This window comes from Gopherus evgoodei, chromosome 11 (genome assembly GCF_007399415.2).
Source record: "Gopherus evgoodei ecotype Sinaloan lineage chromosome 11, rGopEvg1_v1.p, whole genome shotgun sequence".
Taxonomy (NCBI): Eukaryota; Metazoa; Chordata; order Testudines; family Testudinidae; genus Gopherus; species Gopherus evgoodei.
Window position 1 is genome coordinate 16,829,537 of NC_044332.1, and position 127,047 is coordinate 16,956,583.

The following is a 127,047-nucleotide window of genomic DNA, read 5'->3' on the forward strand; positions in this document are numbered from 1 at the left end:
AGTTTAAACTCCGCTGTTCCCTGCACAGTTCAGCACCCAGGTTTGAAGTTGTTTCTGGCATCCTTGTTAATTTCACTCCCACTTGTTGTGGGGGGGGGAGGGTGTGTGACCATGGCAGGGGCAGTTCTTTTCTGCCCCTGGGATGACAGGATCTCCTATACACAAAAAACACAATCAAAATCAGGAACCATTTCCAAGTTAAAATCTATCCCATTCTCTCCCCAGCAGAGAATCATGGTTGTGATGTCCAAACTGCTTGCAGATCCTCTTTGAAATGTTACTGAACTGCACAGGGAACATCTGAGTTTAAACTGTTCTTATGCAGGAGGCAGGCTTCTCCCTCCCTTAGCCAGTCTCCCTACTGCAAGCTAGAGGGAAGCCCCTGCAGCTGCTGAGTGCCAGGGAGAAAGCACAGAGCCTAGGGTCGGCAGCCTGGCTGGAGGAGGAGGGAAGACACGGAGAAAAATGTGACAGTGAGTTTTCACTTTTTCAGGCATATTCCAATAGTAAAGTTTGATTACAGACAGTACTGGTAGTAGTAATAGTAGCTTTATTTTCTCTATCTATGTCATGCAATGGGAGGGATCCATGAAGTACGTAGGAGAGGTGAGTTGCTTGTGATTGGACCATATGCGGTAAGAAATGTAAATTACTTTCACCCCTGCCCAAACCCCAGGGCTCCCAGCCACCTCTGCAGCTGATAGCTCCGGGAGTGATTTAAAGGGCCCAGTCCCTAGCTTCAGCTGAATCCCCGAGACCTTTAAATCCTGATTTAAAGGCCCCACCTCTTCCGATAGAGGCCATGCCTCTTTTGATTGAGGCCCCCTTCCACAGGACTCTGGAGTACCAGCAAGTCCTTTAAGTTACTTTCACCCCTGAATCCAATCTAGGGCACAAACAAGGCTCCTCCATCCTTCTCTATCATGCTTTTTGCCAGAATGGCTACCTTGTGTTTCTATAATTTAACTCTTTTATAAGGATAGGTTGTTGGCCTTTTGCTCCACCTCCCTACCCTTTGACCTGTCCAATTTGTGTGGCCTTCTCAGGAGTTAAAACTCACACTGGCATAGTTCTCAGGGTCCTTGGAGCACAACAAACTTTTCCCCCATGACAAGGTGTGGTCCACAAACTGCAAACCTACTGTAATATAAGCTGATTGAGCTTTCTTTCCTTCCAGCTAATTGGTTTGATGATTTGCTGTTGATCATGGTCTTTTATGAGATATATCATGGCCAGATTTTAGTGGGTGGCAATGATGGGATTTTCTTGATTGTTTGGGGTGTGTTTGCTTTTTTGAATTTTTCCTGATCCCATGAGTATAATTATAAACTGGGTTAAAATTGTGGGTGATTCAGTTAGTCACATTAGCCTTAATCTCTGGAGGGGAAATCCTGACTCCTTTGAAGTCAATGGGACAGTTGCCATTTCTTCCCAGGGGCCAGGATTTCCCCCTTGTAAGTTAACACTCCCCATCCCCCACATCTGCTTCATACAGGTAGCTACTTTTACTAACAATTAGATTCATCACAGCTCAGAGTGAGGGACTTGATCTCCCTTGTCAGCCAGTTGTCAGTGTTTCGGCCAGCCATTCCCCTGCGAAACCCAATGCCTGGACATGTAAAAGGATCACTTAGATGCCAGGCCCAGAGCCCCACTTCAGGGCACACACTTATTTTTTTATTTCTCTCCATTCAGAGCATTGTTTCTAAGCAACAGAAGAAAGCTTCAGCTTTGTGTGAAGCAGTAGCCTAGTTTCCTTCAGCTGCAGCAGAGGCAAAGGAGAAACAACAGCATCAAGAGTGAATTCCATCCTAAAGCTACCAGGAAATAGAGCAGTTCCAAAGGCCCAATCCTTTTAATCACCATTGTACAAGACAGAGAGTCTGACGCAGGTAATGGACTACTTCTCATATAAGTGCATGTGTGTGTATGTAAAAAGACAGTATACAGTCCTGTCAGTAGGATTATAACTAGATAATTATGTTTCTTAGCATCTTTACAGTTATCAGTGGATTCCCTTTTTCTGAGGGACTCTCAAATGACAGAAAGATGGTGTGATTTTTTTGAGCAGCTTTCAAAAGGGAGGCCTTGGATTCCTTAATCTGACATGCTCTGAACTGCTTTGAACCCCCCTCCTTAATTAAATGGAAGGGTTCATTTATTTATTTGGTGTATGCAATCTGGCCAAGCCACAATGTTCTTAAATGCTGCATTGGGGCCACGCTTCAGATGGAAAAAATCATCTCAATCCTCTTGACTTAATTGAAGTTAATGAAATGACTCTGATTTACAGCAGATGAGTATCTGGCCCAGAATATTTACAGGAATCGTTGTGCTATTTTTAATCAGTTCCTGGCAAGCAACTGTGTTGGCATTTTTTTTTAGCAAATTGTGCTAATGCTGTACATAAGTGCTGTCATTTTTGATGCCTATTAAAGAGGGCACCTAAATACAGTGTTGGTGGGCACATTAGACACACATATAAACAGCGTTCTCACTGCATGTTTGAACCTAAATGTTTGTGGTTTCATGAACTCTGTAAACCCATGGTCGAGGGGAAGTAATGCATGTAATTTGACTTGTGAATCGTGTACAAAACATTGCCATAACTTTGGCTCATACCCTTGTTATCCTCACCCTGGCCTGCTGTAGCCTTCTCCTGTCCAGCCTGTCTTCTTTCCAACCCATTCAACCAAAATCATCTCCTTTGCCCCCCTTTCCAGTCCTGTCACTCAGGGACTACTAATACTCTCACATTAGGTGGATAGAGAAACAGGAAAAGCCTTAGGAGGTAGGAGAGTTGGTGAGCAGGATCTGTTCTGATGCCCTGTACGGAGGACAATACTAGACACATCTCAATTACTTAACTATGTAGATGCTGCTGTGATGGGTGCTCTAGAAACACGTAAGCTTATAGGTGTCCTACCTAAAAGAGATGTTGCCCCTCCCTGCTCGAATCCCTGCACTGGCTTCCTGCCGCATTTCACATCATGGTCAAATTCCTCACCCTCACGTTCAAGGCTTGGCCCAAGGATACCCCGAACTGTTACGGCTGTTGTTTACTTGTGTTACCAGAACGTCTTGTCTGCTTTCCTTTCCTGTTACATCCCCACTGGCGTATTTACTCCTCTGCCACTTCTGCGGCGCCCATGTTTTTGCAGGGGTATTGAAATAGTTTGTGCTAATTCATCGATGGCTTTGGTTCAGTCCCTGTGATATTGACACACAGTGATCGTCTTTCTGTTCCTTTTACTCTTTAAGCTGGATCTTAGTACACGGTCTGGATTGCGGCAGCCTCCCCACCAACTAGAACACTCCTCCCCCATCCATGGAAAGGAAACGCCTAAAAAAAGAGATTGAAAAACTCTTGTAAGTACCGACTGCCAGGTAGTTCCCATACTGCATTATAGCTAGCAATGACTGTGTTCTAAAGGTCCTGTCCGACATACCTTACATGTGTCCTCCGGCTTTCCCTTGTGGAAAGTCTGGGAAGCCTTCCCTGGGCATGCTCACCAGCTCCCACTGTCCTCCTTTTATATGCACTAGATAGGTAAACCTCCATGATTCAGAGCCTACCACTGCCCTGAGCTCTGCACATAGAGAACTCATGCTGGCAGTGTGGGTTATGGTTCCTGTCTAGTGCCTGCACCACACAAACAGGTAGGGTCTGGGCACTAGAATTACTGCCTTTAAGCTAACAGGCTACCTCCTTTACCTCGCATAGTAGAAAGTCCTGTTCTTAGATCCAGAGAGTCTGGATTCCTCTCCATGTACAGCTTCTCCAGGGATGTAATTCAACTTCCATTATATTCAATAGGAGGCTCACAGCTGACTTCATTGAGGCTCCTTGTTTGAGTGAGTACGCCCCAGTCTGAGTCCAGGTTGCAGCTTCAGAAACCCAAACTCCAAAGAAGCAGCCCTTTCAGGCTGGTGGTTGTGCAGTGACATCCCTACTGTATGCTCGTTGCTTTTATTGCAACAGCAACACCAGCAAAGAGCCAGCGAAGCCTGTCCCAAGCAGGACCTCAGTCTGAATACTCTGCTTACCATTGCCCTCTCCCTTTATTTCTAAGCCTTCGGGGGATGCAGACAGCCCGGTCCATAGCTCAGAGTATAGAGATGGAAGCTGAGATTGCACAAATAACAGGCTTTCCATGTCAGAAGGAGGCTGCCATCTGCGGCTGGGATACCTGCTGAACCTTGCAGATTGTGAAGCTTTGAACTACAGTAAACACAGCCCTGATTGTGAAAGTTGTCTTACTCCATCTTCCAATGCAGTGGATTGCCTAGCACAGGCTGTAACTCAAAGCTGCTCTCTTGCTTTTAGGGGAGATTATGTTGGCATCAGACTTCGGGAAAATGAATTCGACCCGAAAGGAAGACAGCAGCCCACCTTTCTCGATGATATGGTAACCAGATGATTTCTTATTCTAATCTTGCATTCTTAATTCCTGAATGAAAGAACTGAAGGGTGCCTGGTTTGATGCCGTTAAATAAATTGCTATTAGTATCCGTAAGCAAATGTGTTTTATCTAGAAGAGAGGGAAACTATCTAGAGATCAGTTGCATATAACATTTTCAAAAGTATCTGAATCCCGTTTTCAAAAGAGACAGGTTCCTAAATCCCACTGACTTTCAATGACCCTAGACTCCTAAGTTCCTGAGTCACTTAGTCACTTTTTGAAAATGTTATTCCAGCTCTTTTGCCTTATGAGAGCTAAAATTAGCTGATTTACCTGGTATTAACTCAATTGGATCTAATTCAAACAAACAGAAGCAAACTATGTGGTGTCGTTCCTTGGGGACCAACTGTATTAAACAATCATGCTTACAGCAGTCAGTTTAGTAGCTTAAACAGGATTAATGAGGCCTTCTTTGGCCAAGGCCAAGCCATTTAGCTTCAGTTTCCCCATCAATAACATGGAAGTAATATTTATCTGCTACTTGATCTTGATGCAGAAATTCCTGGGTAACATTCCACAGCCCTGTGCTGCTCAGGAAATCAAACTAGATGCTCATAATTATCCCTTCTGGGATAAAAATATAAGTTATGAAACCTACCACATGGTGATTGTCGTGTGAGGATTAGTTAGGTAATGTTTGTGAAGTACAAGACTCCCACTGACTTCATTGGAGCCAGGATTTCTTCCTGTTATTACACTTATAGACGGAAGATATCATCCATTATTTTACAAACTTCTCTGAAAACTTGTTTTTAGTGATATGATGACTTTACATGATTACAGGTATAAGCGAGGGAATGATCCCACTATTGTGGGGAACTTTCCTGGCTTCTGCACTACCCCGGTGAAATGGGCTAGTGGAAGGATCTGAGTCCTCGCTCCCACTTCCTTTACCCAGAGGCCTCCCTGCCTCGAGGACTCCCCTTGCACTCTCCTATCTGGCAGAGTCCTTGTAACCCCAACAAGGCTGAGCCCAGGATTCCTGAGGGGCTCGACCCCCAACCTTGCTGTGGTCACCTAGGTCAGGGGCTGGGGTGTCCCCACTCCGGGGTGCTCTCTCTGCACTGGATGCTTTCCTGACCCACTGATCATTACATACAATTTAAAGCAATACAGTTTATTTAATTAACAATTAGTTTAAAAAGGAATAAGGAAACATGGAAAAGGTTAAAGGAAACACATTACCCCGCTCTGTGGCAGGAAACATCACAAACAATGACCCTAGAATGTCAGGGCAGTTCCTTGTAGGTCCCAGGCCTTCTCCTCAGGCCCTGGCTGTGCTGCAGGGATGCTGTGGGTTGGACACTTGCTCTGGCAGCGGCCACACACACTCAGGTTCTAGGTGGCAGGAGCCTTCTCCCCAGCATTGCTCCCGCCCTGTCAGGGTTACGATCCCCCTCCAAGTCTGGCCTGCAGAGCCTCTTGGCTGAGGCATCTCCCTGTGCTGGGCCCACTGCCCAGGGTCCCCCTCACTCTCCCCAGCTGCTCACTGCACCCAGCTCGAGACTGCTTCAGCCCCAGCCCCAGCTCCAGCTCCACTCTGCCTCAGCATGGCTGCTGCTGTTGCTGCTCTTCCTTCAGCTCCCTGGGCTGCTTCTCTGGCCCCTCTGGCTCTGGTTGCTACAGCTCTGCTCTCAGCACAGGATCTGCTCTGCAGGCTGCTTCTGTGACTCTGCTCCCAGCACTGACCTGCTCCCTGGGCTGCTTCTCTGGCCCCTCTGGCTCTGGTTGCTGTAGCTCTGCTCCCAGAGCAGGTCTGCTCTCTCTGGGCCGTGCTCTGGCTTTGGAGCTGCAGCTCTGCTCACAGCTGCTCAGCTTGGGGCCCTGCTTTCTTGCCCCACTCTGTCTGACCCAGGCAATTCCAGCTCACACAGAGGACGGGACCCCCCTGACTCTCTGATTAGCCTGTCCGCCCTGTCAATCAGGCTGACCTGGAGCGTTGGCCTCTCCCCATTGTTCCTGGGGACTGTCAATCTCAGGCTTCTGATTTCCCATCGACCCTTCCCCTTTTGGTACTGGGAGCTAGCAACCAAAACACCCTCACTGAATGTTAGTAAGGGGATAACAGTCCCCTTACATAGGGATCCACTCACCTGAAGTCAGTTGCACGCCTGGAGCTTTTTTTCACTTATAGATCAAGTTAATTTTTACGAGATCACTTGCTAACATTAGCTGTAAAGGAAAAAAATCTAGAAGTTAGAGGTGGGCAAAACCTAGTATTATTCACTTTATAGCCCTATAAACGTTCTGTGAGATGGTCCCAGGATACTGTGACCAGTCAACTGTGATGAAGTTCAGCATCTATTGTACAGCTAGGGAAAAATACGTGAAGTTGATAAGGAAGGGCTTTTGAGAAGGTAGTAGATGAAGCCTTGACTCCACCCTCCCCAAAGGTGCCAGCCAATGAAGATGAACCAGCACAGAGGCAGACGTAAACTGTGCCTAGCAAAGGGCTGGTGCAGCTTGCTTTCTCTTGGAGCAAGGGAGAATCAGGACTCAAGTGGAGCTCCTCTAGTCCCAGGTCTGCACCTTACTTGGGGCCCATGGCAAATCCACAATCTAGCCCAGAGTGCTGTCAAATGCACAAAGGTAACAAAGAGAGAAGTTTTTTTCCCACTCCTTTCAGTTATAATCACCCTGGGTGTTGTACTGATGGCAGGTGCACACTACTTAGATTTTCAAGTGGATGGCGTCCCTTAAAATTATCATACCATATTGTATTCCCCCAGGATCAGCTCTGGGGGTGCCCCATTCTGTGATGGAGCTTTATGGCTGTGCTTATGTCTGGCAGAAAGTCCCAGAATGAGCACCAATGTTTAGTTTTATGTCTCCGTTCAGAGACCATCAAAATGTAAGTTGCGGAATGTAGCCTTCAGCTGTAGGGTACGGGGCTCAGCGTGCCTGGAGGCAATTTTTGCTTATTCATGATCTACAAATGATAAGATGCTAGAACAGGCTAAGCTGGGTGTCCTATTCAGGCAGCCCCTGCAGCAGCTGATCACAATGTTTCACATGTTACAAAATAGCATTTTTTAGTCCGTCTATCTAGGCAGATGCGGTCCCCATCATGGTAGTATGCGATCACCTCTCAGCCTTTAAGGTATTTATCCTCACCACACCCAGGTGAGGTAGGGCAGTGGTATTGTGCAGATGGAGAACTGTGGCACAGAGACTACAGGCCAGAGTTTTAAAAGGCATTTAGGTGCCTAGTGAGATTTCTAAAGCATTGACGTGCCCAGCACCCATTTTGAAATCAATGACATTTACGCACCTTGGTGGTTTTGAAAAGCCCACTAGGTTCCTAAATAGCGTTAACAATCTGGCACTAAGTGACTTTCCCACAGTCACATAGGAAGTCTGTAGCAGAGTAGGAGACTGAACCCAAGTCCGAGGCTAGTGCCCTCACTTCTGCACCATCCTGCCTTTCTATTCTGCTTTCAGGCTCATTACGACTTGGCCATCAATGTTGCTTTACTGTGGCTGAATGATCCAGAAGCCCAAAGTCCTTTGGCAGGAGGGAAAAGGTGAGTATGAACAGATGGAGGCCCCAGTTCCACAGTAGACTTACACCAGTGTAAAACTGGAGTATCTCAGGCATGAATCAGGTCCAATATCTTTCAGGCTAACCCTCTTTACTTATATTCCCTCCAATTATCCTGGATAGGAATTTGCCACTTCACAGCCGATACATCTATCCCAACCGAACTGAGAGAGAAGCCATGATTTTATCATTTTATGCCGGGACCTTAATGGTAAGGAAGCAATAATGATAGCAAGATCTTTTGTTCTCCAGCAGCTTCCAAGACTAACAAAATACTAGACGTGCCGTGTACTGTGCAAGAGTCCAGGCCATGCAATGTACATATGTTTTTAAATATTACAAAACTGTCTAATTTTCATCAAGGGATGGGAGTTGTAACCTTTGGTTAAACAGAGTAAAGATTAGGCACCATTAGCATGTAGCAATCTGATGGAGAATAGGGAGGTGAATATCTTGTCTCATAAATAGCTTTTAACATAAAAAATATCAAAGAAACTGATGATAAAATAATAGTCTGAACAATTACAGCACAATGATCAAGTCAGAGCTATGCAGTGGTCTCCCAAAGCCCATGTTTCAGTATATCCCGTGACATGCACAGCGATCCACAGATCTAATGAAGGAGCAATGGAATCAGTCCTGGTAGCAGAATGCTCTCGCCCCAAGTTTTGCTGATCTTTATGCAATGACGTGTTTTAGTCAGATTCCTGCTGTGTTCCACTATATCTACTCTGTGGCAGCAGGTCGCAAGAGCAAATGTCAATGGGGCCATAGCAGCTACATGAGGCAACACTAGACATGCATAGCAGGTACCTAGCCCATAGAGTAACACTGGAAGTTAAAATCCTTCTAGTTGGTAAGGACTCCAGGACGGGGTGTCATCTGGATTCTACATATTTATTAATTCAAACCCAAAAATACCCACCCCAAGGACTAAACCCCTTTCCTGACCTGCTTTCACAGAACAGCATCCCCATTGAAGACGTCTTTGGGATTTACAGCATGGGGCCCTCGGCAACACGCTGGTACCGCTCTGCCAAAGTGAGTGGCAAGACTATAGAGCTCTTTTTCTAATTGTTTGAAGCTGGCATCAGCTGGGTCTGTGCTGCAGCAGCTGTTGTTTATACCTGCTCTCCTGCGTGAATAAACAGAACGGATTTAGTTACTCAGCAGGCAATTACGGTTATCTGGCCAGTGGGGACTCTGACACAAATGAGCGGAGGAGAGCTGACCCAGCACCACACTGATAAGCTTTCTGCAGTCCATTATAAGCAGTTAAGTACTGGCCAGAGCCATGGAGTGGAGTAGGCTGCCTGGCTTTTATTTTAAATTGCTGCTCTCTGGTTTGTTTGCTGGAGTTATATTAGGGCTGGATTCTCTGGATAGTTTCATCCCATCCTTAATTAATCTGGGCCAAACTCCTGCCATCCAAATTCTGAGCATGCTCCATTCCAAACGCCTTGTCTCGGTCCCTGGGCAGCCCGCCTTTTCTGAGACCCTCTTCCAGTCCCCTGAGCACAGTCCTTCCAAGTGACAGGCCTGTGCCTCCACTTCCCTTTGAGGTGGGACTCTGGCACCCAACCACTCTGACTGGCTCTCTGGGTTATAGCCCCCTGGTTCCCAACTGGGATACCTAGCAGGCCCAGTGGGCTTAGCACCAGCAAGAATTTCCTGCTGGGAATCTGTGGACAGTTACCGTTTGCAGTGACATAGAAGCAGCTTCTCCAAAATAAAAAATATGATTTATTTTGCCAAACCAGTCACAGCACTCGAGGCAATGAATTTAAAACAGAGATCTACGCATACTGTCTTACCTCCGCTTGGCTTTCCGCTCAGAGATGACTTAGCCCTGGCGCTCCTCTGCTCTCTTGGGCACCAACTTACAGCAGGTCCCTGACTCCCAGTCAGTCTGTGTGTCAGCCGACAGCAGTTGGCAAGCTGCAGATTCTCAGCTGTTGCCAGGATGAGGTCTGAGGAGTCTCCTGTCCAGGGCTAGAAACCTGGTTCATGTTTGAGGGGCTGATCCTTACCTAGGCTTTTGTTGTACATTTCCCTCCTCGTTTCTTTAACAGTCCCTTTTGATCTACATATTCGGGTAGGGTAATATCACACATATACCCTGAGAGGCATATGATAATAACACGACAAGCTTCCTAGCATAGGTGCTGGAACTACGGGTGCTGGGGGTGCTCCCGCATCCCCTGGCTTGAAGTGGTTTCTATTATATCCAGAGTTTACAGTTTGGTTCAGTGGCTCTCAGCAGCCCCACTATACAAATTGTTCCAGCACCCCTGCTTCCTAGTTCCCCGCCCACCTGCTGAAGATAATTTTTTTTAAATGCATTTACTGTACAGGGGGCGGGGGGGAATCAGGACGCTGCCCTGATCCAAACATAAGACTCTGTACTACAACTGGCTGGACATGTTCAGCAAACTTTTTGAAGCACTTTTCACTCTCAGGCCTTATCTGCACTGAGGATTTCCATAGGAATTGAAACACTAAATCAGATTTGTGGTGCAGCTAGTTCGGAAGACTGTCTTTGACCGTGACCACTGCCAGATGCTTCAGAGGAAGGTGCAGGAGCCCCCACAATATGCAGATGTGGGACAATTTGTCTCCCATGAAGGTCTAACCCTAATCTCCAATAATTCGAGTTTGCTAAGTCCTGAAGCGGGAAGTTTGTCTCTCTCCACATCCCCAAATGTGGCTATTTTATTTCCTCTGATTTCAGCCATTAGTTGCTAGCCATGAGGGCAACATCTATAGGGTGTTTCCAGTTAGAAGTAAGCTAAAAAGAGAGTCACCACCATTACATCAGTTTGCCCTGTCTAGATGTATGTTACTGTGAGAGGTGGAACTGGGGCAAATTCCTGGTGTAAACAAGGCCTGAGAGGGATCCCACAGCTCCCTCCTCCCCCATTTCCAGATGGCTCTAGTACAGCACGCTACAATAGCCATGGAAATGCTTACATCTGCCTATGCTGATGTGTGGATTTTTGCCAATAGCAAGTTAATTCTGTTGAAAACTGCATTCTGGCAGCTTTCTGTAGTAATATTATCTCCCCAGGCAACTGAACTTCCCCCTTGGCCTGTCTCTTCCTATCAATCTTCAGGCCACCTCCCTCTCTTACAGATTTTGCAGACCTGCGTGAATCGTTTTTGCCTTATACCCTAGTAAGGCAGCATGTCAAGTAGATGAATTTAGCTGGCATGTGGAGGTTAAATGCAGATTTTGAGATGAGTTATAGTTTCTGTTTGCACATGGAAGGAGTACTGCAGAGAGGGATCTGGGAGGATCACAAGCGAAATATGAGTCAACAGTGCAACACTGTTGCAAAAAAAAAAAGCAAACATCATTGTGGGATGTATTAGCAGGAATGTTGTAAGCAAGACACAAGAAGTAATTCTTCCGCTCTACTCCACACTGATTAGGCCTCAACTAGAATATTGTGTCCAGTTCTGGGTGTCACATTTCAGGAAAGATGTGGACAAATTGAAGAAAGTCCAGAGAAGAGCAACAAAAATGATTAAAGGTTTAGAAAACATGACCAATGCAGGAAGATTGAAAAAAAATGGGTTTGTTTAGTCTGGAGAAGAGAAGACAGAGGGGACATAACAGTTTTCAAGTATGTAAAAGGTTGTTTCAAGGAGGAAGGAGAAAAATAGTTCTTCTTAACCTCTGAGGATAGGACAAATAGCAATGGGGCTTAACTTGCAGCAAGGGGGGGTTAGGTTGTACATTAGGAAAAACGTCCTAACTGTCAGGGTGGTTAAGCACAGGAACAAATTGCCTAGGGAGGTTGTGGAATCTCCATCATTGGAGACTTTTAAGAACAAGTTAGACAAACACCTGTCAGGTCTGGTCTAGATAATACTTTGTCTTGCCACGAGTGCAGGGGACTGGAATAGATGAACTCTCAAGGTCCCTTCCAGTCCTACGATTGTATGATCCAACAACGCTGAAAATCCTAGACCCAAACCTATTTAAAAAACCTAGGCTCAAAATACTCCTGCAAGATGCTGAGCTCCCTGGCTGTGATACAGCAAAGCGCTGAAGCACGTGCTTGACTTTAAGCACATGTGTAATCCCATTGGCTTCAATGAGACCATCTACATGCTTAAAGTTACACTTGATAAGTGCTGTGCTGGACTGGATGCAGATTGCTTAATAACTTGCAGGATCAACGGAAGACATTGGCATTTCTAGGCCTGGTTGCTTGGCTGTATGTGGACCTGTGTTTTAAAATGATCAAACATTTTCAAAATGCTATTATTTTCTTTGCCCCACAATGAAATACACAACCACACCAAGATAAATAATAGACACAAGGCTACTGGGAGTGTTATCACTTATCTAACCCTTATCCTGTTACAGGGATGCCTGAGTTGTGGACTCAGATTCCCTGCCTCGCCAATCAAGCCACATACTGAATTAAAACTTGGAGTGCATGCATAGACTTGATGCACCATATGTGGTCTGCAGTGAATGCTTGGTCACTGAAGACTTTGTGGACAGTATTTTGTTTTTAGCCAGCTGAACAGGATCAATGGTCTAGTTGAAGAACCCAACTCTGGGAAAGGTAGGCCTCGCTTTGCACCTCAGTCAATGAGTCTCATTCTTGTGTAAGCGCTGTCTTCCTCTGACATTTGTTCAGAGAAGGTTCAGTGTCTACTCCATTGAATGCAGGACCAGACACGCTCCTACTGGAAGGGGACACAAAGAGATGGCCAAGCAGGTGTGAGTGCCATCCTCTGACCTCCCAAGGTCTTTCCCCATCAAATATCCAGTAGATTTTCTCTTTATGGTGATGGTGATGGTGAAAAGAGGACAAGGAAATGCAGTGAACCACATTGGAGGGTGCAGTTACAAGTCCTATACAAGTTGTGCATGAACTGTTACACTGAACAAACTGATAGGACTGGGACTGTGATTTTGTTGTTTGTAGTGCCTAGAGGGTCCACCTGGGAATGGAGCTGAACTGGAGCCTTCATTGTGCCAGACACTGTGCATACAAGGAGAGTGTCTGCCTTCCCTTAAGTCCTTACAATCCAAATAGAGTGACAGAGAGAGTAGGAGAATGGAAGCATCATCATCCTTGTTTTGCGGACAGTTGACCAGCCACAGAGAGATTAAGTGACTATCCCAAGGCAGTATAGGAAATCTGTGGCACAGCCAGCAGTTGAACCCAGAACTTCTGAGGCTCAGTCCTGTACTTTAACCAAAAAAAAATCTTTCCTCAGTCCTAGAAATCTTAGTCAAATCTAGGAATCAGATATTTACATCTTTGCACCTCTCAGCATCATAGCCATCGCTGTGAACATCCCCCTTGAAGTGAAACCAGCAGAACTTCCTTGTGGGATCACATGTAAGGACCTGATGGAGCCATTGAGATCTCCCCCTTCCCCTGATCAAGTATCATGGCCATACATAGGGCTTGATCCTGCTCCATTAAAATCTGTTTTTCTATTGACTTGAACAGGAGAAAATTCCAGACTGTAATTGGGGATTCAAATGTCATCAAGCCACATTACCTGGAGGGAGTTGCAGTTGCTAAGGTGAGAGTGAAGAGGCATCTTGGCACTGCTGAGCTCATAGGAGGGTGCCTGGTATGTCCCATGCCTCCCAGACAAAAATGATCTGCATTTGGAGACAGAGGTCCTGAGTTAGCAAGGGGCTTAAGCATGTGCCTAACTTTAAGTATGTGAGAAGTTCTGCTGAAATTAATCAGGGCCAGAATCAGGAGCTAAACTGTGACTTTGTCAGGAACATAAGGCATTTTCATTACGGTCCACAGAATATCCAGACATGGATTCATTAAGGAGAACCAGTCTCTTCTGGCTCCTGCCACTCATGATGATGCATTTCGTAAACTCAGCAACTGATGAACTGCTTTTTATATTTCCACCAGAGGCTCATGAATCAGCTGCAGTCAACAAACATCAGTAGTAAAATGGGCTCATTCTAGAAGCTCATTAATTGTTAAATTAATTCTACACCCACTAGTTTTGTTTCATAGTAAAACACTCCGAATCCAAAGTGGGTTCAATCCAGATTCTCAGTTTGCCTCTGATTGCAGTCAGACAAAGTTTTTGACCCCTCACCTCTGATTACTGCATGTCACTCGTGGTTACACATGCAAACTTCTGGGTGCAAACAGGGGCCTTTTTTAATGGTTTGAAATAACGGGTACTGACTGTAGTCAAAGTAAAGATCCTCCATGTCACTGAAGTGTCAGTGGAGGCACACAGCTGAACACTGGGTCACATTCCCAGCTGATGTAAACTGACAGAGCTGCCTTGACTTCAAGCTAGCCACACCAATTTACACCAGCTGAGAATCTGGCTCCCTGTTTTAAGGGCGAGGCAACACTATGAATCTTACCGTGGCAGCGCACTGTTGTCTTGCACAGTTATGTGCACAGTTGGTTAAAAAACCACAAACGTTTTTGTAAAATTGTTTGTTAAAAATTTGTCAACATTTCAAAAACTCTGATCAGCTCTAGTTCTAGGTGATCATATGCTTGGGGCAACCTAGGCTACAACATGATCCCCCAACATTAATGGTGTTGTCCCAGCCACGCTACAGAAGCGCTCAGTTTCTAGAACATGGAATCTGTAACCGTGCCGCAGCCACGCGCTGGCAGTGTGGGACTTGTAGGGTATAGCCGCACAGCAACTAGACACCTGTGGCTGGCCCATGCCAGCTGACTCAGGCTTGTGGGGCTCAGGCTGCCTGGGCTCTAAGATCCTGCGAAGTGGGAGGGTCCCAGAGCTCAGGCTGCAGCCCAAGCCCAGAAGTCTACACAGCAATGAAACAGCCCCACAAGCCTGAGTTGGCTGGCATGGGCCAGCCGTGGGTTTTTCTTTGCTGTGTAGACATACCTGAAATGTAAATGGCTCCTCAATGCCTATCTGACGATACAACTGGTTCTGGCCATGTCATTTGCTGTAGAACGAGCCCATGACCACTCTTCCTTTCATACAAAGAGGAAGCAAGTTACTGGAGAAACGGAATACAGATGGGAATTAACATATGAAGGAGCCAAACTAACACCACAGTTGGATTTGACTCTAAAGGGGCCTTGCAGGCTACAAGTAGGTAGCTAGTCAGGAGAGTCTAAACTCAATTTAAGGGTTGGTAGCAAGGCAAATGGAGGCTTCTTGATACACAAAGGCCACGTAGACCTGGGAAGTTGTACACAAGCTTCTCAACAGTACCCCCAACTTTGGGAGGACCACCCTCTGCATAGGTGAGAGAGAGTTCACTTCTATTACCATCTGTGTCCTCAGTCTCCCCAGCAGCATAGCCTAGTAGACCAAATTCTGCCTCGACTGATATCCTCTGTTGACTTCTGGTGCCAGAGATTCCGCTCCTTGGACTTGCATGCGGTTGCATGGGGCATAAGTCAGGGAAGAATTTGATCCATTGCATGTCGTGCTTTTGTAGCATGGACTCACATGCGGCAGGAGTTTAGCTGAGTCTCCCCATCTCATTTCATTTAATTTCACTTTGGAATTAAAGCTGTTCACAAAAGGGGAGGGGGAAGGAAATGCATTTCCACTATGTTTGTCCACACTTAAAATATTGCAGCTGCGCCACTGCGCTTCCATGAAGATATTCCCTACTACGCCAATGGGAGGGCTTCTGTCACAGGAGATAATCCATTTCATAGACCTTAAGGCCAGAAGGGAGCATCATGATCATCTAGTTTGATCTCCTGCACATTGTAGGCCACAGTACCACAGCCACCCACTCCTAGTAGACCCCTAACCTCTGGCTGAGCTACTGAAGTCCTCACATCATGATTTAAAGACTTAAAGTTACAGAGAAACTACTATTCACACTCATTTAAACCTGCAAGTGACCCATACCCCAAGCCAATCTGACCTGGGGGGAAATTCCTTCCTGACCCCAAATGTATTGATCAGTTAGACCCTGAGCTGGTGGGCAAGATCCACCAGCCAAATATCTGGGAAATAATTTGCTGTAGTAACCCCATCTAGTGTCCCATCACTTGCTCTTGGAGATATTTGCTGCTAGCAGTCACAGATCAGCTACGCACCAATGTTGGCAATCTCATCATACCATCCCTTTCATAAACTTATCAAGCTCAGACTTGAAGGCAGTTAGGTTTTTTGCCCCCACTGGAATGTCTGTTCCAAAACTTCACTCTTCTGATGGTTAGAAACTTTCATCTAATTCCAAGCCTAAACTTGCTGATGACCAGTTTACATCCATTTGTGTCTACACTGGCGCTTAATTTAAATAACTTCTCTCCCTTCCTGGTATTTATCCCTCTGATATATTTATAGAGAGAAACCATATCTCCCCTCAGCCTTTGTTTGGTTAGGCTAAACACGCCAAGCTCTTTGAGTCTTGTCTCACAAGGTAGGTTTTCCAGTCCTCTGATCATCCCAGTAGCCCTTCTCCGCTCTTGTTCCAGTTTGAATTAATCTTTCTTAAACATAGGAGACCAGAATTGCACACAATATTCCAGATGAGGTCTCACCTCCCTGAGAGGCAGTAGCTAGGTTGCCCATCGACCTGCCACCGACCTTGCGCAGTCTGTACTGGGGGTCAGATTGGTTTGACTGCATTGCTGAGGGCTGTGGCTTTTTCACACTCTTGGGCAATGTAGTTATATCACCCTAATTTCCTGGTGTAGACAAGGCCTAAGTTATTCAGCCTTTCCCCATGGAAGATAATGTCCTCACGTTACCTGGTGGAACTCTCTTCACATGCACTCACGTGTCTGAGCCTAGAGATCATCAACATTTTGGCCACAACGTGTTTTTCATCCAAAAATGGCCTTTTTTAAAAAAATGTTTTTATGGGAAATCGTCAGCATACAATTTTTCCATGAAATTTTTGGTGATATTTTTGACTAACTTTTTTATCTAAAAATTTCTGTTTACCTAAAACCTTGTTTTCTTATTGCCTGTTATCGTAAATGGAAAATTTCAAAAGTGACTTCAATTGAAGTTTTGGTAACAAAAATCAAGTGGTTAAAAACACTGCTGAAAATGTCATGGAAAATTTAAAAAGGATTCGATCTAATGTACTTATGTGCCCCCCTATTACCTGGAGCACCCACGGAGAAAAATTAGTGGGTGCTTAGCACCCATCGGCAGCTGAGCTTCCCTCCCTCCCCCCATTCCTGCTTGTGGCCCCTGCCAATCAACTCCTCCCCTCCGTCCAGTGCCTCCCACAGAACGGCTGTTCAGCAGTATTCAGGAGCACTGGGAGGAAGGGGGCATAAAGAGGTGGGGAAGAGGTGTGGTAGAGGTGGAGCGAGGGAGGGAAGAGGCAGGGCAGGGGTGGAGGCTTGAGGAAAGGGTTGGAGTCGGGGCGGGTCCTGAGGCTGAGCAGGAGTTGGGCACCTCTGGGGAAAATTAGAAGCTGGCACTTGTGACCATAGTACCTGAGCAGCTCACTATCTTTATCTACTCTGCCAATACCCGTATAAGATAGTGAAGTGCCATTATGCCCATTTTACAGATGAGTAACAGAGAGACTGGCATACTAGGAACTTACATTTAGGTCTCCCAATTCCCAGCCTAGTACTATAAGCACTGGACCATCTCCTGTCTAAGAAACCAATCTTATAAACTTCCCTTTCTTATCTGGCATAAAGGACTCAGAGAAAGAGAACTCAGTGGTCAACAGTTTCTTTGAGAGGGGACCTCACCAGCTAAAGTGAACAACAAAGCGCCTGTGTAAGACTGGTATCAACATACAAAAGCTTTCTTTGTTTGTGTAATTGACCTTCAGGGAGCAGGTCTTGTTCCCGAGAGGGAGCCAATTGTCTCTTTCTCCTGTACTTTTTCTCTGTGCACCAGCTGAAGATAATCCCTGGGCTAAAAGACAGAAAAAAAAAATTGATCTATTTTGTCTGTGCAGGACGTGATACCAATAGACACCAAATAGATCTGAATGTGTTCTCTTAGTAAATGAGTAACTCAGTAACTGAGCTACTGCATGTACAGCACAAACAACAAGCATTCAGTGGACATCACTGGTTTTAGGCCCTGGCTTCCAAGCTAGAATATTAAGGTAATACTCAATCTTAGTGGTTTAGTAAAGCAAAACACTTCAGCACATGCTCAAGATTAGACGTGAGTTTCCCCACTGACTTCAGTGCGACTATTCATATGCTTAACCTTAAGCGTGTACTTAAGTGCTTTGCTAGACCAGTGCCACAGAGGTCACTGTATGTGATTTTTAATAGCCACAAGTGGCCAGGACCTCAGTTTTCTGAGATGGCACTTCCGAGAGCACAGTGGACCATGTTGATACATGGATTTAATTTTAACTCAAAAGGAAAGTATGCCACTTGCCAAATCGCCAACAGCATTGTCAGCACAGGCCTACTGGGTGACACTGGACAAGTCGGTGCCTCGGTTTCCTTATCCATGAAGCACTCTGAGATTTATCTGTGAAAAGGGCTATCTAAGATAGAGTTTATCAGTTCTGATTATAGATCTTCCAGCCATGTGTCAACCACCCCTGTATAGCTTGTGTCTCTGATAGGATCCTAGCATCAGGAGCTGCATCCTGCACCACTGAAGGGAAGTCAAGGGGAATGTTAACATTGACTCGAGTAGCAGCAGAGCTGTAGCCCAAGTAGAGTTCCCTTGGCACAGCAGAGCTCTCAGCTTGGAGCAAGTGGTAGCTGACTCCTACCCCAACTGCTTCCTCTACTCCCTGGCAGGGGGGGAGGGAGGGAAGGGACATGTTGGGGTGTGCCAGGACAGAGGGGGAAGGGCAGCGTGTGCCTGGGCTATAAAAATTCATGGCTGGAACAAGATCCCATAGGACCCCCAGCCAGCTGGACTAAATTAGAGCAGCCCCAGAGATGCTCTCGTTTATGCTGGTATGTCAGGGCCAGCATAGATGCACCAGGAAGATCACAGAGGTAAAACTTTCTCCCTGCTGAGCAGACCTCAGCATAGGAGAAAATCAGGCCTACATTAGTAATTGCTCTCATACTTCAAAATCAGTCTTTGCAGATTTGAGTTCATGACTTTAAAAGTATTAGGAAAGCTCTCGCCTGTTCCAGCAGCACACTGCGGTAGTCTACAGGTAGCTCTAACATACTTGGTGTGGCTTAAAGTAAGTGTTACCAAAGCAACTGCCAAAGTTCCTGTGGAATTGTAATCAGATTATAATAAACCATATAATTAGCACTATCTCTGGTGCACTTATAAAACAAATCATTTGTGCCTGGCCTTATTAATATGGACTGCCATCTGGTGTCTGGATAGGGTTACTGCTATGTTTGGGCACAGCCACAAAATCTGTAGAAAAAAGGTGACACTGACCAAATTCCCTCGTTCTTGTTGTTCCACCATAGGGGGATGGAAATTCCATCTGGGAGTTGTATGATGGGGGTTCCACTTGACCCAGGGATGTTCTGTTTGTTTTACGGCCTGGGAAGCTCCATACCTCCCTTCTAAGTGGGGCCTCTTCAGAGTGCAGCATTCAAAGCAGGTTTTCTTGCCAGATTTCCCAAAGTGCCTGCTCATGCCATTTCCCATAGTGCTGCCCCTTTGTTTGGTATTCCCATGGCTGGAGCTCCTGATCTGCTTCTGGTGGAGACAAGGAGAGATTTCAGATGAAGCTGTTATGCTGTTTTTCCTCTCATTTGCTGTCACTCTGAATTTAGCTGGGATGCTTGGATCAACACCTGTCTCTGAATAGTGAGTAGCATGTAGCTCAGAGATAGATTCTTGCCGGTGATGTGGTAGCAAAGTTGCTTTGATAGTAATATAGTCAGAGCCTCTGTTTGCCTCTTTTTTTGTTTATAGGCAAGTCTTTCCACCCTGCTTTGCTGGATGGTTCCCAAATATCACGGTGATGGGTACAAAATCAGTCCCTGAAAAGAGCACCTAAACCAAGAGATACAGGAGTTATCTAACAAAGGATATCAGCACTGCCAGGCCACTGGGAGAGGGCAAAAGAGGATGGGAAAAGGTAGAAGTAAACATTTCAGAAAAATGGACGTGATCCAAGGGAAAATACCAATGATTTGTAATAACATACTCAGGGCTGTAAAGACTATAAAATAGACAAATGATTGTACAATTTCTCATTAACTTCTAAGTGTTATTGCCCTTCCAGGGTCACCGGATTCACCCTTTCAACCTCTCTTTGCATCCTTTTGCCATGCTGACAGCCCCGAAAGCTGCAGAACATGCCTGGAAACAGAGTAAGCATGTTTTGCCTCATTTCACCTGGGGATTTAAGCAGGGGGCTGGGAGTTTGGAATCCTGAATTTTAATTCCAAGCTTGCCACTGTTTTACAGCAAACTATTTAACCTTTCTGTCTCCCCACCCGTGACATGGGGATAATAATGCTTACTCACCTTTGTAAAGTGTTTTGAGATGTACAGGTGAAAAGTGCTACATGAACCTGACCCAGAGCCCATTGAAATCCATAGGAGCCTTCCCACTGAAGTCAAGGGTCTTTGGATCAGCTAGTGTAAGTGCAAAGTATTATTCCAAATGGATCATTCCTTGCTAGTTTGATAGTTATGTAATAATGGCTTAGTCGGCACGGTCAGATAGTGTTTGTCTTTAATACATTTGAAGATACACGTGAGCAGTCTTGACCTTGGACTAGATTCTGAACTTCCGCAGTAGTTCTAGTGCAGGCCAGTATTAGTCACAAAACAAAACAGACTACTCACAATGTACCAAAAGGAGAACCACCCCCAAGGCATTAGGGATGGAAAGAACCTGACAATGGCAACCTTCCCTCTGAGCATGTATTGATGCAAGGTAGGAAATCGGTAAGCTATCTGGGAATCCTTCCGGATAGAAGGTGGAAGCGCTATATGACTATGAGTTGAAATTCTCTTTGCCAAGGTGTCAAGTTTCAAAAGGCAGCAGCAAATCAACATGCCACCACCAATTCAACAAGAACAAATAAGGACTGCAAGCGATCAGAATCTCCATCAACAGCAAAACAGCCAGACAACAAAGTAAGTCTAAAATACAAACCAGGTCAAACCATTTTGGTGGCAATAGCATATACCAGCATACATCAAATTGTGCCTGTTGGACCATCCATGGTTCACAGAGCCTTTCCTGGAGTGCTACAGAATGGAAGATTTTGCAGTCGTTTTCAATCAATTTCCAGGAGCACTGTCTATATAGCATCAATTGTATTTGATTTCTTTAGGTCAACGAAAAGCCGATACTTCCCTATTATAAATTTGAAATTTGCTTTCCAGTAAAATTCTGTAATATTCACTGGAAATTCATTGTTTCGGCAAATATTTCTGCCAGCAAAACTCATTCACTGGAATTATCTGTAGGGCACAAAACTGGTCAAAGATTGTTTATTTAAAAATCTGAACGCTTATCTCCCTGAAGAAATCCATGGGTTCCCACTCATGTAAAACTGGACAAATGCAGTGGTGAATCGTACCTTCTGTTATTTTTACACTATTTGTCCAGCTCTATTGTTTCCCTTGTATCTGCTGGGTAGACAAGCTGATGAACTTGTTGCCAGTGGCCCAGTGCCACACTGTACATGTGCTTAACAGCTCAATGTTTGTTTGTGTCCTGCAGGGGGCTAGAAAACAGTTTAAGCAAGGAATCTTTTCAGAGGACCTTGCACCGAAGAGTGGAAAGGAAGCAGAGATGTAACAAGAAGCCAGGTCTTATGTAGGGTGACCAGACAGCAGGTGTGAAAAATCGGGACAGGGATGAGGGGTAATAGGCTTCTATATAAGAAAAAGCCTCAATATCGGGACTGTCCCTAGTCTGGTCATCCTAGTCTCATGACTCTTACCGAAGACAGTGGTGTGCAATTCATTTTTGAGAGTGGGGGAGGTTTAGTCCCTAGATTTTGGTGAGGCGGGTGTGCTACTTTTGTATTTGAATGGCTTTTTTAGCCCCCTTGGCTCTGTTATGGAAACAGGCTGCCTACCTCAAGATGGAGCACATTATCCTCCTGTTCATCTTTAGTGTTACTGTTCCTTTCCATATTAGTTGCCATTTGATTTCTTGAAGGAACAAGCTAAAGCTAGCAGTTGTAACCCTTGTTTTCAACACAGCTTTCATATTGTCGCCTAGCATTTCTCCATCCCCTTTTCTGTATCTTTAATAGCTCACTCCTGTGCTGATGTAGGCCCTGATTCAGTAAAGGCCTTTAGCACACTAACAAGATCATCTCTGTTCAGCAAAGCAAGTGCTTAAGTCCCATTAAGTCAATGGGGCTTCAGTGCTTTGCAGAATCAGGATGCCTTGCTCAATCAGGGCCACGGGGCCTGACCCAGTTCCTACTGAAGGCAAGGAGAGGTTTTCAATTAACTTTAATATGAGTTATATTAGCCCCAATCTGAATAGAAATTCTCATTGGTAAGGGACGTTTCTGATACTATGGACAGAGTGATATAGTTATTCTTTATATTTTATCTTGCACATTAAAATTCTATAGGGTAAAAAACAAATGACTGAGTAGCCAGAAGATATCCATCAGTACAGGCAATTGTCTCTGAAGTGCCTAGCTATGCTGATGTGTCGTACAGTTGTATTAATATATGCTCCAGGCCTGGTATTGTATACTAACTTCATGTATGCAAAAGAAAATAAAACCTTTGAAACAACATGGGTTTTTTTTTTATTGCCCATTGGTTCAAATGCATTGTGTTTTGTTTATGGATTGCAAGGGCAGCTCTGCAAGAGTTCCAGAATGAAACCAGGTACAACTCGCATCTTGCTTTGTTTTGCTTTAAACATGTAGGCTATGTCTACACTGCATCCAGGAGTGACCCTTCCAGGCAGGATCCACAAACTCATACTAGTGGGGCTTGCGCCTGAAATAGCTGCAACTCAGGCTCTCAAACTTAGGAGTGTGGGCTTTAAAGGGCTGTCTGCAACAGCTATTTTTAGAGCACTGGTGCAAGCCCTGCCAGCCCAAGTCTGTTGACTCAGGCTGGGACGCTCACTCCTGCAGTCTCCATTCCCACAGGGATGAAATGTCTTGCCCATGATCACCCAGGAAGCTAGTGGCAGACCTGGGAACTGGATCCAGATCTCCTGAATCTCAGTCCAATGCCTTAACCACAAAATCATCCTTCATCCCTGCACTACACGTGCTATGTGATCATTTTTGCCTGTCCATGCTACATTTTAAAAACTGACACCACATCTCTCTCCAATCTGAGACAAGTTGAAGACGAGTATAGAACTGCAAAAACTACCCTATATTTCAAACCGGAGGTGGAAAAAACCTGACCCAACAGAGGAAGCGATGTACTGGTGTTTTGTTTGCTTTTCCTTGCTCTCTCTTGAACCAGATGTAAAATCTTGTCCCAATTAAAGTCAGCAGAAGTTTTACCATTAACTTGAAAGGAGCCAGGATTTCACCCCATGTATTTACCACTGGTGGAAGCAAGCTATTGAACTTGATGGCCTGGATTCAGCAAAACATCTGATGTGCATAAATGCTCTGCTGAATAGAGATGGACTTAAGCACTTACTTAAAGTTAAGCACAGGCTTAGCGGTTGTGCTGAATAGAGGCCTTATTGTTATTCCAATATTTAAGACTGATTTTACCCAAAAGTAGCAATGTAAGGACTTTTCTATAATTAACTGAAAATTGAAATGCATTGAACTAACCCCTTGAAAGCCAAAGCAAAGAGAAAGATTCCCTTTGAAAGAATTCATTACAAGTAAAAAAAACACCAACACCACACACAATCCCCTGTCCCTAGTCACGTGAAAGCTAGAACAATGCAGAGAGGAATATATTCAAGGGCTTTACTTGGGATGGATTAGTATACCATGACTGCTTTCTGTGAACTGACCTGAGATAAAAAGGAAGAGTGCACTATGGTGAAACTTAAACAAATGGGTTATTTATCTGCATTATTCTAGCACTCAATTTATCAAAGTATTGCCATGGTCTTTAGTTTTCATTGGCTAAAACTGTGCTGTATACAGCCCCTGAGCAAATCAAATGGCATGTGATGAAGAGGAAAAGTTTTGCCCTACTGTGCTAACATGCACATTTTTTACAAATAGTTTTAATTCATTGTCATTGAGGCCAGAAGGGACAACTGATCATCTCGTCTGATCTCCTGCTGAACAAAGGTCACAGACCTTCACCCACTGACTCTTTTCCTTTGATATCTGTGTTCCAGATCTGTTGCAGTTCATTTTCCTGCTTTCCTCCCCACTCATTTTTCATCTGTGTTGAACCTCTTTACATCTAAGGTCTCCATCTTGCAATGCTGTCCATGCTGAAGTCAATGGGGCTCCGCACAACCATAGTGGTCTGCCAGTGAGGAACATACTACAGGATCAGGGCCTCGGTTAGCATCTTCAGGCTCCTGTTTCATATTCTAGTGGGATTGCTGAGGTTATCAGAGGAAATATACCCCAGAAGTGTGTGGTGTTTAGATGTGCTTGTAATTATTAGAACTGGGAGCACTGGCTGTTGGGAGTCTGAAAGGAAAGGAAACAGGAAGGAGGGGGGAGGAGTTGAGGAGGCTGAGTGAGAGTTACAGAGGGTGCAGCAGCAGCTTGGTACAGACCGCAGAGTTACTGCGTGGGAAACAGACGAATACTAAAGTGTTCCAAAGATAACCTATCCAGCACATGGCATGAAAAAGCCTTATAGTTCTGTCCATAGGCATGTCCCTGCATGCCTTGCTGAGTCACAAGGTGTTTCTGCCTTCTCTCAATGGGTCAGTTGTATAGCTGATGGTCCTTAATGGGCCATCAGGCAGGCTAGGCAGTGCTGACACCAAATTGTCTGGGGTGTTCCCCAGAAGAATAGCACAAGTTTGAAATATAGACAGTATAGAACCAATACTTACAACTTTAAATACAAAAATGATACATTCATACAGATAGCATAATCATAACCAGCAAACCATAACCTTGTTTTATACACCTTATTTGACCCCCTTTATACAAGATTTGGTGCCACTACAGGCTTGGTTGTAACAATGTAACATTGGTTGTAACAATGATCTATATGGTCCCAGTTCATGACAATAAAGTCACAGGGCCATAAAGATAAAACAATACAGAAATGAAGGTTTCACAACCACAACCATTGATAAGTGATTTATTGCCAGACAGGATGCTATCAAATGAAATTTTTTTTAACCATCTTAAGATCTGTTTCTTTATCTGGTGGTGATGGGCACTATCAGGACAGGATCATCTTCTTAACAGCCCAATACCACCTTATTTCATTGTAACTGGTTTGGGATGTAAGGATGTGACTGTTGGCTTTCAAGCTGCCCCTGCTGCTTAGCCAGAGGCCTGAGCCTAAGAACAAGGCCTCAGACTATCCTAATGAGAGGAGGCCCATACACAGGCAGACTGTGATTTTGATTCTTTGTTTTTCTACCCATGTAACTAGTGAAGTGATAAAAATACACCCAAGTTCTTAAAGTATAGGCCTTTACAGGCAGGCCTGAATACCTATATTCTAACAAGCATGAGCTATATGAAAGCAGGAAAAGCATGTAGTCATGACAAGATTTCCACCAGAAATGCTATTCCATCTTCGTAAGAAGAGCATGCAATGACTGTCAATTTTCGTATTTAATGTCATCCAAGAGAACAAGATGCCTAAGATATGGTGGAAAGCTTGGGTGCTAGCTACACCAAAATCAGGGAAGAACTATTGTCTTCCATCTAGCTACTGTCTGACCAAGACATTTTCTGACTTAATAGGAAAAGACGGTTACTCACCTTTGTAACTGTTGTTCTTCGAGATGTGTTGCTCATATCCATTCCAGTTAGCTGTGCGCGCACCGTGTGCACGTTCGTCGGAAGATTTTTTACCCTAGCAACACTCGGTGGGTCGGCTGGGCGCCCCCTGGAGTGGTGCCGCCATGGCGCCAGATATATACCCCTGCTGACCCAACCGCCCTTCAGTTCCTTCTTGCCAGCTACTCCGACAGTGGGGAAGGAGGGCGGGTTTGGAATGGATCTTGAAGAACAACAGTTACAAAGGTGAGTAACCGTCTTTTCTTCTTCGAGTGCTTGCTCATATCCATTCCAGTGAGGTGATTCCCAAGCCTTACCTAGGAGGTGGAGTTGGAGTGAGATGTGGCAGAAGGCAAAACTGCTGAGCCAAAGGCTGCATCATCTCTGGACTGTTGAACCAGAGCATAATGCGAAGCAAAGGTGTGGACTGAGGACGAGGTAGCTGCGCGACATATCTCCTGGATAGGTACGTGAGCCAGGAAGGCGGCAGATGAAGCCTGAGCTCTGGTAGAATGCGCGGTGATGTGGCTTGGGGAAATATGAGTCAAATCATAACAAGTGCAGATGCACGCCGTCACCCAAGATGAAATCCTCTGAGAGGAAACAAGTAGGCCTTTCATTCGGTCTGCTACCGTGACAAAGAGTTGGGGTGTTTTAGGAAAGGGTTTTGTCCGCTCAATATAAAATGTGAACGCTCTACAGATGTCACATTGAGTGTGGCTTCGGGAAGAAGACCGGGAGAAAGATGTCCTGGTTAACATGAAAGGCTGAAACCACCTTAGGGAGGAATGCCGGGTGTGGTTGCAACTGCACCTTGTCCTTGTGGAACACAATGTACAGCGGATCCACCCTAAGAGCCCTAAGCTTGGAGACTCGTCTGGCCGATGTAATGGCTATGAGGAAAACTGTCTTCCAAGACAGGTATAGTAGCGAGCCGGTTGCTAATGGCTCGAATGGGGGAGATATAAGTCTGGTTAAAACCAGATTGAGGTCCCAGGTCGGGGCTGGGCAGGGTTCTTGAGGGCATAAGTGCTCCAAGCCCTTGCGGAACCTTGAAACCATAGGGTGTGAGAACACGGAACGACCACCGTCGCCTGGGTGGAAGGTAGAGATGGCTGCCAAGTGTACCCTCAGTGATGATACTGCTAGGATCTGCTGTTTGAGAGACCAGAGGTAGTCCAAAATAGAAGGGATCGAGACCTCAGTGGAAGTAAGATTAAGCGTTTCGCACCAGCAGGAGAAATGCTTCCACTTGGCCAGATACGTTGACCGGGTGGAAGACTTCCTGCTACCCAGGAGAACTTGTCATACTGATTCAGAGCAACGTAACTCTGACTGGTTTAGCCACGCAGCAGCCACGCCGAGAGGTGACGAGCCTGCAGGTCCGGGTGGCAAAGCCTGCTGTGGTCCTGAGTTATGAGGTCTGGGTGGAGTGGCAGGGTAATTGGGTTGGCTATCGACAGGTCTAGCAACATGGTGTACCAGTGCTGCCTGGGCCACACTGGAGCGATCATGATGATGTGCACTCTGTCCCTGCGGAGTTTTAGCAGGACCTTGTGAACCAGCGGGAACAGTGGGAAGGCATAAAGGAGCTGGCTCTTCCACGGCAGCAGGAAAGCGTCCGAGATCGATCCCGGGGAGAGACCTTGGAAGGAGCAGAACATCTGGCATTTCCTGTTCTCGCAGGAAGCGAACAGGTCTATGTGGGGAAATCCCCACTTCTGGAAAACAGAATACATAACATCCGGGAGGATCGACCACTTGTGACACAGGAAAGACCTGCTGAGTCGATCCGCCAGAGTGTTCCGAATGCCTGGGAGAAAGGACGCTACCAGATCTATTGAGTGGGCTATGCAAAAGTCCCAGAGTTGGATGGCCTCCTGACAAAGGGGGGAGGACCATGTCCCTCCCTGTTTGTTTATGTAGTACATCACCATTGTGTTGTCTGTAAACACTGAGACACAACGGCCTTACAACTGTTGCTGGAACGCCTGGCACGCCAGGTGGACTGCTCTCAGTTCTCGGACATTTATGTGTAATGCCAGCTCCTGAGATGACCAAAGGCCTTGAGTACGAAGGTGACCGAGGTGAGCACCCCAGCCGAGAGATGACGCGTCCGTCGTCAGGAACATTGAGGGTTGGGGCGGATGGAATGTCATCCCTGCACACACCAGGGAGGGAGTTAGCCACCATTCTAGGAAGCCTAGGGTGCTCGGGGGAATGGTGACTATTGTGTCTATTGGGTCCCTGCCCGGGTGGTATACCGAGTTGAGCCAAACTTGGAGAGGACGGAGGCAGAACCTGGCATGTTTGGTTACAAACGTGCGGGCAGCCATGTGACCCAGGAGACCAAGACAAGTGCGAGCCGAGGTCGTCAGGAAACTCTGTAGGCCTCGGATGATGGCTGCCATCACCTGAAACCGCGGCTGTGGTAAGCAGGCACTGGCTAGATTGGAGTCCAGGATAGCTCCTATGAAGTCTAACCTCTGCATGGGAACCAGAGTGGATTTTTCTATATTGATCATCAGGCCTAGGCATGTGAATAGGTCCTTGACGATGCCCACATGCTGAGTGACTTGTGTCTCAGAGGCTCCTCGGATGAGCCAATCATCCAGATACGGAAAAACGTGTATCTGACATTGGTGGAGGTAGGCGGCGACTATGGCCATACACTTTGTAAATACCCTTGGGGCTGTAGAAAGGCCAAACGGCAGGACTGTAAACTGGAAGTGCTGATGGTTGGCTACACAGTGGAGGTATCTGCTGTGCGGAGGAAAGATGGCGATGTGAAAGTAAGCGTCCTTCATATCGAGGGCGGCATACCAGTCTCCGGGATCCAAGGACGGGATAATGGTCCCCAGGGATACCATGCGGAACTTCAACTTTATCATAAACTGGTTGAGTCCTTGCAGGTCTAGGATAGGTCTGAGACCTCCCTTCGACTTGGGGATTAGGAAATAACGGGAGTAAAACCCCTTGCCCCTTTCATCCATCGATATCTCCTCTATAGCTCCTATGGCGAGGAGCGTCTGCACCTCTTGTAAGAGGAATTGCTCGTGAGAGGGTCCCTGAAGAGGGACAGGGTTGGAGGGTGGGAGGGCGAGGTTGAAATAAATTGGAGGTGGTACTCATACTCCACCGTGCGTAGGACCCAGTGATCTGAAGTTAACTGGGACCATGCCGGGAGGAAGTAGGAGAGACGGTTGCAAAAGGGAGGAGAAGGATCCTGGCCTGTAACTGGTACCCTGCCCTCAGGCGCACCTTCAAAAGTTCGTCTTTGGTCCCGGTGGTGGTTTCGAGGGACCTTGATTTTGGCCCCCTTGGGGTCCTGATGGTTGTCTGCGACCACCTCGGCCACGCCGCCTGCCAAAGTTCTGTCTTTGTCTAGGCACAGAGTATGGGCGGTGAGGCTGGGGACGGAAAGGCCTGCGTTGGGTCACCGGCATATGCATGCCGAGAGAGTGCATTATGACCCTATTGTCCTTCAGGCTTTGCAGTCTGGAGTCAGTCTTTTCTTAGAAGAGGCCTTTACCATCAAATGGCAAGTCCTGAATGCTATACTGCAGCTCCGGTGGGAGGTTTGAAACCTGAAGCCATGAGATGCGCCTCGTGGCAACACCCGAGGCCAGAGTCCTGGCTGCCGAGTCTGCTGCATCCAACGAGGCCTGGAGGGAAGTTCTGGCTACCTTTTTCCCTTCCTCCAAGAGGGCAGCGAACTCTTGGCGGGAGTCTTGAGGGAGAAGCTCCGTAAACTTACCCACCGCCACCTAGGTGTTATAATTACAGTGGCTAAGCAAGGCTTGTTGATTTGCCACCCGGAGCTGTAGTGCCCCTGCTGAGTACACCTTGCGGCCAAGTAGGTCCATTCGCCTAGCCTCCTTCGATTTCGGGGCTGGTGCCTGCTGGCCATGGCGTTCCCTCTCATTAACGGACTGGAAGACTAGTGAGCAGGGAGGAGAATGGACATACAAGTATTCGCACCCTTTAGAGGGCACCATATATTTACGCTCGACTCCCCTGGCCGCAGGAGGGATAGAGGCTGGGGACTGCCATATAGTATCGGCATTCACCTGGATGATCCGAATAAACAGTAGGGCCACTCTAGCGGGGGCATCCGCTGATAGAATGTCCACTACCGGGTCCTCAATCTCCAGGACTGTCATAGTATAATTCTCAAATCTGAACCTTAGCGTCCAAAATATGGGTACTAGCATGAATTCCCCTAAGCTTAATTACCAGCTTAGATCCTGTAGTGCTGCCACCAATCAGGACTTAGGTAGAGCGCCTGATAGACTCTGGTCTCCCCCAAAACCTTCCCTGGAGACCCCAAGACCCAGATTCCTTGAGTTTCACAACAAAGGGGAATAAACCATTTCCCTTCCCTCTCCTTTCTTCCTTCCAGCTCTTTCCCGCCCTGGGTACACTAGGAGATCACCGTGATTCAACTCCTTGAATTACCACACAGAGAGGAGAGGAATGATACCTTCCCCCAGAGGCAATCCAGATTCAAGTTCCGTGAATCTAAAACAAAGGGATTCCCCCTTCTCCTCTCCCTCCCTGTTAAGTACAGACTCAATTCCCTTGAGCCTCAACAAGGAGAAAAAATCAGACAGATCTTAAAAGCAAAACTTTTAATAAAAAGAAAGAAAAAAGTAAAAGGTCTATCTCTGCAATTTAGATGGTAAAAAGTTACAGGGTCTGTCAGCTTATAGAAACTAAAAAGAAGCCTCCCCCCAGCAAATACAATTTAAAATACTTCCAGCAAACTACACAATTGCAAACAAAGGAAAAGAAATAAAAAGACTATACCGCCTTTCTACCTTTTTACTCACAAAATGGGAATAGAAGACTAGAGAGCCTGTAGGTACGTGTGGTCACTCTCAGAGTCCAGAGAGAACAAAACAAAACCCCAAAACACACACAAAGGCTTCCCTCCACCGAGATTTGAAAGTATCTTGTCTCCTGATTGGTCCTCTGGTCAGGCATTGCAGGTCACTGTTTGTTAACCCTTTACAGGTGAAAGAGACATTAACCCTTAGCTATCTGTTTATGACCCGGATCTCCTACGCCTGGAGGTTCATATTGAGTGCTACCCTCCTTAGGAGGTCCTGATGGGCTCTCAGGTCGATTGGAGGAGGGCCCGAGGAGGATGTTCCTGCCACCGCCTCATCTGGAGAAGAGGAAGAGGAGATGCCAGCTACGAGCAGGTCCTGTGTGGCCTGTTGCTCTTGGGCGACCTCCTGCTCCAGTGGAACCTGGGAGTCCGGTGGGTGAACTGGGGCTTCCTCCACGGTGGTCGGAGGGGGACGGCTAACCGTCGCCTCTGGCACTTAGTGCTCTGATGAGACAGAGCGGGACGGAACTACTGGTACGCCTTGGGCCTGGTGGTACACCCAAGGTGTCCAGAAAGACCAGATGGGGTCCTTGGTCCTGGGCCTGGGTCTCTTGGAAGACTCTGGTGGGCACATCAGAATCGCAGTCCTGAGCATAAGAGCTGTCCGCGTGGGACGACACTGATGCGTGTCTGGATGGCCATGGAGGTGCTGAAAGGCCCTGGGCAGAGTCTCTGTCTCTAGCGGACCTTGCTGTACTCGGCACCGGGGACCGGTACCAGGAGGCATACCGGTACCCGGAATGAGATCGGGACCTGCGACCGGAGCGGTGCTGGGAGGTCGACCGAGATCTCGAGGCTCGACATCAGGAGCGGCTACGGGAGTCACGGTGCCTAGAGCGGTGCTGAGAGTAGCAGACCGGCGAATGGGATACCGACTGGTGCCACAAATGCGACCAGTACCGAGGAGGAGAACGGTACCGGGAGTGTGAGCGGCGTCGGGAGCGGGAGCGCCGACGGGACCTGGAACGTCTGCAGGACCGTGATCGTGAATGGTGCCGCTCTGCTGTGCTGACAGAGGATGGTCTTATCAAGGCAGGCTTGCCGATAGACTGTATTACCTGCACCGGCAGTGCTGGGGGTTGAGGCAGCGTCGACACTGTCATGGCAATCAGATCCTTTGCAGTTGAGAATGTCTCCGGCGTGGATGGAATAGCAAGCTCAACCACGGCCTGTGCCGGGGAGCTGACAGGCACCGGACTCCACGGCCCTTGTGGGACCGGAATTGATAGTGCCGACGTTGTTGGTGCCACGGCAGGTGTCGGTGCTGGGCAATCCAACTTAGACGAGCTCTCTGGCTGCGGTGCAGGTGGCATGGAAGCAGCAGGAGTCTTAGACTTTCTTGACCTCGGGGAGAGGGAGCGGTGCCGAGTCGACTTCGGTGCCGGGGACGGCTGGAGCCGAGAGGCCTTGGCAGTACCGGTGCGGTCTGGTGCCGAGGAGGCGCTTCTGCCTGCCGATTGACCAGCACTCGGTGCCGAAGGTGGAGGGGTAAGAGCCGCCTCCATGAGAAGCTGCTTTAGCCGAAAGTCTCGCTCCTTTTTTGTTCTCGGCTTAAAAGCCTTGCAAATGCAACACTTATCTGTCAGGTGAGATTCCCCAAGGCACTTAAGGCAGGAGTCGTGTGGATCTCCTGTTGGCATCGCTTATGACAGGCCAAGCACGGTTTGAAACCTGGTGAACTGGGCATGGGCCCCGGCACCGGGTGCGGGGAAGGGCTAATCCCTGAACCCCTCTTAACTATACACTAACTATTAACAATAAAAATTAACGATAACTATATAACTTTGAACTATATGCACAACAAAATAACTAGAGAACTACGAGTAGCTAGTGAAGTGGAGGTCAGTAAAACTGCACTCCACTGTTCCAACGACCAACATGGGCGGTAAGAAGGAACTGAGGGGCTGTTGGGTCGGCAGGGGTATATATCTGGCGCCATGGCGGCGCCACTCCAGGAGGCGCCCAGCCGACCCACTGAGTGTTGCTAGGGTAAAAATCTTCTGACGAATGTGCACGCGGCGCGCGCACACCTAACTGGAATGGATATGAGCAAGCACTTAAAGAAGAATACTTGTGACCAAAGTTCTTGCTCTTGCCACCTATATAGAAAATGGTTTCCTAAAGAATGAAAAGACAGTGGCTGTTTCTCCTGACTTGATGACAGCATATGATATTGTCTGGCACGTTGGCTTGCTGGTCAAGATGTCAAAGATGTTACTTTGATGTATTGTTATGGCTACAGAAATGAGGCTTCAAAACAGACAGTTCCAAGCACTGCTAGGAAATAAACTGAGCATCTGAAGGATTCAGAAGAACTAGCTCCCTCAGAGATCTGTTCTTGCCCTATTTTCTAACATGTTTTCAAATGACCTGTCTCCAACAATCTCCAGGCCACTCAAGTATGCAGTCTGCATAGCCTCAAGAGACAGAAATTTCAAAAAGATTAAGGACAACCTGATCCAAGATACGGCAGCTATCAATGGTGACTGTAAGAAGTGGAGACTTAAGCCCATTACATCAAAGACAATGTTGTCATGTTTGCCCTTCACAGGAATATAACATCTTGAATGGTGAACAACTGGCACATGACCAAAAGCCAGTGTATCTAGGAGTCACTTTAGCTTCCACCCTTACCTGTAAAGGACCGTATCACCAAGATAGCTCAGAAAAGTAACAGCAGAAATACAAACGTATTTAAGAGGCCAGGCTCAAGTTGAGGAGCTAACTCACAAACACGCACAGCTTGGCACTGACACTCTGCTATTCAGCTGGAGAATACTGTACGACTGTGTGGTTAAACTCTCCCCAGACAAAGCCAGTTGATGTGCAATTGAATCGAATGATGAGAATAACAGGGACTATGAGACCAACGAACTCCAAGTATCTGTGGGTCCTCTCTAATATCCTGCTTCGTAACATCCAGGCATTATATTGCAGTAAAAAACTTCCTTGACACAATCCAGAAGATAACCACTAGTGCCACTTTTCAAAGATAAATGGGAAGTGCCTCAACACTGACTCATCAGCAGATGATCAGTTTGGACGAGGTTACTGAGCAGCTCCGTGGTGGACATTGTCACACCAGTGAGCAAAATGGGAATGAGCTACTCACTCTCTAAGAAATTTTTTACTCATCACTCAGCCTGATGGGAGACTGACAGACTTCAGCCTACCACGCTATCTGTAATACAAGCTCAACCATTTCAAATGTGGAGTGATGAGGTGTTCTGGAAATGACCACACCTGGGGACTCAGAACAGCCCTATGTGGCTGCAGGTGGGGATGGACACTGCATATATACTGCTCATCTCATGCTGGTCTCTCAGGAGGACATTCCAGACTCCAAACTGCTGACCTCAAAGCTACTGAATGGCTAAAACATGCGTGATGTCTATCTACGCCCTTTTGATATTTTTTTTTGACATACACATTTCGGTTTTTATTTCCTCATGTTGTCATTTGAACCCTCTTCCATCTTTATTGTACCACTTCTGCATTCACTAATAACAGTGCAACTGCAGAGATTCTATAGAAAAGGATTGTGATGGCATCAACATCCAGTCTCCTCTGTCGCTTGGCCAGAAGTTTCTCCCTTTTCCTGAACTATGTTATCTTCTATGTAAAAATGGCTGTGCTGACAGATCCAGGGTCCAGAACTGGTCACTGGTTAACGACTGGAATATAACCTGTTCCCCACTACACAAAACCTATGGACACTAGTAAAAAGAGTGAATGAGACCCCAGAGTCATGAGGTGGCTCTATGAACAGATAAAAAACTTTTGTTAACGTATGCACACTTAGCACTGGTTGTGAGGTATAAAAAGACAGTTACCCTGCTGGAAATCTATGGCTTGCAGCCTGAATCCAGCTACGATGGGAAAGGTAAGAGAAACCTGTCTGGATTGGATTGTTCAGTATGCAAGTCTGATGCCAGGGACCTGATTCTCTCAGTTATTCCAGAGTTAGCGTATGTCTATACGTACAGCAGTGCAGCTGTACCAATATGGCTGTGCCACCGCAGTGCGTCTGGTAGAGAAGCTGCATGCTGATGGGTGAGCGAACCACCTCCATGAGCAGCATAAGCTCTCTTGGTGGGACAGTGCTGTGCACACAAACACTTATGTCTTTGTAAGTTATGTCACTCAGGGGTGTGGAATATTCACAGCTGACATGAGCTATACTGTAGACATCACCTTAGGGCATGTCTACATTTACCAATAGATTGGCACGGCTGCAATCGATGCAGTGACTGTTGATTTAGCAGGTCTGTTGAAGACATGCTAAATCGAGGGGAGAGCACTCTCCCATCAATTTGTGTACTCCACTTCCTGGAGAAGCATAAGGGAAGACAAAGCACAGTGTAACCACTGTGGTAAGTGGATCTAACTTCGTCAAAATCAGTTACGTTATTCATGTACCTGAACTTGCACAACTTAGATGGATTTACCACAGTAGTGTAGACCAACCTTTAGTCTGTTAATATTAAAGGAGTTACTCCTGAACTATACCTCTAGGAGAGGAAATTCAAGAATGCAGAGATAGCGGAGTTAGCATCTGTATTAACCCCTGTATATTAAACAAACAGAACCTGATTGTGCTCTTACTTACACTCATGTAAATGAGGATCAATCCCACTGAAGTCACAGGAGTATATCAATTTATCATCACTATGAGTAGAATGCAAGACCCAGACACTTCAGGCTTAGCATGGTGGATGGAGAGAAATTGGAATACCAGGATGCAGTCACACTGCATAGGATGTTACTGAAAACTTTGCCGTTTGTTTATCGCACTAGATCATCCTTTTTGAGGACAGAAACTTCCAGGGCCGCTCCGTTGAGTGCAGCAGCGACCGGCCGGATTTGCAAAGTCACCTCAGCTGCTGTAACTCCGTCCGCGTGGAAAGTGGCTGCTTCATGCTCTATGAACATCCCAACTTCCAGGGACAGCAGTTCTCTCTGAAATGGGGGGATTATCCTGACATGCAGTCTGAGGGTTTCAGCACCTCCATTAAGTCCTGCCGGATGATCCCATCTGTGAGTTTGATTTTGTTTCTCTCTCTTTTTTTTAAATGGCAAAATTGCCCAAACCACCGTCATGAGGCACTTGTTTGATCATTTTCAGCAGATATACCCAAGACTAAAAATGAGAATTGTTTTCTTTCTTATAGAGGTAGTCCCTCCAGGATGGCTGGGGAGACATTGCAGGGATAAGATAGGACAACTTCCACCACTCCTGCCTGTTCAAGGCATGCTGCTATTCTGTGATTAAGCCTATAGACAGTAAATGGCAACATACATTTTCTTTCCTCAGCTCAAAATGATAGTAATTTCTAGCAATTTATAGATACAATGAGCGCACTTTCCTCACACTGGTGTAAAATAAGGATGCCCACAGAGTTATGCCAGTGTGAGAGGAGAATTGGGCCCAATATTTTCGGTGACTCTTTAGAACAAAGTTGCTTTTCTCTTTCCTTGATCCTCGGGCCACTGAAGCTGGAAACAGTCTGAACCTACTGTAGCTATGGGAGCACTGTGCTGGCTAAGGATTGGCCACAGTGTACCCATTTACCCTCTTGCACCTGGATGGGCTCCCTCCGCCCCGCCCCAGACTTGCCCCCTGCACCAAGGGTAGCTGGTGTAGATCTGAGTCTAATGGGTGGATGTGCTGCCTTTGCAGCATTCAAGGATTCCCCTCCTGTGGGGAGCAGAGGCAGCTTTAAGCACCATTTGCATCACTGGAGCAGTGCACAGAGCTGACTCAGGGCCCAGGACCACAGGCAGCCAGCCTGCTGCAGTCACTCTAGTACCCTGTCTCATTTTCTGTCACAGCACAGGGGCACCTACAGGATAAAGATCTATGACAAGGAGGATCACAGAGGCAACATGGTAGAGTTAACTGAAGACTCTCCAAGAGTCATGGACCAGCTACGCTCCCCTGAGATGCTGTCTTGTTCTGTGCTGGAGGGGTACTGGATCCTTTATGAATTGCCGAATTACAGAGGCCGCCAATACCTGCTGAGGCCAGGGCAGTACAGGATATTCAGCGAATGGGGCGCTATGAGTGGCAAAGTCGGCTCTTTGCGACGTGCCCCTGATCTCTACTGAATCAATATGCCTTTCTCCTGGAAGGGTCTCAATGAATAAAATGCTTTAGCAACCATTGTCCTCTCAGCGTGCTGTTGTAAGTGTACTAAAGCTTGTCCTGTGTTCTTGGGCTACGGTATTGTAACTTTAGTGCCCTCGTGGCCAAGATGGAGTCTGCTCTGCAAGCAGCTCTGGCCAAGAGAAGGCATGCGTAGGAATGCAGCAGGAGAAATCCCCTCCACCGCAGAGGCACCTGTTCCAAACCCCCCAGAGTGAACACACACACCCACAGGAAAAGCACAATGGATATAACAAAGGGAGGTATTTATTTACAGAGGGATGAGAGGAGAAAAACAACAAGAGGAAATATAGGGGAGGGTAAAACAGGGCTGCGTCCGAGCCAAGGCCCCAAGGACCCAGTAGTAGCACAGTCTTGAAGGGCAGACCCTGAGCAATGTGTCTGCACACAGAGTTCAGGAGTCCTGAGCAAAGTTCCAGTCCAGTGGTGAGTCTTCGGTGTTCCTGGTCGTCTTCGGCGCCAGTGAAATTTCCCCCAACAAACGTCTCCGGTGCTCTCTTCTGCCACTCTCTCCAAAGCCACAAAGAGCGACCACCTCCCCACTTAACTAGCTACAACTTCCCTCCTTGTTCTCAATGCAGAGTCACAAGCCCCAGTACTCACAGCCCCATGTAGCTCTGGGCAGCCGTGATCCAGGGTCCAGCTCCAGCCTGTCCTTCTCGGGCGATTCCCCCCGGCACAGTGCTCCTCCTGGCTCCTGTCCTGGGCTGTCCCCGATCGGCCGCCCTGTCCTTCCCAGGCTTCTGGCAGGTTCTCTGCTGCTTCCTTTGCCAGGGCCTGCGGGCTGCTGCCTCTCTCTCCCTCCCAACTCCAGAGAGCCCCCTGGAGCCGTCCCCTCTAGGAAAAAGATTTAAAGGGGCCATGCTCTCTATACCCCAAAGGGGTTACAGTACCATCTTCTGAACCAAAAGCTGCCCCTCATCTTTACCTGCCCTCCCCCAGCATTGCATAGCTACTTCCAACACAAAGTGCCTAATGCCAAACACAGGGCTCCGGCCTAGACAGCCACACAAGGGAGTACAGGAGCACCTCCAGGGCTGTGCAGGCCTCACCCAGAAGGCCCTGGGACCATCTCCAGCGAGCAGCAGCCAGACCCCCCCAGCCACAGAGCTGGGCACCCAGGTGATGGCAGGAATCAGCCACATCCCTCTCTCAGCTGAGGGACAGTGCCTGCCAGTAGGGTGACCAGATAGCAAGTGTGAAAAATCGGGACAGGGGTGAGGGGGTGGTATAGGAACCTATATAGGAAAAAGCCCTAAATATTGGGACTCTCCCTATAAAATCAGGATATCTGGTCACCCTGACCTGCCAGCCACAGACCTCCCACCAGCCAGGGGCCAAGTCTCTGGCCAGTTACCTGAGCACTGATCTAGGGCAGTGCTGAATTAACTAGCCATAGGCACTACAGGCCTGGGTCGAGGGCCCTCATTCCTGGAATTATCTGATTATACTGGCACTTCCATTGTATAATGAAAGCTGAAGTCTCTGTCCAGGGGCGTGTAAGCATGAAAACATGACCCAGGTGAAACCAGGGCAGAGATGTCTGCCCAAGTCTGCAGCCAGCCTGAAACAATAGCTCTAAGAGGATTGAACAGCCCCATGCACTTATGTGAAAAATCCTCACCGCTAAGCGACACAGTTATATCCACCTAACCCCTCGTGGAGACAGCGCTATGTCGGCAGGAGAGCTTCTCCCCTTGACATAGCTACCACCTCTCAGGGAGGTGGAGTAACTACGCCGACAGGAGAACACTTTACTGTTGGTGTAGGAGCTCCTGTATTACAACCCTATAGAGGCACAGCTGAGCTGTGCAGAATTTTTAGTGCAGACCTGCCCTATTTCAATAGAAATCTCTAGACAGACTGCCCAAAATCTGCTGGCATTCTGGAAGCAATTGGCATGGCCTCTGGGGGACAGCGTGAGGCCCTGATCCAGTAAAACACTTAACCTGTGCTTAACTGAAGCACCAGAAGAGTCCCGTTAACAAAATTACATACGTGCTTAAGTGCTGGGCTGTACTGGAGCTTGTGTTAAACAGCCTGTCATGGGGTTCACTCAGCAGTAGGGGCACCTCTTTGTGGCTACATCTGAGGATCAGCACTCACCCAGTCTGGCACTCCCTTCCATCATTTACCCTTCTTTCTGCCTTGATGACTCAGGGTGCTCCCACTTCATGCTTGGCCCTTTGGCTAGGTCACCATACAGTCCCCACTTCCAGGGTATCAAAGTCTCTCCAGACCAGCTGTCCAGTTGGTGTCTCCCAAAAGCCTGTGCCACTTGCCACTGGCTGCTAGGGGAACCCAGACACACAGAAATTCTGCCTAAATGTAAAAATAGCCCCTCTAGCACCTGGCATCCAATCTTTAAAAAAATGCATGCCTGCAAATACTTTCTAAAACGTATTAAGTATACAGAAAACAGTAGCCACCATATACACAAACCAGAAAAGGCTAGCAGCAATCAAAGTAAAAAACAAAATGGTCAAACACTTTATAATACAACCAGAAAAGTAACTCAGCTGTGTATGCAAAATTAGCAGAAGTTATCAGTGTACTGATAAAAAGAATCTCTGGCCTGGTCTACACTACGCTGTTAAATCGATTTTAACAGCGTTAAATTGATTTAACGCTGCACCCGTCCACACTACACTGCTCTTTATATCGATTTAAAGGACTCTTTAAATCGATTTCTGTACTCCTACAAAACGAGAGGAGTAACACTAAAATCGATATTACTATATCGGATTAGGGTTAGTGTGGACGCAAATCGACGTTATTGGCCTCATTATTTTACAGTAGCTACCCACAGTGCACTGCTCCAGAAATCGACGCTAGCCTTGGACCATGGACGCACACCACCGAATTAATGTGCTTAGTGTGGACGTGCACAATCGACTTTATAATATCTGTTTTATAAAATCGGATTAAGCTAATTCGAATTTATCCTGTAGTGTAGACGTAGCCTCACTCACTCTAAGGGCTCATCCAGACTAGGGGGGGAAAATCAATCTTAGATACGCAACTTCAGCTACGTGAATAACGTAGCTGAAGTCGAATATCTAAGATCGAATTACTCACCCGTCCAGATGGCGCGGGATCGATGTCCGCGGCACTCCGTTGGGGTTGATGGAGTTCCGGAATCGATATAAGCGCGCTCGGGGATCGATATATCGCGTCTAGATTAGACGCGATATATCGATCCCCGAGCAATCGATTTTAACCCGCCGATATGGCAGGGTAGTCTGGACGAGGGCTAAGCTTATCACCATTCTGGACTTGAATTATGTATTCAGAGGAGCTGTGCAAATGCTGGCATAATGGGCACAGAACAAATACCAGGTTACCAATAATGGGGAAATCAAATTCAGCACTATGTGGAAAATGCTAAATAATCTTGCTAAACAGTTTAACAAAGTGGACAGTCTTCAGATTAAGGCACACACGCAAAAAGTGTCCCTAGTTAACAGGAAAAAACAAACGAACACCCAGATACTTATCCTAGCAGTCAATAATGCAGCAGACACAGGCCTGCCCTGGCCATGGGATACCATTAGGAAAGCTATCCCTGTAACAGATTTCACTTCAGGCCAGCAACAATTGCAGTCAGGCAAAAAGTGGAGCAGCTGCAAAGGGGGCTGGAGTGTCAGAGGGGGTGAAGGCTCCAGCTGTGGGTTTGGGCTCCAAGGTTGGGCCAGTAATGAGGGGTTCAGGGTGAGGGAGGGGGCTCCGGGCTGGGGCAGGAGGTTGGGGTGCAGAAGGAGGTGAAGGCTCCAGTTGGGGGTGCAGGCTCTGGGGTGGGTCTCGGGATGAAGGGTTTGGGGTGAAGGAGGAAGCTCCAGGCAGGGTTGAAGGGGTTTGGATTGCGGGAACGGGCTCAGGGCTGGGGCAGGGGGTTGGGGTATGGGAGGGGGTGCAGTCTCTGGGAGGGTGGTCAGGGCTGGGGCAGGAGTTTGGGGTGTGAGAGGGAGCTTGGGGTGCAGGCTCCAGGGGGCAGTTTGGGTGCAGGAGTGGCCTCAGGGCTGGGGTGTGGGAGTGGGTTCTGACCTGGAGCAGAGGTTCAGGGGCTGGGAGGGAGTTAGGGTGCAAGAAAGGGTTCCAACTTGGGGCACAGGGTGGCATGCAGCAGGGGGTTCAAGGTATGGGCTTTGTCAGGTGGTGCTTTCATCAGACGGCTCCTGGTCAGCAGTGCAGCGGGGCTAAGGCAGGCTTCCTGCTCCCTGGCTCTGCGCTGCTCCCTGAAGTGACCGGCATGTCCAGCCCCTAGGCAGAGGTGCAGCCAAGTGGCTCTGCATGGTACACGCTATCTGTGCCCGCAGGTGCCACCCCCACAGCTTCCATTGGCCGTGGTTCCTGCGTGAAGCTTCCCTGATTGCACCTGTGCCTAGAGTCCGCAGGGATATGCCTGCCGCTTCTGGGAGCAGCGCAGAACCAGGGCAGGCAGAGAGCCTCTCTTAGCCCTGTTGTGCCGCCGCCCAGACTTTTACCGGGTCAGTCAGTGGTGCTCACCAGAGCTGCCAGAATCCCTTTTCGACCAGATGTTCCTGTCAAAAACCGCACCCCTGGCAACCCTGCTTTTACCCCAATGAGGCCTGATGGGAAGACGAGTGAGTGTGTGGAGAGATGGGAAGACCAGTTCCAGCCTATCTGGCTACAGAAGCCCTGTCAGAAGCCTGGGTACAGGACTTGCAGATGGAGATTCTCCAGCTACAGAGGAGTGTGGTGGTGGTAAGAAAGAACAAGCAAGTGTAAAAGACCAAGGCATGGTTTGATGTCAAAGGTGACCTGACTGAGCACCAAGTGGGATCTAAAGTCATCATCCAGGATCAGGCTCTCTGCAAGCCTTTCCCAAAGGTAAAGCCGTACGGTCTGTGCTTAGGGTTGGCTCCACTTGACCCCTCTGTATACTTCTTAGTCTTGGGAGGTATTAATAAAGTAATACTCCTCACTTAAGAATTTAAAGCAACTAGAAACTGAGAGGCCCACCCCCATCTCTATTCAATTTACAAACTTCAGGTTTGTCAGAGGTGTCTCCGGGAGCATGGCACCAGCAGCATTCTCTTTAAGCATTGAATATATTTTTGCTTTAAATAGGATTACTGAAACCCTTTATATTTCAGGACACCCATTTAGTTCTCGGAGCCATCATTGTTAAAATATAAAGTCGCTTAGTGAATAAATGAGACATTGAAAATTTTCCTTTGCAGTAAAGAGCTTTTGAATATCTAAGCAGCCAAAGTTATATAATCCAGGGGTAGAGAGTAGCTGCCCAGTACATATTCTACAGGCATAGGGACAAAATTCCCAGCAGGGAGATAGAAAGATGGATTAAATAGAGTGGGGAAAAAAAACAGAAAAAGATAATGGAGAAAGAAATATACATTAGTACCATACCATGACCACATGTGGGGACTCAGAACAGCCCTGTGTGGCTGCAGGTGGAGATGGATGCTGCACACCTACTGAATACCTGCTTATCTCATGCTGGTCATAAAGGAAGATCTGGATGACCTTGTAAACTGGAGTAATAGTAATAGGATGAAATTTAATAGTGAAAAGTGCAAAGTCATGCACTTAGGGATTAATAATAAGAATTTTAGATATACATTGGGGACACATCAGTTGGAAGCAACAGAGGAGGAGAAGGACCTTGGAGTATTGGTTGATCACAGGATGACTATGAGCCGCCAATGTGATATGGCCGTTAAAAAAGCTAATGCAGTTTTAGGATGCATCAGGCGAGGTATTTCCAGCAAAGATAAGGAGGTGTTAGTACCGTTATATAAGGCACTGGTGAGACCTCATCTGGAATACTGTGTGCAATTCTGGTCTCCCATGTCTAAGAAGGATGAATTCAAACTGGAACAGGTTCAGAGACGGGCTACCAGGATGATCCGAGGAATGGAAAACATGCCTTATGAAAGGAGACTCAAAGAGTTTGGCTTGGTTAGCCTAGCCAAAAGAAGGCTGAGGGGGGATATGCTTGCTCTTTATAAATATATCAGAGGGATTAATATTAGGGAGGGAGAGGAATTATTTAAGCTTAGTACCAATGTAGACACAAGAACAAACGGGTATAAACTGGACACTAGGAAGTTTAGACTTGAAATTAAGTGAAGGTTTCTAACCATTAGAGCAGTGAAGTTCTGGAACAGCGTTCCAAGGGAAGTAGTGGGGGCAAAAGACATATCTGGCTTTAAGACTAAGCTTGATAAGTTTATGGAAGGGATGGTATGATGGGATAGCTTAATTTTGGCAATTGATCTTTGATTATCAGCAGGTAAGTATGCCCAGTGGTCTGTGATGGGATGTTGGATGGGATGGGATCTGAGTTACTGCAGAGAATTCTTTCCTGAGTGCTGGCTGGTGAGTCTTGCCCACATGCTTAGGGTTTAGCTGATTGCCATATTTGGGGTTGGGAAGGAATTTTCCTCCGGGGCGGATTGGCAGAGGCCCTGGAGGTTTTTCGCCTTCCTCTGCAGCGTGGGGCATGGGTCACTTGCTGGTGGATTCTCTGCAGCTTGAAGTCTTCATACCACAATTTGAAGACTTCAATAACTCAGACATAGGTTAGGGGTTTGTTATAGAAGTGGATGGGTAGGGTTCTGTGGCCTGCTTTGTGCAGGAGGTCAGACTAGATGATCATATTGGTCCCTTCTGACCCTAAAGTCTATGAGTCTATGGTCTCTCAGGAGCACGTTTCAGACTCCTGCTGAACCCAGAGCTATTGAATGGGTAAAACAGGCATGCTGGATGGAGAGAAATTGGAATGCTAGGGCGCAGTCACACTGTATCGGATGTTACTGAAAACTCTGCCATTTGTTTCTCGCACTAGATCACCCTTTTCGAGGACAGAAACTTCCAGGGCCGCTCCGTTGAGTGCAGCTGCAACCGGCCAGATTTGCAAAGTCAGCTCAGCCGCTGTAATTCCGTCCGCGTGGAAAGTGGCTGCTTCATGCTCTATGAACGTCCCAACTTCCAGGGACAGCAGTTCTTTGTGAAACGGGGGAATTATCCTGACATGCAGTCTGAGGGTTTCAGCACCTCCATTAAGTCCTGCCGGATGATCCCGCCTGTGAGTTCGATTTTGCTTTTAAAAAATGGCAGTGTTGCCCAAGCCACCATCATAAGGCACTTGCTTGATCATTTTCAGCTGAGCTACTGAGGACTGAAAACAAGAACTGTTTTCTTCCTCCTAGTCATCGTCCCTCCAGGATAGCTGGGGGGACTGTACAGGGATAGGATAAGAAAGTTTCCACCACTTCTGCCTGTTCTGGGTGTGGGTGCAGCTGTCCTGTTGTTAAGAATATGGACAGTGACCAAGAACATACTCTGATTTAAGAAGAGAAAATGTTTCCGTAACTTCTGGGGATATCGAGATACACTGGGCTCACTCCTCTCACACTGGTGTAAAATAAGGAGTAACTCCCTGAGGCCCCAGAGAGTTACACCAATGTGAGGGGAGAACTGGGCACAATATTTTCTTTGACTCTTTAGAACAAAGTCACTTTTCTGCCTCCTTGATTCTGGGGCTACTGAAACGTGAAACGCCCCCCAGCAGAACGTAGTGTAGCCTATGGCAACAGTTCTCAACTAGAGGTCTGAGCAACTTTCAGGGAGTCCTCCAAGCAGGGCTGGGATTAGATTCACTGGGGCCCAGGGCAAAAAGCCAAAGCCCCGCCGGTCAGGAGCGGAGCTAGGGTTTTTGGCGCCCTAGGCTGGGGTCCTTCCGCGCTCCCGGTCATTGGCAGCAATTCTGCGGCGGGGGGAGTCCTTCCGCGCTCCCAGTCTTTGGGGCACTTCAGCGGTGGGTCCCGGAGCGAGTGAAGGACCCGCCACAGAATTGCCGACAACGACCCAGAGTGCGGAAGGACCCCTCGCCACCAAATTGCCGCCAAGAGTGGCAAAATGCCGCCCTCCCAAATCCTGGCACCCTAGGCGATCACCTAGGTCGTCTAAATGGAAGCGCTGGCCCTGCCGCCGGTCCAGACCCCACCACCTGTGCCTGAAGCTGAAGCCAGAGCAACTTAGCTTTGCAGGGCCCCAGATACTTGCCCTGCTTGCTCCCCTCTAATGCCAGCCCTGGTTTTTATATGCAGAAAAACAGTCATTGTGGCACAGGGGGCCGTGAAGTTTACACAGCATGTTAGGGGGCCCTTTTGTGGGGAAAGCACACCCCATCCCCTTCTTGGGATGGGGTGAGAGTAATTATAGCCCTGCAGCTTAATCTATACGATCATCCCTTGTCTTGGGATAGCTTGTCCTATGGATAAAAGTCAATATGGCTTCCCTTTCTCAGGACTGGGTGTCCTCGTGGCCTGAGTCAGCAGGGCTGCCCTGTTCAGCGGGGCTGCATGGCTCAATAGCCAGAGTCAGTAAAATGGCATCTTCAGTAGGGCTGTTTGGTCTGGCGGTTGCTCAGGAGACTGAGCCCGTGCTCTCCCTGCTCCACCAGGTCCCAGCTCAGAGCCCTAAAAGTGGCAAGTATGTTGGCCACTGAGTCAGCAGGGAATCCACCCAAAACACACTGACACAAGTCAGTACAATGCCTAGTCCCCGTGAACTACTTTCTACCCTGTCCCTGGTGGAGTCATCCTGGAATCTCCGAAGTCCATAGGCTCCTCAGTCTGTGCAGCTCTCGGCAGCTCTGTTGCTCCTTGGGCGTCTTCAGGACCTTGGGCATTTGCCTGGATCTCGGTGTCTCTAGCTTCTGCCTTCTGGGGCCTCAGCAGTTCCCGGGTTGGAGACTGCAGCGGGCGTCCTCCCTCCTCAGCAGTCAGCCCCAAATGAGCTGGGCTGCTCCCTTTTATACCTGACTTCCAGCCGGAGCATGCCCAACAGGGCCGAGGTTCGCCTCCTCGGCCAAAAGAGTAGAGTTAACCCTTTCAGTACCAGCACAGGGCAAGCATACTCCATCACAGGGCCTCAGAAGAAGAAAGATTGAGAACCCCAGGCTTATGGGAGCACTGTGCTGGCTGAGGACTGGCCAGCATTTTACACTGAAGCCCTGTCCCCTCTTGTGTCTGGTTGAGCTCCCTCTTCCCCACCCCAGACATGCTCCCTGCACCAAGGGTGGGAGTCACAGCTGGCATAGCTCCAACTCAAACGGGTGGATGTGCTGCCTTTGCAGTATTCAAGAATTCTCCTCTGGGGAGCAGAGGCAGCTGTAAGCGTGTTTTGCATCACTGGAGCAATGCACAGGGCTGACTCAGGGCCCAGGATCACAAACAGCCAGCCAGCTGTGGTCACTCTATTACCCTGTCTCATTTTCTGTCACAGCACAGGGGCACCTACAGGATAGAGGCAACATGGTAGAGTTAACCGAGGACTCTCCGCAAATCATGGATCAGTTATGCTCCCCCGAGATGCTGTCTTGTTCTGTGCTGGAGGGGCACTGGATCCTTTACGAATTGCCAAATTACAGAGGCCGCCAATACCTGCTGAGGCCAGGGGAGTACAAGAGATTCAGCGAGTGGGGCGCTATGAGTGGTAGAGTCGGCTCTTTGAGACGTGCCACTGATCTCTACTGAATCAAGACGCCTTTTGTCTGGAAGGGTCTCAATGAATAAAATGCTTTAGCAACCATTGTGCTCTCAGCATGCTGTTGTAAGTGTACTAAGGGGAACGTTGAGGCTTGTCCTGTGTTCTTGGGCTACAGTATCATCTTCTGAACCAAAAGCTGCCGCTCATCTTTCCCTGCCCTCCCCCAGAATTGCATAGCTATTTCCAACACAAAGTGCCCAACACCAAACACAAGGCTCAGGCCTAGGCAGCCACACAAGGGAGTACAGGGACACCTTACCGAGAACGCAGTGCAGGAGGCTGACCAAGAAACCGAAACATCCAGGACTCGGCCCATAGAGAGGATGACAACTGCGGAGATGTACTTTAGATAATAATCCTCCAGCCCACCCCTGGCCAGAGATTTGGAGCTAGGACTAGAGTGGCACTGAGCTGAGCTCCTGCCCTCCTTCCTTCACCAGATGTCACTGGGAGCATCACCAGGGAGCAGCAGCCAGAGCCCCCTCGGCCATCAGGCATGGAGCAGGCAGAGCTGGGCACCCAGGTGATGACAGGAATCAGCCACATCCCCTTCCCAGCCAAGAGGCAGCACCTGTCACACTCTCTCCCCAGCCAGGGACTATGCCTCAGCCAGAGTTACCTAGGCACTGATCCAGGGCAGGGCAGGATTAACTAGCCATAGGTACCACAGGCCAGGGTGGTTTCTATCCCAGCTTGAAAATATGACCCAGTTGGAACCAATTCAGAGATGTCTGGCCAAGTCTGCATCCAGCCTGAAACAAGTGAGAGGACTGAACAGCCCCATGCACCCCAGTGTGAGGTTAACTGTAGTAGCCACCAACAGCAGCCCAGCATAGGACTGTGGGAGGTAGAGGAAGAAGAATGCTTCTGGCCCAGTCCACCCACCCAAGCAGATACACCCAGGCTCAAGGGCAAGGCCTGGAAGCTACCCTCCTCCTAGCCCATCATCTTAGGGTCGTAGAGACAAAGGAACCTGTTCTCCATTGAATTTGGAAGGGCCCCATACTTCTGTTCCTGTCTCATTTGGTGGAGAGTCATACAGAGCTTTCAATGGGCTAATGGAGGGGGAGCCATGCAGCACCCTCCAGCCTTACCAGCAGCAGATGTACTTTGAATCTGAAAAGACTGTTATGTACAGTAACATGAGTCCTGATCCGTGACTCTGCATGGACAGTGTTGTGAGTTCACAGTTTTAGAAAGACTGTAATCTAGTCTATAAAACTACAAGGTTTTCTGTGCGTACAGTTATCGGTGTACCAGGGACAAGATTAAATATAGAAAACAAGAGTAAAGGCAACAAGACATTCAGTTTTAGCCTGATCTCTCAGGCTACAGTACAGTCCCTTCATGGGGACTCCATGGGTCAGGCCAAGTTGAGATTTGTAAGCTTTTTTCTATGCAAGAATCCCAGCATTGTAGCAAGTTGCTTCTAATAAGAGCTATACAGTAATATCACCAATAGCCTGTTGCAAGTACATTGTATAGTCATATGGTTGACTAAGGTTGGGTCTACACGACAGATCTACATCAGTATAACTCACTCAGCGGTATGAAAAATCCTCACCTCTGAGCGAGAGTTATACCCACCTAACCCCTCATGCAGAAAACCCTTTGTCAGCGGAAGAGCTTCCCCCATTGACATAGCTACTGCCTCTCAGGGAGGTGGAGTAACTACGGGAGAACTTTTTGCTGTTGGTGTTGGAGCATCTGCATTACAACGCTGCAGCGGCACAGCTGAGCTAATGCAGCATTTTTAGTGCAGACCTGCCCTATTTCAATAGAAATCTCTAGACAGACTGCTCAAAACCTGCTGGCATTCTGGAAGCAATCGTCATGGCCCCTGAGGAACAGCGTGAGGCCCTGATCCAGCAAAACACTTAAACCTGTGCTTAATTGAAGCTCGTGAATAGTCCCGTTGACAAAGTTACGTGTGCGCTTAAGTGCTGTGCTGTATTGGAGCTTGTAATAAACAGGCTGTCATGTGGTTCACTCAGTGCTGGGGGTACTCCTTTGTGGGTACATCTGGGGATCAGCACTCACCCGGTCTGGCACCTTCTTCCATCCATTACCCCTACTGCGACTCTTCTTTCTCTCTTTAAGACTCAGAGAACTCCCTCTTCCTGCTTAGCCCTCTGGCTAGGTCACCATATAATCCCCACTTCCAGGGTATCAAGGTCTCTCCAAACCAGCTGTCCGGTTAGTGTCTCCCACAATCCTGTGCCACTTGCTACTGACTGGTAGGGGAACCCAGGCACACAGACATTCTGCCTAAATGTAAAAACAGCTCCTCTAGCACCTGGAATCCAATCTTTAAAAAAAATCATGCTGGCAATTTAAAAAAAAAATTAGATAAACAGGTGACAGTAGCTACCATATACACAAACCAAAAAAGATTAGCAGCAATCAAAGTAAAAAACAAAATGGTCAAACACTTTACAGTACAATCAGAAAAGTAAGTCAGCTGTGTATACAAAATTAGCCGAAGTTATCAGTGTACTGATAAAAAAATCTCACTCTAATGTTACCATTGTTCTGGACTTGAATTATGTATTCAGAGGAGCTGTGTTTATGCTGGCATAACGGGCTCAGAACAAACATCAGGTTACCAATAACAGGGAAGTCAAATTCAGTACTATGTGGCAGTTGACCTAGCCGTCAATAATGCAGCAGACACAGGACTGCCCTGGCCATGGGATACCATTTGGAAAACTATCCCTGTAACAGATTTCACTTGAGGCCAGCAACAAGTCACAATAAGGCAAAAAGCAGGGTGGCTGCAAAACATTCAAAAACAGGATGTGAAGTTAGGACTCCTTTGGGAGCAAGTCTCCAGCCAAAACATAAATGTAAGTCAAAATTTAATCATGAAGCAAGAACTCCTTTATGTAAAATCAAAAAATGGGTTGCACCACAAAATATGCAAACAGATCTGCTATAATGGTCCCACCCCAAACAGGCAGAGGCCAAAGACAGGTTGTCAACAATGGGAAAGGGATCTATAGCTGCTCCTTATTTGTGCCAGACACAATCCAGCTATCAAAGAAAGTAAAGAAGCTTTTCTGAGATGGGTCCTCAGAAGTTCATAGAAAGGAGATCAAATCAACTGAACTGGGGAGTTGCCCTTAGCACCAAGGGGTAATAAATATGTGCTAATTCTCAATGCTTTCTCAGATTGGGAGGAATGGACATCCACACTAAATATGTGATTGCCCTAATGAGAGTGAAACAATTGGTGGGAAATGTGTTCTGCAGATGCAGGGGGGATGCTAAGGTTATTGACTGAGACAACGGGAGCTGATTTGTGGGGTTAGTTGTCATAGAATATTAGGGTTAGAAGGGACCTCAGGAGATCATCTAATCTAACCCCCTGCTCAAAGCAGGACCAATCCCCAGATTTTTACCCCAGTTCCCCAAGTGGCCACCTCAAGGATTGAATTCACAACCCTCGGACTAGCAGGCCAATGCTTAAACCACTGAGCTATCCCTCCCCACCAAATAAGTGTGCACCCAGCTGGATGTAGAACAAAAGGTTCCCTTTCAATGTCACCCAGGCAGCAGCAGGACAGGTTGAGCGAATAAATAGGACCATAAAAATAAAATAAAAAAAAATAGGCAGCAATTGGGATGAAGCATTACTGCTGGTACCAATGCATAACAGAGCTAGGTATGCAAATCCACAGCCTTTGCCCCCAATGAGGCCTGACGGGAAGACCCATGAATGTGTGGAAGGATATAATTAACTCAGTTCCAGTCTATCTTGCTACAGAAGCCTGGGTACAGGACTTGCAGATAGAAATTCTCCAGCTACAGAGGAGTGTGGTGATGGTAAGAAAGGACAGAAAAGTGTAAAAGACCAAGGCATGGTCTGATGCCAAAGGAGACCTGACTGAGCACCAAATGGGATCTAAAGTCATCATCCAGGATCAGGCTCTCTGCAAGTTTTTCTCAAAGGCAAAGTGGTCCAGCCCATGCTTAGGGTTGGCTCCACTTAACCCCTCCATATAACTTCAAAGTCCTGGAAGATATTGGTAAAGCAATTTAAAGCAACTACAAACTGAGAGGCCTACCCTATCTCTATTCAGTTTACAAACTTCAAGTTTGTCAGATGTGTCTCCAGGAGCATAGCAATGGCAGCATTCTCTTTAAGTATTGAATATACTTTTTCTTTGAATAGAATTACTGAAACTGTTTATATTTCAGGATACACATTTAGTTCTCAGAGCCATCATTGTTAAAATATAAAGTCACTCAGTGAATAAATGATACATTAAAAAGTTTCCTGTGCAGTAAACAGCTCTTAAATATCTAAGCAGCCAAAGTTATATAATCCAGGGGTCGAGAGTAGCTTCCTAGTACATACTCTACAGGCACGGGAAGGAAACTCTCAGCATGGAGACAGAAAGAGGGATTAAATGAAGTGATAAAAATAAGAAAAAGATAATGGAGAGAGAAATATACATTAGTACCATATCATCAAAAAGAAAAAATTGTTTATCAACTGTGCAGTTTTGGACTGTTTTTCAACCAGAGGGGGCAGCCAGATCAGGTCAAACTTGGAGATCCTCACAGCTCCTGCAGCTCTGAACATCACAATTATAGCAGTCATCTCTTACCAATAGAACTTTCATACACTTTAATCCATCAGGAAGCACCATCTAATAAAGCAACGATGATAGATAGATTTTACATTGATGCTCCCTCCCCATGATTTAAGGCAATAAGAAGTAAATTGTTAATAACATTTTAACCCTTCAGCCCCAATGGGAGAGAAAAAAAGAGAAAAGGAACTAACATATCAATATCAATTAGCACCCAACCTGTTACAGCAACTATATCAGATTTCAGAGAGCAATACATGAATTCCATACACTCTGATCATTCCAGAGATGTCTTGTCTTGCAAAGGGGAGTTTGCAGAGTCTGGAGGTATTTTTCTGCCTCCTCAGGGAACTGCATGATACTATCCCCATTCTCAATATAGAGCTTAACCAAGTATTTAATAAACTTCCTAGCCAATTGTTTCACTTAGTTAAAAGCTACCCTCATTCTAACAACATCATGGTATAATCTTGAGAGAACAGTATTTTAATTGCTGGCTCTTCCCATAACCACTCCATGTCTCTCGCTGGATTTTTGCAATATAAGTTTCTTAATGGTAAAGTTCAGGAGCTTCACAATCAAACGCTCTAAGCCAACCGCCGAGAGCTGGCCGGGGGACAAGGGTCTGGTATGCCCCTTCTATATGAAAATAAAAAGTGACTATCCTACAATTTAGGGACAAATTCAGAAGGTTTGCCTTTCTCCGTTCCCTCAGGGACACCTACAATCCTCTTGTTACATAGTCTAGAGTGGCTTTCTAAACCAATTAGTTTGGTCTTGATATCATTACAGTTCTTGATAACCTGTTATTTGTTCTCTTTAAAATCATCTTCCACTTCAGAAAGTCTGTTCTGTTTCACCAGTCTGTCTGAAGTGCTTGCAGTGCACACAGTTCTCGGTCATGGTGATCTGTTTGATGGAAACTGTAGATTTCATTTCAACAGTCCGAGAGACAACCTTTGCTGTTACAGCTATCAGCCCTATCCCATGAGGTTCAGGCACCATTTGTTTGGATAAGTAGGGAGGCAGCTCTCCTGTGTTGTTTCCATACTTTTAGATTTGGAGAAGCAGCAACAGAGCTGGAGGGCATCTTGGAAACCTCTATCACAGTGCCCCATGATGTCCAGGGTTGTACTTCTTGACTCAAAAGCAGCATATGATGCCACCTGACACACTGGCTTGCTGGTCAAGATGTCACCTTGATGGATTGTTATGGCTATAGAAATGATGATTTGAAACAGACAATTCCAAACCATGTTAGGAAATAAACTGAGTGCATGGAGGATCTAGAAGAACAGGATCCCTCGGAGATCTGTTCTTGCCCCTACTTATTTCCAATATGTTTTCAAATGATCTGCCTGCAACTACTGCAAAGCCATTCAAGTGTGCAGATGACATCTGTCTAATGTCAAGAGAAAAACTTCAGAAAGACTGGGGACAACCTGAACCAAGATATGGCAGACAACCCTGAGGACTGCAAGAAGTGGAGACTTAATCCCAGCATGTCAAAGACAGTGTTGTCATGGTTTCATCTTGGTCAAGGTAATGCTTCACAAGAACTCAATATGTTCTTGAATGGGGAATGACCGGCTCATGACCCAAAGCCAGCATATCTAGGAGTCACTCTAGCTTGCACCCTTACTCATAACAACCAAACCACCAGGACAGTTCGAAAAATTAACAGCCTCTTAAAGAAGCTTGCAGGCTCAAGCTGAGAAGCTAATGTGCAAGCACTGTGCAGTTCAGCATTGAATTTCTGCTAGTCAGCCGGGCAATACTGTGCTCCTGTGCGGTTAAACTCCTGCCACACCATGCTAGTTGTTGTGCTATTGAATCAAATGATGAGAATAACAGGGACTACAGGACCAACAAACGCTGATTAGCTCCCTGTCCTCTCTAATATCCTTTCCTCTAACATCAGGCATAATATTGCAGCAAAGAATCTCCTTGACACAATCCAGGAGATAACCACCAGCACCACTTTTCAAAGATACATACATAGGCAGTGCCTCGCCACTAACATATCATTAGAACGCCTATCTGCACTATGCTGGGGCTTGTCTACACTTACATTTTATAGTGCTCTAACTTGCTGGCTCAGGGGTGTGAAAAATCACCCCCCTGTGCGCGGCAATTCTGAGCACTTTAAAGCGCTAGTGTAGACAGGTTCCGAGCACTGGGAGCCTTCTCCCAGCACCCAGATCTCATCCCCTCATGGAGATGAATTACCAGGAGCAATGAGAGAGTTCTCTCCCAGTGCTCGAATGTGACCACACTCACACTTCAAAGCACTACTGTGGGAGCATTCCCGCAACAGCACTTTGAAGTTTCCAGTGTAGACATACCCTTACTCAACTGCTCCACGGTGGATGCTGTGACACTGTGGCGAGCAGAATGGGAATGAGCTAAATTACCATCTCATCACTCAGCCTGATGTGAGACCTCCTGCCTTCAGGCTCCCATATTTTCTGTGGTACAAGCTTAGGGTGACCAGATATCCCGATTTTATAGGGACAGTCCTGATTTTGGGGTCTTTCTTATATAGGCTCCTATTACCCCCAACCCCATGTTCCGATTTTTCACTCTTGCTGTCTACAAGCTCAATCATTTCAGATGTGGGGTGATGAGGTGTGTGGATAATGATCACACCTAGGGACTCAGAAAAGCCCTCTGTGGATGGGGATGGACGCTGCACACCTACTGCTCATCTCATGATGGACTCCATACTGCTGACCCCAAAGCTACTGAATGGCAAAAAACACATGTGAGGTCTAGTTAAGCCCTTTTGACATTTTTTTTGACACACACATTTCAATTTTTATCTCCCTACTTTCTATTTTGGCGTTTGAACCCTCTTCCGTCTTTATTGTACAGCGCACTTCTGCATTCACTAACAACAATATAACTGCAGAGACTCTATAGAAAAGGATTGTTAATGCCATCACATCCAGTCCCCTCTGTCACTTGGCCAGAAGTTTCTCACTTTTCCTGAACTATGTTGTCTTCAATGTAAAAATGGCTGTGCTGACAGATACAGAGCCCAGAACTGCTCACTGGTAACAATAGGAATAAAACCTGTTCCCCATTACACAAAACCTATGGACATTAGTAAAAAGAGTGAATGATCCCCCAGAGTCATGAGTTGGCTCTATGAACAGAGAAAATACTTTTGTTAACGTGTGCACACTTAGCACGGGTTGTGAGGTATAAAAAGGCAGTTGCCCAGCCGGAGTGCTGTGGCTTGCAGCCTGAATCCAGCTACGATGGAAAAGGTAAGAGAAACCTGTCTGGATTGGATTGTTTGCTATGTTAGTCTGAAGCCAGGGACCTGATTCCCCTCTCATTTACATCAGAGTTAGTCTGTTGATTTCAAAGGAGTTACTCCTGGCCTATATCAGTAGGAGAGGAGAATCAAGAATCTATTAGTCTCTGTATATTAATCTCTCAGAACCCAGTTCTGGTTTTGCTTACACTTGTGTAAATGAGGATCAATTCCACTGAAGACACAGGAGTATATCAATTTATCACCAGAGTCACTAAAATGTAAGGCCAAGATGCTTCAGGCTTAGTGTGCTGGACGGAGAATTGAAATACCAGGATGCAGTCACACTGCATAGGATGTTACTGAAAACTCTGCCATTTGTTTCCCGCACTAGATCATCCTTTTCGAGGACAGAAACTTCCAGGGCCGCTCCGTTGAGTGCAGCAGCGACCGTCCGGATTTGCAAAGTCACCTCAGCCGCTGTAACTCCGTCCGCGTGGAAAGTGGCTGCTTCATGCTCTATGAACGTCCCAACTTCCAGGGACAGCAGTTCTTTGTGAAACGGGGGGATTATCCTGACATGCAGTCTGAGGGTTTCAGCACCTCCATTAAGTCCTGCCGGATGATCCCACCTGTGAGTTCGATTTTGCTTTTAAAACATGGCAACGTTGCCCAAGCCACTATCATAAGGCATTTGCTTGATCATTTTCAGCTTAGCTACCAAGGCCTGAAAATGAAAACTGCTTTCTTCCTCCTAATGGTCATCCCTCCAGGATGGCTTGGGGGACATTGCAGAGATAGGATAGGAAAGCTTCCACTACTACTGCCTGTTAAGGGGGTGGGTACAGCTTTCTTGTGTTTAAGTCTATGGATGATAAATGATGACATACTTTGAATAAAGAAGGAAAAATGTTTCTGTAACTTCTGGGGATTTGGAGATACACTGGGCCCACTCCTCTCACACTTGTGTTAAATAAGGAGTAACTCACTGAGGCCCAGAGTTACACCAGAGTGAGAGGAGAATTGGGCCCCATATCTTCTGTGACTCTTTAGAACAAAGTCATTTTTCTGTTTCCTTGATTCTGGGGCTGCTGAAATGTGAAACGCCCCCTAGCAGAACTTAGTGTAGCCTATGCCAGCAGTTCTCAACTAGGGATCCGAGGCCCCCTAGGGGTTTACAAGCAGGTTTTAAGGACCCTTCCAAGCAGGTCCGGCATTAGACTCACTGGGGCCCAAGAGAGAAAGGCAAAGCCCCACCGCCCCAAGCCCCACCACTCGTGACTAAGGTGACCAGAGGTCCTGATTTTATAGGGACAGTCCCCATTTTTGGGTCTTTTTCTTATATAGGCTCCTATTACCCCACCCCACCCCGATTTTTCACATTTGCTGTCTGGTCACCCTACGGGTGTCTGAAGCTGAAGCTAGAGCAACTTAGCTTCTCAGGGCCCCCTGTGGCACGGGGCCCTGGATAATTTCCCTGCTTGCTACCCTCTAACCCCAGCCCTGGTTTTTATATGCAGAAAAACAGTTGTTGTGGCACAGGGAGCTGTGGAGTTTTTACAGCATGTTAGGGGCCCTCTCATGGGGCAAGCATGCCCCATCCCCTCTTGGGATGGGGTGAGGGTAATTATGGCCCTGCGGCTGAATCTGTACAACCACCCCTTGTTTTGGGAAAGCTTGCCCTACAGATAAATGTCAATATTGCTGCCCCCTCTCAGGGCTGTGTGGCCTAGCGGCCCGAGTCAGCAGGGCTGCCCTGTGCAAAGGGGCAGCATGGCCCAATAGTCAGAGTCAGTATAATGGCCCTCTTCAATAGGGCTAAATGGCCAGACCTGTGTCCTCCCTGCTTCACCAGATCCCAGCTCAGGGCCCTCACAGTGACCACTGGATCAGTGAGGAATCCACCCAAAATACTCTGACACAACTCGGTACAATGCCTAGTCCCCATGAACTACTGCCCACCCTGTCCCTGGTGTAGTGGTCCTATTATCTCCAAAGTCCGCAGGCTGCTCACCCTTTGTGGCTCTCAGCAGTTCTGTCACTCCTTGGGCACCTGCAGGAGCTTGGGCGTTGTCCTGGATCTTGGCATCTCAAGCTTCTGCCTTCTGGGGCCTCAGCACTTGCCAGGCTGGAGCCTGCAGTGGGCGTCCTCCCCCCCTTGGCATTCAGCACTGAATGAGCTGGTCTGCTTCCTTTTATATCTGGTCTCCAGCTGGAGCATGCCCAGCAGGGCTGAGGGTGTATGGCCTCCTCGGCCCAAAGAGTAGAGTTAACCCTTGCAGTACCAGTGCAGGGCAAGCATGGCCTGTCACAGGACCTCAGAAAAAAAAAGATTGAGAACCTCAGGCCTATGGGAGCACTGTGCTGGCTGAGGACTGGCCAACATTGTACACTGCAGCCCTGTTCCCTCTTGTGTCTGGTTGGGCTCCCTCTTCCCCACCCCAGACATAGTCCCTGCACCAAGGGTGGGAGTCACGGCTCGCGTAGGTCTGAGTCAAACGGGTGGATGTGCTGCCTTTGCAGAATTCAAGGATTCCCCTCCTGTGGGGAGCAGAGGCAGCTTTATGCACCATTTGTATCATTGGAGCAGTGCACAGGGCTGACTCAGGACCCAGGACCACAGCCAGCCAACCTGCTGAGGTCACTCTAGTACCCTGTCTCATTTTCTGTCACAGCACAGGGGCACCTACAGGATAAAGATCTATGACAAGGAAGATCACAGAGGCAACATGGTGGAGTTAACTGAGGACTCTCCAAGAGTCATGGACCAGCTACGCTCCCCCGAGATGCTCTCTTGTTCTGTGCTGGAGGGGCACTGGATCCTTTATGAATTGCCGAATTACAGAGGCCGCCAATACCTGCTGAGGCCAGGGCAGTACAGGAGATTCAGCGAGTGGGGCGCTATGAGTGGCAGAGTCGGCTCTTTGAGACGTGCCACTGATCTCTACTGAATCAAGATGTCTTTCTCCTGGAAGGGTCTCAATGAATAAAATGCTTTAGCAACCATTGTCCTCTCAGCATGCTGTTGTAAGTGTACTAAGGGGAATGTTGAGGCTTGTCCTGTGTTCTTGGGCTATGGTATCATCTTCTGAACCAAAAGTTGTCCCTCATCTTTCCCTGCCCTCTCCCAGCATTGCATAGCTACTTACAGCACAAAGTGCCCAATGCCAAACACAGGGCTCAGGCCTAGGCAGCCACACAAGGGAGTATGGGAGCACGTCCAGGGCTGTGCAGGCCTCACCCAGAATGCAGTGCAGGAGGCTGAGCAAGAAACCAAAACATCCAGGACTCAGCCGATAGAGAGGACGGCAACTGCTTTGTACTTTAGATAATAATAGTTGTACTTTAGATAATAATCCTCCAGCCCAACCCTGGCCAGAGATTTGGAGCTAGGACTAGAGTGGCTCTGGGCTGAGCTCCTGCCCTTGCTTCTTCACCAGATGGCAATTGGAGCATCACCAGGGAGCAGCAGCCAGAGCCCCCCTCAGCCATCAGGCATAGAGCAAACAGAGCTGGGCACCCAGGTGATGGCAGGAATCAGCCACATCCTCCTCCCAACCGAGAGGCAGTGCCACTCACAGGTCTCCCATCAGCCAGGGGCCGAGCCTCGAATCAGAGTTACCTGAGCACCAATCCAGGGCAGGGCTGTATTAACTAGCCATAGACACCAGAGCTCCTGGAATCATCTGATTACACTGGCACTTCCAGTTTGTAACAAAAGCTGAGGTGTCTGTCCCATGCAGCGCTCCCCAGTCTTACCAGCAGCAGAGGTACTTTGAATCCAAAAAGATTGCTACATACAGTAAGATGAGTCTCTCTGCATGAACAGTGGTACAAGTTCACAGTTTTAGAAAGACTAATCTGGTCTATAAAACTACAAATAGACTGTAATCTGGTCTATAAAACTACAAACTAGCAGTCAATAATGGAACAGACCCAGGACTGACTGGCCATGGGATATCATATTGAAAACTATCCCTGTAACAGATTTCACTTGACGCTAGCAACAAATTTCAATAAGGCAAAAATCATAGCAGCTACAAAGCATTCAAAAAGAAGGATGTGAAGTTAGGACCCCTCTGGGAACAAGCCTCCAACCAAAACATGAAGGTAGGTCAACATTTAGTAATAAAACAAGAACTCCTCTGAGTAAAATCAAAAAATGGTTTAGTATGGGTGGCACTACAAAATATGCAAACAGATCTGCTCTTACGGATGCATGGGCCCACCCCAAACAGGCAGAGGACAAAGACAGGTTGGCAACAATGGGAAAGGGATCTGTAGATGCTCTTTATCTGTACCAGACACAATCTAGCATTCAAAGAAAGTAAAGAAGTTCTTCTGAGATAGGTCCCCAGAAGTTCATGGAAAGATCAAATCAACTGTACTGAGGAGCTGCCCTTAGCACCAAGGGGTAACAAGTATGTGCTAGTTGTTGTCAATGCTTTCTCAGATTGGCAGGAGAGTGACAGCTACACTAAATATGTGACTGCCTTAATGAGAGTGAAACAATTGGTGAGCAATGTGTTCTGCAGATGGGGGGAGGGCCTAAGCTTTATTGACTCAGACGATGGGAGCTAATTTGTGGGGTCAGTTGTCAAAGAAGTGTGCACTCAGCTGGACATGGAACAAAAGGTTCCCCTTCCCTGTCAGCCAGCCAGCCAGCCAGCAGGAAAGGTTGAGCGAATAAATGGAACCATCCAAAAAACAAAACAAAACAAAAAGAGGTTCTGCAACAGGCAGAAATTGTACTGCTGGTACTAATGCGTATCAGAGCTAGGGATGCAACTCCACAGCCTTTTCCCCCCAGTGAGGCCTGATGGAAAGACTAGTGAGAGTGTGGAAGGATATAATTAACCTGGTTCCAGTTTATCTGGCTACAGAAGCCCTGTCAGAAGCCTGGGTACAGGACTTGCAGATGGAGATTCTCCAGCAACAGAGGAGTGTGTTGGTGGTAAGAAAGGACAGGAAAGTGTAAAAGACCAAGGCATGGTTTGATGTCAAAGGTGACCTGACTGAGCACCAAGTGGGATCTAAAGTCATCATCCAGGATCAGGCTCCTTACAAGCCTTTCTCAAAGGCAAAGTGGTACAGTCCATGCTTAGGGTTGACTCGATTTAACCCCTCCATATAACTTCATAGTCCTGGGAGCAATACCCCTCACTTTAGAATTTAAAGCAGGTGTAGGCAACCTATGGCATGCGTGCCGAAGGCGGCACGCAAGCTGATTTTCAGTGGCACTCACACTTCCCGGGTCCAGGCCACTGGTCCAGGGGGCTCTGCATTTTAATTTAATTTTAAATGAAGCTTCTTAAACATTTTTAAAACCTTATTTACTTTACATACAAAAATAGTTTAGTTATATATTGTAGACATATAAAGAGACCTTCTAAAAATGTTAAAATGTATTACTGGCACGCGAAACCTTAAATTAGAGTGAATAAATTCGGCACATCACTTCTGAAAGGTTTCTGACCCCTGATTTAAAGCAACTAGAAACAAAGAGGCCTACCCCATCTCTATTCAGTTTACAGACTTCAAGTTTGTCAGATGTGTCTCCTGGAGCATGAACCAACAGCATTCTCTAATCATTGAATATATTTTTGCTTTGAATACAGTTACTGAAATCCTTTATATTTCAGGACACATTTAGTTCTCAGAGCCATCATCATTAAAATATGAAGTCGCTTAGTGAATAAATGAGACATTGTAACTTTTCCTACAGAAAACAGCTCTTGAATAACTAAGCAGCCCAAGTTATATAATCTAGGGGTAGAGAGTAGCTTCCAGTACATATTCTACAGGTATGGGAAGGAAATTCCCAGCACGGAGACAGAAAGAGGGATTAAAGAGGCATTGTTAAAATAAGACAGAAAAAGATAGTGGAGACAGAAATATACATTAGTACCATACCATCAAAAAGAAATATATGTTTATCAGTTGTGTAGTTTTGGACTGTTTTTTAACCAAAGGGGCAGCTAGATCAGGCGAAACTTGGAGATCCTCACAGCCCCCGGGGCTCTGAACATCACAATTACAGTAGTCATCTCTTACCAATAGAACCTTCATACACTTTAATCCAATAGGAAGCACCATCTAAGAAAGCAACGATGATAGATAGATTTTACATTGATGCCTTCGTAAGGCATCCTGTGGAATGGGGCCTGGATAATTGCCCTGTTTGCTACCTGGTCTTTATATGCAGAAAAACAGTCATTGTGGCACAAGGGCCATGGAGTTTTTACAGCATGTTAGAGGGCCTTTTGTGGGGCAAGCGCGCTCTGGCAATAGGAAGTATTGCTTTGGTCCCGCTAGTGAAGGCAGGGGGCTGGACTCAATGACCTTTCGAGGTCCCTTCCAGTTCTAGGAGATAGGTATATCTCAAATTATTATTTTATTGTTATAAATTGTTAATAATGTTTTAACCCTTCAGCCCCGATAATAGGAAAAAAGAGAAAAGAAACTAACATATTAATATCAACTAGTGCCCAACTTGTTTACAGTAACCATGTCAGATTTCAGAGAGCAGTACATAAATTCCATACTGTTACCTCAAAGGGGAGCCAAAGTACCTCTATACGTATAGTGGTGTGGTTATCAAGAAATAAAACAAGCCCCTTTTACTCAGAAGAGCAGACCCACCCTCTGCCGTGTCTATCACCGGTGGACTCAGATAGGTCTCCCTCCCTCTTCCCTATGTGTGGTGCGAGAAATAAAGACGGACTATAGGTAAAGTTAAAATAACAGATAAGCGTATTAGAGGAATAGGTTACAGTAAGGGAAGGGGTAAACGTGAGTGAGTAATTACTATATAAAACACAAAACAGTGAAACAACAGCTTTTAAAACAGGAGCATGACACTCAGGCCCCAAATACAAAATCACCCTGGCAATAACCATAAAAACCCTGACCAAGAAAACCCGCATTAGCTCATTATTTCCAAGAGCCCTCTTGTGGCGGCGGCGAAGTCCAGGACCTGCACTCGGTGGGTAATTGGAACCCGCAGAGGAGGAGCACGGGAGCGTCCCACAGTGTCACTCGGGCCGGAGGAGCGGACCGAGAACCCCCTGCTGATGTCGTCCCCAGGAACAGGAGCAGGAAAGGTGGTATACGGCTTCTTCTTTCCTCTCTTCACTTCAGGAATGACGGTCTCCTCCGAAGATGCACTGATGCTGCCAAGGCCTGAACCGCGCACACAGTCACTAGGATGGACTGCGCCACTTGCCTGTGGTCACAGTCTTTTATGCAGTTAGTGGCGGGAAGACATAGTACAGTCCCAGCAAAGGCGGGAAACAGTCTGAGGTAAAATTGTCCTTGATATTGCCCAGTGGCAGGAAAAACCAGTTGGAGCTAGCTGTAACTAGGCCAGGATGACAGGGCACTAAGGGGTCACAAGATGGAGTTTACAGAATGGTGATTCAGACTCCATTTTGAATTCCTCCTTACAAATTACATATTGGGGTTAACATACACACATTTTAATGAGCTATAACAGTATGACAAATCACACCCAACAATACACACTGGTCATTCCATAGATGCCTTGTCCTGCAAAGGGGAGTTTGCAGAATTTGGAAATATTTTTCTGCCTTCTGAGGGGAACTGAATGACACTATCCCTATTCTTAATATAAAGCTTAGCCAGGTATTTAATAAACTTCCTAGCTAATTGTTTCACTTGGTTAAAAGCTACCCTCATTCCCACCACATCACAGCATAAACTTGAGAGAGCACTATTTTAATTGCTGGCTCTTCCCATAACCACTCCATGTCTCTCTCTGGATTTTTGCAGTACTGTATAAGCTTCTAAGTGGTAAAGTTCAGGAGCTTCACAATCAAACACTCTAAGCCAACCGCCAAGAGCTGGCTGGGGGACAAGGGTTCGGTATGTCCATTCTATATGAAAATAAAAAGCTACTGGAAAATCCTACAATTTAGCAATTTAGGGACAAATTCAGAAGGTTTCCCTCTCTATGTTCCCTCAGGGATGCCTACAATCCTCATGTTACATGGTCTAGAGTCACTTTCTAGACCAATTAGTTTGGTCTTGATAACATTACAGTTCTCGATAACCTGTAATTTGTTTTCTTTAAAATCATCTTCCACTTCAGAAAGTTTGTTCAGCAAAGAACCTTCTCGCCACTTTTCAAGATACATAGGCAGTGCCTCACCACCGACTCATCATCAGAATGCCTGTCTGCGCTATGTTATTCAACTGCTCCACAGTGGATGCTGTGACACTGTGGCAAGCAGAATGGGAATGAGCTGCTCCCTCCTAAGAAATTTCTCTCTCATCACTCCTGCCTTCAGGCTGCCACAATATCTGTGATATAAGCTCAACCATTTCAGAGGTGGGGTGGTGAGGTGTGTAGGTAATGACCACACCTGGGGACTCAGAACAGCCCTATGTGGCTGCGGGTGGGGATGGACACTGCATATATACTTCTCATCTCATGGTGGTCTCTCAGGAGGCCGTTCCACATGCCGTACTGCTGACCCCAAAGCTACTGAATGGCTAAAACACACGTGAGGTCTACCTAAGCCCTTGTGACATTTTTTTGACTTACACATTTCTGGTTTTGTCTCCCTATTTTCTATTTTATTCTTTGAACCCTCTTCCATCTTTATTGTACCACTTGTGCATTCACTAATAGTAATGCAACTGAAGAAACTCTATAGAAAAGGATTGTTGATGCCATCACATCCAGTCCACTCTGTCACTCAGCCAGAAGTTTCTCCTTTCTCCTGAACTATGTTGTCTTCAATGTAAAAATGGCTGCGAAATGCCCCCTAGCAAAACTTAGTGTAGCCTATGCCAGCAGTTCTCAACTAGGGATCCGAGGCCCCCTAGGAGTTCGCGAGCAGGTTTCAAGGTGCCTTCTAAGCATGGCCGACGTTAGACTCACTGGGGCCCAGGGCAGAAATCCAAAGCCCCACCGCCCTGACCCCCACCACCCATGCCTGAAGCTGAAACCAGAGCAACTTAGCTTCGTAAGGCGTCCTGTGGAATGGGGCCTGGATAATTGCCCTGTTTGCTACCCTCTAATGCCAGCCCTGGTCTTTATATGCAGAAAAACAGTCATTGTGGCACAGGGTCCATGGAGTTTTCACAGCATGTTAGAGGGCCTTTTGTGGGGCAAGCGCACCCCGTCCCTTCTTGGGATGGGGTCAGGGTAATTATGGTCCTGAGGCTGAATCTATATGATCACCCCTGGTCTTGGGATAACTTCGACTATGGATAAATGTCAATATGGCTGTCCTCGCTCAGGGCTGTGTTTTCTTTTGGCCCAAGTCAGCAGGGCTGCCCTGTCCAGCTGGATTGTGTGGTCTAGGGACCCGAGTCAGTAGGGCTGCCCTGTCCAGCAGGGCTGCATGGCCCAATACCCAGTGTCAGTATAATGGCCCTCTTCAGTAGGGCTGTTTGGCCTAATCCATGCTATCCCTGCTCCACTAGGTTCTAGCTCAAAGCCCTGACAGTGGCAATTTTGCTGGCCACTGAGTCAGTGGGATATCCACGCAAAACATACAGACACCACTCAGTACAGTGCCCAGTCCCTGTGAGCTACTTCCTACTCTGTCCCTAGTGTAGCAGTCCTGGAATCTCCGATGTCCATAAGCTCCTCAGCCTTGCGGCTCTCAGCAGCTCTGTCACTCCTTGGGAGCCTTCAGGAGCTTGGGCGTTGTTCTGAGTCTCAGCATCTCTGGTTTCCACCTTCTGGGGCCTCAGCACTTGCCAGGCTGTAGTCTGCAGTGGGCGTCTTCCCTCCTCGACAGTCAGCCCTGAATGAGCTGGTTTGCTTCCTTTTATACCTGGTCTCCAGCTGAAGCATGCCCAGCAGGGCTGAGGGTTCATGGCCTCCTCGGCCCAAAGAGTAGAGTTCACCCTTGCAGTACCAGAGCAGGGCAAGCACGCCCCATCACAGGGCCTCAGAAAGAAAGTGATTGAAAACCCTAGGCCAATGGGAGCATTATATTGGCTGAGGACTTAAACTGCTCAAGATAGTTAAGACCAAAGCAGACTGTGAAGAACTTCAAAAAGATCTCACAAAACTAAGTCATTGGGCAACAAAATGGCAAATGAAATTTGATGTGGATAAATGTAAAGTAATGCACATTGGAAAAAATAACCCCAACTATACATACAATATGATAGAGGCTAATTTAGCTACAACAAGTCTGGAAAAAGATCTTGGAGTCATCATAGATAATTCTCTAAAGATGTCCACGCAGTGTGCAGAGGCAGTCAAAAAAGCAAACAGGATGTTAGGAATCATTAAAAATGGGATAGAGAATAAGACTGAGAATATATTATTGCCCTTACAGAAATCCATGGTAACCCCACATCTTGAATACTGTGTACAGATGAGGTCTCCTCATCTCAAAAAAAATATCCTGGCACTAGAAAAGGTTCAGAAAAGGGCAACTAAAATGATTAGGAATTTGGAGAGGGTCCCATATGAGGAAAGATTAAAAAGGCTAGGACTCTTCAGCTTGGAAAAGAGGAGAATAAGGGGGGATATGATTGAGGTATATAAAATCATGAGTGATGTGGAGAAAGTGGATAAGGAAAAGTTATTTACTTATTCCCATAATACAAGAACTAGGGGTCACCAAATGAAATTAATAGGCAGCAAGTTTAAAGCAAATAAAAAAGTTCTTCTTCACGCAGCACACAGTCGACTTGTGGAACTCCTTACCTGAGGAGGTTGTGAAGGCTAGGACTATAATAGCATTTAAAAGAGAACTGGATAAATTCATGGTGATTAAGTCCATAAACGGCTGTTAGCCAGGATGGGTAAGGAATAGTGTCCCTAGCCTCTGTTTGTCAGAGGATGGAGATGGATGGCAAGAGAGAGATCGCTTGATCATTGCGTGTTAGGTTCACTGCCTATGGGGAACCTGGCATTGGCCATTGTCTGTAAACAGGATACTGGGCTAGATGGACCTTTGGTCTGACCCGGTACAGCCGTTCTTATGTTCTTAGCATCGTACACTGCAGCCCTGCCTCCTCTTGTGTTAAATGGGTGGATATGCTGCCTTTGGAGCATTCAAGGATTCCCCTCCTGTGGGGAGCAGAAGCAGCTTTATGCACCATTTGTATCATTGGAGCAGGGCACAGGGCTGACTCAGGGCCCAGGATCACAAGCAGCCAGCCTGCTGAGGTCACTCTAGTACCCTGTCTCATTTTCTGTCACAGCATTGGGGCACCTAAAAGATAAAGATCTATGAGAAGGAGGATCACAGAGGCAACATGGTAGAGTTAACTGAGGACTCTCCAAGAGTCATGGACCAGCTACGCTCCCTCGAGATGCTCTCTTGTTGTGTGCTGGAGGGGTACTGGATCCTTTACAAATTGCCGAATTACCGAGCCCGCCAATACCTGCTGATGCCAGGGCAGTACAGGAGATTCAGTGAGTGGGACACTATGAGTGGCAGAGTCAGCTCTTAGCGATGTGCCACTGATCTCTACTGAATCAATATGCCTTTCTCCAGAAAGGGTCTCAATGAATAAAATGCTTTAGCAACCATTGTCCTCTCAGTGTGCTGTTGTAAGTGTACTAAGGGGAATGTTGAGGCTTGTCCTGTGTTCTTGGGCTATGGTATCATCTTGGGCTATAGTAGCATCGCTACTTCCAACACAAAGTGCCCAACGCCAAACACAGTGCTTAGGCCTAGGCAGACGCACAAGGGAGTACGGGAGCACCTCCAGGGCTGTGCAGGCCTCACCCAGAATGCAGTGCAGGGCACGTAATAGCAGCCACGGGATGTACGGGGTATAAGACTCCCTCTCAGTCATTTCTCTGGCTGTGTGGGCATTACCCAAATACAGTGCAGGGCACTCAGTAAAAGCTGAACCACAGAGTGAAGCATGCAGGACTTGGACCATAAAGAGGAGGACAGGGGGACTGTAACCATACAGCTGTAGTGTAGATCATAATCCTGCAGCCCACTCCTGGCCAGAAACTTGGAGCCAGGACTAGAGAGGCCCTGGGCTGAGTTCCAGTCTTCACTCCCGAGGTAGATACCTAGGAGCAGCACCAGGACACAGAAGCCAGACCCCCTTCAGCCACCAGGCATGGAGCAGGCAGAGCTGGGCACCCAGCTGATGGCAGGAATCAGCCACAACCCTCTGCCAGCCAAGAAGCAGCACCAATCATACCTGTCTCCCTAGCCGGATGCCAAGGCTCAGGCCAGAGTTACCTGAACACTTATCCAGGGCTGGGCAGAATTAACTAGCCATAGGCACCACAGGCCTGGGTCAAGGGCCCCAGATTGTGGAATCATCAGATTACATTGGCACTTAGAGTGTGTAACGAAAGCTGAAGTGTGTGTCCCGGGGGGTGGGGGTGAAGCAAAGCTTAAACATATGTCCCTGGTGGAACCAATTGAGAGACATCTGCCCAAGTCTGCAGCCAGCCTGAAACAATAGTTCTGAGAGGGCTGAACAGCCCCATGCACCTCAATGTGGGATTAACTGCAGGACCCACCTACACCAGCCCAGCAGAGGACTGTGGGAGGCAGGAAGAGAAGAGCACCACTGGCCCAGTCCACTCACCCAAACAGCTATACCCAGGCTCAACGCAAGTCCTGGGAGCGACCCTTTATGATATCATGACTCAGCCCTCTGGCTAGGGCACCACAGTCACCCCCTCCAAGTTATGAGGCTCCCTCCAGACCAGCTATCTGGAGGACATTTCCCACAATCCTGTGCTACCTCCCAATTTGCCCCTCTAGCACCCAGCATCTAATCTTTAAAAAGAAAACTTGCATGTCAGCAAAACTGTCTTCCCTGAAGACCTCCACTAGTAACCTCACTCCAGCCTGATAGTTTGCCTTTCAGTATGTCCCACTGTAGTCTTCCCTTTAACCAGCTCCTTATCCACCTTTCAAGTCTCATATTAATCTCCATCTTCTCCAACTTAACTAATAATTTTCCATGTGAAATTATATCAGAAGCCTTACTGAAACCCAGGTAAATTAAAGCAGATAGATTTGAGACAAATGAAATGCAGTAGATCTAAAATCAATTATCTTCTCAAAGAAGGAAATCCTCCCCCTTTTCTTAAATACAGGAGCTATATTAGCAATTATCCAGTTAGTGAGTACGACTCCTCAGTTTAAAGATTCATTAAAAATCCTAGCTATTGGGTTTCAATTTTGTGTACCAGTTTCTTTAATATTCTTGGATAGAAATTATTCGGGCCCCCCAGTTTAGCTGTTTGAGTTTGACTTCCACCCTCCCACTACTCCTAAACTCCTCATTAGCCTTATTAAACATTAAGGCAAAGTGTTTCTTTAGGTGTTGGGCCATGCCTACATTATCTTTAATCTCCACCCCATCCTCAGTGTTTAGCAGTTCCACTTCTTACCTTGTTTTGTTTTTATTTATATGGCAGTAAAACCATTAACGATTGGTTTTAATTTCCTTTGCAGTGTTAAACTCTGCTTGGTTTTTGGCAGGTCTCGCTTTATCCCTACAATCTCTGACCTCCAAAAAATAGCTTCCCTTGCTGATGTATCCCATCTTCCATTCCTTGTAGGATTTCTGCTCTCTGTTAATCATCTGTTTGAGAGGATTGCTCATCTACCCTTTCCTACAATTTTTGCTTGGGATACAGGTTTCAGATAATTTTTTCAACTTTAATGTCAAGTAATTCCAAGCCTCCTCCACTTTCACTTCCTTCAGTGCTACATTCCAGTCCACTTCTCTAACTAATTTTCTTCATTTTTTAAAGTTTTCCCTTTTGAAATCAAGGACCCTCATTGCAGATCTATTTTTGTTTATTATTTTAAACTGAATTAGCTCATGGTCACTCGAACCAAGGTTGTCTCCTATACCAGTTCTTCTATGAGGTCCTCACTACTCCCCAACATCAAATCTAAAATGGCATCACCTCTTGGGTGAAGTAATCTGTCCACTATCCAACCAGGAAAATCTGGACCCTACTATTATTATTAGCGCTTGTCATCCAATCTATATCGGGGAAGTTAGTCTCCCATCATTACACAATTCCTGGTAGTATTTATTTAATCAAAAAAATTAAAGAGGTCACTATCCATATTCAAAAATAGATCCCAGGGAAACTACTAGTAGCTTTTTTTCCTGAGTGATTTTGGCCCAAACAGACATGGTTAAAATTCAGACACCTATGTGTGCACACACGCACAAAAGGGAACCTATTTAACAACAAAAATAAGACAGCCAATTTAGCAGGCAGAAATGCAACAGTTGCAGAACTACACTGGCCATGGTAGACTACTTTGAAAGGTATCCATGTAGCAGTTTTCAACTGAGGCCAGCAACTATCACAATAAGATGAATGCTTTGTAGCCCACTCCGCTTTAACAACAGGATGTGAAGTTAAAGCAACTTTGGGAGCAAGCCTGCAGCCAAAACACAAATGTGCAAGTGGTGATCACTCCAAAGACACAGAGGCCAAAGACAGAATATCAAAAATATGGTGGTGGCCCCAATAAGAAAGAGACTTGAAGGAACACCTTGATACTTCCCTAGTCTGTGCCAGACACAATCCAGCTAACAAAAAAAGCTCTTCTGAGACAGGCACTGAGAGGTCCATGGAAACGAATTCTAATAGACTATACTGGGGAGTTGTCCTTATCTGGTAACAAGTATGTGTTAGTTGATGTAAATACTTTCTCACACCTGGAGGAGGAGGGTTTCCACACTAAATATGTGACTTCCCTAACAAGAGTGAAATAATTGATTAGCAATATGTTCTGCAGATGGGGAGCCTAAGGTTATTGACTCAGACAATGGGAGCGGATTTGTAGGGTCAAAGAAGTGTGCAGCTGTCTGGATGGAGATCAGAAGGTTCCCTTTCCCTGTCAGTCAGCCACAGCAGGAAAGGTTGAGCAAATAAATAGGACCATCAAATCCAAGCTAAAAAACGGAGGTGAATTCAACAGGCAGCAATTGGAATGAAGCGTTACCACCAGTATTAATGTGCATCACAGGTACAGAATGCAAATCCACAAGATTTTCCCCCCAATGATGCCTGGATGGGAAGACCAGTGAGAGTGTGGAGGGATATAATTAACCCAATTCCAGCCCATTTAGCTATAGTGGCCCTGTCAGAAGCCTGGTACAGGACTTGCAGATGCAGATTTTGGAGATACACAGTAGTGTGGCGGTAAGAAAGGAAGCGGAAGTATAAAAAACCAAGGCATGATTCAATGCCAAAGGAGACATAACTGAACATCCAGCAGGATCTAAAGTGATCATCTGGGATCATGCTCCATGCCAGCCTTTCCCAAAAGCAGAGTGGTACAGTCTGCGCTTAACATAGGATTGACCTGGCTCCTCTGAAGTCTTTTGGAAGAAAGGACTCAGGAGGTAAATAGATCAGCTGGCTAAAAATGGAATGTTTTGTGCTAAGAAAAGTAAATGGGTCTATAAGCTAAGAGACAAAGTTTCTCAACTAGCTAGGAGCGGGAACACCCAGAGAACCATTTACTATGAACAAAATAATAATGGACACAATAAGTCGGGAATGAAAACATGAAGTAAAGAGTAGGTCAAATATGGACAGAGCAAGCTCTAGGGGATTGACTCCTACAAAGTAAGTGAGACACTGCCAGCATATGTGATGCAACATATAGAAAATGAAGTAAAATATGTAAATGTTTATAAAGGGAAAGAGTTTCTGTGCATCTTTTGATAGATATGTCATGTGCCCTAATGTGACCTTACCCAGGGTACAATCTGGACTGTTGAACAGATGTGTCCCCTCAGTTCTCCAACCTAGGGTGCTTTTTACTCTGCTTCTAAGATGCCACGAGTGCTCCTGTTCTTTTCACTGTGAAAGGAACCACTCCTGGTCTGCCCATACACAGGTGCAGCATATAAATTAGCCCCAGTTATACTACATGAGTGCTACATCCAGACATTCAATTACACTGCAGGGCAACACCAGCAAACTCCTGAACCAAGACTTTCCCCCAGAAATTTGTGTCTTGTACTCAGCACCCTCCTGGACAATACAAGCTCATATAAAGTCCATCATTTTATTAATAGACAAGTATATGCATTGTGACAAAGTTCCTCCTTAACCTTGGTGGATCCTGTGCCTATTGGCAGATTTGCTCACCTCAGTGATCTTCCTCTCTGGTGGAACCCACAGTCTGGGTCAACACCTCCTATGTCTGATCAGGAGTTGTGAGGTTTGGGGGGAACCCGGGCCCGCCCTCTACTCCGGGTTCCAGCCCAGAGCCCTGTGGATTGCAGCTGTCTATAGTGCCTCCTGTAACAGCTGCATGACAGCTACAACTCCCTGGGCTACTTCCCCATGGCCTCCTCCAAACACCTTCTTTATCCTCACCACAGGACCTTCCTCCTGGTGTCTGATAATGCTTGATTGTCTGATAATTCCTCAATCCTCCAGTAGCACACCCTCTCAGTCTCAGCTCCTTGCACCTTTTGCTCCCAGCTCCTCACATGCTCTTCCTCTCCTCTGGCTCCTCCCCACCTGACTGGAGTGAGCTCCTTTTTAAACCCAGGTGCCCTGATTAGCCTGCCTTGATTGGCTGCAGGTGTTCTAATCAATGTAGCTATCTCCACTGCCTTTTAGAAAGATCTTAATTGGCCCCAGGTGCCTTGATTAACCTGGAGCAACTGCCACTTGGTTACCATGGTCCTAGGGATTTGTTTCGCCTGGGGCTAACATACCTGTTCCTCAGTACTTTACTGTAGCCATCTGGCCTTGCCCCATCACAGCACAAATCCTCTTATCTCAAATGGAGTTTCCCAAACATTTCAGTGCAAACACTCTGGTTTAGATAAAACAATATAACAAGTTTATTAACTACAGAAAGATAGATTTTAAGTGATTACAAATAAGGAGGCATAAAAGTCAGAACTGGTTACAAAGAAATAAAAAGAAAAACTTAATAAACTAAATGAATTCAAAGCAAAGGTCTCTCTCACTACAAACTTTAGCAGTCTTACTGGCTGCATTCCTTTTCAGGCTGGACCCCTGCCTCAGTCCAGTATTACTTTCCTTGTCCTTCAGGTCTTGTTGATGCTGTGAGCAGAGAGAAAGTGAGAAGTATTTTGGGGTGTCTGTTCACCCCCCTTTTATAGTTAGCTCTCCATCTCCAGCTGAAGTCCAGGAGACAAAGGCTGTTTGGATGGGAACATCAAGCTCTTCATTTGTCAAAATATAGATTTTCACTCACACCCTCTTTCCTGCCAAAGAATGGCCACTTAAGCAGGTAATTGTCCATTTGATCTTGTTGACACCTGGCTGAGGTGTCCATTTGGCTTTTGTCTCTGAAGAAGTGGTTTGTGGCTGCTCTTACTAACATAGCTAGGGGCGACTCCAGGCACCAGGGCACAAAGTGTGTGCCTGGGGTGGCAAGCCGCAGGGGGCAGCCTGCCAGTCGCCGTGAGGACAGCAGTCAGGCTGCCTTCGGCGGCATGCCTGTGAGAGGTCCGCCGGTCCCGTGGCTTCAGCGGCAATTTGGAAGCGGGTACGCCAAATCCACGTTACCAGCAGACCTCCTGCAGGTGTGCCGCTGAAAGCTGCCTGACTGCCATACTTGGGGTGGCAAAATACATATAGCCTCCCCTGAACAGAACACAGAAGAATCTTAAAACTTTATATACAATGCTGCCACACATTTTACTAGGACAGTGATGATCAGGAAATTATGAGTTTTTGAATGATACCTTACAAGGCATGCTTTGTATGAATTTTATCATGGTCCAATAAAAGGAGTACAAATGGGGGTACAGACTGTAACACTACATTCACCACCACCTCACATTTGAATTTCATCAACTCAGTGAAGTGTTGCTGCATGCCAAATAAAGATAACTGAATGACAAAGCCTGGAGTTGAACTGAGTTGTTGTGAAGAAGAGTGGAAAGAGGTCTCAGAGAAAAATCACACCATCTACCATACAAGGGTCTTTTGAGAATAAATACTTTAAAGACGGTGAAGCACTTTGCGCTCTATTGAGGAAAATCTTTATGTAAGAAATTGGCATTTCAATCAAATCAAATCAGAACTTGACATTACAGACTTATGTAGATGAGGAAAATTTGCACCAGTCCAACTACATCAATTGTACCAGCACAAACCTCTAAATCAAACACACTCAACAGTGCAAAAACAACTCCATATAGACAGGATCTAAGTACATAGGTTCAATCCAATATTATGCTGCACCCGTGAGCCAACATTATAAAAGAAAAGTTACTCCACAATAGCTGGAAAACTGTTTCTGTAGCTAGACTAGCAACATCGTCACCTGCCCTCTGAAACTACACCTATGTTAAAAAGTGGGGGGCTCAGTGAGTATGTTCCAGACTCCATACTGCAGACCACAAAGCTATTGAAGGGCTCACACATGTCTGATGTCTACCTAAGCCCTTTTGACATTTTTTTTTGACGTGCACATTTCTGTTTTTATCTCCCTACTTTCTATGTTGTCGTTTGAACCCTCTTCCATCTTTATTGTACCACTTGTGCATCCACTTATAACAATGCAACTGCAGAGACTCTATACAAAATGATTGTGATGGCATCAACATCCCCTCTGTCACTCAGCCAGAAGTTTCTCTCTTTTCCTGAACTATGTTGTCTTCAATGTAAAAATGGTTGAGCTGACAGATCCAGGGCCCAGAACTGTTCACTGGTAACAATAGGAATAAAACCTGTTCCCCACAACACAAAACCTCTGGTCACTAGTACAAAGAGTAAATGATCCCCTAGAGTCATGAGTCGGCTCTATGAACAAAAAGACTTTTGTTAACATGTGCACACCTAGCACTGGTTGTGAGGTATAAAAAGGCAGTTGCCCGGCTGAAGTGTTATGGATTGCAGCCTGAATCCAGCTACGATGGAAAAGGTAAGAGAAACCTGTCTGGACTGGATTGTTTGCTATGTCAGTCTGAAGCCAGGGACCTGATTCTCCTTTCAATTACTTCAGAGTTAGTCTCTTTTTGTCAAAGGCGTTACCCCTGGCCTATACCACTAGGAGAGGAGAATCAAGAATGCAGAGCTAGGGGGACTTACAGCCTCTATTAGTCCCTGGATATTAGTCCAATTCTGCTTTTGCTTACACTTGTGTAAATGAGGATCAATCCCACTGAAGTCACAGGAGTATATCAATTTATCACCAGAGTCACTAAAATGTAAGGCCCAGACACTTCAGGCTTAGTGTGCTGGATGGAGAGAAATTGGAATGCCAGGATGCAGTCACACTGCATAGGATGTTACTGAAAACTCTGCCATTTGTTTCTTGCACTAGATCATCCTTTTTGAGGACAGAAACTTCCAGGGCCGCTCCGTTGAATGCAGCAGCGACCGGCCGGATTTGCAAAGTCACCTCAGCCGCTGTAACTCCGTCCGCGTGGAAAGTGGCTGCTTCATACTCTATGAACGTCCCAACTTCCAGGGACAGCAGTTCTTTGTGAAACGGGGGGATTATCCTGACATGCAGTCTGAGGGTTTCAGCACCTCCATTAAGTCCTGCCGGATGATCCCATCTGTGAGTTTGATTTTGCTTCTCTCTCTTTTTTTTTTAAATGGCAAAATTGCCCAAACCACCATCATGAGGCACTTGCTTGATCATTTTCAGCAGAGATACCCAAGACTGAAAATGAGAATTGTTTTCTTTCTTATAGAGGTAGTCCCTCCAGGATGGCTGCAGGGACATTGCAGGAATGCCCTTTGCATCACTGGAGCAGTGCACAGAGCTGACTCAGGGCCCAGGACCACAGGCAGCCAGCCTGCTGCAGTCACTCTATTACCCTATCTCATTTTCTGTCACAGCACAGGGGCACCTACAGGATAAAGATCTATGACAAGGAAGATCACAGAGGCAACATGGTAGAGTTAACGGAGGATGCTCCGCAAGTCATGGACCAGCTACGCTCCCCCGAGATGCTCTCTTGTTCTGTGCTGGATGGGCACTGGATCCTTTACGAATTGCCGAATTACAGAGGCCGCCAATACCTGCTCAGACCAGGGGAGTACAGGAGATTCAGCGAGTGGGGCGCTATGAGTGGTAGAGTCGGCTCTTTGAGACGTGCCACTGATCTCTACTGAATCAAGACACCTTTCGCCTGGAGGGGTCTCAATGAATAAAATGCTTTAGCAACCATTGTGCTCTCAGCATGCTGTTGTAAGTGTACTAAGGGGAATGTTGAGGCTTGTCCTGTGTTCTTGGGCTACAATATCATCTTCTGAACCAAACACTGCTCCTCATCTTTCCCTGCCCTCCCCAGCATTGCATAGCTACTTCCAGCACAAATGACACAGGGCTAAGGCATAGACAGCCACACTAGGGAGTACGGGGATACAAGACTCCCTTCTAAGCACCTCCGTGGCTTTGCAGACCTTACCCAAAATGCAGTGCAGGACATGTAGTAGGATCTGAACCATAGTGTGAAACATGCAGGACTTGGATCATAGAGAGGACTGTAACCATACAGCTGTAGTCTAGATCATAATCCTCCAGCCCACCCATGGCCATAGATTTGGAGCTAGGGCTGAAGGGACCCTGCCAGCATTTCCAGGGAGCAGCAGCCAGAGCCCCCTCAACCACCAGGCATGGAGCAGGCAGAGCTGGGCACCCAGCTGATGACAGGAATGAGCCACTTCCTCCTCTCAGCTGAGAGGTAGCGCAAGTCACAGCTCTCCCCCGAGCCAGGGGCCAAGCCTTGGGCCGGACTTACCTGAGCACCAATCCAGGGCAGGGCATGATTAACTAGCTATAGGCAGTCCAGGTCTGGGTCAAGGGCCCCAGATCCTGGAATCATCTTATTACACTGGAATGTCCAAGGTGTAACGAAAGCTGAGGTTTCTGGCCCAGGGGGGCATGAAGCTTGAAAACATGACCCAGGTGGAACAAATGCCGAGACGTCTGCCCAAGTCTTCAGCCAGCCTGAAACAATAGCTCAGAGAAGGTTGAACATCCCCATACACCTCATTGAGAGGTTAACTATAGGAGCCACAGCAGAGGACTGTGGGAAGCCGGAAGAGAAGAGCACCCCGGCCCAATCCACACATCCAAGCAGATACACCCAGGCTCAAGGGTGAATCCTGGAAGCGACCCTACTTCTATCCCTTCATCTCAGGGTGTGAGGGACTAAAGACCCTGTTCTCCCTGAGGGAGGAGGGCCCTTGGTCCCACTCCTGTGGGAGGGGAGGGCCCCAGGTTTCTGTTCCTGTCTTTTTTGGTGGGGACTCTTACAGAGTGTTCGCCGGGCTAATGGAGGGGGGCCATGGAGACAGCTTTCCAGCCTTACCAGCAGCAGAGGCACTTTGGACCCAAAGAAACTGTAACACACAGTAATGTGAGTCCTGATCCTTGACTCTTTTCACGGGCAGTGGTGAAGTGTCACCACTGTAGAAAGACTAACCTGTAAGTATGGTTATCAAGGTGTATACTGGGACACGATTAAATACAGAGGCACTGGCACCAGCCACTGTCGGAAGAGAGGATACTGGCCTAGATGCAGGAGCGGCGCCAGGGTTTTTGGCGCCCTAGGTGGGGGTCCTTCCACGACACCGGTCATTGGAGGCAATTCTGCGGCAGGCGGGGTCCTTCTGCGCTCCCGGTCTGTGGGGCACTTCAGCAGCGGGTCCCGGAACGAGTGAAGGACTCGCCACAGAATTGCCGCTGAAGACTAGGAGCGCAGAAGGACCCCCTCGCCGCCGAATTGCGGCCAAGGATGGCAAAATGCCACCCTCCCAAATCCTGGTGCCCTAGGCAACCGCCTAGGTCACCTAAATGGAAGCGCTGGCCCTGGCTAGATGGACCTTTGGTCTGACCCAGTAGGGCTGTTCTTACATACATTCTTATGAACAGAGCAAAGGCAATGAGACATTCAGTACACAGATGGCATTAGCTACTATGTTATATATAAATAAAAGAGGTTTAACAACAATTAAAGTAAAAAACAAAAACTGGCCAAACACTTGGGGTTGCCAACTTTCTAACAGCACAAAGCAGAACACCCTATCCCTGCCCCTGCGCTGTCCCTTCTCCGAGGCCTTGTCCCCTGCCCTTCTCGTTCTCCAAGGCCTCACCCCGGGTCACGCCATTCCCTGCTTTCTCCCACCCTCACTTACTTTCACCAGGCTGGGGCAGGGGGTTGGGGAGCAGAAGGGGGTGTGGGCTCCGGGAGAGAGTTTGGGTACAGGAGGGGGCTCAGGAGTGGAGAGGCAGGCTCCAGCCCGGCAGAGCTTACCTCAGGCGACTCCGGTTGGCGGTGCTGCAGGGCTAAGGCAGGTGCACAGCATTCAAAAACAGTTTGTGAAATTCAAACCACTTTGGGAACAAGCCTGCAGCCACAACATGAATATACAAGGTCAAAACTTAGTCATACAGCAAGAACTCCTATGTTTAAACTAAATAAAGTTTTGGTATGGATGGCACCACAAAACATGCAGAAAGATCTGCTTTTATAGTTTTACACGTCCACTGTGTGTGGTCACTCCAAAGAGGCAGAGGCCAAAGACAGACTGACAAAAACATGGTGTCAGCCCCAATGGCAAGGAGACAGGAAGGAACACCTTGACGCTGGTCTAATCTGCGCTAGACAATCCAGCTAACAAAGAACGTAAAAAAAGATTTTCTGAGACAATCACAGAGAGGTCCATGGAAACGGGTTCAAATCGACTATACTGAGGAGCTGTCCTTAACACCGAGGGGTAATAAGTATGAGCTAGTTATTGTCAATGCTTTCTCGCATTAGGAGTAGGAGGCCTTCCACACTAAATATGTGACTGCCATAATGAGAACGAAATAATTGGTGGGCAATGTGTTCTGCAGGGGCAATAAGGTTATTGACTCAGGCAATGGGAGTGGTTTTATTGGGTCTGTTGTCAAAGAAGTGTGCACCTGGCTGGACATAGATCAAAAGGTTTCCTTTCTCCATCAGCCAGCAGCAGCAGGACAGGTTGTGAGAATAAATAGGACCATCGTCAAATCCAAGCTTTGGGGGCAGGGATAGCTCAGTGGTTTGAGCATTGGCCTGCTAAACCCAGGCTTGTGAGTTCAATCCTTGAGGGGGCCACTTAGGGATTTGGGGCAAAATCAGTACTTGGTCCTGCTAGTGAAGGCAGGGGGCTGGACTTGATGACCTTTTAGGGTCCCTTCCAGTTCTAGGAGATGTGGGTATATCTCCATTATAATAATAATAAAAGATGTTGCAACAGGCAGCAATTAGGATGAAGCTTTACTGCTGGTACTAATGCACATCAGAGCGAGGGATGCAAATTCACAGCCTTTTCCCCCAAAAAGGCCTGATGGGAAGACTAATGAGAATGCGGAAGGATATAATTAGCCCAATTCCAACACTATTGTGATCCTGTCAGAAACCTGGTACAGGACTTGCAGAAGCAGATACAGAGGAGCATGGTGGTAAGAAAGGAAGTGGACATTTAAAAAGCCACGGTATGGTTCAATGTCAAAGGAGACCTGACTGAGCATCATGTCTGATCTAAAGTCATCATCCAGGATCAGGCCCCCTGCAAGCCTTTCCCAAAGGCAAATTGGTACATGCTTCAGGTAGGATTGACCTGACCTCTCTGTATTCTTCATAGTCCTGGAAAGTAAAAGGAAGAGCTGGATTCACAAAAGTCAGCTCAACTCTCAGAAACCTCAATTAAAAAAAAAAACAACACAAAATGGTTTCTTCTTTTTGTCTTGTTAATTTGCAACTATGCAGTGGTGGAGGGTTACAACATCGCGTGTCCTGATGTGAATGGTTTGGAGATGGTTCAGAGGTTCAGAAACAGTCAGTAATTCCACACTCCCACAACCGTTAAGAACGTGCCAGATGCCAGCTGTACAATAAAAACAAATGGGAAAATATTCTGCACCCCACCCTTAAGGGCAAAACAGAATCAGCCTACCAGTCTAAACCAGTTATCCTGTTTGGCCATTAAGGCAGCGGCTGTTAAAGCGGAAGAACTACAAGAGGTGTGTTCAAATGATAGATGTGGACAACAAGGGATGGGACTGTATTGTTTAAAATCTATGAGTTCATAATATGTCCCCCCAAAATACTAAAAAAACCCAACCAAACACACACACACAAAAAAACAGAACGGTAGGATGTTATGGCTTATAAATAAGTCTGGGGAGTTTTCTAAGGTAAACAATTGAACTTCACTTGGCCTAAAATATTTAGCGGGAATATTAGTAAATAAAACCCAGCTGTTTTAGTGGCTAACAAATGATAGGCAACACCCTTCATCCTAATCTGAAGTGAGTACCTTTAGCATAGATTCCTTTGAAAATTATGTTCCTCCTCTATGTCCCATGAACACTCTGTGGCCAGACAATAGTATTTGTATATACCCTGCTCATAAAACAGTGGTAAGAAATACAGGATCAATACATCTCCCACTCATATTAAATTTGGCAAGATAAAGACTGCCTGTTACCTGTCCAGTCTCATGTAAAAATAGTTTAGTAATAAATTATCAGGACACACATTTGATATGACAGGATCCAGTGACAGGCATATTTGAAGGACACAAAAACCATAAATCCAAAAGAAAGACAGTGGCAACTATACTGGGTGGCAGGGGAGTTGGGTCCCCCTATAAAATTCTGCAGACAGTATGGCGTTAACCCTTATAATGAAGTTGTTAACTCATAAATTTAATGAAGCCATTAAAAAAAAGGAGGAAAAAAATAGTACTTTAAATCTGCAGCAGGAGGCATTAAGCATCAGTGATAGGACACAAAGTCTACCATACAATAACATAATTAATTCATTAAATAACATCTCTCAGGCATTTGCATGCAACATATATAAAACTAAACTTAATATGCATTTAATCCAAAAAAAAAACAAAGCAAGGGGAATGGTCAAGGTTATTTAACAGCACATTTATCTGGACAGTCGTGGACATGGGCATTAACAATATTGGGGAAGAAAATTTACCATTGTATAGGTAGAAGGCCCTCAACCTAGGGCACCACATGAAATTAGTCATTCAACCGTGCCAATTCTGGCTGCTATTCTTAGATGAACAAGGAATGCTAAACAACTGGTAATTATTAGCAGTAGTGGTACAACAGAGAATGGGACCTATACCCAGCATTATTCCAGAGTGAAGATGGCAGCACAAGGAGGGGAGGGAATAAATAGCCTGAAGTAAAAGAATCAAGCACAGATGGTTCTGGGAGCGCTCAGCAGGATTGAACCTCACCGCAGTACAGGACGGCTAGGCCCGACTACTCAATGCAGAGAGTGAAGGGGGTGGTACGGCTCAGGGACACGGCATGTGTTCTAGAGTCCCACAATGTTTTGGAGCGGACACCACAATGCTAGGGGATCGTGGATGGATTTTGTTTTACCCTCACCTCTCTGATTCAGATTGGGACACAGGCCCTATAGCCAAGTGTGCTGATTAAAGAAAATGCGACAGACAATACCAAATGGGAGTCACTGGTGATCAGATGCACCCGTACCTCCCTTGTCCATTAACACCATTGATTTAGTACCAAGGAAAATAGAGCAATTGGTTCCCATTGTCCAGCTGAGAGATGAGCAACAGGAAATTGGGGACAGCCTTACACAGGTAGTAGAAACACCCTAGTGGACTGTTCCAGAGGAGGTGAACATGGTGGGAGGCTCATTTCTTGGAAGACAGGATTTGGGAGATAAATCGATCAGCAGGCTAAAAATGGACTGTTTTGTGCTAAGTAAATGGGTCATTGAGCTAAGAGACAAAGTGTCTGAGTTAGCTAAGATAAGAGGGGGTACTCCCAGGGAACCATTTACAATGAACAAAATAGGAATGGACAAAATAATTCGGGAACATATAGATGAGGTGAATAGTCGGTTGAACCAGGACAGTACATGAACAGAGCATGCTGTACAGGGTTTGGTTCCTACACAGTAACCAAGCCAATCCCAATATATATGTTGCATGAAGCAGTAAATGCAATTGTAACCCTTCTGCCAGGTGGAGCCATCAGAACCAGGGCCGGGTTCAATATCTAGGGATTCCTTTCCATTGATAGGACACAGAACCAGCTTGAGCCCCCACCCAGCAACCTGGGAAATTTACACATCACCTCCGGGTGCCTCTGAGGCAGTATTTCCCCACTCAAAAGCACAAAGTCTGAGTGTAGAAAATAAACTTTTAATTAAAGGAGGGAAGTAACTCGGCTTTAATTTGGGAAAACACCGCAAACAGGGTTCATAAACGTAAACCATGAGTAGGTTGGACAGTATCCTTTTCCCGCTCAGGGTCTTAGGTCCAGCAACCCAAAAGTCCCTTTCACATGCCCGACCCTTCTCTGCACCTCACTCACAGTTGCTGTCCTTGGTCAGTGCAGACCCAGAGCTCACCTCCCACCCTATGTGGGGTAAAGAGGTTTCTCACTTGCTCTGCTGCTTGGGCACTTGCTCACCACCCCTCTCGGCTGGCCAGGTGTCTGCTCACGCCGGTCACCCTGCTGACTGCTTACTGTGCCTCTCCACTCCACTCATCTACCAGCTGACTGTCAGTCGCCTTCTACTGCCACCTGCCTCTCTGCTGTGCCCTCTGCAGGTGAGTCTCACTATTTTTAGCTCTTTGGAGGCTAGGCAGAAACACTACCCCATCTCAAGTGATTCCAGCTTTGATTAGGCATTTAACATAACAAAAAGGCTCCTAACAAAGTCTATTTAGCTCTATTCTTTGAATAGTTAAGAGGAACATGGTTAACCCAGCCTAGAGAGGACCCATGAGAGTAAAACTAAAACGTCTGTTAGTCTATAAGGTGCCACAGGATTCTTTGCTGCTTTTACAGATCCAGACTAACATGGCTACCCCTCTGATACATGAGAGTATGTTGCTTCCTAGCCAGAGATACCTGTCACCACCCCTCTTACTTTCACCTGGCTCTGACATTCAAGCCCCTGACTTAACGAGGCTCTTTCAATTGAGGGTGACAGGCTAAGCACAGTCATTTGGGACAGGTTAAGCACAGTCCAGCTTTCCTGTATTCCTACAATAATTACAACATTAGTAACCATATTTCACTATCCCTGCATTCAGTACTAAGGTGATTTGTACCCAACACCAGCCAAAGTTGATCACTTTTTGCTGAATATGTAAGCAGAGCAGGAACAAACTGTATTTACATAAAAGCACCCAAGTCTCTATACCTCCCAGATAGCTGTCAGGGAAGCATTAATTCAGACCCTGCTTACACAATAAAATGTGTAAGTGTATATAAAGGGAGACAGTAGTTTCTGTGTAACTTTGGATACTTATGTGACATACCCTATATCCACTGACACTCCATGTTTGAGTCTAATCAATAAAGTGTAGTGTTGCTATACGACAAATAAAGATACCTAAGTGACAAAGTCTGGAGCTGAACTTGGGAAGCCAAGTGGAAAGGAGTCTGGGAGAAAATTCCAACACCTCCCTCACAAGTGTATTATGCGGATAAATACATTAAAGAGAGTGAAGCACTTTGAGATCTATTGGTGAAAAGCTCTATATAAGAAATTGGCATTAACTGGTTACCAACTTCAAGCCAATACAGAACTTGACATTAAGGGCTTAGCTGGACAAGGAAAATTTGCACCAGTCCAACTACATCAATCTAATTGTACCAGCACAAACCTCTAAAGTCAAACATTACAGCAACACAAGTCTTGTCCATATGAGCTTGATTTTAAGTCCATAAATTCAATCTAACATTCTACTGGACCCATAAGCCACCATTACACCACAATCTGTGTTCCCTGTAAGCTGCGCTCTTGGGCAGCCACACAGGAGAGAATTAAGAGCTGCCCAGTTGATAGCAGAGCATGCACAGTCGGCAGCATGTGTTCAGGTGCCCCTCCCCTCACATTGCTCCATCCTGGGACCTTCCTCCTGGCTGCGCAGAGCAGGAGGTGGGGAAAGGAAGAGGGTGCTGATGTCAGGGTGTCCCCCTCCCCACACCCCGGTACCCCATCTCCACAGAGCAGGGCAGAGGGGACAGCCTGGCTCAGGAGGACTGGGAGAGGCTGCCGTCTGAATGGTGAATGGCTGTCAGATGAGTGCCTTTCTTAAAGGGACAGTGCACTATTTCTGAGATTTCCCCAGCAGTCAGTCTCTCTCTCTCCCCTGCCCCCTGCACACCATCTTCGCAGAGCAAAGGAGGGGAAAACAGGGCACAGGACAGAGCAGGAGAGCTTTCAGTGAGTGTCTCAAAGAGACAGCGCATGGCTTTCCCTGGCAGCCAGCACACACACAGAGTCAGTCTCTCTTTCTCTCTCTCTCACACACACACACACACACACACACACACACACACACACACACACACACACACACACACAGTCTCTGTCTCACTCACCTACCACACATACTCGTATTATTGTTGTTGTTACTTCTTGGTCCTTCCTACAATGCACATATATTCTCTGTAATTTCATTCTTTCAGAGTGTTATTTTAGTGTTTTGACTTGTCTATGCATTTCATCATTTTTATTTCTCTTATACTTAAATTTAATTCTTTGAGTAGTAAATTCTAAAATGTCTAACCTGTCCTGGCTGGAGTAATTATCCCTATGGTAACTTTTTAAAAATATGTATTATATCTAGGTTTTTTTTTCCACTCGTGGCACACATAGGCACATTCCTCAGTTCACATTAGAAAATTTATTCTGCACCTAGATGGAAAAAATTAGAGGGAACATGGACCACTATAGATGTAAAATGTTTTCTGTATCTAGAGTACTATTTCATATTCCAGTTTCCCAGGGAATAACGTGTTACCCCAATACCTCACAAAACAAAACTGAACAGGTCAAACAGAATCTTTGAAATGCTCAATGTTAACATATACAATGGGAAAAGAAGCCAACTTTTATACAGCACAAATAACGTAACACAAACTATCACCCATCAGTCAGCGTACAGCATCCCCAAACAGCATGCAAAAGCCGGCAGGGATGAGTCCTTCAAGGAATTAGCAAAGAGTGGATGGCACTGATTGAGGCTGGCCCATTCAGAGTGAGGAAGACTTTTTCCAGCCCTTCTTCGGTGAGGTAGTGGAGAGAGCACTGAGCTACATGAAAGCAGGAAAACCATGTGGCCATAACAAGATTTCCACCAAAATTGCCATTAAAATTTGATAAGCAGAGCATAAAATGGCAGTCAATTTTCACATCCAGTGTCATCCAAGAGTACAAGATGGCTAAGCTATGGCAGAAAGCTCGGATGCTAACTACACCAAAACAAGGAAAGAACCATTGCCTTTCAGCTGTCTGATATCACTCTGAGCTGTGCTTCCAAACTTCTGGAGTGACCAATTCTACAAAGGATCATGCTCACATTAGAGCAGGCTCTAGGTGATGACAAGCCAGGTTTCAAACCTAGCAGGAGAACTCATGACCAAGTTCATTCTCTTACCACCTATATAGAAAATGGGTTTCTACCAAAAGAAAAAAAACGACAGGCTGTGTTTCCTGACTTGACGGCACACTGGCTTGCTGGTCGAGATGTCAAAGATGTTACTTTGATGCATTATTATGGCTATAGAAATGATGCTTCAAAACAGACAGTTCCAAGCAGTGCAAGGAAATAAACTGAGCATATGGAGGAGCCAGAAGAACAGGTTCCCTCAGGAGGTCTGTTCTTGCCCAAACATATTTCCAAAAAATCTGTCTCCAGCTATCTCAAGACCATTCAAGTGTGCAGATGACATCCACTTCGCCTCAAGAGACAGAGATTTCAGAAAGGTTGAGGACAACCAGAGCAAGATATGCAGCCATCAGTGGTGACTGCAGGAAGCGGGGACTGAAGCCCAGCATGTCAAAACCTGTGTTGTCATGCTTTCACATCAATCAAACCAATGCTTCATGAGAACTCAACATCTCCTTGAATGAAGAGTGATTGGCACATGACACAAAGCCAGTATACCTACAAGGAACTCTAGCTCACACACTTACCTATAAAGATAACATCACTAAGAGAGCTCAGGAAATTAGCAGCAGAAATGGCCTCTTAGATAAGCTTGCAGGCTCAGGTTAAGGAGCTAATGCACAAACACTGCACTGCGCTAACCCTCTGCTATTCAGCTGGAGAAAACTGTGCTCCTGTGCGGCTAAACTCTCCCCAGTCAAAGCTAGTTGATGTGCAACTGAATCAAATGCTGAGAATAACAGGGACTACGAGACCAGCAAACACCAGGTGGCTGCCAGTCCTCTCTAACATCCCACCTTCTAACAGGGAACGCTGTAACATTGCAGTGAAGAACCTCCTTGACACAATCCAGGCGATAACCACAACTGCCACTTTTCAAAAATACATGGGAGGTGCCTCGCCACTGACACATCAGCAGAAGATCAGTGTGGTTTAGGTTACAGAACACTAGGACAATGTTACACTGTGGCAAGCAGAATGGGAACGAGCTTCTCTCTCTGGGCTGGTCTACACTACAGGGGGAAATTGATCTTAGATACGCAACTTCAGCTACATGAATAACATAGCTGAAGTTGAATATCTAAGATCGGATTACTCACCCGGCCTTACCGCGTGGGATCGATGTCCGTGGCTTCCCCTGTCGATTCCGCAACTCCGTTGGGGTTGGTGGAGTTCCGGAATCGATATAAGCTCGCTCGAGGATCGATATATCACGTCTAGATGAGACGTGATATATCGATCCCCGAGCAATCAATTTTAACCCGCCGATACGGTGGGTAGTCTAGACATAGCCTCTCTCTCTAAGAAATTTCTCTTGTCACTCAGACTGCCAGGCTTCAGGCTGCCAAGCTATCCATGGTACAAGCTCAACCATTTCAGATATGAGGTGGTGAGGAGTGCGGCAAATGACCACACGTAGGGAACTCCGAACAGCTCTGTGTGGCTGCATATGGGGATAGCTGCTGCACACCTACTGAACAGTTGCTCATCTCATGCTGGTCTCTCAGGAGGCTATTCCACTCTCTATACTGCTGTGACATTAGAAGTGTAATATAATATCTCATTGAAAGATGACAGGGCCAGAAAGAGTTAATTAACTCAGACTGACCTGACCCACAGCCGAACTTCGGAAACTGGTTAGGAAGATATGTAAATGAATAGAGCTTTGAAATACAAGTCTGCATTGTTAGAGGTAGAAGGGTAGACCTGCTTGCTCAGGTCTTGTGATGTAAGCAAACAAGTCTTGTCTATTGCTCTAGCTTTGATCAAAAAAGGAGTATTAACATTTAGGAAAACACTTGAGTGAAATAGTATTATTGTCTATATGTTTCTTTGAAGGTTGTGGTAACCTGTATCTGAACTGTTTAATGGATAAATTACCCTGTGCTAATCGCCAGGATATTTGGGAGAAAAAGAGTTAAACCTAGTGTTTTCTCAGGCCAAAAGGCTGCTGGAAATGTATAAGAACCTTGGGACACAATGCTTCTTCATCTCAGATCTGCTTTGGGTTTCGAGAGGGGGAAACCTTAAGCCATAAGGATTCAGATCCCCAGTCATTGACGGGAGCCACCCTGAATATAGACATTGGACTATAACCTATGGACTATTTCTAAAAGGACTTTTGGCAACTACAAGCTCATCTCTGCTATGTTTCTGAACCTCGAAAATTGAACTGAAGTCTGTACGTATATTGACCTTTTAAACAACGCTCTCTTTTCTTTTTAAATAAATTTTAGCTTAGTTAATAAGAATTGACTATAAGTGTGTGTTTTGGGTAAGATCTAAGTTATCATTTGACCTGGGTCTGGGCCTTGGTCCTTTAGGATCAGGAGAACCTTTTCTTTTATATAATGAGATAAGATTTTCAGTAATCATCATGGTATCTGACGTGTGTCTGGGTGGAGGCCTAAGGCTGGGTACTTTAAGGGAACTGAATTGTTTGGACATCTGAGTAACCAGTGAGGTAATATAAGTTGTTTTGTGCTGGCTTGGTAAATCTTAAGTATTGGAATATGCACCAGATTCTGGGGTTTGTTTGCCCCGTTCTGTTCGCAGTTCACCCTGATTGAATGACCTGAGCTGGTTCCCAAGGGCAGCACCGTCACAACTGCTGAACCCAAAGCTACCGAATGGCTAAAACATGCGTGATATCTACCTAAGCCCTTTTGACATTATTTTTGACATACACATTTCTGTTTTTATCTCCCTGCTTACTTTCTACTTTGTTGTTTGAACCCTCTGCTGTCTTTATTGTACAGTGCACTTCTGCATTCACTAATAACAATGCAACTATTATACAAAAGGATTGTGATGGCATCAACATCCAGTTCCCTCTGTCACTTGGACAGAAGTTTTTCTCTTCTCCTAAATTATGTTGTCTTCAATGTAAAAATGGCTGTGCTGACAGATCCAGGGCCCAGAACTGGTCAGCGGTAACAACCGGAATATAACCTGTTCCCAACTACACAAAACCAGTGGACACTAGTACAAAGAGTGAATGAGATCCCGTGTCATGAGCTGCCTCTATGAACAGAGAAAAGACTTTTGTTAACATGTGCACACTTAGCATTGGTTGTGAGGTATAAAAAGCCTGAATCCAGCTACAATGGGAAAGGTAAGAGAAAACCATCTGGACTGGATTGTTTAGTATGCCAGGCTGAAGCCAGGGACCTGATTCTCCTCTCATTTACATCAGAGTTAGTCTGTTGATATCAAAGGAGTTACTCCAGATCTATACCAGTGGGAGAGGAGAATCAATAATGCAAAACTAAGTGACCTACTGCCTCTATTAGTCCCTGCATATTAATCTCTCAGAGCCCAATTCTGCTTTCGCTTACACTTGTGTAAATGAGGATGAATTCCACTGAAGTCACAGGAGTATATCAATTTATCATCACTATGAGTAAAATGTACGGCCCAGACACTTCAGGCTTAGTGTGCTGGATGGAAAGAAATTGGAATGCCAGGACGCAATCATACTGTATAGGACGTCACTGAAAACTCTGCCGTTTGTTTCTCACACTAGATCACCCTTTTTGAGGACAGAAACTTCCAGGGCCGCTCCATTGAATGCAGCAGCGACCAGCTGGATTTGCAAAGTCAGCTCAGCCGCTGTAACTCCGTCCACGTGGAAAGTGGCTACTTCATGCTCTATGAACATCCCAACTTCCAGGGACAGCAGTTCTTTCTGAAACAGGGGGATTATCCTGACATGAAGTCTGAGGGTTTCAGCACCTCCATTAAGTCCTACCGGATGATCCCACCTCTGAGTTCGATTTTGCTTCTTTTTTTTTTTTTTAATTTCAAAAATGGTAACATTGGCTCTGCTTATGACAGTGGCTTGGGCAACTCCAGGCACCAGTGCAACAAGTCGGTGCTTGGAGCGGCCAACGGAGAGGGGTGGTATGTCTGGCTCTTTAGGGGTGGAGCCCTCAGTCCCTCTCGGACGGAAGGACCGGCTGCCGAATTGCTGCTGAAGGACGAAGTGGCAGCGGTGGAGCTGCCGTGTATTGCAGTTTTTTTTTTCCCCCGGTGCTGGGGACAGCAAAGACACTGGAGCCAGTTCTGATCATAAAGTTCTTATTTGATCATTTTCAGCTTAGCTATCAAGTACTGAAAATGAGAACTACTTTCTTCCTAATAGTGGTCATCCCTCCAGGATAGCTGAGGAGAACATTCCAGGGATAGGATAGGAAACCTTCCACTGCCTGTTCCGGGCCTGGATGCAACTCTTCTTTGATTAAGTCTATGGACAGTAAATGACAAAATACTTTGAGTTAAGAAGGGAAAATGTTTCCATAACTTCTGGGGATTTGGAGATACACTGGGCCCACTCCCCTTACACTGGTGTAAAATAAGGAGTAACTCACTGATGCCCACAGAGTTACACCAATGTGAGGGGAGAATGGGGCCCCAATATTTTCTGTAACGCTTTAGAACGAAGTCACTTCTTGGTCTCCTTGATTCTGGGGCAGCTGAAGCCTGAAATAGCCCCCAGCAGAACTTGGCATAGCCTAGGAGACCACAGTGCTTACTGAGGATTGGCCAGCATTGTACATTCTAGCCCTGCCCCTTCTTGCACCTGGATGGGCTCCCTCCTCCTCACCCTTGATATGCTCCCTGCACCAAGGATGGGAGTCACAGCTCATGTAGGTCTGAGTCAAATGGGTGGATGTGCTGGGATTCCCCTCCTGTGGGGAGGAGAGGCAGTTTTAAGGGTCAAGGACCACAGGCAGCCAGCCTCCTGTGGTCACTCTATTACCCTGTCTCATTTTCTGTCACAGCACAGGGGCACCTACAGGATAAAGATCACAGGAGGATCACAGAGGCAACATGGTCGAGTTAACCGAGGACTCTCCACAAGTCATGGACCAGCTACGCTCCCCCGAGATGCTCTCTAGTTCTGTGCTGGATGGGCACGGGATCCTTTATGAAATGCCGAATTACAGAGGCCGCCAATACCTGCTGAGGCCAGGGCAGTACAGGAGATTCAGCGAGTGGGGCGCTATGAGTGGCAGAGTCGGCTCTTTGAGATGTGCCACTGATCTCTACTGAATCAAAAGGTCTCAATGAATAAAATGCTTTAGCAACCATTGTGCTCTCAGCATGCTGTTGTAAGTGTACTAAGGGGAACACTGAGGCTTGTCCTGTGTTCTTGGGCTACAGTATCATCTTCTGATCCAAAATTAGTCCCTCATCTTTCCCTGCCCTCCCACATCATTGCATAGCTACTTCCAGCACAAAGTGCCCGACGCCAAACACAGGGCTCCGGCATAGGCAGCCACACAAGGGATTATGGGAGCACCAGGCTCCATCCCAACCACCTCCAGGGCTGTGCCGACCTTACCCAAAATGCAGTGTGCAGGACATGTAGTAGGATCTGAACCATCGAGTGAAACATGCAGGACTTGGACCATAGAGAGGCGATGGGAGGACTGTAACTATCAGCTACAGTCTAGATAATAGTCCTCCAGCCTCCCCCCTTACCAGAGATATGGTGCTAGGGCTGAGGGGGCCCTGGAAGTTTCACTAGGGAGCAGCAGCCGGAGACCCCTCAGCCACCAGGCATGGAGCAGGCAGAACTGGGCACCCAGCTGAAGGCAGGAATCAGCCACAGTCCCTTTCCAGCTCTCCCCCAAGCCAGGGTCTGAGCCTCAGGCCAGAGAGTTACCTGAGCACCGATCCAGTGCAGGGTTGGATTAACTAGTCATCGGCACTACAGGCCTGGGTCAAGGGTCCCAGCTCCTGCAATTATCTGATTACACTGGAACCTCCTGTTTGTAACAAAGCTGAGGTTTCTGGCCCAGAGGGACGTAAAGCAAAGCTTGAAAGTATGACTTGGGTGGAACCAATGCAGAGACGTCTGCCTAAGCCTGCAGCCAGCCTGAAACAATAGATTTAAACAATGCACCTCAGTGTGATGTCAACTGCAGGAGCCACCAGCGCCAGCCCAGCAGAAGACTGTGGGAGGCAGGAATAGAAATGCCACAGGCCCAGTCCACCCAGCCAAGCAGATGCCCTGGAGCCTGGGGGAGAGTTTTTGGAGCTCCACAACCTCTACCCCTGTATCTCAGGGTGGGAGGGACAAAGAACCCCCCCATTGTCCCTGATGGTGGAGGGCCTTTGCTCCCATTCCTGGGGGAGGGGAGGGCCCCATGCTGTTGTTCTTGTCTCTCTTGGTGGGGAGCCATACAGAGCATTTCCCGGGCTGGTGGAGGGGGAGCCATGCAGCACTCGCCAGCCACACCAGCAGCATATGGACTTTGGATCCAAAGAGACCGTTACATACAGCGAGATGCATTCTGATCCTTGGCTCTTCATGAGCAGGGATGAAGGATCACCGTTCTGGAAAGATTAATCTGTATATATGATTATGAAGGTGTGCGAGGGACAAGATTAAATACAGAGGAAAAGAGCAAAGGCAATGAGACATTCAGTTCTAGCCTGCCCTCCATGGCTACAGTACAGTCCCCTTATGGAGACGCCAAAGGTGAGGCCGAGCTGAGCGTCTGCACATAGATCTGAGACACAAACTCCTTTGTCAGTGAGAGAAACTCAGCGTTGTAGCAGGCCTCCAGTAAAAAGTGCTAGACAGAATCATCTCCAGTGGCCTGTTGGCAGTGTGTTGTACAGCCATATGGGAGATGAATTCAATAGAAATCTCTAGACAGACTGCCCAAAACCTGTTATCATTCTGGAAGCAATCAGTATGGCCTCTGTGGGACAGCATGAGGCTCTGATCCAGCAAAGCACTTAAGCACGTGCTTAACTGAAGTTCATAGATAGTCATATAGAGAAAGTTAAGCACGTGCTTAAGTGCTGTGCTTGCTTGGAGCCTGTCATGGGGTTCACTCAGCAGTGGGAGCACCTCTTTATGGCTACATCTGGGGATCAGCTCACACCTGGTGCAGTACTCATGCTGTGAATCCTCCCTCTCTCTCTCTTCATGACTTGGCCCTTCCACAATGTCACTATAGTCCCCCGCCTCCTTCCACGGCATCAATGTCCCTCCAGACAAGGTGACCATATTTCCCTATGCTGAAGATGGAACACCTGACAAAATTACTGGTATTCAAGCCAGTTTAACAGCAATCAATCAGAACTATGTAGTACCAACGTTCAAACTAACATCAAGTTGACTGAACCCCCTGTGAAAAAGAAATTGTGTAGCTAGAGTCTTTTTATTTACCATCTTATCTTTAAGGTTCACACAGGGAGAGGTGACACACACACCTACACAACAAGGAGAGATGACAGAGACAACACACACACACGCATGCCTCTCTCAACAGGGCGGTGACCAACTGACCAACCCTCCCTGCCTGGTGCTCTCCACCCTCCGTGTCTGGCTGGACCCCAGGACAGACCCTCCTCTCCTGGTCCCTGGCACCACATCTTCCCAAGGCAACAGGTGGTGGAGGGGGCACATGGGCACATTCCCCTCGCTCCCCCACCCCAATTTATGTGAGGGTTCACACCAGAATGTGGCCAGCAGCAGTCTTTCAGCGCTGTGCAGGAAGGAAGGGATAGGAGCTGCTTCCAGCCACAAGGCAGGAGATGCTGGGGAAGGGATGACCTGGCCCAAGTCTTTGCAGAGCTCATCTTTTCCACACCTATTTTCCTCCGTTTCTGGAAGCAGCTCCTGTCCCTTCCTGCTCACAATGTCAAAGGCAGCTAACACTTCTAGGCTACTGCTGGCCACTGACATAACCCACCCGCCTCTTGTCCCCCGGCTACAGCACAGGCAGGAAAGGGTTAAGCCCCACAGATGCATTGTGCACCAGGGACCGTGAACCTTACTGCAGGGGTTTCAGCAAACCCAGCCAGAGAGGGGGCTTAGCAGGAAAGGGTGCCCAGTGGATGGAGCAGCCCCACAATCCCTGGGGACAGGACCCAGGGTGGGAGAGGGGGGCAGGTGAAGAGGAAGTCTGCAGAGTCAGGGCATGAACTGGCTGAAAAATCACTTCCCCCACCACCACCACCACTCCAGAGCTTAGCTGAGGGGCGGAGAGGCTACCCCCGCCAGGGCTGTGCAGGGCTTTAGCACACACAGGGCTTGGCTCCTCTTGGCCAGCATCCTGGGCCGAAGGGTCTCGGGTTTTCCTGGGGCACTGGCCCAGCCAGATGCAGTGAGGGAAGAAAGGAGCCTGCCGACCAAGCTGTTGGTGAGCTGAGTGCTCTGACCAAGTGTTGGTTCTCTGCACAGCGCTGGAACAGGATGCACCCCAACAGGGAGGATGTGGAGGAGCAGCAGGGCTGGGAGAGGCAGGTAAAGGGGCCAAGCAGAGAGAGGAAACATGTAAAGGGTCAACAGAAGAGACATGTAACCAGCCCCTGCCTGCACCTGTCAGCCACCACAGCTCACAGTGCACAGCCAGTGCTGGCTGGAAACAGGACAAGGCCCTCCTGGCCGAGAGCCACCACGCAACAGGAGCTGTGCTGATGTACCAGCAGAGACTGGCTTTGTGCACTGCAACTCTGACCTACCACCATCATCAGCCACTGGACCCACCCACCACTCATGAGTGGTCAACTGCTGAGCAGGGATCTGGCCAGCAGCAGGACCCACCAGTATTGATTAGGGGGACACAGAAAATATGGACAATTTGTACATTTTTAAGAAAATGTCAGGATACCTGCAGGAAGACTTAAATACAGGAATGTCCCTTTAAAAACAGGAAACCTGGTCCCCCTGCTCCAGATCAACTATCCAGCTGGTGTCTCCTGCAATCCTGTGCCACTTCCCCCGGGCTAGTAGGAGAACCTAGGCCTGCCTGCTACTCTAGGTTCCAGACCAGCCGCCCTATAACTAGCAACCATAGTCTTTGTTATCCCAGACTCTATTGCTGGTCTCCTAGGCTTCTTCCTACCTTCCTTTCACTGTGTTTTGGCCCATCCCTGGGTTACTATTGAAGCCTCCTCTGCTCCCTGTGGCTACTTCACCCTCTCTCAAGTTCAAGTCTTACAGTCCAAAGTAGGATCCCAGGACTTACTGTCTCTATAGAGCACTTCCTTCTCTCTTACCAAGTCTCCTCCTGTCAAGGGAGTAACTACAGAGTTCCTTTCTGCAGCCCCCCTCCTTGTGCACCACTTCCTGGTTTTATACCAGCTCAGCCTGTTCCTACCCAGCTGGCCTTCATCTTTCATCAGACCTTATCTGCCCTAATTCTGCTCCAGGTGCAGCCTGTCTCAGCATTAATTGTCCCTTTATACTTACTCAGGTCTGGAGTAGGATAGACACCCCATCACCCAGCCATTATTTGAGCGCACTCTCTTAAGCAATAGATACTGCAGTGTTGATTGTCCCCTTCTGTTCTCAGTCCTACCACTAAGTCAGGAGTAAGTCTACTGGAGGCAGGGGAGTTATATTGTTGTATAAGTGTGGTGAGAGCACAGGAAAGCCCTGCAAGGGTGCTACTTGTCACACTCTTCCAAAGAAGAGCAACAGCTAACTTGGCAACCTTTTCAGCATGAAAACGAAAACAAGCCCAAGCCATCCAAAGAGGTTGAGATACTTAGTACAAAATAACCCCTAATTATTTATATTAGTTGCTCTCCTGCCTCATGATACATCATGCAACCCAGCATTTTCTCCTCCCTCTGTCTAATGCCACATGTCTTGCTCTATTATAGTCCATTTTCAGGACAGTAACATTTTTCTTAATGGTTTTCATATACATTGTCTGTTGTCCTCCTGTTGTCTGCCTTCCACTAAGTGCCATCCAGTCAAAGGTTTGTTTAGGAATACAGTTTTTTGACATCTACACAAGGCCAAACCACTTCAGCCTTCTTTCACTAATCATGATCTCTATAGCCATTGGCCAAACTCCTATGCAGAAATAAAGGGGTGTGTCATTAGAAAGCCATAAACAAAATAAACCCCAAAGAATGAATGCTGAGTGTCTAAGGGAAGAACACAATGATCCAAATGCTCTGGGGCAGAGTCCTAGCTACAAAAGAGGACAGGATGTCAGATCTTTCAAGGTTATCTAACTCTCTTTGAGATCTGTAAGCAAAGGTTTGGCCAAAAGCTAAAATCCTGGAGTCTAGATAATACTTAGTCCTGCTATGAGTGCAGGGGAATAGACTAGATGGCCTCTCAAGTCCCTTCCAGTCTTATGATTCTATGAGTCACAATATTAGCTACTTCCTTTAAAAGGTCTGGGGGAAAGAGAAGCTTAGGAAGCAGTCTGTATATTTCAATTAGAGCTCATCACAAATTGGCTGATCCTACAGTGACTGACAGTAGGAGTGCCAGGGTTTGATACACTGAAAAACACTGGCCTTCTGCCAAGTGGCTAAGAACTTTGAGAAGTGTGTGGCATTCCAATGGCTCAAGGTGAAATAACATCCCACAAAACTCTGAGCACAAGCATGCTCTAGAATTTCTGGTTTTAGCTCTTACCTCATCCCTATAAAGGAGATTTGGCTACAGCACCAGAAAAAATATGCTTAAGTGACTTACCCAAGACTATGTTGGAGCTGGAAATGGAACACAGGAGTGCTTGATTCTTACTCAGACCCTTAGGGTTCTCTTTTTTCTAGTATCCCAGAAGGTGACTACTTTGTGGACAGGAATTCTCATGGGGCATAATTGTTTGCCCCTAGAAAACAGGTTGTGTTGATTCAATAATTGCTGAGAGAAAAGATGTTCTAGTGGTTAGGGTACCAGTCTTGGACTAGGTAGACCAGGGTTCAGTTTCTTCTTTCACCCCAGACTTTCTGTATGACCTTTTGCCAGTCATTTAGAGACCTGAGTCAGAGAGAGGCTATCTTTAAAATGGGTATAATAGCATTTCCCTACCTCACAGGTGTGTTGTAAATATAAACCCATTGAAGATTGGGAGATCCTGACAGATACTGTGGTAACAAGACTGCAGTGAGGTCTACAAAACCCCATACTGAGCACAGACGCAGGGGGGAGAAGACCCTCTCCTGTCTACAAGCAAGCAGCTTGTTCCCAACCCCACACAGCTGCCAGAGCTGCCAATCATGGAGGGAGGTACCCACAGCTGCAACCAATAGAGGAACCACAAGGCCTGCTATGAAGGGGAGCAGGCAGAGAAGGAAAAGGAGGTAGAAAGGCCTCAGACAGCAATGAGGTGACAGCCCTTTCTTCTCTTTCCTCAGCTTTCCCTCTATCCATAACATTCAAAGCTCATGCCGTCTGGCTAGTGCCCTGCTGAGTGAAGGAGTGTGGGGGCACTTCCCTCCAAATTGCTCCATTGGAACTGGAGACTAAATCATTGCAAAGAGAGCTTTTAAATAAATCACCAAGACATCCAATTAAGTTTGCATGCCAAGTTAGGTGACTAGGTGAATACCGTTACATGCCTGAACAGGTTTCTCCAGCTGCACACACAAGCTCAGTTTTGTGTTCTCATTTCTGAGTGTGCCAGTTTCTTTGCTTCTAAGCATTGTCTCTTGGAAATATGAAAGACTGCATGCATTGATTTGCACCCCGAGTTAGGTGCACAGTGGTTTGTTTTAAAGGTTTTAGATTTTGGGAACAGACATTGTCATAAGAGAACAAGCCAAATGACCCATCCAGTCCTGTATTCCACAGGGACCATTCGGGAAATGATGTATTTCCCCATGATGTACTGATTGTGTTCTTCTAGGGAAGAAAGTGTCTTCCTGGCTGCAGCTGGTGATCAGTTGATGCTCTGAATTCAAAACCGAAGCAGAGCAATTTGTAAGAACATTCAAAAGAAGGGAGTTTGCCAGGACCAACACTGCTGAGTTTCAGTATTAGCAAGTAACCCATAATTTGAAGTCAAAGCAAAATGTCAGATAAGACCCAGCAGGTTCAAGTGCTCAAATATTTAAAGTAGCTATGTTGATAGCACAAACAGCCCAATAAATGGTGAACTTTTCAGAAGGTGCAGGGAAACATGTAACCCTCCAGTGTGAGGTCAGTGCAAAGTCTACTGGAATATGTCTTTTCATATCTATATTCCTCTCTCCTTCCCCCCCCCACATAGCTGAGCTATGGTACATGATACACTGACAGAAATTCCTTTCTGTTACTGTCTTGTGGAGTCAGGATATGTTCCAATATGTAGAGTAGCATTGCAGCATGTATTATGAAGCACATCGGATGTTGTTTGTTTTGCATGCCTTTAGGGCATCAGTCATTTTCCTACAGTAAATGATTTAATATTTTGTCATCTCTTTATAACAAAAAGAGTAAGAAACAGTTTGTTTTCATGAAAGCAGCATAGTGATTGATCACGGGTCAAATTTAGACGTGGTGTAAAATAAGTGTAACTCCATGGAAGTCTGTGGGCTAAGTCCAACAGTGGTGGGTAGATGGGATGGAATGCACATATGGGGTAAATATGCTGTTCGATCTCACTGGCAAATACAGCTGAGGACAATTTTATCTAAGGAAGATAAGTGTCTGTTTAACATACTGGGCTAGCTCCTCAGCTGGTGTTGATCGTCATACATCAATTTACACTCTGCTGCCATTGATTTCAAGGTATATAATGAACAGTTCATTAGCACTCAAGGCACCAAGAATAACACAAATGTAGCAAAGATGATGAATGTGATATGCTGCATGAAGTAAATTCCATTCCTCATGATAAAGAGAAAACATGAAATCCCCTTACTCATCAGAAAATGCCCCTTTTGTGTTATTCTTGCAGTTGCAGCATTAGATCTGCTGTAGATAAAAGATATCTCTGTATTTGTTCATGGCTCCGAGCTGTCACCTCTACAAGCTAGTGAAAATGGGATAGATAAGCAGAGCAGCAGGCATGCAAGCCCAGATATGCCAATATTATGATCTAATGCGTGCATTTGGGTGAGGTTTTATAAACATTTACACTATGGCTTGTCTTCTACCAAGACAGGAGCTTCCTGGGCCATTATTACAAATGTAGCACTGATCACCTGGATCTGCAACCCTACTTCAAACAAAGCAATTTCAGCCAGGTAGAAAATGGCAGGGAGATGACTTATATGGGTGCCCCAATTACTTGGGACAACAGTACTTTCTTAAAAAGGGGAGAATATCCTGACTTCTGAAAGTGGGTGACTCCACTCAGGGGCTCCTTCTCCTCCTCCCAAAACCTCCTGCACACCGCTGAACAGCTGATCATGGCAGGTGGGAGCTCTGGGAGGGAGGATTAGGAGCTGATTGGTGGGGCCCACCAGCAGGAGAAAGGGCTGGGGAGTCAGGGGAGGAGCTGATCCATGGGGCTGCCGGAGGTTGCTGAGCACCCAATATTTTTTTTCTGTGGGTACTCCAGCCCCAGAGTACCCACGGAGTTGGTGCCTATGCTAGGTTCTATACAGACGTAATAAGAGACAAACTGCCCTGAAGGGCTCACCATGGAAATAGAAAAAACTGACAGAGGCTGGGAGGAAGGTCATATCACCTACATTTTACACTTGCAGAAGTGCGGCACAGAATGCAAGTGGCTTGCCCAAGGTCATAGGAAGACCCTGATAGTGGTGAGAGCTGAACCCACATTTTTCCCCATCCCAGTCTAGTACTTAAACCACAATGCCACCTTTCTCTCGGCAAACAGATATGAAAAAATAATATCTCTCTGTATATGTTTCTTTAATAGCAGACAGATCTGCTGTCTGGCTTTCAAAAGTTAGAAGTATTTCAGTCTTTCCTTTTCTGTGGTCCCTTTGCCATCTCAGAACACTGGCTCCCACAAGATCCAGCTCTTTGAAAGAGATGACCTTCAAGGCCAAACGTTGGAGCTCACAGATGATTGTCCCTCAGTTCAGGATTGCATCCATCGTCCTGAGATCCACTCCCTCAATGTTCTGGGTGGCTCTTGGATCTTGTATGAGCTGCTGAACTTCAGAGGGCGATGACAATACTTGCTGAAACGTGGGGAGTACAGAAGGTTCCTTGACTGGGGTGCTGTGAATGCCACAGTTGGCTCTTTAAGGTGGATGGTGGATTTACACTAAAAGATGGTGTGTTAAATAAACCATTGACAAACTCCAAATTCCTTTTTCGATGTCATGTTTGCTAGACTATTTTAAGTAAATTTGAATTAAAAGAGGCACCAAGCCATAGAGTCTGATTTAAGTTTGCTTGGTGTCCCTAGCCTCTGTTTGCCAGAAGCTAGGAATGAGCTACAGGGGATGGATCACTTGATGATTACCTGTTCTGTTCATTCCCTCTGAAGCACCTGGCACTGGCCACCGTCGGAAGACAGGATGCTGGGCTAGATGGCATTTGGTTTGACCCAGTATGGCCTTTCTGATGTTCCTAACCAGATCCATAGATGGTTTCAATCAGCACAATTCCACTGGTTTCAATAGAGCCATGCTAATCTATACCAGTTGAGGATCTGGCCCAAATCCTCAATAGCCAGGCAGTCATTATAGAAAGAAAGAAGTGTGCCATTCTGGATTAGTAACAGCACACTATCCCTGCTCTGACCGAGAAAATTCTATTGCAAATGAGTTATAATTAATGTAATTATGTCTGCATATAGCAGTCACCTCAGCCCCGCAGCATGCTGTGTATAATTTATAAGGAACAGTAAATTACAACAACACTATAAAACTTACACTACATTTGAATGCTCACCATCATTCATTTAAGGCCTGATTCAGCAGAGCACTTAATCATGTTGTTGCATCTTGTGCTCCCTATACAACGTATGTAATAAGAAGGGACCATATGAGTACAGTGGGGTACAGATAATCATGTTTATAGCTATACATCAACATGTAGACATAGCTCCATATATACACTGCTACTCTGGAAGGGTTCTTCTTATGGCTTCCAAAGAAGGATAGTGAGGACCACTAGAGGGCTCACAAAGTATTGAAAAGGGATACCACACAATCCCTTATACACCACACCCATGCAGAACTTTACTGCATATTGATGGGGTTGGTTAATCACATGCTGAAAGCACTCAGAGATGTGCTTAAGTGCTTTGCTGAATTAGGGCCTTAGCTGGTGGCTTTTTGTGTTTCTTTTTTTAAAAAGACACATAATAGATATTCAAATAAAACCTGAGGAAAACATACAAATTCTGCACTGCTATAGGACCTAACACACATTTCTTCACCGACAATGTTCAAAGTTTCTTGTATCCATGGATCATAAGTTTGTCACTAACATGCCATTAATGACTGATTCACTTCTCACCCTTTCACTGATAACAATGAACATATAAAACATATACAAGCTAGGTAGAGAAGTTCAAAGAATAAATGCCATGCATCTCAGTACAGTGAAGAATGAGATTGTGTCTGCCATTGGCCAGACCAGGGTTCCTTTTGATCACCTGATGCAAATCCAGACCTCGTTCTTGTATCCAGCCAGAACACAGAGATGTTATATCAACTACTCATCCCAGAGCTATAAGGGATGGGATTTCTAGTTTTCCTTGTTTAGAGCTGTAGAGTATTGTGCATCTATAGTAATTGTATTATATAAATGCCAAATATAACAGAGGGTGTTTGGGCATTTACTAAACCAGTCTTGCAAAATTAGCATGAAATTTACTAATTCAAACACAAAGTCGACTTCCCTGATCTGTACAGTGATGATTGAGGATCATGAAGAGACCAAAGTAGTTTTTGTTTTTGTTTTGTTTGGGCCTACCAAAAACAATATTCCTTGCTGTAAGCCAGTAAAACTATGGGTGTTATTTGCTGTCTTGGGTGCACTTCTGGGCCCCAGAGCGGAAGGTTTGTATGTGATTAACCAACAGGAGAGGGCATTAGGAGTTCTGGTTCTCTCCCCAAATGTGTCATAGACTGCCCCTGTGACCAAGGGCAAGCGGAGTACTCTGAGTTTGGTTTCTCCATCAACAGTAATTCTCAGCTCCATGAAGAGTGTTGATGGGCTGTGCTCATTCATGTTTGTAAATGCATTGAGATCCTTGAAGAGTTCGCATGTAACTACAAAGAGTGCAGAGAGTCGGTATCGGAAATAGACAGTCAGGCTCTCACTCTGAAAATAAGTTTGGGGTAAAATTCTTTCAGATTTACACAGCACATTTAATCTTCAGTATTCTCCTCTCTTTAGGGGCATGCATCTCCTTCCGAGACCTGTACATGTGAGGTTTATGGTTTGTTTAAAGGAGAGACTGAAAAAGTCTTGATTTGGGGAATGAGAATGAGGTAGCCACAGTAGGAAAGAAAGGGGGTGTGTGTGTGTTCAAAAATATAAATATGTTTTATTACCCAGCACTAGACTGAGTGGTATGACATTGTGGCATGGATATTCTTATTGCTTTGGTATATTTGTGTGTGCAAAACGTTCTACAACTGTGCACACATACATAGCATGATTGTGTGTGCAAAGTGGGTATGTACAAATGCATGGACATTTGCTCAGTTTTGACCCGCTGAAAATCTGGCCCCAAACTTTGTAGCAATTTTTAATGTTATTTTGCATGTAACAATTAACTGAGCTCACCAACAGTCTGACCCAAAGTGTTTGGTGATCCTGAAATCCTCAATTAGAATAAAAATAATGCGGCTCTTCCTTGCCTGTCATCAGAAGTAGCCCGCCAATCCCAGAACACATACACTGACTTTGTAGAGCAATCATTTGGCAGGTAGAGACTGAGTACCTCAGTCCAAAAACTGTGGACCTTACTGCGCCAATATTGTGTTGCACAGAGTGTGGCGCAGCATGCACCAGCAGGTCCTTGGGCAGCCAAGTATTTGTTTGTATGTATAGTTACTCAGTTGACTATTATGACACACGTGTGTACCATTGCAGATGTACAAGTTCATAGTGTAGCTACCTAAAGCTCTGTCTGTTGAAAACTGAGTCTTCAATATCATAGTAGACAGAAGGCCAAATTTATTACTTATGTGATTTGTCTTCAGTGTGATTCTCCTCTCACCACTGGAGTATCATGACATCAGTGGACTTAATGCTGGTATGAAAGCAAGGTAATGTAGTGGAACACCAGGTCCCCAGAGTCCTAACAGATCATGACCCATTTGTTGTACTATTCAATTTATAATATGTCCCTAATGGCCACCAGCATCATTTATATGTTTTGTCCCATTGCATATCATCCCTACCAGGATCTGAAGCACTCAACTGCCACACTAACCTCAGCTCCAAGAATGCCATCAGGATGAATGGAATCTCATAGGGCGCGGATACTTCCTGACTAGTGGGATAGACCCACCCAGAGCCTGTTGGGGTCTCATTAAATTCATTTAGATCCTGTCTCTTGCTCCTAAGGTTAACATGCCGATTCCCCACTCACTTGCATAGCTGACTTTACCCTGCTCCCTGGCAGATACCTGCAATACGGCACAGAAGAAGTTAACCTTTTTCTTGCTTCCCAGAGGACACATTCTGTGGGGCGTACATGATATTCATCTGGAATGTGATTAAAATAAGACCAATAAATAAAATAAAAATAGCAGACACTCCTAGTTGAGCCTGTTAAGGGACAGGGCTGCATCTAGGCTACAAAGAGTTAGAGGCCAAATTCAGCAAGGGCTGAGCTAGAAAAAGAACTGCCAAGTGAAGCCACAGGGAGAGAGGGGCTTCTGCAGTGGTTCCTGAGGAAGGGACTGGGGGCTGGGAAGATCCAGCTAAAAGTTTTGTTTTTCCTTTGGGCGAAGGCCCTGAGAGCAGGATAGGACTGTGCCTAAGGCAGGAAGGACTGCGCCCAGCTTCAGGCTGGGTGGAAGATTTTTTTTTGCGTTTGTTTTGGGAACTGTGTGTTAATTAAGAAAAACCCCAGACCTCAAGAAGGGCTGTGATTGGCTGAGTGACTGTGCAGAGTTCTTAAGGGGATCTGACAAAGAGGAAATTGAGGCCAGGTGCTACCAAGCGACCTCTGGCCATGAGGGGCGCTCAGGAGGCTGCTGACCCTCTTACAACAACAATTCAGAGTTATTTGAACACACAATGTACTTTTCCAAAAATAATTTTGCTAGCCGAAGTTGACATCAAATATGTGCAGAAAGGAAACACACTCAGAACCTAAACTGGCTTATGAATTTTAATGAATCTGCACTGTCATCCGGGGGCCATGTCCCACAAAGCCTCATGGCAACCCTGCAAGCAGCCCCCTGCTTCCATTTCCCACTCCAAGGGGTCTCTTTAGTAACTCACAACCCCATGTGTTCATTCACACCCCTGCTTGGCTCAGGGTTATGAAATTAACACACATTAAAAATGAAGTTCTTGCGTCCATCCACTTACCACCTTACCAGGTCACTCCCACACCTTTCCTGTCCTCACTCCTCAGGTTCCAGGTTTCTCTGCTAGACCCTCCTCACACCCAGCAGCCTCTGCTCTCCCTGGGAATACTCTCTTGGTAGCTTCCTGCAGGCGAATCAGCTGATCCCTGCTCAGGTGTGCTTCCTGAGTAACTAGGGCTGGCTGGCCCCAGGTCTCTAGCCCTCCAAGGGGCAAGCCACCAAGTTCCAGGCATGCAGAAGCACATTCCTGCTCCATTGCATAAGCAGTGAAACCCTAGGAACAGGGAGATTTCACAAAGGAAATGTGATCCCAGATAAGACAATAGAGCACATACCATTTTTAAAATCTTCAGCTCTGCTTCAGAAACTCCAGATGTTAGGCAATAAAGGCACAAGCCTGCAAAGCTTTGCCCAGATAAGTACATTGACGAACTGCAACTACTTGGCTGGGGGAGGACCTGCAAGGTCTTGGTGCTCCAATACCACTGGATGGAGTCAGGACTATAGTTCCACTAAGAAACATGTAAAACCGTTTATTTTGTAGAACATCCTTCACATGCAGACTGGTGGCTCGGTGCTCAGCTGCAGTACATTGGTGAAATCACTGGAGCTATGCCAGCATAGATGAGCTGAGGATCTGGCCCCATCTCTGAAACTGCATTACAGTTACGGGACATAATGTGAATGTAGAGTTCAAAAGAAGATAGGACAAGGAGAAAGCAATGGCATTGGCAAATGAGAACACGTCGATTTTAGGTGGGATTTGAAATGAGAGAGCAAGAACGTGAGGTGGAAAGATGCAAAAGGAACATCCCATGCAGCAGCAGCTGTGGATGAGAATGCTCTTGTACCATAAGTGATAAGAATATGTGTAGGCCCAATTGAAGGTTTATGGTCTGAGTGGAGGGAAAGGGAGAAAAAAAAGGGACTGTTGCAGCTCAGTGCAATTGCGCCTGTATTTCTCCCTTCTGGTCCAGCAAGAGCAGCCATTCTAGGCTCCTAGCTCTTCAACCATCCCCTCTCTTGGGTAGACACGGGTGTCTCTCTCCCTTCTGATAGAAGTTTTTCCAGGCTGCACAGTTCTTTGCCTACTCTGTGAGTTCCCCAGCAAGTCAGACTGCCTCAGCAACCATAACTGCCCATAGATATGCACTACTACACAGCCCTTTCTGAGCAAGCACGTCTGTTCTTAAGTTGAAAGCCTTACAGAGAAAAGAACCTACACTTATGCCAAGAAGTGATCACCCCATTTCCAACAAGGGCTCTGGCAGGCGATCCATCCTTCAAACCCCACCAAGGGATTTCTCTGTGGTCACAAGTTCAGAACAGCTGTTAGCTCAGAACAAATACCCCCCAGGCATCTGTGAGTCACTCCTTTATACAGCTTGGATAGGTAGGCAGCCAGACAATGGTTCCTTCCTTCGGGTGAAGCTTCAGAAGGCTGTGTCTTTGCATAGCCAGAGAAGGTAATTTGTATTCACCTCTCCCCAGGGATTTCCTAAGAACCTCACTTAACTTGGGTTGTCCGACACATTGTTTTAAATAGGCTTTGAAGCACATAACACTTCCCAGGGTTTACATTAGTCACATCTCCCACCTCAAAGCATTACATTCAACCTCACAATAATATGTAAAATACTTAACCTTAATTCAGTCCTGTGTGTCCAGGATATTAAAGGAAATTACCATATGTGCCACAGGGTCAGTGAGACAGCCTGGAATAATAGGGCAGCTTTGGCCCTGAGCTGCCTGTATTTCCCTTTCAAAGAGCAAGTAACCAAATACACCTGGTAGCTTATGGGTTCTCAAGAACTTGGTATCAGTCCAGTTATATTAACGCTAGCAGGTATAATCACTAGTCTGAATGGAAAAGCACAGAACACAGACTTGGTGACACAGCCCCCTGAGTCCCATTAACTTCAGTGGGACATGGAATGGGAACCGGTGTCCTTGCCAGTGGATCCCAGTACAGGATGGGATTTTTTAAACTAGCTCACGGAACACCTTAACTCCAGCCTGTCCCGCTGAGAAACTGCCAAAGTGGTTTCTGCTGATCGCCCTGCACATCTTTAAGTGCCACCACTTTACAAAGATGGAAAAGGAGTAATAATAATGGTGTATGATGCCAATCAAACAACCAGAATCAAACCATGTGACCAATCCCAACCAAGCCAGTTTAGGGATGGTGTCCCTAGTCTGTTTGCCAGAAGCTGGGAATGGGCAACAGGGGATGGGTCAGTCGATGTTTCCTGTTCTGTTCATTCCCTCTGGGACTCCTGGCATTGGCCACTGTCGGAAGACAGGATACTGGGCTAGATGGACCTTTGGTCTGACCCGGTACGGCCGTTCTTATGTTCTTATGTTCTTATGAAACACAAACATGCACAGTGAAAACCTACCAGGAAATTCTGTGCTCAACTGGGACCAACTTTTTCTGTGCACAGAAAACTATATACAAAGTGCTACATTTCTGTGGTAATATATATGAACTCTTAAAAGGTCAGAATAAATGGGACTATTTTCTATCCAGTGGCAGATAAAGTCTCTTTGCTGTTCTAGGTGAGTGGTATTCATTCTTGAACTTCTACAATCCCCCTGCCTGTGGAACTTCAAGTGTTTAAATTTTCACTCTCAGTTGTGAATATCCAGTTGATTTAAGCATCCATTACTACACACAGTTTTATTTAAGTGTGAATAATTTACCACCATAAATACAATATAGCCCACAAAATCTAAGGAAAAACATTTTTCCCCCAATATCCAAATCCTATTGAAGTCAATGGGCATTTTATTAGCATAATACCAGGGCTGCTTTTCAATGTCAGAGGGGCCATGGAAATTTTAAAAAGTCTTTGTCTCAGGGAACAACAAGAGATTGAGAATAAAGGTTATGAAACAATCCTGCAGCAGCAGTTTACCAGCATTTTCTCTTGAACATGTTCCCATCAGTGAAATAATGGCAATATTGACTGACAGACACATTAACCTGATCCCTTTGTCATTTACAGTAACAATGCACTTGGCACCAGTAAACAAAAGGCCATAACACTTCTTTGCAACGAATAATGTTGATGATGAGGGAAAAAAGAATGAGGAATTCTCTTTACTGGACAAAAAATTCCCTTTTGTCCAATTCATGTGGAGCCAGCACTGTGTTGTCTATATAAAGGACTGTTGAACCTTCCAGAGTATTGTGATCTCGCAGCTAAGCTCTGGCTAACATGGCAAAGGTAAGAAAAAAATGAGTGACTACTGTGTCGAAATACAGTATACGATTATGTTATTCTATGTGTTGTGTACCTATACAGAGTATGTCAGCCTAGTAATAGATTAACAGAAAGAAATGAAAACATACACAGAAGTGTGAGATAACTAGATTAAAAAGGAAATATTAAAATATTATGTGCTCAATAACAGACAAATACAAAGATATTTGATATGTACAGAATCTTTATTTTATATTTTTTCTGTGCAGTTGGTGTTTTCTTTTCTGACTTTTTAAAGAGATTTATATTTCGCAATCACACACACCATTCTTTGGAGTCATGTTATTATAAAGTGCTGCAGTTTGCACACTGCAAAATGGGAATGTGTCTGAATATTCTCCTTGTTTTATTTTTTTTACGTATTAACCAATGTCACAAAAAAACTACGTTTAACTCCTACTTGGAAGTTGCTGCTACCAGCGCAAGGCTATTCAAATGACTGAAGTATTAGCGAGAGGATATCACAACATCATCTGGAAGGAGTGTACCAACTATGGGATCATTTCCCTCTGTTCCAGTTGGATATTTTCCTTCCCTGAAACTTTCATCCTCCTCAACAGCACAGAGGCTGTCAGACCAAGGATGGGACCATTCTACTGTGTCCCAGAAAATCTCATCTATGTACCTCTCTGCATCCCTTAGCCCCTCCAGCTCAGCCACTCTGGTCTCCAGAGCCCATGCACGATCTCTGTGGGCCAGGAACTCCTTTCACCGAATGCACACATACGCCACCTGCCCATAGGCCAGCTAATCATACATGCTGCGTTGGGTGCAATAAACTGGATAGCCCCCACTCTGCTGCTGGACTTCTGCCTGCATTCTCTTTTTACTCCTGCAGCTCTGTCCTCTGTTGATGTTTTGTTTTTATTGGGAGGTGCTTTTGGCTTTAAGTTTAAAGAATGTTAAATGTATCTAGCCCCGCCTCACACTCCAGCTCACAAAACTGCCCTGTTAGCCACTCCTGGTCACTAGCTCCTCTGGTCGCTTAGGAGCGGGCTTTTTAAAGCCCTGGTCTTTCTGAGTAGCCCCATCCCCTGGTTAAGGGTTGATGGGTGCTAAAGGGCTTAGGGATCAAAGCTCACTGCATGGTCCCCCAAACAAACAGAGCACCTGGTATGTTTCAGTCAAGCAGCAAACACACCACTGCAGACACTACAGACAACAGTGTCAAAAACACAGACACTGCAGACAACAAAATTACCCCAAGGGTCTCATAATCGCTCCTCCTTCACCTGGAGAACTCTTTCATCAATTTGCCCTGTTAGCCACTCCTGTTCACTAGCTTAAAGCGGTTCCTCACCTGTCTGAGTTACACTGTTTCAGAATGCTAACCAGCCAAAAACCCCAGGAATGCAAAAGTGTCTCATGTGCCTTCTCTTCTTGGACTCCAAGAGGTGTAGCACACAATCTCCACCCGGCCAACTCGAAGCGCTGGAGAACTTCAGCTCATTTGAATCCTTAGGGTCAGAGCTGAAGACATCTGCTGTGCTCATCATCTGCTGAACCAATCACACTTACTAGCTGTGCCCTGATAAGAAAACATATCTCAGAGCTTCAGTATTAATCCTGGATGCTTTCTAGGCCTGATCCAAAGCCCACTGAGGACAATGGAAGCCTTTCCTTTGATTTCGATGGGTTTTGGATCACACCGTAGGGAAGCCAGAAGATCAAAACCAATTTTTTAAACAAATGCTTTACAGTGTTATTACATTTGCTTTGTTATTTCAACACAGATCATATTCTACGAGGACAGAGACTTCCAGGGCCGCTCGTATGCGGTCACTGCCGACCAGCCAGATATGCACGCTCACCTTAACCGCTGCAACTCAATCCAGGTGGAAAGTGGCTGCTGGATGATCTACGAGCGCCCCCATTACATAGGACATCAGTACTTCCTGAAAAAGGGGGAATATCCAAATTACCAGCAATGGATGGGGTTCAATGACTCCGTCAAATCCTGTTGCATAATCACACCGGTAAGTTCACTGTCATTTCTATGGGCGATGATTATTATTATTTATATTAGAGTAGCACTAGAACCATCAAACAAGTTGAGGGATCTATTGTGCTTAGTGCTATAAGAGACAGTCCTTGCCACAAAGAATTCACAATAGGATAAAGGGACAGCCAAAGGGTGGGGGGGATGGGAAACAAAAGCCCAAATAGATTTGTAAAGGTGTTTAAATGCCTAAACACATGCTTACATGCTTTGCTGGACTGGAGCAAGCGTGCTCAGTCAGAACCTGAAGCTCTATTTCTGCAAATGCCAAGGTGAAAGTTACTGATGTGAGTAAGGGGTTGTCTGAGCGCAAAAGTTGTACAAAGATATAGTTAAAGCGGTACAACCTGCAGAGCTTAAAGCCACAAAAAGGGGAATAGGCTGAACTGATAGAAAGCACCTTTGTACCAGCATCGCTATCTACACTCATGGTTGCACCGGTAAAACTACATTGGTAAAAAGAATCACCCCGCTAACCTGCCATAGTTATACTGGTACAGGAGCCTGCCTGCATACTTCCCCACTTTTCGAGAGACTAAAGCAGGATGCACTGCCACTCAGGTTTGGCCCATATACCCCTCTGTAGATGGAGACAGAGGTGCGTCCGGGCCAATTAACCCCGCATCTGTCCCAAAATACAGGAAATGTTCACTTCAGCTGGGACAGGAGGTTGGAGAGGGATCAAAGCAGAATACTCCTGCAAAATGCAGGATGGTTGGGAGGTCTGTGTGTGTAGCTTAGGCCTTACTGTTTGCAGAATCCAGGCCTAAAATACTAACTCGAGGTCTGATCCTTCAATCACTGAAGACCATCAGAGTTTTTACCATTGATTTCAATGGGAGTATGATCAGGCTTTGATTTTGTACACCTTTCATACAAATTGTATCCCAAAATGCTTTACACAGTTACAGAGTTAAACTAAACATTATTAGCAGAGGTAGAAAGAAACTAAGAGTGGTTGGGAAGAGGGAAAAATGAAGGTGAAATATTTAAAATATTGGAGTATATTCTTATTTCGAGGTGTTGGGTTTTCTCCTAGGGAGATCATGAATAAATATTTTTCTTTCAGATATATAAGGAGGAGGTTGTTAGGTGAGAGCGCAATTCTGGGTATTTTTGAGAGAATAGATATTCACTATTCCTTATGAAAAGCAGAATTACTAGTTGATAAATTAACACCCATCTGTTTATAGACATCCCAGTGCTGAGGCAAGAATATAATTAGGGCTTCTGATTTTCGGTTTTAACCAATAAACGCTGATAAAACACTCTCAATAAAAAAATGAAATAGACGTTTATTCAGTAAACACTGGAAAAACTCCAGAAAGGTTTACTTGTATCTAAGGGCTTGCTTCCATGGAGCAGTAATGCAGACTCTGGGGGAGTGTAATTTCTATAGCGCACCAGCGTGTGCACATTAATTGGATCATGTAGACTCTGCTGGTGTGCACTAAAGGATCCCCAGTGCGCTTTAATGTAGTGCTGTTCAGAAAAGTACTATGTTCCAGCTCGCTAGGGAACATTACAAAGAGATTATTCATTACTGTAATGAACAATAGATATAATATACATTCCTCATTACAGTGGATACAAAGAGAAAGGCCTTTTTGGACAACCAGATAAAACTCAAAAATTGCTAAAAATAAACACCCCAAAATGAAATTAATAAACTCTGAAAAACAGATGCCCTCAATATAAAATATTTTGATATATAAGGCCCTAACTGGTCAGGGTCCCACTATGCAGCTAGACGCTGTACAAATACATAGTGAGAGTCAGGCCTGAAGTGGAGCTTACAATCTAAAGAAACAAAGGGTGGGAGGGGAAACTGAAGCACATAGTGATGAGGCAGCTTGCCCATGACCACCTTGCAGGTTAGTGGCAGAGTCAAGAACAGAACCCAGCTTTCCTGAGCACCACTCTAGTGCCCTATTCACTGGAGAACAGTAACGCTGGCAATGCCAATGCATATGATCCATATGGCAGTCCAGCTGTCACTTACCACTTGCTTTCATCCTTCACTTGCTAAATCTGCATATAATTTACACACCCTAGGCTTGATTCCCCACTGCTTACATTATCCTTCCACCCCTGGAACACGACTGAAGTCATTGGAGTTGTGTAAAACTGGCAGAGCCGTGGCGAATCAGGCCCTTTTTCTGCTAATTGAACACAAGTCATCATTCATTTCTGTATCATTAATGTCAATAAAGCAGCAAGCAACCTAGATCATATACTGTAGAGCTGCTGCTTCTGTGCTATAAACCTGTGTTTGTCTTCCCAGAAGGATACGAGTCTATGAAAGGAATGACGTGGGAGGCAGGATGACGGAATCCTTCTGTGACTATCCTTCTTTCTGTGACGAATTTCATCCCAGGGACATCCAGTCCTGTCATGTTTTTGAAGGAAACTGGATTTTCTGTGCATGGCCAAACTACCGAGCATGGCAGTACCTCCTGAGAGCCAGGGAGTACTGGGGAGTCACCGACTGGGGAACCATAGTTGGTTCCTTTAGGCCAACAGTGTACGTTTCCAAAGCAGTACACGTTTCCATGTTGTAAACGCTTCTCTTCATTGGGGTGGGATGTTCAAAGGAGCCGAATGGAAGTTAGGTTCCCAACTGTCTTTCAGTGTTTAAGGCCCCGATCCAAAGCCCATTAAAGTCCATGGAAGTCTTTGGATCAGGCATGTAAGTGATAGGGTCCAATCTGTCTCACCGGCCTAACACACGTAGTTCCATGGAAATCAATGACCCGGGTTAAACTCAAATTCAGGCTCAGAAAACAAACAGGCAAAACACAGCTACAGCCAAATTGCTGAAATGGAATCTGATCTGCCTAGTGAGAGTCACATAAATGGCTGCATGATTCTGCCCTTCGCAAAATGGTTTTCAGTTCTTGTCGGAAGCGAAGCGAACATTCAGCTTTAGAATGTACTGAACAGCTCTTCTCAGCATGACTTTTCGATACTGTAACATAAAGTCAATGGGTCATATTCTGAACCTGCACTCACTATGACCTGTACCTTATTTCAGGAGCGGGTCCATGAAATCAGTGGCACTGCTCAGGGTGAGCAAGGGTGGCTGAGTTGAGCCCATAGTTCTTTTGCAAGTGGCTCTCTAGTCCTGCCCGTTGTGTGCTGGGATTTATAGTCCTGGGGCACACAAGCTGGACTACGACAACGCATTTCTGATGGATTTATACCATGTTTATCAGTTACACTTCCCTTCTTGGCTACCAGCATTTGTAATGTGATTGCTATAATATAATAAACCTTGTTGGAACTTACACCTCCCTCTGTTGTCCATTTCTCAGTAAAATAAAAATATATTATAAAGACCCTAGCCCTGCTATCAAATAGCTGAGGAAAATCTCTGTGCCCCTCTGCAGTCTCAATGAGGTCAATGGGGTTCTGCACAGGCCTGCGTGGATCTGATTGTAAGATCAGAGGTCCTGCTTTGCTTTTCTGTAGTGTCAAGTGTTTTAAAAATATGAACTAACCACAACCCTGGGAGGTAGCTATGCCCCAGGCCTGCTAGAAGTGCCAGGGTTTTTTTTTGGTGTATTTATCTTCACATATATTTACACTGCCAATTACGATGCAATTGCAGACAGATAGGCATAGCCACAGTAGCGTTAGTCTGACACTCTGAAAGCTATGCTTCTTAGTGCCATGTTGGAGGATCAGACTTTTTGTGGGAATGACCTCCAAGCTGTGCTATTCCCCTTTCTCATAAGAGCTACACATTGGCATAAGGCTTCAGAAGTTGGGGGCTTTCAGATTATGAAGTGAAATTGTGAGCTATTTGTTAACTACTGGTAAAGCTTTGATATCATTGTCCCTTTGGCCAAGACGTAGTGGAAATACAGGGCCTTGCACGGTAGTTTCCATTTGGATGAGAAATCGGTGACATGGGGCCAGGATAGTTTCTTTATGTAACTTACAAAAAGTACACACATCCCATTCCCCTGAACAGTCTGGGGATGAACTACACACAGGGAAGGCACCCATGTCCTGCCCCAAGAAGCAGCTGTTTTCTAGCTCGTTGCTTCTCTCAGGGCTCACCAGACTCCAGGGCCAGCCTCACAGGTGGGAGATCGCCCAGGGTGCTGTGAGAGGCACTATGATCGAGAGGCTGCAGAAGGGCCATGCCTATCTGGGAGGTGGGGAGAGGGGATAAAGGGGGCTGTGGGGCAGGAGGCAGACGCTCCCATGCGTCCCCTCTCCGTCATCCTGGCAGTATGATTCCTGCAGCGCCACCACGGCTCCACAGGCTGCTGCTTTGCCTGCTAAGTGGCCGCCTGCTGCTCAGGGGGCAAGACTTGAAGGGCACCAAAGAAAGTTTGGCATTTTCCCTAAGGCCGGCCCTGCTGGACTCTCAGTCACCTGCAGACTGCTTCTTTCCAGGGCCCTCCCCAAACTCGATCTTCCCACTGATGAATGTTTAGCCTCCTTCCACCCCTCAGCCCCTGAGTTTGAAACCTAGGAAGCCCTTCTGGCTCCATGTGGGCATGCCAAGGGACCTGGGCATTAGACCCCTCCCATCTTCCCTACCCTAGAGCCTCGGCTGAGTGCTGTAACCCTCCCATTCACTAAGCTACTCAATGCCTTGCAGCAGTGGCCCCTAATAGGGACTGGTTACAATGGCAATGCTCACCATGGTTTGACTTTATCAGTAGCTTACAACCAAGGCCACAATTTAAACAAAAACAAAACCTACAGACAAAACACCAACAGTGTCATTAGAAACAAAGGAACTATACTAATACTGATACTATACTATACTGATACTAAACTGCTCAAGACAGTTAAGACCAAAGCAGACTGTGAAGAACTTCAAAAAGATCTCACAAAACTAAGTGTTTGGGCAACAAAATGGCAAATGAAATTTAATGTGGATAAATGTAAATTAATGCACATTGGAAAAAATAATCCCAACTATACATACACTATGATGGGGGCTAATTTAGCTACAACGAGTCAGGAAAAAGATCTTGGAGTCATCGTGAATAGTTCTCTGAAGATGTCAACGCAGTGTGCAGAGGCAGCCAAAAAAGCAAACAGAATGTTAGGAATCATTAAAAAGGGGATAGAGAATAAGACTGAGAATATATTATTGCCCTTATATAAATCCATGGTACGCCCACATCTTGAATACTGTGTACAGATGTGGTCTCCTCATCTCAAAAAAGATATACTGGCACTAGAAAAGGTTCAGAAAAGGGCAACTAAAATGATTAGGGATTTGGAGAGGGTCCCATATGAGGAAAGATTAAAGAGGCTAGGACTTTTCAGCTTGGAAAAGAGGAGACTAAGAGGGGATATGATTGAGGGAGGTGTTGAAAGTGAATAAGGAAAAGTTATTTACTTATTCCCATAATACAAGAACTAGGGGTCACCAAATGAAATTAATAGGCAGCAGGTATAAAACAAATAAAAGGAAGTTCTTCACACAGTGCACAGTCAACTTGTGGAACTCCTTACCTGAGGAGCTTGTGAAGGCTGGGACTATAACAGCGTTTAAAAGGGAACTGGATAAATTCATGGAGGTGAAGTCCATTAATGGCTATTAGCCAGGATGGGTAAGGAACGGTGTCCCTAGCCTCTGTTTGTCAGAGGATGGAGATGGATGGCAGGAGAGAGATCACTTGATCATTGCCTGTTAGCTTCACTCACTGTGGGGCACCTGGCATTGGCCACTGTCAGTAGACAGGATACTGGGCTAGATGGACCTTTGGTCTGACCCGGTACGGCCGTTCTTATGTTCTTATGTTCTTAAAAACTTAGTCCCTAGTATGTCTCCAGGGTGATTTTGGTCCAGCACAGGCAAGGGCTGTTCTGCGCTGCAAAGTGCAGATTGGAGTTTGGGTTTGTTTAGGTGTAATATTTTGATTCAGGCCCACCTCCAAATATTATGATTTATTCGTAAATCATTAGGTCTCAGGGAACTAGCCTGGCTCCTTCCCTTCATTTCTACCCTCCCAGCAAGTCTGGGTCACTGGCCAGGCCCCCCTCACTGCCAGAGTTCCAAACGCCTCCAGAACTAGACCAGAGGAGAGGCCTTGAGGCATCTCGGACTTTCTCAATGTGCCAGAGGTCCAGCTGGGAAGCCAAGCAGTGACAGGAAATGCTGATGAGGAGACCTCAGCTGGTAAGTTTGAGTGGTATATTTAACCATTTAACCTCATTTATGCAGGTTCATAGAGGCTTAGGGATCTTTATTCCATATTCTGAATGTGTAGCACCATGACTGTTAATGAGCTGTAGGAGGTAGCTACAGGAGCGGATGGAAGTGTATACAGGTATAGGTATTACCATGATGGAAAGTTAAGAAAGATAGATGTTCCCTTCTAATTATACTAATGACATTTCAGGCCTTTTTAATGTCATAGTGAATATTTTGCTAATAATCAAGTCATTAGACATAGGATGTAAACCAAAACCCCAGATTTAAATACACCAGGCTTTGGGGCCTTTTGAAATCTGCCGTGAACCTCAGGCAGAATTTTGAAAGTCTGTATTGTCAAAACCCTTGATCCAAACACTCCTGAGCTTTGGAATCTGTGAGGCCCAGATATGAACTGTCGCTACATACAAATAAGCTTTGCTTAGCCAGCAACTTACTGCACGAATGTGTTGAATGTGTGAATTATGATGTTTCTAAAACATATCTTGGAATGGGTTCTAATCTACTTTGCCTTGTAACCATCACTGAGGGTTTTTTCACCCTTGTCTATTCCTGCTCTATCTTAAATGCTTACCCTTTCACAACCCTTTCTGTTTCTCTCTCTTAACTCCACTTGCTGATCCACCAATTCCATCTATAGCAGGATTACCAAGCTCCAGATACACAATGACTATTCAAAAGGCACAAAGAACTAGAAACCATGTCTGTGGTGAACAGAAAGAGGCAGAACGTGGAAGCATATAGGAATGAACCTGAGCTCCCAGTGAAAGGCAGTGACCGAAGCCAAATGATAATGCAATATGCAGACGAAGGGCTTCCAGCTTGGGTATTTAAGCTCCATTAAACTATTGGTGTAGTAACTGCAGAAGAGAAAGTCAGTCAGGTGGTTTGTCGGGATGGCAAAGGTAATTTTTTATTATATTTCCATTCCCCTCCCATCCCACACACATATACTTTTTAAAGCCCCTTTTGGTAGCTGATGACTGTTTCCTTCCCCCCTGCCCCCATCTTGTTACTATATTCCTCATCTTTCAGATCCGCAGCTGGTGTCAATCAGGGTAAATCTGCTGAAGTCAACAGAACTCTACCAATTGACAGCAGCTGAGGACCTGGTCCTGACTTTTAAGGAGGCACTCTTCTGTCCCACCCATATCACCTGCTACTTTCTTGCTGTGCCCCATCAGAAGAGAAAGGGAAAGACAGACACACACACACACACACACACACACACACACACACACACACTCATACCTCCCACTGGAATTACCCAACACTGATCCTATCCTGTCAGTCAACCAGCCAAGGATTGTTATTAATACTCGGTAATGTGGTCTGTTCCTTTCTCAAGAGTGTCACCTACAGTGCTTAATTGTAATGAAAGAGGTGCCAGTGCTCAACAATTAGTTGCTGGAGCTCAAGCAATTTTTTTACATTCCTAACTGATAAAGCAAGTCCAGAGGTGCCGGGACTATAAACTACCAAGCTAGAGGTGCCGGGGCTCAGCCCTGGCAAGCCATGGCACAAATTAAGCACTGGACACCTATTTTCTACCTGCCTCCACTGACATGGAGGGACCATACTTGAAGCCATGTCCAATATTATAGCTATCTACCAAACCAATGACTGTTCTTCACCGTGAGCAATATCAACATGAGCTGAACCAAAGCAAGGCACTACAGCCAGCTAACACCACGATGGTCCAACCCACGCAGAATTCTCTCTAACACAGCTCTGATGATCTATCCCCTCTCTCTAGATCATCTTCTATGAGGACAAGAACTTCCAGGGACACTCCTATGAAAACACCAGTGACTGTCCTGATCTTCAGGTCCAATTGAGCCACTGTAACTCCATCCGGGTAGAAAGTGGCTGCTTCATGCTCTGTGAACAACCCAATTACATGGGACAGCAGTACTTCCTCAACAAGGGTGAATATTCTGACTTCCAGCAATGGATGGGCCTCAATGATTCCATGAAGTCCTGCCATGTTATTGCATCAGTAAGTCTGCTGTCCTGTATTTCAAACAGTACTAATTCTATCAGAGAACTAAGCAGGATCTCAGACTTATACATTACAGAATGCAGTAAAATCTGTATGTGAGCCTGGCTTTCTGGAAGGAAGCCAGTTGTGAGGATGATACTTGTATAAACCAATCACAATGTACCTGAGCAATAAATGGAACAGGGCTATTGGCCACCTGTGAGGCTTCAACAGTGTATAATAGTTTTGTGTAGCTAGAGGAATGAAAGAAGTGTGGGTGCCACTGGGTTCCAGGTAACTACATGTGCATTGGTTGACTGGAACCAGCCCTCACGAACATTTGTTCTGAATGGCTGTGGGGTTCTACCTCTGCTCCCTTCCTGGTCCCCAGTGCATGGGGCATGTTAGGAATGGACTGAAGATGGACAGAGGGGATCAGGGAGAATTCCTGAAAGAAGAAGGGGGTGTTATGAAGCCCAGTGTGCTCCTGTTATTCTCTGTTTCCCATGACCCATATATAAATTACAGCCCTGGAGCTACTCTAACTTACACCAGACCCTAGAGTGCCCCCTTATAAGAGTATTGAAAAGGTGACTTAAAACACAAGGATAGGCTCGCCAAGAACTGAGGACTTGGGGCGAGATGGAGTCTTTGGGTTCATCCCATGTAAGGGACGGTACGTAGCTGCACCACCCGAAGAGAAGTACCTTTCCTGCTTCCTCCTGTGCTGTAGGTAAGGTGAAGGCCTTTACACCAGGAACTTAGTTAACTTAGTACCACCCTTCTGGGGATGGAGCTTACTCCCCTCAGGCCTGTCAAGTTCTGCTGCTCAGTACGGGGTAGGGGGCAGAGTCAAGACAGTCCTTTCCCCTGAGCTCCAGTCTAAGAGGATCGTATCAGCCCTTTCCCATCTGTGCAGCCTAGGGAACAATCAAGCCCTTCATACCAGGAGTATTGCTCTGCATTTACTGCAGTGGGACCATGCACAGCAGCAAGAGCTATACTCGGGCGTGTTTGCAGGACTAGTCCCTTCTAGTAAAGGACACCAAACAAGGGGACTTCCCAGGACCTCAGATTCTGCTGTAGGACTCAACCTCACTGGAGCAGAACTGAAAGTAACAACATGAGTGCAGTGCGCCAGAACCCACAGGGCCGTTGTCCCTGGATTCCCAGTCAGATGGGACTCCGTCCTGCCACCACTGAATTCAGTGACCAAGCTCCACTGAAGTCAATGAGGTAGGATCAGGACCAGAGCAAGAAACTGGAGGGAGTCCAGAGGTGTGCAATAAAAATGATCCGGGAGCAGGACAGATTAATATGTGAGGAAATCTGCAAAAAGCTACTTATGCCAAGTGAAACAAGTGCTAAGGGTACAGGGTGCATGTGAACGCTGTACAAATATTAAAAACATCAAGTGGGGAGAGGACTTTGTTTTGGTGGGTAGATAGGGGATCTAACTAGAGGTGACAGGATGGAGATGAATTTCCACCGAGTAGCAGGATAACTTCCTAGCAGGGGGTCGTATTCAGATCTCTACCCGAACAAGTTGTGCTGCTTTAACTATCCCAGCTGACTGTGGGGATCTACGACTCCTACACCCACACCACACGCAGACTGAGCAGAAGGGCTCTTGTAGAAATGCAGGGTCTGTCACTGTCCATTAGTTCAGAACAAAATTTTAGGGCTGGGACGGCTTGTTTAAATAGATCAATACTGTCCCCTCTCTAGTAACAGCAGGGACTGAACTCAGAACCTTCCCCACAAAGAGAATGACCTGCTATCCTTGAACTAAAGGAGCAACTCCATTAGGTAACTGCAATAGTAGCTTTTGGGCCAAACAAGTAATGTGCAGGAAGCTGGGGTATGAATGTACAGCACTCCAGCCTCTTCCCTGCTCACTGGAGGTGTAGCCCACTGAAAACGTGAGTTGTGTATCTATTTAGGCTTGAATAAAGGTGTCTCCCTTTAAAGGTTACATGCAAACTGAGGGGGAAGAGGGAATGGATCTATGCCCTTTTTTGCTCCTTTTTGGTCCATAAAGGAGCCCTGAAGGATTTTTTTCCCCAGGCCTTCCCCCTTCCCTCCCCTCAGAAATATTGGGAATGTTGAGTCTTGTTTCATTTTTCACCATGCCTTGGGTGACTCAGAAATGTGGGGTGGGAGCTCTCTCGCCATTAATTGAAGAGATGTCGGAGCTGAATTCCTAACAAAGAGCTTTTTCCCCATGGAGGTTAAATAGATGATAATGAAAAAATAAACAAATCAAAGGGCTGGATACGCTGGCTGGCCCAAAGACTTTCAAACAGTCTGAATAAAAATCATCACTTCTGTCATCGATTATAAGCAAGTCCCACTTCGTAGCTGTGGTATTATACTCCATGAGGTCTTTCAGAGTGGATAAGAGCTGGTTTTTTTTGTACCTTTAAACTGTATTTTTATTTGAACAATAATGTCATCCATAGAACATCGTCAATACAAAAGATTGTTAAAGATCAATCTATATCAGCAGTGGTAGAATTTATCTAGTGAAGGAGACGTCTGGAGTATCACCGCTTTCCTATACAAAATTCTTTGAGAGGCAAATCAAACACTTACGCTCTCGGAAGCCAACTGCTAGAGCTGTGTCAATAAAACAGCAGTTCATTTCCTGTACAAGTGCCTGAGTTTACTTCTCAGACACACGGCAAATAGGAGCACACAGAAAAGAGGTTGAGCATTTTTGAAGGAACGTTTCTTATAGAATGATAGGACTGGAAGGGACTTTGAAAGGTTATCTAGTCCAGTCCACTGGAGGAATTAAGGCTCTAAAAATTTAATCGGGTTCCTCTCCTTAGAGCCAAGATTATATATCTTTGCAAGAGAGATGGAATGGAGGCCTGAAATCTTTAAGGCTGTGACTCCAACTATTCTATAATAGACTATTTTACAGGACATGCTTTACTCCAAACTAGGGCCCTGATTCAGTAAACCATTTAAGCACATTCCTAAATTCATCCCTATGGAGCGAAGCACTTAAGCACCTGTCTGACTTTAAAGCAGCGTGGTCTCATGGATAAAGCACTAGATTGGGGCTCAGTACCCCTGGGTTTCATTCCCAGCGCTGCCACCACCTTCAGGGAGACTTCAGTTTACAGTCTTTGTCTGCTAGATTAAAGAGCCCTTGAGTATCAGGTATCTCCTGTCTGTGTATAGTTACATATCTACCTTGACCAAGACAATTCTATCCTTTGATGAGATAAAAGGACAGAGTACCTTAAGTGTCTCATTGCAAGGTGTGATTTTTAGACCTTGAATCATTCTTGCATGCCTAGGTTATCCCTTGCAACACACGTGCTGCATTTCCATTTTACAGATGGAGAAAGTGAGGCTCAATGAGGCCTCTGCATTTCCCTAGGATCTAGCAGATTAACCGTAGCTCACAGTCAGGACTCGTGCATTCTAATCCCAGATTTGACACTCATTTGTTAGGTGACCTGGGATCCACTATCCTCACCACGTGCTTTCATTTCAGGTTGAAAGTTCACCACTGCCTTTTTTTTTTTTTAAGCAAAAGGATCTTTTCAATTTCGCAGACATTCAGATAGTGGAAAATGTTGCATGCAAAAATTAATCTTCATTTTTCCAATTCATTTCATGGAAGTTTCACAAACTCAGATTCAGCTGGGGAAAAAAAATGTATTTGATGGCTGTTTTCCCCATCTGTCATATTTAGACATCGTTCGTGCTTCAGTTACTTTCCTCTTTTATCACCTTAATAATACTAATCAGAGCACTTAACTCTTACACAGTGCTTCACATCCATAGACCTCAACATACTTTACAAAGGAGGGTTTCACCATTTCCATTTTCCAGGAGGGGAAACTGAGGCACAGAGTGTGACATCTCCAAAATCACTCAGGAGGTCAGTCACAGACCTGAAAAAAGAAGCCAGGTTTTGTGCCTCACATTCCAGTGTCCTACCCATTGGGCCAGAGTGCTTTTGACTTAAATTCTTCTTTTGACAGATGTTTCCTTACCAAGACTCCAGACCCTGATCCAAAGCTCATTGAAATCAAGGGGAGCCTTTGCATTTTTATCAATGGGCTTTTGGACCAAGTCCGCGTAGCTTCCAAGTATTAGGAAAGGTCCAGGCACCTTTTTTATATTCTCTCTTTTCTTTTTGCCACTGCAGCAGAAAGGCTCCAAGATAAAGGTTTATGAGAGAGAAGCTCTAAGGGGACAAATGATGGAGTGTGTAGGCAATAGCAGCAAAGTCCACGATTGCTTCCAATACCACAACGTCAGCTCCTGTAACATACTCGAGAGTTACTGGCAGAGCCACAGCACAGATGGCAGTAGTGCGTGCTGGAACCCGGGGAGTACAGGCGACTCCCCGAGCAGGGAGCCCTGAACAACAGACTCAGCTCTTTCTCACCCCACAGAGACTTTCACTCCAGACATTATCCGAGTTCTTGCCACTCTGCTTCAGTGGAAAAATAAATCCAGCACGCTGGCATTTCAGCAGCAGTTCTAGTCTGGGTGGGTGTCTAGCAAGGTTTCTTTCCTTTTAAAATGACTATAAAACTCAATGTCAAATGGTACAAGGGTTATGAAGAGTGAGCACTCATAAGGAATACCTGTATATTTAAACCCCCTGTGCATTTATTACATTGAAAACATGCCTGTGACAGACCCCACAGGTGACCTAGAATGGGAGATAACTTGTCACACAGAGGACTACAGACTAGATCCTGCAATGTGCTAAGCGCTGTGGCCACAATCCAGCAAAGCACTTAACCACATGCTTACGTCCCATTGTTTTCAATAGGGCTCCTCACGCGCTTTAAGTTAAGCATGTACATGAATGTTTTGCTGAATCAGGGCCAGAGTTCTCAGAATCATGGTCTGAGCAGAATGAATACAGGAAGGTGGTGTAAGGGATTCTCAGATAAAGCCAGGGGCAATTGCAGCACAAAGTAGTCCCTGCCTGAGCATAGGAAGTCTAATTTAGGGCAAAATCTTTGACCCCTGCAGAGAGCTTGAATCAGCAGATTTCTCTCTAGTAGGCCAAGGAAAAGGAACCTTCTCTCTCAGCAACTGAGCCTCAGCCACAAGGTTGTAGTAACATCTGCACCTCCTGCATGCCACTTCTCCTCTGGGTTCTGGTCAGAGGGTCTGTTGCCAGCCAGCCCTGGTCCCTTGTTCTCTTGCCAGCCAGCCCTGCCTCAGTCTGTTCTCAGGCTGCCCCCCCCCCCACCCACTGAGCGAGCTTCTCTGTGGCATGCACAGCCCCCCAGCACAATGCAGTTACAGCAGTTTGACTGAATAAGGCCCTAAACACCTATCGAAGGGGCAGAATGTCAGCTAGAATGGCATGTTCTGCGTGTTTCATGTCGTGACCCCAGAGAGCTTTCTGACGCAGCCATGACAGCTTTGCCATTTCTTCTCTTCCTTGGCCTGTGAGCCAGAATGAGACATTTTCCCAGCAAGAATCACTGTGCTCAGCCAAAATCCACAGGCGATCTCACCAGAACAGAGACATCCTTTCTCTGTCAATACAAGTCAGCCAGGGAGACCACCAGGCACGTGAGCTGCCCTTGGTCACACCCAACACAGGCAGCTGAAGGAACCCCACGTTCCTTTCCCGAATGGGTCACTAGAGATGTATTGTGCAAGCAAGGATGCACGACTGCTGAGACTAGCAGCTACAAACAGCAGTGATGAGCGGATGAAATAGAAATATGAATGAGTAAAAGTAATGATTTTCATCCTTAGCTTTCAAAGCTCCTTGCAAAGATGCAGCAGGGAACCTTGGACACAGAGAGACGAAGGCTGGGGTATTCAAAGGGGCTGAAGAGAGATAGTGCCCAGCTGCCATTGGAAGTCCATGGGATATGAACACTTTGCTCCTTTTGGCCTTTTTGACAATCCCAGGGAAAAAGACTTAAATACTCAGCTTGCCTCAGAGAAGAGGCTCTGGACCTGAATATGCTCAACCTTTCAGGGGGTGTGAGTAGCAGAACCCGGTTCCAATTGCTGCAGCTGGTCCCAATGTCTACAAGAACCAATGCCTCTGATCACAACATCCTCACACTTTGGAGCAGGAAGGAGCTTAAAATCCAACTCTGAATTTGGAGGCCTGGGCCCATCTCTGTATGGCACTCTGCAATGTAAGGGCCACTTTACTTTTCCTTAGGCACTTCTTGGTTCCTTCCCTTCTATTTCCTTCCTCCCATTGCTCAGCAGCAGCACGCCCGCTCTTCACTTTCTGAGCAATAGCCTTACAGGTGTCTCTCAGCAGAATCCTGCATGACCGGCCATTGCTCTTATTGCTCTATCCCCAAGCCATATCTTCACCAAGGACTCCCTCTCCACCCCCATGACAACTTGCATTGTTCTACAGGAAAAGGAGACTACCTGTCTGGCCCGCTGCAAGTACATCTGTGTTTTGCAGGTGTCTGGGTTCTTCCATATGGTAAGGTCAGATGTAAATGATAACAGGACAGAGCATGAGATCGGAGCTGATTACTGTAAACAGATGTCTCGCATGCCCCATGACACAGCTGGGATCTACACATGGCCAGTCCTCTGAGGGCTGTGTGGATGTCAGTTCACAAACACCAATGAAATGATTTTGTTTATGTTTTTAAGCAAATAAAGAGAAAAAACAATGTTGAGGGGAGCTCACATTAAACATTACATTAACTCACTACTCCAGAAGGGACGCTGGGTGTCTCAGGAGACTGGGAGTGGGATACAGAGATTACCCCAGGTTGAAAGTGGGTACCACTTTTTCCTCAGTGGTTTGGGGGAAGATATAGTCAGATGTTGAGCACTCTAGACCTAACTAGAAACACACAAGTGGATGGTCTGAGCCCAAGGACCCGTGAACAGGGGTTGTACATCACCCCAGCTGGCAGTCTCATCAAGATGGCAAGGTTTGAATTGTCCCGGGGGCTGAATTCTCTTCTCTCCTGCAGAGGTGCCTCCTCTAAAATGAGTTGAGACAGTTAGGGGACAGTTTCCCAGTATTGTAACTCAGTCATTCCTCAAACCCCGCCCCTTCCCCGCAACACACAAAACCACCTCCATTCGTGCTGTGATGCGAGTGGCTGGCATGACCGGAGGAGCTGAGTGGACGTCGAGTGAGATCACCTTTTCATCTGCTGCCACAGCCTCTCTAGGGTGTGGACACGCACACTAACCCAGCTAAACCGTTATTCTGTAGCCGGGCCACACTCCCACACAAGGAGCTAACGTGAGGGAAGTAACTCAAAGGCAGGTCACTTGGGTTAACTCTGGAGAGAAGACGCATCCTGGGCAGAGCACTATATGGACACCCCTCTGCTCGGACCCCGACATACCCATTCTGTGGATACACTCAGTGCCCAGGGCTGTCAATCCTGCAGTTTACATGGGCACTAAATTCCCTGAAGCAATTGAAATTTGTTAACGCAGCTGTTCCTTTGTCTATGCTTCTTAGGACAGTTTTATTTTCTTGATGGAATTTTCCCTGTAACTCTGCCTTGAGAGAACCTACAGTGATCTAAACCCACTAGCATTCCTGCTGGGGCCTCATTGTAGTATGTGCCGCTTATACACATATAATCAGGGACAGCCCCAGCATCAAAGAGTTTTTGGTGTAAACAGACAAAATCGACACAGGTGGGAGAAGAGGGATTTAATGAATTAGCCCCAGTTAACAGTGGGGAAATGGCACAAGACTCTCCATCCCAGAACACTTTACCATGGCAAAGGGGGCATTGCAGACGCTCTGGCTCAGCTTCCACACCATCCTCTTCAGCCTACGCCAACCGTAGAGGTGACATGGCCCTCCAGCCTTAAGAGAGTTCCACCCCTTCCAGAAAAAGAAAGAGAGTCCCTCAGTCCAAGTCCACCATAGCAAAAGGGTCTTTGGACCCAGTGGACTCAGCCTTCATCCCCCTTCCTTACAGGCAAGCTCCCGGCAGCAATGGCCCACCTCACTGTCTAACAAGCTCCAATCAACCTAACCATCTGGATGATAACTCCCCTCATCAAAGCCTCTGGCAGGTCATAGGCCTCTGGCAGTTCCTAGACCCAGCCCAGATTTCTGCCCACATCAGAGCAGTTTGTGGGGACCCCCCCTCAAGCCAGCCCTCGTGTGTAGGGCTCTCCTCCTCTCTGGCAGCCGTCTCTCCACAGGACTAGCCACAGGAGACTTTGCCTGCCTGCCCTCCCTGCTTCCACTGCCTCCTTCTAAGCCTCACACACTGCACAGGAGTAGCAGGGTGGGGCTAATGAAACAGGGCTGACTAGCCCCCAGTCTTCTGGACCTTAAAGGGGGCAGACCACCCTGTTACAGGAAACTAAGGCCCAGGGAGTTAAAGTGCCTTGTCCAAGCAAGATCACACATTAAGTCTGTGGTAGGGGCAGGAATTCAACCCAGGTTTCCTGAGTTCCAGTCCAGCACTTTCATCCCACATCCTCCCTCACAATGAGTTCAGCCACCTCCTTTCTGTTCACAAATTATTCACAGACATGCTCAGAATTTTATGAATTTGTTCAATATTCCAAAATAGTCTGTTCATGAATGATCACCCCAACTATTGCTTTGAATATTGGCAATGGGTAATTTGTTATTGACACTGCATGCTTGGTCACCTAAGTCATATGGTATTGTTTCTCTGCCTGGATGATCACCAAACCCACAAAGAGCTTTACAGACAGCTGTGCAAGAACTTATGCAAATATCTATTCACATAAAAATTCACTGCCAAAGTGTTTATGTTGCTCCTTGGAAACGTTCTAGTGAATAATTGTATGAACGGCTGCCGAATGCAGGAGACTATAATAAAACTCACTGTCTCAGAGCCCACCTCACAGCATAGTGGGTTGTTGCAGAAGCTTTGTTTCAGTTTCCTCTTGGGCTTTTACAACTCCACCCAACCAATGCATCCTGTGGGGAGCCTCAGCATCCAAGACCTCCAATTACATCACCTTTAGTCCAGGGAAGCCTTACACTCAGGCCTGTAACTATTTCTTCTTCCTCTGTATCAGGGCAAACCACATTCCTTCTTCTCCTTGATTCCAGGGGTCCTCTATAGCCCTCTAACTAGAGTGTCTCTAACCAAGGTCCTCAGGAAGGAGCAATCAATCTACGACCACCCCCATCAGCCTCCTGCTGCAGGGCTTTTTTCCTTTTAAGTCCCCTTCTCTGCCCAGGAGTAAAAGGTGACTCAGACATGAAGTCCAAAGGGAATTCACGGTGTTTATCTGAGACAATATTTATAAATACATTTCCTTGTAACTTTTGCTGTGCTACCTGTCACTGCATTAATACATTGTTCGCACTAGAGGGTGCTTGTAGGCTGTGGACTCACAGCGAAGCACAGTGCTGAAAGAGAAATGTCTGAAGAATCATAGAATCATAGAATATCAGGGTTGGAAGGGACCTCAGGAGGTCATCTAGTGACTGGAGGTAAAGTGATACCGATGATTACAGTGTGCCTCACATCACTCTGACAAAATGCAAAGGCTGAATTTAACCAGTGTAGAAAATTAGGTGTATGACCTCCAGAGACACTTAGATAATATCGTTCTGAGGGCCATCTAAGAAGGCCAAGAGATGTCTATTTTAGGTACTTATATGACCCTCATTACCATAGTTTCTGGCTGCCACACAGTCTGTAATGTATTTATCCTCACAACAGCTCTGGCGAGGTAGGGCAGTGCTATTATCCCCATTACACAGATGGGGAACTGAGGCACAGTGAGGCTAAATGGCTTCTGTTCTATATCGGTTTTCATACTGTGCTCATCACTGTCGTGATGAGCACAGTCCATTCCAGCAGTCCGTTATGCAACGCGACTAATATCTAGCACATGTTCTTTGTCCTCTCGCCTCTGCCACAGGGGAGAACACATGCCCTGGAGTGACTAGTTGTTGTAGGTTTTTGGTTTTGTTTGTTTGTTCACCCAGGTGGGATGGAGTCTCCCAACCAAACAGATATGATAAAGCACTACTCATGGCTGTTATGTGAGAGCTCAGTGCCCACGAGGAATCCAGGACTAGTCCTGGATCACAGACTGAATTGACTAATCTTGGATGTGAACCTGAAGGCAAAGGAGAGAGCACTGTGGCTGCAAACTATGCAAAATACCTTCCTATACCCACTGATATCACCTCTGTCTTGCTTGGGTTCAGCTTCAGCCAGCTGCTCTAATGGACTTGCCCCCGGTCATACAGGAAGGCTGGGACAGAGGGAGGAACTCAACCAGCTCTGAGTCCCAGGTTAACGCCCTAGGTACTGACCCACCCTTCCTTTCCCAGATAGGTCTGTATGTATGTTTGGCCCTTCGGTTTTGTAGAAGCTCACCACAAAGGTTGGTGGTCAGATCCAGAGAGAGAACTTTCGCTGGATGGGGGAAACATTACAAATGTATTCTTTGTGATATCTGGCTACTCACAGCACAAGACTTTTGCAGAGCACTATGGCAAAATGTGCAAAACAAAACATCTGCATCCATAGTAACTATTCCATCCTGTTCTTTGTTGTTTATGCAATGCCATAGATGTGCCTGGTGCCTAACAGGTTCGTTCCACTTAGAGATTATCATCTAGAAGCCCATCCTCAGACCTTTACTCATGCAGACAGTCCCATTGAATGCCTCCTGTGCTCTGATGTGTCAAGAACCAATGCATTGCACCAGCACGCCCAAGCCTTGAAGCACTGTATAGCTGCATCAAGGTGCTGAGGCATCAAGATGCTGGTGCATCCAGGGCCCACCAAAGACTTCTCTGGGTCAATGAGGATTGTGCCAATGCATTCAGGTGCCAGTCTGACACCCTGATGGGCCAAGGGCCACACTGAGACACCAGAGCACCAGAGCCTATGCTGAGGAGCCATGGATCTGTGCACTAATCTGAAGGGCAGTTCCCAGACACCAATGCCCTTCGCAAGGCTTTAGGTGTCCAGAGACCTTGCAACTCTGCTGCAAACTCTGACTGCGATGCACCCATTGCAGCCAGACTGCACTGAAGCTAGCACCTCTGGAGCCCAACACTGCCCGCATGACGAACCCCCTTTCCCACAAAGTGCCATTGCAATAATGAGCACTTATTCTCTTGCCAGAAAAAGAAAAGCAACCCCCACTCCTATTGAGCTATCTTAAGATAACATTCAAAGGCTGCCTTTCCAGCCTCCCCATGTTTGCAGACAACTGAGCACCTACCTAGGACATACAGTACCACCTCTGCCATAGCACTTAGCTACCACGAGGTACAGGCAAAACAATTACTTTGCTACTTTGGGCTTAAACCGTCAGACCTTTGCTGTGATCTGAATGTCAAAGGTAGAGAGAGGGGTTCCACGTGGACCTTAATTCTTTAGTACCAGGGTTGCATAAAGACTGGAGCAAACAACTTGATGCATGAACAAAGAACAACCTGAGGCTTAGGAATGGCCAGATAAGTTGAGAAGCTCAAGAAACCGTGGTCCAGATCCATGAGCTAAAGTAAATCAGCACAGTTCCATAGAAGTCATGAAGCTACGCTGATTTAAACCAGTTGAGAAGCTGGTCCATGAAAGGGGTTCCTCAGTGTTTAAAAAAGGACCATGACTCACTTCACAGACATTGGGCCAGCTCCAAAGTCCATTGGTATGGTTGGCGAGACTCCCATCTGCTTCCAAGGGCTTTGGGTCAGTGGAGGCATACCCCTGTGCGTATGCAGAGCATAGGCTGTACACATGACTAGGTACACTGCAGCTGCACATAATATCTATATAAACAGTACTTAGCTTGCCAAGCAGGGAAACAGAGACCAATTTCACAGGAAATCATGATACTTTGAAGACCAGGCCTATTTA

General features: G+C 46.4%; 6 protein-coding genes and 2 pseudogenes across 9 annotated transcripts; all 8 read left to right on the forward strand.

Moving 5' to 3' along the window:
• Nucleotides 1–1,595: 1,595 nt before the first annotated feature.
• LOC115659975 (gamma-crystallin C-like) lies at nucleotides 1,596–36,783 on the forward strand. Of its 4 annotated transcripts, XM_030580824.1 has the most exons (10): nucleotides 1,596–1,892; nucleotides 3,262–3,369; nucleotides 4,328–4,409; nucleotides 7,905–7,987; nucleotides 8,128–8,215; nucleotides 8,968–9,045; nucleotides 20,126–20,213; nucleotides 20,873–20,988; nucleotides 35,437–35,676; nucleotides 36,472–36,783. In XM_030580824.1, exons 2-10 carry the CDS (start codon nucleotides 3,329–3,331, stop codon nucleotides 36,745–36,747), a joined length of 1,092 nt encoding a protein of 363 aa, XP_030436684.1. In that variant the 5' UTR covers nucleotides 1,596–1,892; nucleotides 3,262–3,328; the 3' UTR covers nucleotides 36,748–36,783. The 4 variants fall into 4 exon arrangements, with proteins under 4 accessions (XP_030436684.1, XP_030436687.1, XP_030436685.1 ...); XM_030580825.1 differs by lacking the exon at nucleotides 8,968–9,045 and having other exon boundaries at nucleotides 1,598–1,892; XM_030580827.1 differs by lacking the exons at nucleotides 7,905–7,987; nucleotides 8,128–8,215; nucleotides 8,968–9,045 and having other exon boundaries at nucleotides 1,597–1,892.
• Nucleotides 36,784–43,395: 6,612 nt separating this feature from the next.
• On the forward strand, nucleotides 43,396–46,332 carry LOC115659666 (gamma-crystallin B-like). Its single transcript, XM_030580145.1, has 3 exons — nucleotides 43,396–43,404; nucleotides 43,638–43,908; nucleotides 46,082–46,332. The coding sequence occupies exons 1-3, from the start codon at nucleotides 43,396–43,398 to the stop codon at nucleotides 46,330–46,332; spliced, it is 531 nt and encodes a 176-aa protein (XP_030436005.1).
• Nucleotides 46,333–53,657: 7,325 nt separating this feature from the next.
• On the forward strand, nucleotides 53,658–57,156 carry LOC115659838 (gamma-crystallin B-like). Its single transcript, XM_030580537.1, has 4 exons — nucleotides 53,658–53,707; nucleotides 54,158–54,215; nucleotides 54,600–54,839; nucleotides 56,881–57,156. The coding sequence occupies exons 1-4, from the start codon at nucleotides 53,658–53,660 to the stop codon at nucleotides 57,154–57,156; spliced, it is 624 nt and encodes a 207-aa protein (XP_030436397.1).
• A 15,885-nt stretch (nucleotides 57,157–73,041) lies between these two features.
• Nucleotides 73,042–74,279, forward strand: LOC115659668 (gamma-crystallin B-like). Its single transcript, XM_030580148.1, has 3 exons — nucleotides 73,042–73,077; nucleotides 73,480–73,719; nucleotides 74,004–74,279. The coding sequence occupies exons 1-3, from the start codon at nucleotides 73,042–73,044 to the stop codon at nucleotides 74,277–74,279; spliced, it is 552 nt and encodes a 183-aa protein (XP_030436008.1).
• A 12,427-nt stretch (nucleotides 74,280–86,706) lies between these two features.
• LOC115659625 lies at nucleotides 86,707–88,664 on the forward strand (annotated as a pseudogene).
• A 7,788-nt stretch (nucleotides 88,665–96,452) lies between these two features.
• LOC115659840 lies at nucleotides 96,453–97,550 on the forward strand (annotated as a pseudogene).
• Nucleotides 97,551–105,007: 7,457 nt separating this feature from the next.
• LOC115659842 (gamma-crystallin C-like) lies at nucleotides 105,008–109,612 on the forward strand. The gene is made up of 3 exons (XM_030580541.1): nucleotides 105,008–105,016; nucleotides 106,786–107,039; nucleotides 109,336–109,612. The coding sequence occupies exons 1-3, from the start codon at nucleotides 105,008–105,010 to the stop codon at nucleotides 109,610–109,612; spliced, it is 540 nt and encodes a 179-aa protein (XP_030436401.1).
• A 4,522-nt stretch (nucleotides 109,613–114,134) lies between these two features.
• LOC115659843 (gamma-crystallin 2-like) lies at nucleotides 114,135–119,698 on the forward strand. Its single transcript, XM_030580542.1, is given in 4 exon segments — nucleotides 114,135–114,143; nucleotides 114,995–115,237; nucleotides 119,391–119,529; nucleotides 119,532–119,698. Coding segments are annotated over 4 exon segments (558 nt in total).
• The last annotated feature ends 7,349 nt before the right edge of the window (nucleotides 119,699–127,047 follow it).

Excerpts from the sequence above, each read along its gene's own strand:
- LOC115659668 (XM_030580148.1), top strand. The coding sequence starts at position 73,042 with ATGGATTGCAGCCTGAATCCAGCTACGATGGAAAAG. Across the intron at positions 73,078-73,479 it reads ATCCAGCTACGATGGAAAAG|ATCATCCTTTTTGAGGACAG; the intron begins GTAAGAGAAACC and ends TTCTTGCACTAG. Across the intron at positions 73,720-74,003 it reads CCTGCCGGATGATCCCATCT|CACAGGGGCACCTACAGGAT; the intron begins GTGAGTTTGATT and ends TTTCTGTCACAG.
- LOC115659975 (XM_030580824.1), top strand. The coding sequence starts at position 3,329 with ATGGAAAGGAAACGCCTAAAAAAAGAGATTGAAAAACTCTT. Across the intron at positions 4,410-7,904 it reads CCACCTTTCTCGATGATATG|GCTCATTACGACTTGGCCAT; the intron begins GTAACCAGATGA and ends TTCTGCTTTCAG. Across the intron at positions 35,677-36,471 it reads CCTGCCGGATGATCCCATCT|CACAGGGGCACCTACAGGAT; the intron begins GTGAGTTTGATT and ends TTTCTGTCACAG.
- LOC115659666 (XM_030580145.1), top strand. Across the intron at positions 43,909-46,081 it reads TTTGCTTTTAAAAAATGGCA|CACAGGGGCACCTACAGGAT; the intron begins GTGTTGCCCAAG and ends TTTCTGTCACAG.
- LOC115659842 (XM_030580541.1), top strand. Across the intron at positions 107,040-109,335 it reads ATCACACCGGTAAGTTCACT|AAGGATACGAGTCTATGAAA; the intron begins GTCATTTCTATG and ends TTGTCTTCCCAG.
- LOC115659838 (XM_030580537.1), top strand. The coding sequence starts at position 53,658 with ATGGACTCCATACTGCTGACCCCAAAGCTACTGAATGGCAAAAAACAC. Across the intron at positions 53,708-54,157 it reads CTGAATGGCAAAAAACACAT|GCAGTTGCCCAGCCGGAGTG; the intron begins GTGAGGTCTAGT and ends AGGTATAAAAAG. Across the intron at positions 54,216-54,599 it reads ATCCAGCTACGATGGAAAAG|ATCATCCTTTTCGAGGACAG; the intron begins GTAAGAGAAACC and ends TTCCCGCACTAG.